The 144,179-nt window shown below is 41.2% G+C and overlaps 1 protein-coding gene across 4 annotated transcripts; it reads right to left on the bottom strand.

The window, feature by feature from the left end:
* Positions 1-29,904: 29,904 nt before the first annotated feature.
* LOC148012563 (kinesin-like protein FLA10) lies at positions 29,905-138,847 on the bottom strand. Of its 4 annotated transcripts, none has more exons than XM_087669324.1 (11): positions 138,579-138,847; positions 105,846-106,065; positions 105,510-105,757; positions 105,169-105,318; positions 104,723-105,084; positions 104,437-104,626; positions 96,799-96,912; positions 74,571-74,780; positions 74,177-74,410; positions 50,726-50,943; positions 29,905-30,661 (listed from the first exon to the last, which is right to left on the bottom strand). In XM_087669324.1, the coding sequence occupies exons 1-11, from the start codon at positions 138,840-138,842 to the stop codon at positions 30,358-30,360; spliced, it is 2,514 nt and encodes an 837-aa protein (XP_087525450.1). In that variant the 5' UTR covers positions 138,843-138,847; the 3' UTR covers positions 29,905-30,357. The 4 variants fall into 4 exon arrangements, 3 of the variants coding, with proteins under 3 accessions (XP_087525450.1, XP_087525451.1, XP_087525452.1); XR_015689074.1 differs by having other exon boundaries at positions 30,535-30,661; positions 74,322-74,410; XM_087669325.1 differs by lacking the exon at positions 50,726-50,943 and having other exon boundaries at positions 74,322-74,410.
* Positions 138,848-144,179: the final 5,332 nt, after the last annotated feature.

Below are 144,179 nucleotides of genomic sequence, written 5' to 3'. Positions count from 1 at the left end.
TGACTAGGGATCAGCTAACTTTGCCCTAGTCCACATTGTAGACAGCACACTATTTTAGGATATTTTTTACCATGCATTAATGAGAATCAAGTGTCACCTATATGGGCTAAAAGTGCACTTCATGATCTTTGTTTTGACATGTCATGCACCTCAATGGGAGCTGCCCATAGGAAGTTGTGACCAGTTTTCTCCACCAGGCCTGTTTTGGATATCATGCTGTCCACTGTTTGTTAGCCCCTAATTGTCAAGAATTGGTGGCCAAACCCATATGTTATTAGCTTGCACATGTTGTATGAATCGTATAGTACACATTTGTATGCCCCAATTCCACATGAGATTGTACTTCCACATACCTATATTCTCCTTTGTCATAATGTTGAATAGAGTAGTACTCTGTAACCTCGTGAGCCACACCAATAAGTCCTCTTTTTTGTTTTTGAGGGCAAAAACCTTCGCAATCAGGATGGAATGTAAAAGAGTGGGGATAGATGGATAGGACATGGGTTAGCACGGGAATACCCAGTTATATTGACGAGGTATTTAAGGTGTTGAGAGACCCAATTAGGGCATCAATTTTGATCAATAATCAAGTCCCTTTTACCATTCCTTCCAACTTTCATGGCTTTCATTCTCTTTCTCTCTCTTTTCTTATCTTTCTCTCTCTTTTGCTAGTCTTTCCCTCTCATCTTCTCTCATCTTCTTCCTCTTTCTCTCTCCTCTCTACAGTCTCTCCCTTCTCTCATTCTCTCTCCTAGATCTCCTTCATTACAGAATTTGTGGGGCGAAGTGAACTTGGTGGAGGTGAAATCTAGGGTGGATGTGATATTATGGTGGAAATGAACTTGTAATGGAAGTGAATTTAGTGAAAGTGAAGTTGGTGAAAGTGATCTTGTGATGGAACTGCTAGTATGGAATTGTGAATATGAAAGTCCTATTATGAACATGTGAGTGTGGAACTAAAGTCTTGGTATGGAAGTAGTGTGGAAGTCCTAGTGTGAAAGTGGCATACCAATGTGGAAGTGAAGTGCTAGTGTGGAAGCAATTATACAATGTATTGGTCCAAAAGAAGTAAGTGAAGCAGAACTAATGTAGTGGGATTAAGTATGAGGACATGGATCCAAATATATATGAGGAATTGGATGAGATGACATACTCCAATATTATGTTGACACTCTCAAAGTTCATACATTTTAATGTGAAAAACAGAAAATGTGCCTATGGAGTGCATGGAAAAGGCTTGGTGACCTACATGAAAAGGAAATTGTAGCTTTATGATAAACCTCATTGATCTCTCCATGGAGGAGAGGGCTTTGATATCTAATCCTCTCAATGAGTTTAATACTATTTTCAACCAATAGACAAAATATTGTCGTCCATGATTCATTGAAGGCTATGTTCTTGTCAGTCACCTTGCTTGAGACTTGGGATACTTTCAGGATAGCCATTAGTGATTCCACACCTATAGGTAGTTTTATGAGTTCTTATGTCAAGAGTAATTTGCTCCTTGAGGAGATGAACAAATAGAACAATGTAAGGTCAAAGAGCTCCAATGCACTTATGGTGAGAGGAAGGTTAAATACTAGTAGGAATTCTCATGAGAGAGGCAAGTTAAGAAGTAAGTGACCTAGCAAAAAGGATGTGGAATGCTTCTCTTATGACAAGAAGGGACACATAAAAAAAGATTGCTACAAGTGCAAAAATAAGTAAATGGGAAAAAATGAAAATGATGGCAAAAAGGAAGAGAAAAGTATGGCAAAGATAAAGGATATAAATGCATGCAATAGTGATATTTTGTATGTATCCTCTTTGGGTGATGCATTGTTGGTTGCATGGATAATGAAATGTCTTAAAATTGGCTTCTAGATTCTAGAGGATTGTTTCATATTATCCCACATATGGAATGGTTCTCTATTTATGATGTTGAAAAGAGAGGATATGTTTATCTTGGAAATAGCTAGCATTGGGGATGTACATTGTCAATACCAATAGTTTTTCTTTTGTCTTGTAGAATGTATGGCATGTTCTAAAGTTGACAAGAAGTTTGATCAATACATAACATCTTGATGATTGTGGTTTTAGAGTATTCTTTGGTGATCATATGTGGAAGATTTTCAAGGGATCTCTTATTATAGTCAAAGAGCCAAAATATGATACTTTTTATCCTTTGCATATTTTCAGTGTTAAAGATCAAATTATAACTATCACTAAACAACCATATGTTTCTTTATGCTATTGCCATTTGGGACATATGTCACTGGGATGAAAGCTTTATGCCATTTAAACTAGCTTCATTGTCAAGATTTTCGTGATCTTGGTTTTTGTGAGCATTGTCTCTTTCGAAAGTAAATTAACATTTGCATAAGAGAGGTAGTGGAAGTAGAAGGAGTTAGAATGCCTTGCTTTTATCCATAATGATTTGTGTAGGCATTGCAATACCCATGCTTTCACTGGGTCGAGCTTCATATTTGTCACTTTCATAGATATGACCACTAGAAAGGTTTGGGCTTACCCTCTTCACAAGAAGAGTGATGTATTGAATACATTTCAAAAGTTCTTGGAATTTGTAGAGAATAAGTCAGGTAAGATGCTTAAGTACTTGAGGACTCATAATGGTGAAGAGTACACCTTGCATGCCTTACAAAATTTTGTGTAAGGTGTGGTATCAAGAGAACATTGATAACTTCCTTGGGGAGGTCACTATGTATAAAAATGTGCATCATATGAGGAGCATATGAGTTCAAAAATGGGAATATAAAAGAATATAAGCCTACATATGTGCATTCATACAATGAAATATTTTAAAATATTTAAATTTATTTATAGAAGGGGTTTTTATATTACACATGTAAATTTTTTATAGAAGGCTATTATTAGATCCTAAAATTGGCATGGATATTTTCATAAGGACATGATGAACCCCAATGAGTAAACATAGTACCCCTATTCTTTAGGGTATTACATCCACTTGCCCAAACATTCAAACTCTAAGATATCATCATTTAAGGTATCCTAACTAGAATCTAGGCCAAATTAATGCTTAATACTAGCTTAGATTTATATGTCCATTCCTTAGGTATATACTTGAACTTATTACATATCCAATGTCTATTACATAGTTGGTGTCACACACACACACACACACACGCACGCACGCACGCACGCACGCACGCACGCACGCACACACACACACACACACACACACACACACACACACACACACACACACACACAATGTTAAAAATAGAGTGCATAATTTACTATTGGGTCTAGACTCCAATCCAAACCACACGTGTCAAAACTTTTCAACAATGAATCTCCTCTCTCAAGCTACTATTGCAAGCCTAAATTAAAGAAGTGCAACATAAGTATTGTCCTCTCTCGCTCTCACATGGTGTAGGACAGAGTTTGGGGGGATATTCCCTTGGGGGGTGTAGAGGTGTGTGGTGGGGTAGGGGAAGGATGGAGGGAAAGGAGGGGGAGGGTAGTCAATAGTCAACTCAACCCTCTCTCTCTCTCTCTCTCTCTCTCTCTCTCTCTCTCTCTCTCTCTCTCTCTCTCTCTCCATAAAAATGGAATACAAATTTGAAGTTCCAAAATCTTTTATTCATGAAAGGGAATACATACATGAATTTGATCTACAATGGGGTGTGTGCGTGCCCGCGCGCATATCGATTCAAGCCACATATTCTTTTCTTCATGGCAAGAAATGGCATGCATGGGATAGATCTATGATAGAATTTCTTTCATGATAAATAATTTAGAGAGGATGATTTCTGAGGTTTGCTAGAGCTCTAAGTTTCATTATATAGACTTGTGGATATGGTTGTAATTAGGTTTCACATTGCAGAGCAAGGCTTAGGTACTCCAAATCCCCTTAGCTATGGGGCTTTAATATTTTAATAGAAGCTTCTATACTTTGATGTCACATCCCCTTTGCCTTCCTGGGAAATTATGCAACCTTCTTAAAGAAAGTAGCAGTTTTTAAATATCAAAATATTTTGTTTTCTATGTAGGAAAAAAAGAAGTTAATAAAGAGAGGAGGAGGGTGGTCCTACCAGCTACCATAATGGACCACTTTTTATTAGAAAATGGACCAATAGAATTTTTACTTTGAAATTTTTATACTGAGAAGAAGAGGCATAGGGCTGCTTCTAAAGACACGATAACTATGCTATCGTAACCTCTCCTTAACCTACACCTAAGATACTCCCAAAAGAAAAGAGCCTCCATGTGAGTAGAAAGATGTTTGTGGTAGCCCTTGCATGCTCCATGCCTTTAAGCACACTAGAAGTAAAGAGAATTACAAAAGTAAAAAGTGTTGTACTAGATGTAGCTAGTAATGACAAAGAGACACCAAGTATACCCATCTATATGCCAAATATGATAATTGTTGGAATTAAATAGCCATTGCTTGGTGGAAAAGGGATACTGCCACCCTTAAACTCTCATTTGGAGATCTCCTCCATGTTAAACACACACACACACACACACACACACACACACACACACACACACACACACACACACACACACACACACACACACACACACACACACACACACACACACACACACACACACACACACACACACACACACACACACACACACACACACACACACACACACACACACACACACACACACACACACACACACACACACACACACACACACACACACACACACACACACACACACACACACACACACACACACACACACACACACACACACACACACACACACACACACACACACACACACACACACACACACACACACACACACACACACACACACACACACACACACACACACACACACACACACACACACACACACACACACACACACACACACACACACACACACACACACACACACACACACACACACACACACACACACACACACACACACACACACACACACACACACACACACACACACACACACACACACACACACACACACACACACACACACACACACACACACACACACACACACACACACACACACACACACACACACACACACACACACACACACACACACACACACACACACACACACACACACACACACACACACACACACACACACACACACACACACACACACACACATGTATGTGTAAACATGTGTGTCCACACAGAGAGAGAGAGAGAGAGAGAGAGAGAGAGAGAGAGAGAGAGAGAGAGAGAGAGAGAGAGAGAGAGAGAGAGAGAGAGAGGGTTCTTCTGAGGAGAATTAAGTTCACCCTTTTCAAATATTTGTTAAACTTAACCCTCTTTTTGAGTGATCCCTACCCCACACCTTGAGCCTTGGATCATCAATCTTTCTTGAGCCACACAAACATTTTGTGCTCTCACATTTGGGTAAATTGCATCAAAGTTTGTACTCATTATTTGAATATCATTTGCCTAGAATACAATTGAGATTTCTCAATTCATGTAGATATTTTGTAACTCACAATTAGAGGGGGGAGGGGTTTCACCTGTTGTGCCCATAATATGTAGTGCTTTTAATCAACTAGATTATGTTTGGGACATTCAAGTAGAAATTATTTTTTGATTCTTCTTCATGTGCAATATTTGGATTTTTGTCATCAGAGATAATAGCTTGGATTTCTTGAGCTATCTTTTGATTGACCATCATTTGTCCTCTTGTGTGTTTATTGGATAGCACATGTGCTCATGAGCACATACACACGCACCTCTCTTGCCTTGAGTGCACGGACCATATTTACAAGCTCCCTTTGTTTTTCACATGGATCCTTATTATAATTTGATCTATCGATTTTGATGTGTCTACATTTCACATTGCCACATTTTATGTTGGTAGGTGATCCTGACATGATTGTGTGAGTATGTAGTACAATGGTTGCCCACATCAATAACTAAATTATAAAAGAAGCACATGAATGGCTGAATCACAAAACAAGTCTTTCGTGCATTTGGAAGTTATATGGCCTCACAAAAACTATGGCTATATCATAAAACAATTGTGGCCAACAACTACAGTGGGTGGAATTGTGGGAGCTGTTGGTGGCACAACTCAGCAGATTCTGTATCCTATCAATGATAGCAGCGAGTAATAGTAGTAGACTTAAGCTTCATCAATCATGCAAACATTAGAAAGTACATGGTCGATTATTGGACTCTTGTGAGTTATCCTTCACCGTGTAGAGCAAGGTACTACACAGTGAAAGATAATCATCTTTGAATACATTATACATGGTGTAGTACCTTGCTTCTTGTTACTCTCTTCAAACCTTGCAAACATTAGAAAGTACATGTCATAGAGAAGCAAGGTACTCTAGCATCTATAATGGACTCTTGTGAGCTATCATTCACCATAGTATTGTTTTCATTACTATGTTCAATGCTTTTAGGGCCTATCAATAACAGTAGCAGCTAACTTTGCGATCAGGTTGGATGGTGATAGGAGAAAGGATGGCATTATATTTTTTGTTGGCTGTGACAACAATTTGGTTTGGTGTGCCGAAACTCATATAGCCATTTCTTCTAAACTAGATTAGTTGTTAACATATTTTACATATCATTCATGATATTAGCAATGAGTTATGCATTTGGATTTGATTACTTTTGTTTAGCTTCATCTGCAAAGGTCACAATGAAAATCTTGATTGAATGAATTTGGGATAATTTAGGGATACAAATCTTGCCATGTCAAATGTTGCTTTTTTTTAAAAAATGCACTAATTCCATTGTGTCACATTCATGCTTGTCTCGAGCACATGCTTTCACATGGCATTGTAACAATCATACCCCTTGGAATGAGCTTCAAGATAGAGAGTCCCCACTTACATGGATAACATCTAAGCATTTGTTTGGGCCAATACATATATTTCAAGAAGCATGAAGATAACTAAGCACTCCCATTGTCACTCAACCCATAACAAGATTCGGATCACCTCAATCTAAAAATCTCGAAAAACCCAAGGCCCGATCTGGATTGCTCTTTCTCTAGCACTTTGGATAGCATGGATAAAATTCTAGGAATCAATTTGATAATAAAAGGGCCAAACCAAGAATATCTAGTCCAAAAATTAGGGCAAAAGGGTTATGAAGAGCACAAGCTCAAGATAGCACGATTGACACACTTGAATAGCCCCAACCGATCTCTCCCATTGTGCTAGATCAACCCATAGTCATGACACCTCTAATGGATCTAGTTGAGTTATTAGATCTTGACATAGGAGAGTCAGAGAACCAACCAATAATTGAAGAGGAAGATCCAAAGTAGAAGGAGGCCTACATGGCCATGATCCAAAATCTATGAACTCATTAATAAGGGTGACAAAGCATCCCATCCCCCATGAGATCTTGCACAAGAAGAGGAAGAAAATATTGAGGAGATGGTATAGAATTGAAAAAAGCTAGCCTTGGTGTGAAGTTTAACTTCAAGGCGAATGAGGAGAGCATATTCAAGAAGCCACTTCCCGTATTATACAACTACTCATATAAATAGTTGAAAACTTTGTTACAAAGTGGCATGATCTCCTAGATGTGGAAGCTTATTAAAAATCTTGTGAGATTCAGGGAAGTAGGGGGAGGTATCTAAAGTTGAAGCCTAGGAAAGTATGGCTAGGACTACTGAAATAGCAAGACTATCTTTTAGAAGGCAAGAAGATAATTTGGAAAGCCTTCATAAAGGAGGAGTGGGCAGATCCACTTTTTTGCCCCTATCCAAGAAAGGATGGACAAGATTATCAGGAAAAGAAGCATGATAGGTACAATCTCCCAAAGATCCCCAACATCATAGCAAACCATGGCAATAGAACTCAATTCTTCCATCCTACTGAGACTTAATACTCTCCTTTATGCAATTTGCAAGCGAGTTCGCTAATTGCCTAGACCCCTCCTTCATCACCATCTACAACTACCTCTACCTCCTGTTCAAGCTCCTTCATTAACCAGTAACCCCTGATGAAGGTGGGCTACCTCCACTCTTCTTTGACAACAACACTGGAATTGATCGACAACTAATGGTTTAGCTTCACATGTGTGCCCTATTATTGCCAACATGTTGTATTTAGTTATTGGAGGATATGCGTTTACATCCAAATTTTCAAACAGACATCATTGTAGCTATGAGAGCATGTCAAGGAGTATCTTCTCAGCAGAGTTGGCTCGAGCACACACTTAGACCCATATTTGAGTGATCTATTCCTCTTTGGTACCTGATCAATTGTTGTATATTTATTTAATGAGAAAAAAGAAAACAATAAAAGAAAAACACCTACATACTCACTACACTTAGGGCAACCCCCTAGCCCCTTCCCCACATCACAACCTCAAGGCACATCAAGGGCAGGACATTCCAAGCTTACTTGGATGACTTGTCACCTTGAAGAAAGCACTACACTGCACTCTTTCACCAATTGGGTCTTCAAGTGTGGGACAACATTTTCAGTCTACTTGGAGCTCGAGCCAACTCCTTGTTGTAGATGCATGAGTATGCACCCACTACACGAATAGTTAGACACAAATCAAATAAATAATGTAAAATAGATAAACAGGCATATAGATCACAATAAGATTTCTAAATTCTCATCAAACCTAAATGTTAGGCGAGTAAGGCATTCTCACATGAAGGATAGATATTGTGGAATCTCTTTCCTAATCAATCATTTGCTTTCATAAGTTGAAACAAACATTGTTCTTGAGGTGTAGATAAAGGATCACAAAACTAACTCAAAATTAAAGATCTCTATGTTCTCATCAAAACCAAAATACAAGTTGGATAAGACATCACCTTATAAAGGGAGACCACTATTGTTTCCGTTACATATGCATTCTTAATTGCTCTTCTTTGCTAGTTGCAACTAGTGTTCTTGAGGAAAGTATTCATAAAGGATGAAACATTATACTTGCAAATTTGTAATCACAATCCAATAACATATCTCGTAGGCTCACATTCATAATGGCATGCACATTCTTGTTGAATATATAGTGTAGAAACCTAAATAATACACTACCTTTCCAACAAAACACAATATTGACACATTCCTCCTTGGAGAGCTGGCAAGTATGGAAATTTCCATGATCTTCTATTGGTCAATCAATGTGTACACCACCTTGCGTTGATGTTCCTTGTTGTTGGTCTGATAATAGTTCGTAATTAGTTCCATCCATGTTGTCACCTTTTGGCTATCCCCCCAATATAAACACTTTATCCTTAATGAAAGTAGATTTTGGTTGAGCACATTAAGGTCATTTAAAATTTCCTCACACATTTCTATCTAGAATGGATTCCATTCACTCTAATTAATTATCTCCTCTCCATTATGTTTGCACATGAGATTAAGAAAGACCCTTTCTTTGGTAAGTATCCCTCATACTATAATGGACTTTCCAAAGACAAGGTACCACTATAGAGCCCCTCATCAACTAGATGAAAATAATGTTACACGAGTGCATCTACAAACATATATATTTAGAGCAAAGTTGATGCATTGACCTAATGGCATCCCTACAGCTTTGCCATCTCATCATCATGTCACATGGCTACATATTAATTTCTTCTTCCCCTCCATGCACTAACATAGATGGAAACTCAATTGCTTGCTCCAAAATGGAAGGGTCATCATCTTGGGAACCCCAACCCTTTATGTCCACCAAAGTTTTTTAACTAGAAATGTTTTGTAAGTCATGTGAACTATGAATGTTAAAATAGGGGCCTTATAAAGCAAACTTGAGCTATCATATTGACCTCTCATTGTGATTCCTTGTAAGGAAGTAGATTGAGAGGGGAGAGAGAGTAGAAGAAAGAGAGTGTAGAGGAGAGAGGAGACTATAGAGAGGAAAGAGAATGATCAAAAGAGGTGAGAGAAAGAAAGGACAACCATGAATGATGTGCAAGGTGAAGAAGATGAAAGAGGCTTTGCATTGAGTTTGTATTATTGATCAATGCTGATGAAAAACTAACCTCCTTACATCTTATATATCTTGCCATGTGGCCAGTATTATTTCCCTCTTATTTTTCATTTTCCCCTTATTTTAAAGATGTAGAGGAGATATCCAAATTCCTAGTTGGAGGAGTCTTGTGGTCTCTTCCTTGATCTTGGATGCATACTTCAAAACTAAAAGCACATCAAAATGACAAGGTATGTCCAAATTCCTAGCTAGCTGATTCTTGCACCTTTTCTTTCTTGAACTTGGACTCATATTTTAAAGCTACAACTATAGCATTAATGATAAGGTGCATCTAGGATCTTGGCTAGGGGAGTCTGATCTCTCTTACTTGATCTTTCACTCATGCTTCATATAAAAACCGTAACAAAATGAGCATAGAAATTAAAAGATAGAAAAAAATTGCACCATACCAAATTAAAGAGCATTGTTATTTAATCTATTAACCTTGTTGAATGCATTTAGAATGCATATAAATGTTTGCTATTAATCCAATTTAGAATATTCCCTTTATATGTTGGCAAGGGAAGTTTCAACATGTTAAACAAGCCATCATTCATTCAAAAAATGCCAACATAATTATATGCATCATTCTTGAGAACCAAAAAAACAAAAATCTAATAAACAAAATGTGAGAAGCCTTTCAAGCAAGCATTTGAATATTGTATAGAATCTAGAATAGTACCCTAGATGAGGCTTATCACAAGGCTCTATTTGATTGAACATGTTCTTCGTAAAGTTTACCACAAATTAGCCCAAACCACCACGTTTAAAACATACTAGTGTGTGAGTGGTGAAGGAACACCATGTTTATGGGTGAGATTCATTATAATGGAGGAGATAGGGTGATAAGTAATGGATTGAAATTATATGATATATCTATAGAAAATTTTGGTTAGTTATTAAGGTCGGAGGGTCGGGAATGTGGCGATAAGTACTCGTATCGGACGGACAGGGATGGAAGCATTACACGGTTGGAAGAGTACATTTTCGGAGGATAAATGCAAATAGATGGAATGGAGGGCATCTTGACCATTCAATTAGGACTGCCCAAGTAGGATTGATGATGGAAGTATGAGGTTGGTGATGATGACAAGATTAATTAGAAAAAGATTAAGAATAGCACTAGAACGCAAGATTAATTAGAAAAAGATTTAAGAAAAGCACTAGAACGCAAGATGTTATAGATGAGGGTTGGTGGGGTGGGCGTGGCAATCCGTAGGCAGCGGGTAGCGGCAGTAGGTCTCGTCTTTCAGACAGGCGAAGAGACGCTCGTATGCGTCCGCCATCTTGGTGGCGGTGAACATATGGGAGGCGTATGCACGGCAAGCCTGGCCTTTCCGGAGGAGGGCAGGCTTGCCGTCAGAGATGACGGCGCGGAGGGCGCGGGTGAGGGAGGCGACGTTAGGGGAGAAGGTGTAGCCGAGGTCGGGGCTGACGATGACGGACCAGGTGATGCTGGAGAAGCGGGTGGCGAGGAGGGGCTTGGCGCAGTGCATGGCCTCGAGGAGGGTGTGGTCGAGGCCCTGGGCGCGGAGGGTGGGGTTGACGAACACGTCCAGGGCGTTGTAGAAGTCGGACAGCTGGGCGGGCGGGAGGGCGCCCAGGGGGACCACATTGGGGCCCAGCTCCTTGTAGCGCTCGCCCCAGGGGCCCTGGCCCGCCACCAGGAGGTACACGCCCCGGTGGTGGCCCAGGAGCTCCGAGAAGGCTTCGAAGAGGAGCGGGTGGCCCTTGTCGCGGACCAGCCGGCCGGCGGCGCCCAGCACCAGGGTGGCGTTCTCCGGCACGCCGCAGCGCCGCCGGAAGGCCAGGCCCCGGGCGGCGTCCGGGAAGAAGCGACCGCCGTCCACGCCGTTGAGGATGGTGTGGACGTTTTCCGGCGGGAGCTCGTAGATGGTGCGCAGGACGTCTGCCACGTAGTCGCTGGTGGCCACGTGGTGGCGGTAGCTCGGGAAGAAGCGCACCTCCTCCGCCACCCGCGCCAGTCTCTCCCGCAACGCCCTCTGCAGCTCGCCGCTCCGCTCCTCCCCGGGCTTCCTCACCAGCTCCTGCACGATGTCGGAATGCACCGTCTCGTACCCGATCCCGTGCCAAGACGCCGCCAGCGCCTCGATCTCTCTCGCCTTCCAGTGCGGCAGCGCCACGCTCTCCGTGTGCACCATGTCGAAGGCCGCCGTTCCGTTGTGCCGCCTGAAGGCCTCCCACGCCGCCCCGTAGTCGAACCCCCCGTGCGGCGTCGTCTTGAAAAAATGCACCCGCAGCACCCCGCCGGTCCCGTTCGCCCTTATCTCCTGGTCCGCTGGCCTGCTGCCGTCGCCCGACACCGTGTACACGTCCACGCTGTGGCCCCTCTCCGCCAGCTCCGCGTGCAACGTCAGGGCGTGCCTCTCCAGCCCCCCCGGCACCCCTCCCACCGGCCACTTCTTCACAAACAGTGCGATCCTCAGCCTCACGTCCCGCGGCCTGCCGAAGCACAGCTTGTTCCACGCCCCCTCCATCGCCCGCAAGTCTCCCTCCCAGTCAGAGTTTACTGTCTCCATCACCGGCTTTGGGCCTCGATGATGATGATGATGATCAGACGTAGCTCGTGTACTGGATAGCAATAGCTGCTGTGATGCAATATTCTCATCGGACCAACGCAGCACCCTAGCAACCGCGCCGCCTGCACTTGCTGCAGGCTGCAGCAAGCAACCGCTAGAGAAAAGCATCAGAGACACGGCATAGACGAGCATGCTCAGGGCTACCAGAAGACCCCACAGCAGATTCCAAGAGCAGGAGGCAGCTGCCGCGGGTCGCTGAGAAGTGGATATGGACGTAGCAGAACTAATTGCAGAATTTGTCCTAAGCCGATCGACCTTGCTGGGAAACGTGGTCAGCCTCACGGGCAATGCCATGGAAGATCTGCAGCAGCTCGTTCAATATTCATCCAATCAGTTAAACCTAGCAGCGTTTATACATTGGAGATCCCGTGTTTTTGCATCAATTGATCAGAATTTGCACGATTGCCCAGCGACTTACTACCTACAAGAATGGAGATCGTGGCGGGGAAAGAAGGGAACGACTCGGTGGCGTTGATGCCAAGAATGCTCACGCTAAAGCCTTGCAGTTTGCATGGCGTTTCATGCCCTCCAAATCTCCTCTCATAGTGCGCAGCCACGATTCTAGGCCTCCGTTTCTAACCCTTTGAATTGGCAACACACGCCACCTTTTATTTAAATCCAAAAATAATCCTTCGATACAAAATAAAGCACACTCTAAGCTCTCTAAGGAAAAACTTTTGCAAGCAAGGCTACCTTGCAACACCTTCGCTTTTCAATTTCACATTCTATTACGGGGATGTCTAACCACTTTATATATCCCATACATCTAGGTATTAGGCTCATGAAGGCTCACATCTCCATCCCAGATCGAGAAATTCCATGCCAATGGCCTACTTGCTTTCTACATATCGTAGGAGAGGATACAATGATCATAGGGACCTTATTTACCACCCAAACATAATCCAATGTGGAGGTAGTTTCTCCTATTTTGCCTTTCACATAGCGGGGGGCCTTAAGATGGGTTTACCACTTTCACTTGATTGATTTGCTCACCTAGTTGTAGATGCATAACATAGATGTGAGAATCTAATTCTTCTCAAAGGTGATTCAATTGCTAACCATGGCATATGTACCCCAATCCAAAAGAGATCCAAGGAAGCAATCCTTTCCAAGTAGTATGCAATCATAGTTTCCTCCAAATAGTTTTAGACAATGGCTTACAATATTCAAGGATTTGAGTACAATTAGTGAGTGGTCTCAACATTCATTGAATAACAGACTATTGCTACTATGAGTAATGGTTTACATTCTACCTTCCTCCTAATTGACTTTTCTAAGGGTGATAACTACTCTCCATGCATCCATGGTACATCTCTCTTGATCTATCCTTGAATCTATCTAAGGTCTTCTAAATTAAAATCATTCCATCTTTTATGCCTATTTTCTTCAATTGGTTCTTGATAAACTAGATTATAAACCATGTTCTAACTCTCATGGTAGCCCGTTTCCTTCATTGCCTCACTAAGCTATTCCTAAATTCATGGCCATGCTTATTTAATCCAACTATCCTTTTATTTATATGACAATGTGTTTCACTCCTACATCCTAGTCACAAGTACACTTTATGTCTAGTCATGATTAAGGTTACTTAACACACACAATCCAATTATATGAGCTTTCAGATCCAAGATGTTTGCTTAATTCTATAATGAACCCTAAGCTTCACCTAATCTTTCCACTGTTCTTTTCATAAGCATAACCAAGATGTTGTTAAGTTAACCCTAAGACTTATATAATCTCACTATGCAATATAATCATTCCCCTAGCCTATCCATAATACAATTGCCATCATGCTAAGTTACCCTTCCTTATTCTTAATGGTTTATTTAATTGTTGACTTCTGTACTCAATTGGAAGAATCTATTCCTAAATGTTCCTTCGGTACTCTTTCTATGTGCATAGATGTTATATAAGTGCAATTACCTTATGTTCTAACCATTCAATATGTGCAACATATTATTTTTGTTAACCCTACCCTACTAAGTCTAAGGTTCTATCCCATTGTCTTTGACATTCCTCAATTTGCATAGTCGTGTCCAATCATGTAAGAATGTCTTGCACTTGTCTTACACCTTGCTTTGGATTGCCCAAGGCACACTATACCTTGGTCTTTGATGTTGAGATGTTGAGCTTCGCATGAGCTAGTATTCATTACATGCCTTGGTGATGTGGTAAGACTTTATTCACTAGCACATTAGGTGATTGACATGAAAGATATGCTAGTGATTTTACAGTTAGACTATGCCCACATAGTCCACTCTTGGTTATGGCCCATTCATTATGCCATCTCATCTATATTTAGCAAGTTTACACTTAGTGACTGTATGTATACATGCTCTATTACTTTCATATTAGTCTTTTATCATGTTGTAGACTAAGTTCTTTTATGTGGAAGAAGAATAAAGAATAAGAAGAAGAGTTCAACCCTACTTCTCTGTGTGATCAAGTCCCCATTGTGCATGTTAGCTCTTGGTTACTTCCACTTCTCTCTTCTCTTTTCTATTTACATGGTATCAAAGTAGTCCCACAATTGTGAGAGCGCAATCAAAGGCTAAGATGAAGGGGATGGAGTGTCAAAGCAAACAAGCAAGCAATAAGTAAGAAGCTCTTTCATCTTGTTCAATTTGCCTTAGAATATAGCCATAGGAGGCTCCTAAGGCTAGTAAGATTGCAACAATCTTCAATTGCAATGAAATTGGTGAGCTCCAAGAGTACTATATATATTGCATATAGATACATTTGGGCTTACATGTAATGATTTTTGCCATATAAGGTTGCTTTGGCCTTTATTCTGGCCCTCAAAGTTCATGAAAATCAAATTTTTGATATATTTCATATTTAGCTATGTTTGCCATTTATAAGTGCAAACATTATAGATTTTGGATTTGTAAGGTTTGAGGTATTTGTTAACCTCGTTACAAGACAGAGAACACGAAAACAAAAAGAAATTTAAAAATACGAAGCAAAGTGGAAAAAGGCCGCCCAACATAAGGATAAGAGAAGAAAAGGCCAAAAGCACAAAGGCAGCCTTACAAGTTGAGGCAAAGGTAAAAGCACATTTCAAAATGTAAAGGTGTTCCCAAATTTTTGAAAAAGAGTGGCAAGCTCCCTCCTGTGCAAGTTGTAAAGAGTAGACGAGCATAGGTGAAGGCATAATGTAAATAGAAGGAAATAGGAAAAGAGGACTTTGGCAAGATGGCCAGCTATACAAAATAGGGGATGGGTTCCCAAAGGGATAAGGGCATGTATAAAAGCCAAAAAGTGAATAGAGGAGCTCATTCTTGGTGTGTGGTAAAAGTGGCTCTCCTCTCCTTTTTGTTCTCTTCTCTTCTTTTTCTTCTTGCTTGCTTGTGCTTGTGCTTGTGCTTGATAGAGGAAGTGTGGCAGTGTGAGGGAGTGAGTGTGTGATGGTGAGGGACCATGGTGGAGAAGCTCTCCATATTCACCCCTCTTCTTCTCTTCTCGTCTTGCGCACACGACTATGGAGTATGGAGCTCGAAGGGGGAGGATTGAGGTTTCTTGAGCTCGCACCTCGAATCGTGGAGCTACCAGTGTGCTTGAGAGAGAAGGGTACTTGATCGGGCATTGAGGTAAGCTCACTACACTTGTAGGCTTGAGAGCGTGTACAACTATGTGAGAGGTAGCCATTGGCATTCGGCTTGAAACGCTTGAGCAATAAGCGCTCCGTGGGTCTTGGCAATCGAGCGAAAGCTTCCATATATCGTTTCATTGCTGAGACCAACAGATTCGAGTCTTGAGCGCTTGCATGCTCCAAATTGAGCATTGGAGGATTTTTCCCAAACCGGTTTTTGCTTAAGGTAGATAGGTAGGAAGAAATGGCATTTGATCTTCGTTGCAAGTAAGTATTTTGAATTTTTGAAGTTTGGATGAGTTGGTTTGATTAGTATTAGCATTTGCTTGTGATTTTAGGCATTTGTAGACATTTAGGTAGGAAAATAAGGGAAGAGAAAGAAAACCACAATAGAGTTTTGTGTGATAGCAAGCCTAGATTGAAGGAAAATGAGGCTGAAATCCGGAAAAGAAAAGGAAAAGGCATCCAAGGAGTGTTGGAGAGGGGGTCTAAAATCGTGAGAAAGGGAAAAGGGAGCTCATTTTTAGTTTTAGGGTTTTGAGAGAGAGAGAGAGAGCTAGAGCTCCAGGGGAAAGACAAGATTGAGCACATCGATTTTGAGGTTTTTGACTACCCCAAGTACACACGAACATTCTTTAGCACCACTTAATCATCGATTTTGGAAGTCCTTAGGGCTTAGGATTAGCTACAGGGAACAAGTGAATTGAAATTTTGCCTTGCAGGTTGTTTTCAACACCAAAATCGGATGCATGTCACGGAGTTAGATTCCCATGATTGGACCACTTGGACTCAAACAATTTGATTTGGCCCACTCGAACACCTACAATTCCTCATCTGATCGGACATCACTTGCTAGTTCGAGTCAGATAGACTCAAAATTGGGCAGCCAGACTCAGACGATTAGACTTGGACCGTCTGATTCGGACAATCAACTCGGATGCAAGGCTCGGACTCAAATAGCCTGATTTTCTCACCCTGACAGAATCGGATAGTTTGATTTTGGAAATCGAATATTTGATAATCGGACACACTAACTAGAAATTGGATAGGCATCTAGACACGTCAGACGGCTCATAGAGCCTCCAGACTTCAAAGATCGCTACTCGATGGAAGTGACCTAGAACAAAGCCTCTCAAACTACCCATATGAAACATCTTGAAAGACCCAAACGAATCTATTAGAGTGACCGCCATCTGCTAAGGGAACACACTAGAAACGTGTGTTGCATTACATTATCTTCACCACAATCACACATTGCATGAATAATCACATGAAGTGCACTGAGAAAGTAGAAAGCTTAATTTTGCATTGTGCATGAAACGAAGCACCCCACGAACACTTGAGCGCACTTAAATTTGAGGATCGATTGAACTAACAAGAAACTCACATGCAAGATAAGCGACCTAAATGAACCCACTAATAGGAGAAGACCCTCAAACCTCAAACATGCGATCGAGGATACTAAGTATGAAAAGCAAGCCTCTTAGAGAGCAAGAAGACCAACATGATTAGGGACTTAAGCTTACCAAAGTTGATCAGTTTGATCAACTACCTAGTGGACCAAGAGACAAGATGTCGGGACCAAGCTCTAATTGTGAAAATGACTAGCTCGACTTGGGAGATTTTCCAAACCGATGTTCAGTATATGATCAATCGATACGATTTACAAACCAAGATGGAGACCAAGCTCTAATTGTGAAAATGACCAGCTCGACTTGGGAGATTTTCCAGTCGATATTCAATACATGATCAATCGATATGATTTACAAACCAAGATGGAGCATCATGGTAGGCCGGTTGAGGATATCATAGCTAACTTGAAGAATAGCGGAGATTGGCAGCACCATAGCTACTTACAACCAGAAACAACGAGCTCAAAGGCTGAGGCAAGAAATAGAAATGTGAGAGCTCTAGCGAGTTTTAGCACTTGCCAATCATAATAGGACAGGAATAAATGTTGCAAAGAGGAAAGAGCACTAGAAGCCGATTCCTGCTAGCGAGACTAAGAATCACTCCAAATTTGAAGAGCCAACCAAAGATACTCATAGTTTCCGAGCAACTTGACAAGTACCAACCGACAACGACCCATATAGTTTCATAGAGCAGTTCAAGCAAGTGTGCGAGGTGAATGGCTTAACAGACCTTGCTCAATATGTACAAGCTTTCAGTCTTTGTCTCGAAGATAAAGGAGAGACATGGTACACTAGTCTAGATAACGTCGAATGCAACAACTTCAATACTCTCAAGAGTCTCTTCATTAAGAGATTCTCTGAGGCGGGGTACTCAGATAACCTTATTGTTCGCCTGATGAATGTCACTCAAAAGGACAAGGAGGACATTAGAGATTACATCACCCACGTGCAGAGTCTCTTTAAGAGAATCCCAACCACAGAGCGACCTAGTAAGTAAGCAGTCTCTACCATATTCATAAGCGAAATTAAGAGTGAAGAGCTCTATAAGGCCTTGGTAGGCAACTCAAACTTGCAAAGGGACGTGCTAGCTAGGGCCTTTGAAGAAGCCATATGTGTATATGACCTGCTCAAGGAGGAGGCAATGTTGCAATAGACTTAGGAGATAGAGTCTCTACAATAACTTGTGCTACTGAAGACTGAGAACTATCACTCCACCTACGTGTTACATACTCATCATTACACACAGATGAGAGGGAGGGAAGGTAAAGAGCTCCATTAAGCATAACATGCAATTCATTTTAGAAAAAACAAAGCCTAATATATTTTGAGACACCATACCTTAATTTGCCTTAGCTTGAATGATATGATCCAAACCTTGCATGGTGTAAGTTGATGGATGTGGGATCCTACCATAGATAAGAATCAAGAAAAGTGAATGTGACATACTTCTAAGTCCATGTTCAACGTTACTTTTCAAAAAATTTAAAAGAACAAACTTGCCTCATAGCCATGCGGGGATTTGTCGAGGTGCATGTCTCTTAATAGTGAGTTCACTCTCATGGGGTCTTCACACACACACACACACACACACACACACACACACACACACACACACACACACACACACACACACACACACACACACACACACACACACACACACACACACACACACACACAAAAGCTTGCAAATATAAAATAGAATTTTGAGAACATGCAGAAAGAAGGCAAAAAATTGGCCATTTGTAGTCAAAAATTTATTTTTAGAATGTAGTAACATTAAATCCAAATTTGGCATTTATATTGTAATTAATGAGTTGTAACGTTATATCAATATTGGGCTTTATTTATTTATTTGAACCTATTGATTTGAAAATAATCATTAATAGAATTATTTATCAAAATTTTATGTACACTAAAAACTTAAGTTTTTACAAAAACTAGCTTAAATTTTTTAAACTACCTTAAACTCCAAGGTATGCAAAACTTATACAATTAAAAAATATAGGTGAAATCTCAAAATTGAAGTGGGATTACACTAAACATTGGTTTTTTTTGAAGCAGTAGTGCTTATCTATTTGGGCGGTTGTGGCCCACATCAATCAACTTGCCCATCATGGCTACTTGGATGACTACCCATTGTTTGCTAAAATTAGCCCTTGGTGGCTAGCTATTCTCAACCTTGGTCCTCTACCATTAACTTGGGTACCAACCAAGAGGGTGGCAATATGGTCATGTAGGACCATTTAGTGGCCCTCGGCCCTCAAACATGTCATCCTTGGATGGGCTTCACAAACACATCCCACCTTGGCAGCTTCACAGCTTAAATCCAAGCTTTAGAAAATGCACATGTGGACCACCATGCCACCTTAGCAACTATTATTAGCATGGCCACTATTATTGGCCTGATCTTTGACACGACCACATGCATACTTTAACCACTCCACCCACTGAATCAACCACATCATCTCAGGCCTTGGAATGGCAAAATTGGCCTTTAAAGCTTGCCTTGATGTGATCCACTTTAAACCTCACCTCAACTATGGTGCCATGATTGGATGGATGCAATTGTCTCGAATGAGGTTGCACGATCCATTATCATCTCAAGTGGACCAAGATCATGGCCTACCTTGACTCAAGTCCTTAGGACTTATATCTCAATTGCAATGGAAATGTATATCACAAGTTGAATGTGTAGCATAGACTGAAATGAATAGCTCAATGACCTTAGCATTAACCAATTCATGTCGATTTGATATCAACCAGATACTACCACCATTGGGAGTGCCCTTATGAAGAGGATTCTGAGGGTTGGTTTTGACCAATCTACTATGCTAGTTGTGGGTATCTTTGGTTGAGAAAAAGTATTCTATTATTGAACAAGAGTGCTTGGGCACACCATACTCTATGAAGAAATTTTGACACTATCTTCTAGGTCACCCTTTTGTATTTCATATTGATCATTTGCCCTTGATGTACTTGGTCAAGCAACAAAATGTGGTAGGTTGTTTAGCTCAATGGATCTTGCTATTGCATTAGTTTGAGTTTTGGGTGGTACAAAGGCCAAAAGTCTAGCATGTGATGGTTGATTATCTCTCTTGGTTGGATATGGATGAAGTTCTTAGTGGGGTGGATGATGAATTTCCAAATGCACAATTGTTTGTAGTAGTTTTCTCCTCGACTACTAACACCTATCTTCCTATTATGATGAAGAATGTTCATTTTTCCTACTATTGAAGAGGCTCCTCATCATTTACCCATGGAGTATTAGAAGTAGTTAGCCCTTTGGACTTACCTTTTTGAAGTTATTCTGGGGCATGTCTCAAGTTCTATAGTGAATGGCACTTTCTATGGACTAGAAAGCTATGATAATAGCTAAAGCTCATCAAGGACTCTCAAGAGGGCATTTTTCTATGGTAGTTATTACTATGTGCAAAATCCAAGAAGCACATTTTGGTGGTCAACTATGTATGGTGATGTTCGGAAATGGGTTCAAAAATGTGATGTGTGTCAAAGACTCAGTTAGCCACATTTGTGGGATCACTTACCACTTCATCCTATTCTACCTTTGGAGACATTTCATAAGTGGGGCTTGCATTTTTTGGGTTTCATTAAACTTGTTGCAACTTTCACCTAAAATCCATATATCCTTTGTACCAGGTGGGTGGGGGAGCACTTCAATGTATTATTTTTGGGCACTTATATTATTTGTGTACTCATGGACATCATCAAATTATCATGGATGCATTAAATTGTGAGAGGCGGGCTCCACCCCATGCAGATTGTATTTATCACTTGCAGTTGTATTTGTCGCATCCGCAGGTGTAATGTGGGTTGTGCACATGTATTTGTATTAGATTATCATAGACTTGGTCTAATTAGGCTAAGGTATAAGTATGCAATGAGGATTGACGAGCCTAGATTCCACAAAGTGGGCAAGACACCTAGAAGAGGGCACGAACCCTAAAATGCAAAGTGGGCCGCAAACCCTAACCCTAAAACTTTGTGTTATCCTAGATAGGTGACCTAACCCTAACCCTAATTTGTGTTTATATAAGGGTGAAAGGTCTCAATTGTATTGACCTTTTTGATGCATCCATGCTGTGAAAGCTCTATTAGTGCAACTATTGAAGCTTTCTATTCTCTTCTTCTATTCTATCATCTTGCCTTCATTCTTGAGATTGAATGAGAAAGAGTGAGTGAGGGGTGTGTTGGAGTGAGGGACTAAGGAAAGGTGAAGCTCTTCATCATATTCTTGCTTTTCTCTTCTCTTCTACTAGCTTCTCAACTCATTGGTATGCTTGGTAGTGGATGTGAAGGAGCAACTGCATAGGATTATGTTGATCGTGGTCGTGGAACCATCTTCAAGACTTCAAGCTTTTGGACTACAATGTGGAAAGGTAAGTTGGTGAGTTCACTACACCTCGAATCTAGTCTTGTATTCTTGCTTTCTTAGATAGAGAGGAGGATGCTTAGTTAGCTAGAGTGGAGTGTTGAGAGATAAGGTAAGAGATTGTCACCAAAGTGGGTTGTAACTTCTGAAAGAATAGAAGTATGTCCAAAGTTCCAATTGCTGGTGTGTTTGGCTCAACATTTTGTTCTATTGTTGGAATGAAGGATGATGCAACCACCAAGGTTCTTACACTCCTACCATGTGGTGGAGTAAGAGGTTTGTGTATGGGTGTGGACAGTATCAATGGGGTTCCGATCGTCTGCATTTGTAGCTAGCATTCTATTTGGCTAGGTTGGGAAGGCCGAATTGGAAGAAACCAATTCATTGATTAAAATTGAAGCAATAGGAATTATTAGGATAAGAGATAATACAAAACACAAACTCAAAAAATAACAAAACTCAAAAAAATACAAAAACACAAAAATGCAAATTTTAAAATGCAAAACTCCTCTCTTGTCCAAGGTTCAATCCTTGAGGTCACATCCCTCAAGGATCCCATTGCTCAAGAAATTGACCTTGTCAACCCAAAGACTCTAATCCCCCAAGCTAACACCATGGAAATGAGGCAACATGTCTTGCTTCTCTTCCTAGCAATGTCCAAGAGTCCTCAAATAGCTACCAACAAGTTACACACCTTAATCATACTTGAATCTAAAAGGTGGACCTCGAAGAAAAGCTCATGGCCCTTAAAGATAAAGGGACTAGTACCTTTAGCAAAATCCTTAAACACACAATGGACACAAATAATAAAATTTTAACCATGAAATCTAAATTGGATGGGATTACGAACATACTTTTGAATGCAGAAACATTAGGATCATCCATAGATACCCTAACTGACCTCATTCAATGTAGGCTCTTTGATAATCAACTTGCTCACTGTGGGAGCCCACATGGCCCAAACACTACTTTCTGGGATGGATAATATCCCTGCCCAACAAGACCAAGCCAAACTACCTCTAGTGACCAAGCAAATCGACAAGTATCGTGCTGGAGGTGACCTATATAACTTCATAGAGCAATTCGAGCAAGTTTGTGAGGCTATTAACCTTATAGGAGATGCCAAGCAAGCTCAAGCCTTTGAGCTCTACATGGTTGAGAAGGGCCATACTTGGTTTACTGGTCTTCTCAATACAACAAAGAAGGCTTCCTTCATAGCTCTTAAGACTCTCTTCATTAATTTAATTGTCTAACTCATGAACATGGAGCAACAAGACAAAGAGAGCATGCAAGTCTATGTATCTAGATCAAGAGGATTCTATAAGAGAATCCCATTCGTGGATAAACCAACTACCAAAGCAGTTATGAAGGCTTTCATCAAAGGTTTCCATGATGAAAAGATCTATGAGGTGCTAGCTAGTAATTCCATGCTAGATCAAACCAATCTCAATGGGGTCTTAGATGAAGCAATTCGAATAGAAGACCTCTACAAGCAGGAAAAGGCCTAGAATCTAAATCCCAATCTAGTAGAGGCAAACTTGAGATAGGAACCACCCACACTTCAAATCTCATGGCTAATGTGATGAAACAACAGCAAGAGATCTTGAAAATGATTGACTCATTCCAGAAAACTTGATTGTACCAACAAAACATATAGTGATGCATTGCGGTAGTGATCACTTGCAGTTTGAATGCTCTCGACAGAGAAAAAGCTACACAAACTATGGGCAGTTTGGTCACAAGGCATCTACATGTAGAGCCCATAGGCGGCTTCCCTATGCTATATCAATGCAAATCATGGGCTTCCATATCCAAGACCACAGTAGATGGCTCTTCTTGCTCCCCCAAATCAAAGACATGTAGATCCTCGAGCTAACATTAACCCATCTAGTATCCCACACCCTCTGGTGGGCCCAATCATAACTCATCCACCTAGTGATGTCCCAGTTCACTATGTTGAGGAGCCTATCGAGGATGAAGATTATACCAATCCGTATGTCTCCTATGATGAGGAAGGAAATGTGGCGCTCATGGACTATAGACCACTCCCGATCATGATGTTAGGATGAGGTCGAGGGCACAACCTGATGCAACCCCATGAGACTCTTGCATGCTAGACTTGTAGCTTGGACTTGTGGCAACCTAGTCACATCTCCATATGGTGCCCTCAAAAGCAAGAACAACCATGCCAAGAATCACGTGGTGGGGGGACTTGCTTGAGTTGCTACGCCAAACACACACCATACACACATAAGAGGAAGCTCACTTAAAAACAAAAGAAGAGAGATGGAGGCCAAAACGTCTTCTTGCTGGTATCTTCTTTTTCTTCCACAAAAAAAATAAAATGTACACAAACTATAGATAAGATATAACATAAAGAAAGATGGCCCATTAAGTCAAAGAGTGTATAACTGACTATACTAGTTGGCAAGCGCTATAACTATGCCAACTGTAGATAGGTGTAACAAACTAAATATAATAAGTGATAAGTTAGTGACCATATGAGGATTATAATGACCATCGATGCACTAAGTGTAGACATGCGGATCCATCTAGCTAAGCAGTCCATCATCAATGTCCACACATGTTGAGCTTGCTATCTCGACACTCCCCCTCAAGCTCAACTATATCTCTGCAACTCCAAGTAAGCTTCAAAACTTTCGAAGCTTCCGTGCACCCAATGCCTTTGTGAAAATGTTAGCTATATGATCTTGTGTGCTGATATATACCAAGTTAATCTCTCTTGTAAGGACCTTCTCTGTTAGAAAGTGGTAGTGCACCTCAATGTGTTTTGTCCTAGCATGAAACACTAGATTCCTAGCTAGTTGTATGCTATTCATGTTGTCATAGTGAATGACAATAGGACCATCTCCTTGCACATCCAAATCACCCAATAACTTTTGTACCCAAACCACCTCATATGCTGCCATAGTAGCACCTCTATACTCAACCTCTGTACTCGATAAAGCAACTATAGGTTACTTTTTGCTGCTCCATGTAACTGCTACACGAGTGAGGAAAAACATGAATTTGCTAGTAGATCTTTTGTTTGACATGCTACTAGCCCAATTTGTGTCTATGTATCCAAACACATGTACATCCTTACCTGCCTCATAAAAAAGTTTATAATGTAAAGTGGATTTCACATACCTCAATATGCATCTAACTACATCCAAGTGAGGCTTTCTAGGCATTTGCATAAACTAATTGACAAGGCCAACAAGTCTGGCCTTGTGATACTCATGTAAATCCAACTTCCTACTATTATCTTGAACATAGTAGGGTCTTCTATCTCATCCCCAACATCAAAACTCAACTTCACATTTTCCTCCAATGGTGCTAAAAGAGGCTTACACGCTCTCATATCTTACTTATATAACAAACCCAAGCCATACTGCCTTTGGGACAGCCATATACCATCATCACATCTGATCACCTCAATACTAAGAAAGTACCTCAACTCACCCAAATCCTTCTTCTCAAACTTCTTCTTAAAGAAGTCCTTAACTTTAGCAATCCCAATATCATTGTCACCTGTAATAATCAAGTCATCCACATAGATGACTATGAGGACCAAACCTACATCTCCCTTTTTCATGTAAAGTGAGTGATTAGCATCAGAAATATAAAAGCCAATATTGACAAGATACTCTTTGATCTTGTTAGACCATGCTCTAGGTGCTTGCTTCAGCCCATAGAATGCCTTCTTTAACTTGCACACATATGTGAGATGCTCTAAATCCTCATAACATGTTGATTGCTCCATATACACATTTTCTTGCAATTCACCATGCAAGAAGGCATTCTTGACATCCATTTGTTGTAAACTCCCTTTGACTACTACCAAAGCAAACACGGATCTAACAGTTGCCATCCTAGTAATGTCCCTTCATAATCTATGCCATATGTTTGAGCATAGCCTTTTGCAACCATCCTAGACTTAAACTTGCTAACCAAACCATCTACATTATGCTTGATTTTGTAAATCCACTTATAGCTAATAGCTTTCTTGCCCTTAGGCAAGGGTACCAAAATCCCAAGTCTTATCAGTTTCTAATGCAACCCATCTCCTCATCCATTGCTACATCCTAATGAGAATGACCAATAACATCCTCAAAACAAGTGGGCTCAACATCCTCAAGTACCTTCATTATATAAGCATAATGGTGAGCTACATAGCCTTCAAAATTAAATCTTTTAACAAGGTATTTGACCCTACTAGACATGCATACCATAGGATCACTCAGTGGAGCCTTTACATTACTATGTGCTCTCTATAAACCTGGTGTCTTGGTTGAAGGAATACTAAGCTCATCATCCAAACCACTAGAATCTCCATCACATCCCAAATGACTAGTAGATGCATCATTACCATCCAACACTTTATTTTTTCCTTTGTCTTTACCTACAACATTTGTAGATCCACCTGAAGATGTAGAGCTACTCAGTCTCCCATACCAAGGGCTGACTACAGCTATAGTACTAGATGATGTTTTTGGTCCACTATGAGGGTAGTAGTGCTTTCCTGACATCCTACCTTGTGTCTTCACTATCCTGAAAACTATATTAAAGACTACATTATCATGAAGGGATGATGACATAAGGACATTAATGCCAATGCCTCTTATTTAAGAGCTTGCAACCATTACCAAAGATAGATTGACAACACATGTGGTATGTCTATAAGTTTACTACACAATGCTAGGAAAAATTTCAACCTAGGAAGTAATAGATTGTATTCAATATTTTACATACATTTAACGAAATTCTTTTAGGGTTAGAAAATATTAATATCAAATCCCAATCTCCCATTTTTAATTATGTTATGATCTCACAAAATATATGCCAATGAGATGGTGTTTTTTGAATTTTTTAGGTAAGACCATTTACATTAGCACACAAAGTGAAGGCTTTAATTGTCTAAAAGCATTCTTTTATTGAAATGGCTCGACAATACCACAAGAATACAATGCTAACAAGGTTTCATTGTGTAATGTCACATTTTCATCTGAACATAAAAAAGTTTATGACTCCTCATACATATTACAACATCAACGCTATGAATTTGAACATCTATTGTTTATATAAAACACACACAAGGATTGATCATCCCTACAATTTTCAATTGGTTGAAAAACATTCGATAAATTATCGCCATGGACTTAACACATCATAAATACACCAATTTTATGCACACCCATAAACCTTAAAGAGTTACATTTTGTATGTTTCTTTCTCTGGATCAAGGTTATAGCTTACAACAACAGTTTCATTCTTAATTATTTCTTTGGTCTCTAACTATAGCTTTCCAAAAAACCATTCATTACACTAAATACAAAGCTTTTGAATATGAAAGTATTTGACATTTGAAAGGATAATCCTATATTTTTGTTTTTTCAGATTCCCACTACATTAACTTGAATTGCAAGTATAGAGCCATGTGTTGAAGTCGTAGAATTTAATAGTTAAGCAAGTAGCTTTCCAAGATATCGTCATCATTACAAATACAAATTTTATGTCAGCATATCAAGGACCATGGAAAGTAAATAGCCTTCACATATTTTCTCAAAATCCAAAACCCTCTATATCTCAAGGTCTATTTAAGAACCCCATGATGTACACATTTGACATGAACACAATATACCCTCTTTCTATTCAACTATGAATGAGTCCTTAAAATAATATGTTTTTGTATTAAAATGGGATTTGAAATATCCACGCTATTGAATCTACATAATTTACTTCATATTTATCAAAGATTTATTAAAAAACATGTCTATTGATACAAATGGAGATTTTATTAAAAAACAATCTTCATGAAAATTTTGAGGGGATTTAATACATATAAATATTCAACATCACTTGCATTTAGAGACCAATGAGAACACACATTTTTTTAAATCTACATAAATGCAATGATTCCATTTAAAAGGATATACTTTTGTATGAAAAAAATGTGTAAAAATGGGATTTAGATGGTCAATTTTGTTGAATCCATGTGATATACTATTGGTTACAAAATGTCTTCATTGATATATATGCATATTTTATGATCATATGTCAAGAAATAATATACAAAGTAGCACCATTCTTAAATTTTCATGGAAAATTTCAATATATATGAGTGCTTAACATCACCTGCATTTAGAGCATATTAACAAAACCTAGTTTCTATAAATTTCGTATAAAACACATCCTTTTTCTATTCATGTCTGGACACCCCCTTCAACTAGAATGGTAAATGGGATTTTAAAGATCCCTTTGATTGAACTCATATGATATGTTTATAGATTTTTGAATGCTTTACTAAACCTGAAGGAAGCCCTTTATAAACAAAAGCCCTTTATAAACAAAAGCTCCCCTTCCCAAGTGAATCTTTTGGTAAATTTCATGCCATGTAAAAATACAATCATCAAGGCACTAAACCTTAGTTTAGTTAACAATGTTTGGAGATAAACATTCCTCAAAGGTGCCTTAGTCAATGACCTCATTACCTTTTTCTCAACCTTTCCTTCACATTTTCTATACTTAGGGATTTGTGCAAAAAAAATGTAAAAAGAGGACTTTAAAAGTCCATTTTGCAAATCCATGTGACATACTTTTGGTTACAAATTGTCTTCATTATTACATACACATATTTTAGTTGGCATGTAAAGAAATAATATGCAAAGTAATAACATTCATGAAATTTCTTAGGGAACTTCAATGCACATATAAATGCTCAAGATCACTTGCATTTAGGGCCTATTAAAAAAACCATTTTTCTATACATTTTCATATAACATACACCCTTTTTCTATTAAATTATGAACACTTCATTTAGATGGCATCCTTTTATATATAAAAACTATGCATTTATAGATTTTTGAGCGATACCCCTCCCAAGTGAAATATTTGGTAAATTTCATGCCACATAAAGATACAATCATCAAGGCACCAAACCTTAGGTTACTTCACCATGTTTGGAGAAAAACATTCCTCACATGTGCCTTAATGGATGACCCAATTACCTTTTTCTCAATCTCTCCTTAACATTTTGTACGTTTTATTTGGGAATGCAACAATGGTTGTCATTGTGCATTAGGAGATAGAGAAAGAGAGAGAGCCAAGTGATAATTTCTACCTTAGTGGCTATGAATGTTCAATTATCTAGCTTTCTTTCTATCATTAGATCCACACACTACCTACAATTTGCTAGGAGGCTAAACTAATCTTTTGTATGTTTGAAGGGAATAATGTCTTTGATGTTAGTGGCAAATGATTATTACGAAAGCTTTACTCTACCCAAATGTATTTTAGGATAGAAACTAATTAGAGGTCTTGGATTCTTTGATTTTGCATGAGAAAGGCCATGAGTAACAATACGCTCTAAGTATTAGTTGACCTATTTCTTGAAAATGGAACTATAACTACCTACAAAGTAGCATAGTGTTATTGCTTTGAAGCTTTCATCTTGAAACTATACATCATGGATGGAACTTTGAAAGAAAATGATTAAAGAGAAAGACATGAAGGAATGGAGGAATAGGAAACAATCAGTTTTACTAATGTTAGACTACACATTGAAAGTATGAAAGTTACAAAATATATGATCACAACCAAACTTAATTTAGATTTTTTCTATTCATGTATATCTTATATCAACTAAGGTCCCAGGATCAAATGGAAAATTTCTTTATTACATATTGAGAAAGCACTTCACTCTAGGGTATCATGTTTTGTTGATTCAAGAAGAGTGACATGCTAAACTAGACTGCTCTAAGAGTGATCTAAAGTTGAAGCATCTACCCATGTTCATTGAATCCATCCCTTGTGCCTTGGAGGCATCCCCAAACTTAATGACATTAGAAACATATGTTTAGGAAGAATGTACTCAAGTTTATTTCTATAGTGTGTGTAGCTTTCAATGTTGATGAAAAACATTTGTCAAGTCAACACAAAAACTTATACAGAAGCTATCAACCTTAACGATTTGCAAATGTCATCTCACAAAGACTAATACAGAAGTTGTCAACCTTAAGAATTTACAAATGTCATCTTGCATTGTGCAAGTTTTTGAGGCCAATTAGGGGTAAAGTGAGATTAGAAACAAAACTTCAAAGTATGAAAGCTTTCAACCTTACCAATTTGCAAATGTCACCCTGGAAGTTTTTAAGCCCAATTGTATTTAAACACATTTGACAGGATTTTACACGAACCAGAGAGAGCCTTGGTGTCACAGAGAGAGAGAAAATTGGTTGCTGTTTTTACGGTAACGCTCGGTTACTGAAGGCTCAAGAAGATGCGATCGATGCCTTCGGAGACAGCAGGAGACCAGCTTCGACGTTCAATAACGTGTGCAAGCAAGCAGCTGCTTTGGGTCCAGAGAAGGAAGAAGCAGAGTTCCTTCTTCGGTGCCGAATACGATCACTCATCAAAATCTGGGTCTTGCGTGTTGATGATGATGAGGGAAGCCATGGGCTGATTTGGGCCTTGCGGGGGCTGACCTGCTGGTGATGGTTGCCGCTGCTGACAAATGGAAATGTTGAGGAGAGTCGTAGGATAAGTAGGGACTATTATTAGTTGTTGTTGCTGCTGCTGTTGTTGTTTTGTCATCATTGATGTCTTTCAAGGTTTGCTGTATGTGGGACTCCGCTCGAATCCTGTCCACCGGGTCGTAGTAGTCATACGTCGCCCGCTCAGGTAGGTCCAGCTCTAACTTGAGCACGTTATCATCCCTGGCAGTGTCAATTTGCATCACAGATCAGAGTCAATGTTCTTTGACCGCACAAAAAGTTTTAGACAAATTCCCACTGTCAATTATCAAAACATCACGTCCTTCTGCACCCAACGGACCTCATACCTCGCTGGTTGCAGTTGGGGACAGGGGGCTGCTAGCTAGCTAGGTATGGCAGTTCCTGCCCACAGCAGAAGCTCATGATGTTGAACACTAAAGGGCAAAACCAAGGAAAAGAAGAGCCCCCTTTTCCCACGTGGACAAATGTCAAGAAGTTCTTATGTTATCTTAAGTAGGCAATGGTTTCAAATGTCAAATGAAGTTCAAAGATTTCTACTGCATGGGGTTAAACTTTATTATCAAAGGTAATAATGAAGTCCAGCCGGCAATGGATGCAACAATGATTGGAACGAGCAAAAAAGCCAACAAGCCAATAAAAGGATACACTCCAATAGAGATGCAGTTGACACGCTCCAATAGGGATGCCTAAGCACCAATTTCTAGAATACCATTTTGGGGACCTGCTAGGATCCTTTGGTAGCACTAAACTCTGTGGATGATTTGCCCTTACACAATATTTCAAGACTGATAAGTCGACTTCAGCATTTGAGTAGTTTCTTGATACATTTGCCCTTAGACAATATTTTAAGACTCATAATTTGAAGATTTCTCGTCCTTAAAATAACAAGGGCATCAAAAATGGATAAACAGGATTTGAAGGGCAAAGTCACCAGAAATAGAAAGTGAAGGGTGCACACAACAAACTTCAAATAAGTGGGGACTTAAAAGACTGTAGACAGAATACTCCTGCCTTACATGTAAAGGTCGTGCCATCTAAATTCTAGAGATTGTTCTATTTCGCAAGTTAAAAAGAGGACAAAAATCTTGAAAGTGGATGTTGTTTCTTCTGCCTATTAATGAGACCCCATTGAAACACCAATTATCTAGAACATTGTAACATATGCTACATACTGAAGGAGTCCTTTATTGCCCCAATATATAAATGTAGTTGAGTCCTTTACTTCCCAACCATATAGATGTCTTCCAAAGCTGTCATGAAGAAAAGCCATTAAGGCTAGGTTCAAACTTGGCGGATGAAGCCCAAGGGGCAAATCCGCATGGCAGATGATGGTTGATTTGTTTGCCATTAAAAAAGTTTGGTTGAGGGTAATTGCTTGCCCAACATTTCCATTGACAGATACCTTCCTAAAACTCATAAGTCCATTGAACTTGGGTCACACTATACAAAGAAGAACCTTTATGGATGGTGTACACTTGGGGTGTTGTCGCACCAAGCTACTTAACTTTAAACTATAGATAATAATCATATATATAGTAAGGGACTGAGGACTATATCATGTGAGGTGTTTTGACTTCTAGAAAGTTATAGTAAGTTGTGGCGTGTCCCTACTCTTATAATTGGTGATGAAAGAGAAAACTAGGAGGATGAATGGACAATTAGATGGGTTTGAATAGCCACCCAAGAAGATGACATGACAAGCCGTCTAGCAACTAGTAGAAAAAAGATGTGCTCATGCTCCATCTCACAAAGAATCTCTGTCTCTCAAGAAGGATGGAGGATCATGAGCTGATTTTGATCAGAAAGTGTCACAACTCTATAGAAACAGAATTTGTATCCTTTTTCATTAATTTGTCTATATAATGATTTATTAAATTTATTTCCTTTGCACTAATTAGATATAAAGAAAAGTGCATTGGAGCTGGCCACTGATGAGTGGTCACAGGTTATGGTGGACCCACGCGGTGGGTTAGAGAAAAGATAGTTCACACTTCCACCTATATGACCCGATTGGGCGCCTGTGACTAGAACTCACGCATATCAGGGTTAGACTCGCACACAGAAAGGATTGATGCCTTGAAGTGTGGGCTAGATCCACCAGAACAGACAGTTACAATCAACAAGATGGCATGATCATGAAATACTTGTATAATGTGCATGTGTGGGCTGAAAGCTTGAAATGCACATTTCTTTGCATAGGAAAGTCACATGAAGATTCGGATACCATTTTTGCGATGTACACGGAAAAAGCTTTCATATGATACCCATATTGGGGGGGTCCCTAAATTTTAGGAGATCCCTAAATTTTAGGAGCCTCGAATTAGCCTAAAAATGCTAGTCCTAAAAAATAGGGATGTCATTCTAAAAATAGTAAGTTCTGTACTCTGACTGTGCTTACTAAATTTGGTTGTTTCTATTCTTGACAGTATTCAACCCAAAAAGGAAGGCCATAGAGAAGAGACAAGTGTCAAGACACTTGTCACACAAGTTTTCAAGTGTCCCACCACTTGTCACATCTCATGACATGTGGCTGGACACTTGTCTTGTGCTACTCCACTTTCCCCTTTTGTACTAGCTCTCCCCTCTCCTATAAATAAGAGCTCGTTTTTCTTCATTGATCATCATTTTTCTTTGCTGTAAACTCATGTACAGCACCCACAGATAGCCAGAAACTGGTCCCATCCATCCCCATCATCATCCCCCACTTCTCCATTATCAAATTCCTCCATATTCCCTATTCTATTATTGTTGTTTTACAAGACAGCAAGCCTGTAAATTCATTACAGCACCTCCTTCTCGAGCTCTTTCTTCCATTTTAGCTACAAGAAGCAAGCCCTATCCATGTACTGCTGATCAACGATGGAGAAAAGCTGATTTCCCCTTTTTCTTCTCTCATATTGTAAAGAAATCAGTTCTTATCATTGCATAATAGATAATGCATGTGTGTTTGTACATCTTTGCATGATCTTGTGAGAGTGAGAATTACCTTTTTCTCACTCTCAGGTTGAGAGTAACTGAGCTCTTCCCTAAGGGACTTGGGTTGAGCAGAAATACATTCCTTCGGGGGGGGGTTGCCCATCTTCAACCCTCAATTTTGTCTCCATTACTTTTACATTTTCATGGCTGTAATTTTGTGAGCAATTTTCATTTTCAGCTTTAAGTGTTCATTCTCTTTTATATTAAATCTCGAAAACAAGCGAATATCATAATTGTTAAGCATACTACGTTGTTCGGGGCGATTACAGTGGTATCAGAGCTTTGGCTCGGTCCTCACTCCCAACACTGGTAGTACTTACAACTATAAGTTTGTTTGTTTTCAGCCCTTGCATTGAGTGCTTGTGCATATTTTTTTTCTTTAGTCTCAATGGATCAATCGAGTGCTATCCTTCAAGCCATTCAAAGTCTTAGAGAGGAGAATCAGCAAATTCGTGAGCAACTTCTCAAACTAGAAAAAGTTGAGAATCCCAAAGAATTCAAGGAAAGAAGCCCATCTACTTTAAGGAAACAAAGCCATACCAATGAAAGAAGCCGATCAAGAAGTCCAACTACTTCTAAGAGGCAGTCCCATTCTACTTCAAGAAAGAGATCGTGTCGAAGCTCATCCTCTTCTTCAAAGTCATCTGGCGCCTATTCTGATGGATCCTCTTCTAGTAATGAAGAGTCACACCCTTCTCGTGGAAGACCTCATCATCGTCAAAGGCGTCGACATTCTTCACCCTCGTCTCCATCTTCATCCCCATCAAGCACTTTATCATCTTCAACCTCAAGATCCGAGCATGGACGAAGGCATAAGAAGAAGAAGAAGACTAAGTCACTATCTCAACTTGAAAAGAAGATCAAGTTCAGTATGTATGATGGTTCCCGAAATCCTAATCTTCTTCTGAAGTTTATTCGTCAATTTCAAATTTTGTATGGTCGTGACAAGTATAAAGAAAAAGAAAAGATTAAGTTTGCAGCTTTACATTTAACCGACTTAGCCCATACTTGGTGGACGGGGTTGGAATATGACCATGCTGCCCCAAAATCATGGCGGTCCTTTGTTTGCCTGATACAAAGCTAATTTCTTCCTGTTCATTTCAAAAGAGATGTAAAAATGGAATGGGATCGGCTTTGGCAAAGGAAAAATGAGTCACTTGGTGACTATACCAAGAGATTTTGGGAGCTACTTTTGAAGGTCCAATATTTCAAGAAGATCAGCAGTTCGGAAAAGCTTAGGAAGTTTCAAGGAGGTTTGCATTTTAAACTTCGTATTGCTCTTAATCATTATCATTGTTCTAGTCTCAGGGAACTCATTGACCATGCTGAGACATGGGAAATGGAGCACAATGGCAACAAATCATTCCAAAAGAATGATAAGAAGAGAGTAGCTGATGATGAGGAGTATTCAGCCCCAAATGAAGGACAAAAACAGTGGCAAAAGTAGCCATCAAATCAAAAGAAGATGAAGTCCTATGCACCTCCTAATGCTCCTCAATTTCGCTCCAATCTATACCCACAAGCAAAGCAACTTTCCGAAGAAGAAAAGCAACGCTTCATGAAAGAAGGGAAGTGCTTTAAATGTGGACAAACAGGCCACATAGCGAAGCCATGTCCAAACAAGGGACAAAGCAAGGTTTCTGACAACAAGCCTAAGTCGCCAGTGAAAATCAATGCTATCAGTGATGTAGTTGCAAACACAACTCACACTCCAGAGACGCGCAAATTATTAAAAGCTTGGGGACAGTTACAAGGTAAGCAAGCACTATTCTTGATAGATCTTGGGGCGAATGAAAATATCATTTCCTTGCAATTAGCTAAAGAGCTTGGATTAAAGAATGAAGAGATGGACACTCCGGCAGAAGTTCGCCAAGCTTTAAATGCTGATGAAGGTGACACAGTGAAGACTGTGATACTCTACATTGGCAAGCTCAAGTTTCAAATTCAAGGCTACAATGACGAAGATACCTTCTGTATCGGAGACCTTGATGGTTGCGATGTGATTCTTGGCATGCCCTGGAATCATAGAGTAGATTCAACCATCTTCTCTCAGAAAAAGAAGATAGAACTCACCAATAAAGGCAAGAAGTACGAGATCCAAGCTGGAGTTTCTGGAAACACCATACCTATGGTAAGCCATATGCAAGGCTCTAGAGCAATTAAGGATTGTGTTCAATGTTGTCTGCTTTATGTCACTGATGTAAAAGATAATATGAATGCTGAAAACCAAGAGCAACTTCAGCTCTTGGAAAAGTATAAAGATTGCTTTTCGGAAGATCTTCCTTATCAGCTTCCCCCAGAAAGGCCAGAAGACCATCATATTGATATTATCCCGGGCAGTTCTCCTCCTAATATAGCACCATACCGTGTGAGCCGTCCTCAACAAGAAGAAATCAGAAAGCAAGTCGAAGACCTACTCAACCGTGGGCTAATTAGGCCAAGTAGCTCACCATTTTGTTCACCAGTTCTTCTTGTTCAAAAGAAAGATGGCACATTCAGAATGTGCATTGATTATCGAGCCCTCAACAAAATCACTGTGAAGAATCGGTTTCCTATTCCCAGAATTGATGACATTTTGGATCGTCTAGGAGGCTCAAAGATTTTCAGCCGCATTGATCTAAAGAGTGGTTATCATCAAATTAGGGTAATACCACAAGATGTACACAAAACTGCTTTCCGCACTTCATACGGTCTTTATGAATTCTTGGTGGTTCCTTTCGGATTAACCAATGCACCAGCCACCTTTAATCGAATGATGGAGCGCATCTTCAGAGAGCATCGACAATATGTCGGTACTTTCTTTGATGATATTCTTGTCTTTAGCAAGAATGAAGAGGAGCATCATCAACACTTGGAAATTGTTCTACAATTACTACAACAAAATCAACTCTTGGTAAATGGTAAAAAGAGTGAATTTTTCATGCATAAAATAAATTACCTTGGGCATGTCATCTCTTCTGAAGGGATTCAGATGGATCCTGAAAAGATCAGGATAATCCAAGAATGGCCTCATCTTCGTGATGTACATGAGGTGCGATCGTTTCTTGGCTTATGTTCTTATTACCGCCGCTTCATCAAGCATTTTGCACATATGGCTTCTCCACTTCATGACCTTACAAAGAAGAAGATCTCTTTCCAATGGAAGGAAAAAGAGAAGGCAGCCTTCACAAGGCTGAAAGCAGCTCTTACTTTTGGACCTGTTCTTATCATTCCAGATCTGGTAAAACCATTTGTGGTGGAAGCAGATGCTTGCGGTGATTGTATTGGTGCAGTGCTAAATCAAGAAGGCCATGCCGTAGCCTTTGAAAGCCGCCGTCTAAATGATGTGGAGAAAAGGTATGACATTTATGAAAAGGAGCTCTTAGCAGTGGTTCATGCTTTAAAGATATGGAAACATTATCTTTTAGGCAATGAATTCCTTATTAAAACCGATCATCAAAGCTTGAAGTATTTCAAGACTCAAAAGCATTTGCAGGAGAAACATGCAAGATGGGAAAATTTCTTGTCTATGTTTCATTTTCAAATTATGTACACTCCAGGGAAACAAAATGTAGTTGCTGATGCACTTTCTAGAGTGCCTCGCATTGCAACTATTACAGTGGCTCATCATGAAGATTTTCAAACGATGAAGAATACTTATGATGAAGATACTGATTTTGCAGCAATTTGGTCAAATTTACAGCAAGGAGATTCTCATCCAGATTATTCCATCAAAGACGGTTACCTTCTCATGAACAATCGCCTTTGTGTCACTCTTCATGTTCGACAAAAGGTGCTTAAAGAAAGTCATGAACCCCCTTATGCAGGGCATAGAGGGAGGGCAGCCACTCTAAGTGCAATTGAGCGCTACTTTTATTGGCCAACATTACGAAAAGATACACATAACTTCATTGAGGCTTGTCTGGTATGCCAAAAATCCAAATATGATAGGCAGAAGATTCCAGGATTGTTGCAACCTCTTCCAGTGCCCAAAGATCTATGGGAATCTATCACAATGGATTTCATCTCAGGTATTCCAAGAACACCTCAAGGTCATGATATGATTTGGGTTATAATTGATAGATTCAGCAAACAATCACATTTTATTCCATGTCATAAAACATTGAAATCCGCACAAGCTGCAAGACTTTTCATTCAACATATCTTCAGATTACATGGTATGCCTTCTGAGATCATTTCAGATAGAGACTCCAAATTCACAAGTAACTTTTGGCGTGCTTTATTTGAGAATTTGGGAACCACTTTAAAGTTCTCCTCAGCTTTTCATCCTCAAACTGACAGCCAAACAGAGGTGATGAATCTCACTCTTTTGGATATGTTGAAAGCTTATGTTAGTGAACATAAGTCACAATGGGAGAAATATCTTTCATTATTGGAGTTTGCTTACAACAATACAGTGCACTCATCCACAGGGAAAGCTCCAAATGAAATAGTACAGGGTAAAGTGATTCCTCCTCCAATTATTCGCACTAAAGATAAGATTTTTGCTGCTGATGAGTTTGCTTTAGATTTAAAAACCACAATGGATCAAGTTCGAGCCACTATCAAAGTTTCCCAAGAGCGACAAAAGAAGCAAGCAGATAAACGAAGAAGACATTTGGCTTTTGAAAAAGGTCAATATGTCTTGCTAAAGTTTGATAAAAGCAGGCTCAAACAAGGTTCTAGTCAAAATTCATCTTTTCCAAAGCTCTCCAGTAGATACTTTGGACCCTTCAAAGTGATTGAGAAAATAAATGAAGTTTCTTATCGACTTGAGCTTCCTACTCATTGGAAAATACACAATGCTTTTCATGTAAGTTTGCTAAAACCTTACATAGGACCAGAACCAAAGGAACCCATTACTGAAGATCCCCCAGAAGTTGAAGAAACAGAGCAACTCTTGGAACCTGAAAAGATTTTGTTTCTCAAGGATTGAACCACGAGAAGTGACCTTGTAACACGAAAATTCTTACTAAAATTCAAGAATCTACCCACAACAGATGCACAGTGGGTAGATGAAAAATTCATGAAGGATTACCCAAATATTCTACAGCAATATCAAGAAGCTTTTCAGCTGAGAACAGCTGAATAAAAGCCAGAGGGCTGTCACAACTCTATAGAAACAGAATTTGTATCCTTTTTCATTAATTTGTCTATGTAATGATTTATTAAATTTATTTCCTTTGCACTAATTAGATATAAAGAAAAGTGCATTGGAGTTGGCCACTGATGAGTGGTCACAGGTTATGGTGGACCCACGCGGTGGTGGATTAGAGAAAAGATAGTTCACACTTCCACCTATATGACCCGATTCGGCGCCTGTGACTAGAACTCACGCATATCAGGGTTAGACTCGCACACAGAAAGGATTGATGCCTTGAAGTGTGGGCTAGATCCACCAGAACAGACAGTTACAATCAACAAGATGGCATGATCATGAAATGCTTGTATAATGTGCATGTGTGGGCTGAAAGCTTGAAATGCACATTTCTTTGCATAGGAAAGTCACATGAAGATTCGGATACCATTTTTGCGATGTACACGGAAAAAGCTTTCATATGATACCCATATTGGGGGGGTCCCTAAATTTTAGGAGATCCCTAAATTTTAGGAGGTCCCTAAATTTTAGGAGCCTCGAATTAGCCTAAAAATGCTAGTCCTAAAAAATAGGGATGTCATTCTAAAAATAGTAAGTTCTGTACTCTGATTGTGCTTACTAAATTTGGTTGTTTCTATTCTTGACAGTATTCAACCCAAAAAGAAGGCCATAGAGAAGAGACAAGTGTCAAGACACTTGTCACACAAGTTTCCAAGTGTCCCACCACTTGTCACATCTCATGACATGTGGCTGGACACTTGTCTTGTGCTACTCCACTTTCCCCTTTTGTACTAGCTCTCCCCTCTCCTATAAATAAGAGCTCGTTTTTCTTCATTGATCATCATTTTTCTTTGCTGTAAACTCATGTACAGCACCCACAGATAGCCAGAAACTGGTCCCATCCATCCCCATCATCATCCCCCACTTCTCCATTATCAAATTCCTCCATATTCCCTCTTCTATCACTGTTGTTTTACAAGACAGCAAGCCTGTAAATTCATTACAGCACCTCCTTCTCGAGCTCTTTCTTCCATTTTAGCTACAAGAAGCAAGCCCTATCCATGTACTGCTGATCAACGATGGAGAAAGGCTGATTTCCCATTTTTCTTCTCTCATATTGTAAAGAAATCAGTTCTTATCATTGCATAATAGATAATGCATGTGTGTTTGTACATCTTTGCATGATCTTGTGAGAGTGAGAATTACCTTTTTCTCACTCTCAGGTTGATTGTAACTGAGCTCTTCCCTAAGGGACTTGGGTTGAGCAGAAATACATTCCTTCGGGGGGGGTTGCCCATCTTCAACCCTCAATTTTGTCTCCATTACTTTTACATTTTCATGGCTGTAATTTTGTGAGCAATTTTCATTTTCAGCTTTAAGTGTTCATTCTCTTTTATATTAAATCTCGAAAACAAGCGAATATCATAATTGTTAAGCATACTACGTTGTTCGGGGCGATTACAGAAAGACACACTAGAGTCCCAAGAGAGGATTGCCTAGAGTATAAGGATATGTATGGGAGTTCACATACAAGAGCTCCATGAGACATTAGGGATTACCCAATATGCAGGTCTCACAAATTATTTTTATAAGTATCTCAAGAGTAGGCAATGATGACCCCGTCAAATTTCTCTAGGTGTAGCAAAATCACAAAATTTAGATGATCAAAATAAGCATGCCAATGCTTTACATGTGAAACAACCTATGAATTTGTTAGGTTAGGATTCAACAGCATGTGCACACTCACACACACTCACTGTGAACAAGTGAACAACAAGAGAGAAGAGAGTGTTGGAAAGTTATATCCATTATGTGAGAATAAATGAAAGTACAATTTCTAAGGTACTAAGTACCACTCCCACTGCCAAAGGCGTTCACACGGGGAAAAAAACCCTTCTACAACTAGAATTTAAAAAGTGCCCATGGGATAAAGGAATGTTCACACTAGGATGTAGGAGGAACATGATTAGTGTAACAAACCTCCCTCGAGTGAATAATGTGAACATATACAAGGAATAGACAGATTAATCCCCAAATGGTATCAAGCCTAGAGCCTTGCGAAAGGCTTCAAACTTCTCTCTAGAGAGGGCTTTCATAAACACATTTACCAAGTTGTCTTGTGTAGGAACATAAACCAAGTCAATCTCCCTTGCATTGAGCCTTTCTCTTACATAATGATAATGCACCCCAATGTGCTTAGTGTGAGCATGAAAAACTAGATTTCTCACAATTGCCATGGCACTTCTATTAGTATAGATAGGAGTGGATGACTGCTGTCCCACACTAAGATTAACCAAAAGGCATTTGAGCTATACACATTCCAATGTAGCTGTAAATGCTGCCCTGTATTTAGCTTCATAGCTAGATGTGGCCACTGTAGCCTACTTCTTGCTCAGCCAAGAACGCCAAGCATGAAACAATTGCCACTAGTCGACACTTATGTCATAACAACCAATCCAATCACTGTTTGTAAATGCATGCAAGCAAAGAGTAGTGCCTTTAGGATAAAAAAGGCCCAATGTTTGAGTGTTTTTACGATAGCAAAAGACATGTTTAACTGCTTGCCAATGTGTAATACTAGGGCTGTGCATAAACCGTGCCAACTGAGAGACCCCAAACTGAATATCCGGCTATTTATTACACAAGTACAATAAAGAGCTAATAATCTGCTGATAAAGAGAAGCATAAAAATTTTTGTCTCAACAGGAGTAGAGATAGGCTTGCAATCTTGCATCTGAAAATGCTTTAGAAGTTGCCCAATGTACTTAGATTGTTGCAAAATAATGCCCCCTCAATTGCAGTAAACTATATGCCAAGATAGTAGTGCAAGTGACCAAGATTTGTCGTATCAAAAGCATGCTGCAATTCAGCTTCTAAGGCTGAAATATGTGTCTCATGAGGTCCAGTTACCAGCACATCCACATAAAGAATGAGAATCAAGAGGCTATCCCCATCTTTGCGGACATAAAGTGTGCTTTTAGTATGCGAATTACTGAAGCCAAGAGCAATCAAGTATGCATACATCTTCTCATACCATGACCTAGGTGCTTGCTTTTAATCATAGAGGGCCTCATGCAAATTGCACACTTTGCTTTCTGATCCTTTCTAAACAAAGCTAGGAGGTTGAGTGACATAAGCCTCCTCATGAAGATCATCATTTAGAAAAGCAGTTTTCACATCCAATTGATGCATATGGCAATTACAATGAGCAGCCAAAGCAATGGCACTGCGAATGGTGGTCATACATGAAGTGGGTGCAAATGTCTCATCGTAGTCAATCCCATGCTATTGAGCATATGCTTTGGCAATAAGATGTGTCGTGAAGTGATCAATGCTACAATCATATCTGCATTTCAATTTGTAAACCCACTTAGGGCCTATAGCATGCTTGCTAGCAAGCAAGTCACATAACTCCCATGTGCCATTTTTATCAATAGAGTTTAACTCTAATTGCATAGTTGCCATCCAATGTTCGTTTTGTAAAGCATCATTGATAGAAACAGGTTCTTCATTGCATGCAGTAGCTACAAGTGCTTGCACAACCAAGTTATCCTGTGCATGGTGAGTGGCTACTCTAGTTTTACTAGGAAGAGCAACGGGCTGTTTGCTGTCAGGTGATGTATCTAACAGCCATCTAGGGACTTTTTTAGCTTCCCGAATGGTAGTCTTCTCATTAGCCACTTCATAATCAGTAATGCCTTGATCAATGGGCTATAAATCAGGATGTTGTTCAACATGTGCTTGCTGCTGTAAACCGTCAATAGGTTGTTGAAATTGACCACAATCAAGTTTACTTTGCTGAAATAAAGATAACAAATTGTCAAACATTTCTATAGGCCCCACATTGGGCTGATTTTTGCAATCCATGAAGGGCTGACCAACATGTTCGGTGAATACCACATCTTTACTAACAAAAATCTTTTTTGTGGAGGGTTAGTATAAGCAACATTCTTTACTTTCTGCACTATAACTAATAAAAATGCATTTGATGTCCTAAGAGCTGCGTTACTAGTTAGGGGCTGAATCTTGGTAGAAATCAAACATTCGGGCCTTTTCTCCATATGAGAAAAAGGTGGATAAGTGTAAGAGACTCTTGATAATAAATAAAAGCTATTTTTCAGAGGACTGTAGGTGCTTTCAATAGAGGAAGATTGAGCACCATATTTTTGCTTTTTAGGCGAAGTAAACTAACATATTAAGATAACCAAACCGAGCATTCCATAACTAAGTGTCATCCATGATGGTGGCATCAACATGTAATATATCCTTTAATGCCCCTCTCATATAAATCAAGCTGATACAGTCCATTGTACAAAGTACCAGTGACAATGAGGGTATTCCTATTACTATAGTCATAGACAATGCATTGATCCATGTAAAATTTAACCACAAAACTAGCACATGCAATGGTGAAAACTGAAAGTGATTTTTTTAAAAATGCCTGGCACATACAAGATCTTTTCAAGCATGATAGTTTTCCCATCCATTGCAATAATGGAAATATGGCTAATGCCTTGAATGACATACAAAGCATTGTTTGCACATACAATGGAATCCCTCTTTTGTACATTTGCATATGATATAGCAAGTCATGAAAGGACATTATGTGCTTAGAAGCACCATTGTCAAAATACCATGTGTAAGAATTGAAAGACTATGCTCATGTGTAGAAGTATCATACAACAATGCATAACAAAGGCATAAGATTGACTAATGTCCAAGCTTGCTAAATATGCAGTGCATCCTTCGCATTTACTGAATTTTCAAGAACACTTATGCCCAATTGTTTCTTCTTTTCACTTATCCCTCTTTTCAATAATATGTCCTTTTTCTTGCAATGATTGCATCTCTTTTTCTTAGCACCATCATCCTTGGTGCTTGAGGAGTCCATAAAAGAAGTTGCTTTGCCTTTTCCCTTTGAGTTTGAGGGCTACCATGACTTCTTGCAAATGCTTGATTGTCCATATTTATATTAGAGTGATTTAATCTTGATTGCTCTTCTTGCAACAATAGTGATACCAATGCATCAAATATGTAAGCATTAGCATCTCCTTTTGCAAGTAAATGGAGTGTAGTGATAAAACTTTGATAAATATTAGGTAGACCAGCCAAGATCATAGATACAAGAGATGCATTGGAAATTATTTCGTTAATATTAGCAAGCTGCTCTGTAATGTCCTTGACACATATAATGTATGCATCCATAGAATCACATTCTATCATGTGCTTCATCTCAAGCTGCTTACGCAAATAGGCTACAAAAGCCTCTTTGCGCACCTCATACAACAAAGCAAGTTTATCCCAAGCATCCTTGGTTATTGTGCGTGATCGAATATGCAGAATAACTTGTTTCTTGCATGAGAGTGCAAAGCAAGTTTATCCCAAGTATCCTTGGCCATTGTGCACGACCGAATACGTGGAATAACTTATCTCTTGCACGAGAGTGTAATCAAAGCATGAACTTGGGCATCACACCTATCCCATTTCAATTGCTTTACTGTGGGACATGCAAGAGAAGCTAGAGTAGAAGATCCACTCATGATTGTGGATGAGCTAGAAAAACCAATGACATTTTGTGTAGCCAGGCATGCAGGTCTAACTTTTGAACCACATACATAATCCCAAAGTTGCTTAGCAACAAGTACATGCTTTATCATGTATGCCCACATGGGATAATTTATGTCATCTAATTTGTCTAAGTCCCTAGACATATTGAGCATATCATTTTGCCCTACCATTGCTTACCAAAATTTCTAGTTTTTTTGTAACTAGCTTTGCTGTCGAAACTACAAATGGAGACATAGCTCAAAACGATAGCAAAGAAAATACCCAAAACTCATAATTTATTCAAAAAATCGATGGTGTTGATGAAGAATTTGTAGTTGAAAGGGCTTCAATGTGTGCGAATGTCGTGGTAGAATGTGTAATTGGCCTCAATGTCGATGAATTTGGGAAAATTTCATAAAAGCCCCAAATTTAATCGATGAAATTGAAGCTCAAATGTGAAAAGTCCCAAATTTTGGTACGAGACAGCAATTTCTAAGCACCATGTGCAAAATCCCCAAAAATTTGGTGAGATTTTGGGTATTTAGGCAAAAGCCCCAAATTTTTTTGAAAAAATCGAGCTAAAATTGATGTCTGCTAAAAAATCCTCAAATTTTCATGCTTGTTAAGATGTTGCACATGGATAGGGATTTAATGTTACTTAAGATGAGCAAATATGATGATATGTTAAATTATTAAATGGTGAGACTGAGAGGGAAAGGCTATCTCGTCAGCAAAGTGTGTCGGGCCATGGGGGGTAGCGTGACGTGGTGAAGGCTGACGGGGACATGTGTGACGTTGAGGGACTGACGGCACTTGTCAGTAGGTCAGATGGTGTTGTCTTGGTCGAGACGAGAACGTTGGTCAGGGAAGTGCAACAAGTGTTGGTCGGGGCAGAGTGGCAGGTATTAGTCAGGGAAAGGGTGTACGTGATAGGCCAGGCGAGAGGATATACGGTCGGGGCAGATGGTCATCGAAGCAAACAGCCAAACTTTGAGGCTAACGGCACAAGTTAGAGAATGCAACAAGCAATTCAGCGATGATGATGAGCAGGGCAAATGCTACAATGACCAGTTGGGCAGACGACACTGATGACAAGCAGGCTGGTGCAGCTTTTAAGCTGCTGGAATACCATAATTTTTTGGGGCACCCTTCAACATCTATAAATAGATAGGCTGTCCACCATTTGCTTAATCCTTTTGTGCAGGCTGCTCAATCTTCCGTGCAGATTTCAACCATCAACCACATACCATTTGTCGTCTAGCCATCACCAATTGCAGCCCATCACTATCCAGCCCTAGGCACCCTATTTTCAGCTATTGCCTTGCTGTTTGGAGGTCTCCATCGGTTACATCATCATAGCACCCGATCCGCTTGCGTGTTCAGCATCTGGTGCTAGCTGACAGGCCATTGCCATCTCTCCCACCGGGCGATTGCTACAGTACTTGCGTTTTTGTTGTCCTGTAGGTTGCCTACATCTACACACACCTCTCTTGTTGTCGCCTAACAATACTCTACCATAGGTGACCAGTTTTCAGCCTTCTCTAGTAGTACACTATTGTGTTCACCAGATTTCAACCTCCGACTACTGTGTTTTGCTGACCAGCCAGCTGCCCTTCATTATTCAATACTCTCTCATCTCCAACTGGTGGTCACAATGCTTGGGATCCATGTCCGGTGGACGTCACTCTCATCATAATATCATATACAATGTACATGTGACATGAGACTCATGATAAGCAAACTAAATCAAAGATCATCATCATGATCTGAGGCTGCTCTAGTTGCTCTTGTTTGAAGTGCCAACCTCATCATCATGCGTATCATGAATTGCTGCATCTTCCTCAACATTAGCATGTGTCTCCTCTTCTTGCTGCATCCCCCACTCTGTGAATGGGTTGGGCTTTGTTGTTATACTGTTACATAACATCCTCAAATTAGTACTAACAAATACCATATCGTTTGCTCTCCACACCAAGACGACTTCTCTTCTTTGAAGCAACATGAGCATATATACTCCACAATTGCTCCAAACAAGAGGAGCTAATTGACTGACTCAAAATAAGATGGCCAGTTGTTGTAACTTAGGACCATCCGAACCATAGTCCTTCCGCTACAAAGCTGTCCTAATCTTACAACGATTCTTTTGTGCATCCCCACAATCAAAAGAACCCTGAAAGATCCTATAACATGAAAGCTTGTCTCTGATATTTCATCTAGTGCCATAATCAAACACTATATGAGGTAATATAAGTCTCCATGCATCCATAACCTTAGTGTCATTCTCTCGACCCTTGCCCTGGAACTCAAGATCCACAACAAATGTAGCTGTATGCATGAGTGAGCTATAGGAGTTTCACATCGCCACAACTAAATGGCGTATCTCCTCATATGCCTTATCATTTGGTGTCAACTCTTGCAATTTTTCATTTAGCCTATTCATAGCCTTATACACCTTGCCAATGCAAGGTTGCATAGCATCCACAACCCTCAATAAATGTATAATAGGTAATACCATAGCATCTATCCGCTTTACATCATCCCAAAAAGTGGAGTTATTTTCTTTCTCCAAGCATAAGATACTTGTAGAAATATCTGTCAATGCTGATGAGATGAACTTACCACCAAGAAATAACTGCCTCAAGGCACCACTGCATTCTTTTAATCTATCTAGCATCAAGAAGTTAACGGTAAATTTGGTATCAGAGGATTTTAAAAGTGTATTTTTGGACCGCAAAGAGAACTAATGGCAAATAAACCGATGATTCAAAACAAAGCTAACCATTTGAGCTTCTTGCTCTATGATAGGTGCAATCCATGATATGTTAGCAATATCCTTTAATAGGTTATTCAAGCAATGAGCCATACAATATGAAACTATGATATGCGGATAATATATGTGGATAATAGCACCTGCTGCTCTATTTCCGGCCTTCCCATCTGTAACAAATCCCACAACATACTTTGGGCTAATAAGCTCAATACCTGTAACCCACTTTGTTGCAAGTACATTTGTCGACTTTCCTATCCTCGAGGCATCATGTGAAGATATGAAATACATTTTCCCACGAGAATAAGCAACCATACTGTGAATGGATTGCTTGCATGTGTCACTCCAACCATCAACAATCAACAAAACTCCATCTTTAGTCCACAGGCTCTTTCTAGTCACTGTTGCTTACTCAACAAGGCGCTTTTCCTTGTCGAGCAAAGTGGTGCGTAAGGTCTCTAATGATGGAGATACAAACGAAGGGCCACACTTACCAATCTTCTTGCACATCAATTTAAAATACTCTGATCTGGCTACACGAAACTGAATGTGGTCATGATAGAAAAAATGTGCCATTGATGTATCCATCTCTTCCTTCTTGGGATCCCAACTAGCATCAAGTGTGCTTTGTCTATGTGCAACATGTGGTGTTGTTGATGCCATGGCTGATGCAATACCTGCAGTAGGTATGGAAGTAGCACTTTCTGATACTACTCATGCTCTAGACACATCTAATGAGGATGATGTCACAAAAGTTGCAAGGTTAGTGGTCTAGATGCAAGATAAACTTATTGACTTGCTACACAGTCTCACGAAGCTCCCTTTGCTTCTCCAAGGTCACATTAGGACAAAACTATATCTTTGAATTTGGCTCATGTAGGAGGTGAGCTCGTACCTAATTATGTATAAGATGAAACAAGTGGCAATTGGTATTCCATATTCTAATATTTTAGAAACTTTGAAAATCTAAAATCAATAAAAATTCGAAATAGAAATGCTCAATCCGATGGATTACCTTGTTTGCTCATCTAGTTTGCTTGTATGGGCAAAGCTTGCAAACCCATGGTCACGATCCTCCACCACTCAATGGGTGGTCAGCATTTACTTCTTCCCGCCATGACTAATCATCGGACCTTCTTCATCGATCATTGGCACGACGAAAGGGGCGGGAAGATGAAGCCATTTCACGCTGAAAGCTGAAATAAAAATGGCTGGAAAAAAGCCTAAAGGATTGGTTGCTACGAAGAGACTCAAGAGAAGGGAGAAGGCTCAAGACTCAAGTGAGGGAGAAATTGGGAACTTAGAACTTAGAAGAGAGAATGGAGAAGAATGGAGAAGAGAGAGAAGAGGGAAGTACAGGAAGAAGGAAGAAGAAAGTGAGAAATTGGAGAAGTAGGAAGAGAGATGAGAAGCCTGGAGTAATGGTGCTGGCAGCTACATGCGGTGGGAGCAAACCAGGGGATTGAAGGTTGGAGCAAACCAAATAGTAGTAGACCAAACAGAATGCTGCAAGTTGTGGAGGTTGGAGTGAAATGTGCAAGCGGGAGACGCAAGGGCAAGAGGCGATCGGGTAAGTGGCATGCCACGTGGTATTCCCTATCCAAAACGAGACAGGGAACGTTTCACAGTTTGGGGATGTAGTTTGGGGCGGATTCGTTCTGGGGATAGTGTTTCGGCGTGCTGGGAGGCCATTCCGGCTATTTCATGTTTCTATGGCTAGTTCAAATGCAATAGGATGGAGTTTGCAAGCATTGTCCACTGTAGTGTTAGGAAACTCCAAAGCATTGTCTTTGGTCTTGTGAGGCAGTGCTGTTGGTGTGGAGAGGGGCATGCCACATTCTCGATTGAGTGGCGTCTAGCCTAGGTTTTATCTCTCGGGGGGCCATTGGCTGACAGGTTGTTAGCAAGGGCCACCACTTACTATGTGAGGTTAAGATGAATGATACTATTATTCTTATCAAGGCAGGTTCCTGTGTTGTGGTTGGCTTGGAGATAGTACCCATTTGGTAGGTATTAGAGTCAAGAGCAAAGTGTTTGAAGGTATGAGGAGATCATTGGGAGCCTCACAGTTTGGCACATTTGCAAGGCATGCTATCAATTGGTTATGGGCAGCAAGTGCCTATCCACATATGCGACTTTGGCAGAGCTCTAGACCTCGATCATCCACTCCCTCCATGACCACTAGGATCAGGTGCAAGGTAACTCTCAAGCTTGTTTGGAGCTCCAATACCACTTCTTATGTACTTAGGGTGGTCATGATTTGTTCTTCACAATGCAAGGAGGCAACCCTAGGTAGCAATACTCTCCTCCTCTGTGGCTTCTATCCCCCATTCCCCTGTACTGCATTGAGAGGCTTGTATATATGATTCTAGAATGACTTTGAATGAGCTCCAGCTAGTTTGTTGAGGACATGTGCTTCATTGTAATTTCTTCCAAGTAATATAACCAGCTGCCTTTTTCATGTGAAAAAAAAAAGTAACTTCTTCCAAAGCACTTTGCCTAGAAGAAGACCCTTGACAACAAGCTTAACCAATAAAGCTTCACTCCAACTATTTGGATTGATGATCCCCTTGTATATATGATTCTAGAATGACTTTGTATGAGCTCCAGCTAGTTTGTTGAGCACATGTACTTCATTGTAATCTCTTCCAAGTAATATAACCAGCCGCCTTTTTCATGTGAAAAAAAAAAGTAACTTCTTCCAAAGCACCTTGCCTAGAAGAAGACCCTTGACAATAGGCTTAACCAATAAAGCTTCACTCCAACTATTTGGGTTGATCATCCCCCAAACAACCCTTGAATCAGAATGGTAACATCACAAGCCACATTTGCCCGAGCTAGGTTCCCATGAGACACTTTTTCTAGCTGATGCACAACCCAAAGAATGCCCAACAGAAAGTGATGTACCACATGGTCACAAGAAGAACCTAATTAGCAGCCACTATTTGGTCAAAGAAAGTTTCACAATGCCTCAATAAAGGAAACTTTGCCTAACGCCAGCTACTCCTCTGAGGTAATATCAATCCCCACATGACATCCAACATTGCTTACCTACACTGCAAACTCTATCTTGAAAATAGCTTCCACAATCATGGGATATGTTCTTGTAGAGAGGTGATCCTCTTGGATCATGAGAAAATGCCTTGAATTTGCCACTAGTGCTCTATGTCATAGGTCCTGTCTCATGTTGCTTTGGCCCTGCTGAAACTCTTTCCAAAGCTTCATACATTCATTGAGAGGATCCTCATAGGAAGCATCTAAGTCTCTCAGAACGGTATGGCTTCTCCGTTTGCCCTTTTTTCTGCTGTATCCTGCTATAGAACACATCTGGCCTCCTGTCTACAATCTCTGCTACGTTATGACGAGGAGCATATCCTCAGGATCAATGGAGTATGTGAATCCATCACCTCCGAATCCTGAATGTTTGGTTGTGCATCTTCCCTCACCTGCAAGGAAAAATCAATCCAGCCTGCTGACTGGCAGGGCCTTTGAAGCCAGAATCTAGGTAGTAGTATCTGTTGGGATAGCTACAAGAACTGGAGACATGGTTGCCATAACAAGCAACTGCAGAGTAAACACCCAGGAATCTGGATCAACCAAAGGAACTGAGATGCAGGTATCTCGATGGGAGATTGGGTGCAACTACCTTAGGTGCAGGTGACTAGGAAGTAGCTGCCCAGTTGTTAGATATATCTAAGGATTAAATTAGTGAAGCGGTATTAAGTAGTAGTTGTATACCCAAAAAGTACTAATAATTTGCACACAATCCATACCAAGTTACAAAAATGATAAAAGTAGATAAAAATGGGCATTGTAGAAAACTACATATTGAAAAATCTACTTCTTTATCACTACATATTGATCTTTTACAATGAACCCTTATAGTTTGAATTCTTACAAATATCTTGGATTTGATGTCCCTTGAGCCAAGAGTTGTAAAGCTTTCTGACACATGGGTCTACTTCGTCCGACAGCAGATGCAGGTCGTTGTAATGGGCCATTCTCAAATCCATTTACTGAATAATGATGATTAATTCTAAACACCCAAACCTCATTTTCATCATCCCAATGTACACGCTGCATAATTTTTGCCATTTCTTCAGGTGGAATGAATCTCTGGTTGCAGACATATTACATTTGTCTTATTCTCAGTGATGACTAGTTTTCAAGGAGAGTAAATTTTATTTAACACCTCAACAATATACACAAAGTTAAAAATGAACGGGATGATTTTCTGATTGAAGTGCACACACCACCTTTGTCTCATCCTCAATCATGGAAAAGAGGACTTGAATGCGTTGCATGGGATGGATTTCTAATTAAAGCAGACATTACACTTGTCTCATCCTCAATCATGAAAAAAAGAAAACAATTTCCTTTTTCGAGAAAGGAACTCTATTAGAATACCTCAGCAACAAACTATTTTTGTGGAGATGATTGTAATTAGCTAAATGTAATGAGGGTTACACGCAGTGTGAACATAGCCCATGTCAAAACCATTGGAAACAGAGAGAATTCCCATCCTAATCAATATCTAGGAGTCTAAGGCAGTCATAAAGTGATTGCCCCAGAGATCTCCTAAATAAAGTCAATGAATCAACAACCAAGTCCCCAAAGACCATAGGACTGCGAGATCTCCAATGGTTCAAAGCCTCCAGAACCTCACCCAAGTAAAAAAGTGGAGACATTCTCAAACTGGGAGGCAGGATGCCAAACTAAAAAACTTTCTGCTGAAACTATAAGAAAGGAATCAAGCTCTCAAATATGCCATCAATCTATCAAGAAGGCCATCAATCTATAGGAAAGTAATTGAGCTCTCAAATATGCCATCAATCTATCGAGAAGGCTACAGGCTGAACGGCAAAAGCAGAAAATGCGAGGAATAGTCTTCACGGGGGCATATTGCAGCTTTGACAAAACCAGAACTCACATGCCTCTCCTTGCACAAAGTGCCCCAGAGGGACCAAACATCTCCCAAAAAGTCTTTGCTGATGCTACAATAGTATTAACATGGTCCTTCATCCATGAAAAAAGAATAAATGCATGCAAGAGTGCTACTTCTGAACACCGTTCTATTGTTGCCTTGGCCTGAGCAGGTCTTCAGTAGCACGCTCAGTTTTTTGTAGCTTGATTCCATGCCATTTACTCATCCCGATGGCCTTCCATAGTTCCCACACAGAAACAGTGCCTAGAATAAGTGAGGAGGGAATAGTTGGGTGGGAGGAGATTTAATGCTTGAGATAGCATGAAAAGTTTGGGAAGAACATTGAGGAGAGGGCAGCAAACAAATGCCATATTTGGAAGATGCCAGATTGAGAAGGATGGGGAATAGATCAGGTCAAACAGTGCCCAAGCTCCAGCAACCACCCCCTTGAGTATGACTATGGCCATCCCTCTTATGAGCTAAGTTTACTAGGCTTTTTTTCCAAAGGTTAAATTTTAATTTTACAAATCGAAGGATCATGAAATTTCATCCACATGTTGTCTAGATGAGTAGATTTGACACACACATCAATTGGATTAGGGAATCAAGTATACTTAATAGGGAAAGCAAGAATTGATCATGCCTAATGCATGGTGTTGAGGAGGTGGAATCATGCATATTTCAATGGGAGGCTTTATGAGGTTAAGTTACATTCATGAAAGAAAAATGGAAGACATGGGCATTGAAAGAAATTGATGCATGCCTAGTGGCTTAATGGAAAATGGATGCACACTTAGCTCAATTACATACATGACCTTATGCTGCATAAGCTTAGATGATGGGTAGAGCAAGGTTAGATTCTTGAAAGATGACTCCATGTTGTTGTCTTTAACGCATAATAGGCTAGCTAATCATAGAATTATGATAGGTCTTGATATCTACATCAAGCATTATATATTGTTTAATGGAACCTAGGCTGATGGAGTCAAGTAGATCATATGAACACGAATTAGATAGGGTGGATAGAAGCATTTAACAAATAATGAAATCAAAAGGTTATGCATTTCGTTAGATAGGGTGAACGAAAGTACACTTACATGATAGGTAATGCATTTGCAAAATGATGCAATGATAGTATAAGATTTATTTCTCATATTAAGTTTAAATCTTAAAGGCTGAATTGGGGCCATCTTTAACATAATATTTATGTTCTTCAATTATTTCAAGTAATGTAAAAAGTTGCTAAGACCTTGGGAAAATATATACGGAGATTTTTTTGGGAAAGGATTGTATTCCATATCTTGGTTTGGTTTTCCCTTGATTTTATACTTGTAACAATTAAGAAGATTCCTCATTCTGATAAAAATATACAACAGTTGAATGAGGGAAGTGCTCACTCAGTCCGAAGATAATGGGCGAGCCAAACAAGTAGAGGTTATATAGCAGTGGGTCCACCCCAAACTACTAGCTACAGCACTGATAAAGCTAATGGAAGATCACTTTCCATAGCAACAATTTTGCCAACCAATCAATGATTGCTCAACTACATTTAACAGGTGAAGCCAAATTATGGTGAAAACATTATGCTATGAGAATGAGTAAATGAAAGCCCATATGGCAGCTTGAACATGTTTTTATCTTTTTAGGCATGGGAAGAAGAGGATTGTCCCTTCCCCCCCAACCCCTCCCCCCAAAAAAAAAAAGAAAAAAAGCTTGCTTTCTCTCTTTAACTTTGTTGTGGTGACTTTCTTCTCTCTTGTGGCTGCTTCTTACACAAGATCCAACGAACAGAAAAATGGCTCCAGCAAGAAATGAAAAAATATCAAACCGAAATTCAAGAGCTAACCAACAAAATGCACATGTTTATGCATGAGGATCCTTTGATGTTTAAGGAAAAAATGCAAGGATTTGCTATTGGATTATCCCTTAAGGAAAATGCTGTGCTCACAAAGGCAATTCATAAAGGTATGAAAGAAGACAATTTAGTTTTCTGTAAAGCTGAAATTGTAGAACTTCTCCAGAAGCAATTAATTGAGCCCACTACATCTGAGTGGGCATGCCAAGCATTTAATTTAAATAAGCACTTTGAACAAAAAAGGGGTAAGAAGCGTTTGGTGATAAATTATAAATCCCTAAACAAATATGTGCTAGGCCATGGTCACCCTATTCCTCTTAAGGATATTTTTATTAAACGGATTAAAAAAGCAAAAATTTTCAATAAGACTGAGGATCGATACAAGACATCATTTTGTATCCCTTATGGACACTATCAATGGATGATTCTTCCTTTTGGGATAGAAATGACTCTTACTTATTTTCAGGGCTGAACTGATTCTGTCTTTTCTAAGTTTTCTTTTTGCCTTGTATATATTGATGATATTTTAGTTTTTTTTGAAACCATTAAGGAACACTTAGATTATCTCACACAGTTTATGCTTGCCGTAGAAGAGGCTGGCATGGTCCTATCCCCTACCAAATCTATAATGTTTGTCAGTTAGGTTGATTTCTTAGGCCTTAATATTCGTCATGATATGGTGGAACTCTAGGAACGTGCATTAAAAAATATATTAAACTTTCATGATGAGCTTCTAAATAAAGGTGGAAGCTTTTGAATAATGACTTTAATTTGCTATATAGCGATAGCGTGAATGGCCTTCCATTGGAAACCATTTTTCCGCAGTAGAGGGTATAGATCTTATATATATAAGGCCAAATTGGATGTTGAAGTATTGATCAAGTTAAGGCACCCTAAAAGTTGCTCTAACATTTTTACATTGGGAAGCTCATTAGAAAAGTTTAATATATTTTTAAATACATGTTCTTGGAGTTCCACCATACCATGATGAATATTAAGGCCTAGGAAATCAACTTGTGATAAACATTATAGATTCGATAAGGGATAGGACTATGTCAACCTTTGCTACGTTAAGCATAAATTGTATGAGATATAAGTGTTTCTTAATGGTTTCGGAAAAAACTAAAATATCATCAATATATACAAGGCAAAAAGAAAATTTAGAAAAGACGGAATCAGTTCAGCCCTGAAAATAAGTAGGAGCCGTTTCTATCCCAAAAGGAAGAACCGTCCATTGATACTGTCTATAGGGGACACAATATGCTGTCTTGTATAGATCCTTGGTCTTGATAGGCAGTTGCCAGAACCCTGATTTAATATCAAACTTACTGAAAATTTTTACTATTTTATTCCGTTTGATCAAAATATCCTTGAGAGGAATGGGGTGACCATGGCCTAGCAGATATTTGTTTAGGGTTTTATAATTGATCACTAGACACTTCTTGTCCCTTTTTTGTTTAGAATACTTATTCACATAAAATGCTTGGTATGCCCACTTAGATGTAGTGGGTTCAATTAACTGCTTGTGGAGAAGTTTTGCAATTTTAGCTTTACATAAAACTAAATCGTTTTCTTTCATACCTTTATGAACTACCTTTGTGGGCACAACATTTTCCTTAAGGGATAATCCAATCGCAAATCCTTGCCTTTTTTCCTTAAACATCAAAGGATCCTCATGCATAAACCTATAGATTTTGCTGGTCAGCTCTTGAATTTTGATTTGATATTTTTTCATTTCTTGCCGGAGCTAATCTTTTGTTTGTTGGATCTTGCCTTTTTTCCTTAAACATCAAAGGATCCTCATGCATAAACCTGTGCATTTTGTTGGTCAACACTTGAATTTCAATTTGATATTTTTTCATTTCTTGTTGGAGCCAGTCTTCTATTTGTTGGATTTCGTGTGAAGGAGAAGGAGGAGTTATAGAGTACACACTTCTACCAAATTTTTTCAATAGTGGTACTCGGGGGTATTTTGTCCTTGATAGGAGAAAATAATATGGTTCTGCCAAAAAGTATAGGGGGTAAGATGCTTCAAGATGTCAGTGTCTATGAATAGGGCATACCGCATTTGGCGCATTAGCTTAATCTCGATAGGCAACTTAATTTCACCCAATTAGAGAAAGACTTTGATTATTTTGGTTAAAGTTAGCCTCTTGTTGTTAGAAAACTCCACTATGATAGGACTGCTTTCTTGTATGAAATCTGGAGCAAAAAGCTCATAAGGAGCTATGGTGAGGCTCAAAAGTGTGTCAATTAAGGCATCAAGAAAAACCTGGAATTCACCAACGGAACTAAGTTTCTCATAGATTGTAGGGATCGGTCCGCCACCTTCAAGGAGATTGAGAGTATGGGCATGAATAATATGTTTGGAGCTGGTGGTTCGGATGGGATTAATAGGATTAATTAGCTTGGAAGAGGAATCTAAAGTCGGAGAAGAAGGAAGGGAATTAGCCAATTCTTTAAGCACATCAATAGTTGCTTGAGCAATATGTTTTTGTGCTTTGACTGTGCGCCTAAGACTTTTGCACCAAGAATGCATTAAAAGCACTAAGCATTTCTGCCATTTCATCGGTAGTAGAAGTAGTTGTTTTGGTCAAGTCATCCACAAATTCTTGAATAGTCTTGGGATTGTGGATCTTCTCATGTTTGTGAGGGATAAAAATATCAGCCTTCTTGAGAGTCTCTGTACTCAAAGTCCCATGATGAGGGAGATCATGTGGATTAGAGAAACGCTTGGCTTTGAGTTTATCTTTTTTTTTCTTTTTATTCTTTGAAGAAGAGGTTTCAGCTTCAGAGAAAGAAGATTGGCTTTGCGTTTTATCTTCTTCAGAGGAAGAAGATTTATGATGCTGCTTACCTTTTCCTTGTGAGATATATGTTTGGATGTTGAGAGTTCATGAAAATATTTTTCTTTACCCTTGGGCAAAACGGAAGAGGAATTATTATGAGCATCCATTGTCTGCACATGCGAGACAAAGTCATCAGAGTGAGTAGATTCTACAGGGGTTTTCTGTTTAGAATGAAAATCTGTAGAATAATCAAATGAGGATACTGACTGACTCCAATCGCTTAGAGAAGAGTCAAATGATGAAGAATCAGAGTTAGTAGAGATCAAGGATTCAGTATCACTGTCTAAAGTATAGACTTCTGTTGATGTGTCAGAGTCATAAGAAAAATCAGTAGAGGTGTCAAATAAATAATGATACAAATTGGCAACTTTGAGTTTGTCATCCTTCTTGAGTTGATTTTTCTCCTTCTCTTTCTGCAGACATTTGTTAGGCAAATGATTTGTACTACCACAGGTAAATCATTTAAGTATCTTTTTATGAGCAGAAGCTTTGTGAGCAGATCTTCTGGAACTTCGAGATTTGTAATGGTTGTAGTTATGTCAGGATTCATATTGGTGAGAATATTCATTAGATCTTTTGGAGTGTCTTCTGGAGTGTCTTCTAGAGCGTCGATGAGAGTGATAGTATCTATAGTTAGAAGCAGAGATCCTCCACCAAGTAGGCGTTGAACTTTTCCAAGGAGAATAACTACATTTTTCACAGCCAAAATCTTCATAGTATTTCTTATTGTGTTTATATACCTTAGAAGGGAGTTTCTGTTGTAGAGAGATGAGCTTTTGTTGATGACAGACTTCTTTTACAGTTTGTTCGATAGTTTGGATAATTTGTCGACACTATCATTGAAATCATGCTTTTCTTGTTGCATTTTTTGCTTGTAAAAACAAGAAATAGGTCCAAGGAAGGGACACACTAGATATTCTTTCATTGATGCATCATGTGCACCCATACATTCATATAACAAATCCCGCATATAAATCAAATAGTCTTTAAACTACTTGTGATCACAGTTTGAAGAAAGCTTCCCTAGCTTCAAGAACTTCATCTGACTTATTGCCCACAAGTTCACTAAGTAACAATTCAAAAAACGAAGTAACAGGATTGGGTTGTTGAGCAATAGCCAATTTAATCTATGGATGGATAGACATCCACCATTGTGTAAGTCCTACAAAACCATGTGTCATAGCATTCAACACATCAACACGGTTAGTTGTTGGTTTGGTCCAATAACTTTTGCCTAACATATGCATACATCATGTAGCCTAAAAGCTTTATTTCTTCAGGTGTTTTGCCATCAATAGACGAGATAGAGAAATTTCCTACCTTTTCAGGTACAACAAGTTTCTCAGGTTTTTTATCATTATCTCTAGAGGATGGATGAGAACTGAGGAATTCATGATTAGGATGCTCATGGTGTGGGTTTATAGGTCTAAAGGCATCATCAACAACATCATCATCAATAACACTGTCACCATCTTCGTCAGAAGAAGAGAGTGTATATTCTATGATTATAGGCATTGGTATCAATGTAATACCACGTAGGTAGACTTTTCATTGGCAGTGAACTCCAAAGATTCACTCAGTCTTAGAATCAAGTTTGTTGTTAACATACCTGCTTACATAATCTCTATCTAGATGATCGGGTACAATCTTAAGAGGCATTGCTTGTAGGAGAGCATCTTCTTTTTGCTGGTGAGCTTTTGCAATGAGTCTTTTAATTTTAGCAAAAGCAACTTTATAATCACACAGTGTCCATTCTGGAAAAACCATTTCTAGATATTCATTCAGTTCTTGATCTGTGGGTTTCTCATAAGGATCTGAGAAAGGAACTCTAGTAGCATAACTTGTATAGTCGAGTAGCATTGGTCTGGTGGTTGATGGACTAGTACCATTAAGACTCGGTGAGGAAACTTGTTTTCAAGAAAAAGTGGAATATAAATCTTTTGTATTTGATACAATAGAGCTTCCATCTCATCAGCATCTTCATGCATAGGGGCTTTGCCCTTATCAAAGCAATCCACCAAAGTGAGGACATTCAAAGATCCTGATGTGGGACATTGGAATAGAGGAGATATCCTTTTTGTAGATGCTTACTAGAGAAGACATCCCATGTAATCTCAGGAGACATATAAAAAGTAGCACTAATTGCGATCAGAGTAGTAGTTGTAGTAGAAATAGAAGGAGAGGCAACCTATACAAAAGTGTCTACTTTTCTTTGGAGTTTCTGCGGTAGATCTTGACATGTTTCACATAAGGGTAGTAATTTGTCCATTCTTTCAATAGGGCCGGTAAGAGCAAGATGTGTGTAGTTTGTTATTTGCAATGTAGCAGACTAGGTCATCTACGACAGTCTCTCTTTTTTTATGAGCTAGATATCTTTGAACACGTGCCCATAAAAGACAATGTCCTTGTAGACTTACTATCTAGATCTCATCAACCACCTTGATACTTTGTACTGTAGCCACTCAACACTGTAATACACTGTAGCCACATCACTATAATACATTGTAGCTACATACTTTGTCCTATATATCTTTATTCGATACACATGCACCTAACACAAACTACACTTGCGGTATCCTTTGTAACACTATAAATATGCTTCCTCATTTGAGAAGAGGCAGAGAAGATTGGAGCGGCATTCCAACAATATAGCTTACTCTGTATTCTCCACTCTCTAGCTCTCTGACTCCCTTGCTTTCCCTTGTTTTCCACCTTTGCTTGTTCAGTTCCTTGTGTGTCGTATCCGTGTTATATATATATATATATATATATATATATATATATATATATATATATATATATATAGAGAGAGAGAGAGAGAGAGAGAGAGACACCTTTCAAATGCAAGGTCTTTCTTTGGAGGGTGATGATTGGTGGTCTTCCTCTTGCTTCAGCCCTTTCCAAGCGTCGAATCTTCAACGGCAAAAATTTTCATTTGCACCACCAATGTGGAATCGGCCCGTCATCGATTTATTTCTTGCCCTCTCGCTAAGAAAATCTGGTCGCTCTTGTCAGCGGTTTGGCGACCAGTGGTTGGTTTCTCGCTAAGCCCTTTTGATTGAGTTTTTGTGCGGCCCAAATACCCCACACCGGCACAGTCGCATATGAAGATCTTGTTTCACTTTCTCAAATACTGGGGCTGTTGGCACAATTGGACCATTCGGAATGCTTTTCTTTTTGATTCAGCCTCTAATGTTCAGGGACATATTGCTAGGCTTAAAGGTCTCTTGCATTGGCAGATAGATCTCATTCGGCACTCTGACTTACTCCCTCGGGAGGACTTACTTCCCTGGCATATGGCAATTTCCTCTGCATCTTTGCCATGACTTTTGCAACTCTTTTGTCGTTTAGTACTTTATAAATATAACATCCATTACGGAAAAAAAATAGAGAGAGAGAGAGATTCCATGGTGGCCTTTGTATACTCTGCGACTTGATGGCCTCAATGCGCAACTGAGGGTGCATGATATTGTCATTGTTCAAGGGCTTCAACAAGTTTTCTCTTTCATGGTTTCCCACTATTGATTATCTTTGGAGTTTTGTTTTTCCCAATGGTGAACATTGATTTGGCATGCTAACCAAAGCGCCTATTGTACATCTAATTCTTCTTTAATTCTAGCAACCTCAGTCACTTACACACACACGAGTTCCCAGAGGCTATCATCACTTACGAAACCACTTCATCTTCCTTGCATGTTTTGCAGCCCTTCCCTCCTTTATTTGGGATAGCCCGTGGCAAGATTGGATAATTAACGGTTCATTGCGGTTAGACTGGGCTTAAGACTTAAGTTAGATATATAATTTGCTCATTATAGATCACAATTGGCTAGTATTGAAGGGTAATCACACTTGGGTGCTTCACAAGGGAAAGCTTGGTGGAAAGCTGGGGTGATAGTAGTTTGGCTTAACAAAACTCCTTTCAAATACAAAGTATTTTGGAGAATATTGGTGCATGGTCTTTCCCTTGCTTCTACACTATCAAGTCATAATATTTCCAATGGTTGTTGCTTTTTTCGCACAACAAATGAAGAAACCTTTCATCATTGGTTTCTTTCTTGCCCAATTGGTGATGGTTCAATTGGAATCCTTGCTAAAATGATCAGTCTCAACCTATCTCTTTTGATACAAGACCTCATCCACCCTACCCAGATAGGTATTGTTCAAGAAGCTCTTGCACATTCCAAGAGATGGAACCTCATTGTGTTAGTTCCGAGAGGGGAGGGCACCATGTTGAGAATGGTTTTCCCAGAGCAGTGGTTAGAGGTGTATTGACTCTTTATTTCACAACTCATAGGTAGGTTCTTATTTCAACAGTACAGATAACAGATTCAACATTCAAAGGTTGGTGAGACAAGGATGTCCTCTTGCATCCCATCTCGTCCTGATTGTTGCAAAAGGCCATGAGCTCTTTTCTCAGTGATAGAGCTATAGGCATCCAAGGCATTAGACTACCCACCCCAAAGTTTGAGGAGTTGTTGGATGTACAGCTTGTAGATGACACGCTATCTACCTGGATAGAGATGAGAACTTCAAGGCCTTTGTAGCTGTGATGGAGGTTTTCTATGAGCTTCAAAATTTCTTATCAATTAGTGCAAATCCTATGAATTTTGGGTTTGTGACATGGAAACTAATTGGAGAGCACATGAGAATTTCAAGCAGGTTTCTTGTAATACATTAGTTAGATACCTTGGCTATTATGTGGGCATTGATATCACCTCAAAGCAGTGGTTGACACCCTCACTCTTAAGCATAAGGCAGAAGCTACTATATTGGAGCATAGTGAGATTATCACAAGGAAGGTGATTGTGGCTTACTCTTAAGCATAAGGTAGAAGCTATCATATCATACCACACTTTGCTAAAGAAAAAATGGACAACAAATTCCTCTTTATGCATGGCACGTATAATGCATCTTGTAAACAGAGAGTAGAGCCATCAATGGCTGTCAAAACAATCTCCCCAATGCCTCTAACAAGGTAATATGCATTGTTGGCACATTGCACAAACTTGTCAACATGAGCTGCAATAACAAAGGAAAACAAATCCTTGTGGGATGTAATGTGCCTAGAAGCACCACTGTAAAAAAACCAAGTACTAGCATCCTCAGTAGAGCTAAATGCCCTATTAGCCCAAGAAGAGTCATAACTGCAAATGTAGAAACAAAAGTCACGGTCTACAACAAAAGACGTGGACTCTAGTAGTAGAAGGTGCATTAGAAATAGACATCCCTTACTCCTCCTTGGCTATGCGCTTCTTACATTCTGTGATGTAATGACCTACCTTCTTGCAATAGTGGCACTTGCCTTTCTTGGCTTGCATGTTCCCCCAGTTTCTTGCTGCTTTGTAAAGTACATGAACTTCCTGAACTCTATGGAGCATTTTTAGACTGGCTGCCCTTGCCGTTCTGCCTTGCCATAAAAGCCTGTTCAAAGGCTATTATATCCACCCCACTGTTCTTTCTTGTTTACTCTTCTTCTAAAAGCAAACTAACCAACTGAAGGGCCGTATGAAAGGCCAAATAAGAGAGCGGCAATGAATTCAAAGTAATAGAGATCAACTATGCATCTGAATAATACTCATCTACATTCACTAGTTGCTCAAGCAAGTCCTGAATTTTGTTAAGATCATCTTTCATGGAATTGCCTTCATCCATCTTCACATTCCCAAGCTTTTTCTTCAAGAAAGAGATGCGTGTTTCATTTTTTCTAGCAAACATCTATTCAAATGTCAGCCATGCTTCTTGTGAAGAAGCTACAGATTGTATATGCGGGATTATAGACCGCTGAATATTGCCAATGCTATCAGTGACAATGCTTGAGCATCTCGTGTGTCCCAAGCCTTTTGTGCTGCTAATCTTTGGGGAAATGGCTGAGCTAGAGTGTGCCTTTGACCACGTCCTGCTGAAGGAGGTGTTGCAGGAGCCATAACTCCAGGACGAACTTCTTCACCACTAACATAATCCCAAAGATTTTTCACAATCAGCACATTTTTCATCATGAAAGACCATAGAAAATAGTAGTTGCTATCCAATCTATCCTCCTTGGATACATATGTAAATACATCACTCTGTCCTTGATTTCCCATGGTAAATGTCACCGTTTCAAAGAGCACAAGAGCAATAGCTAAAACTAGAATAACCTGGAAATCTGAAAATTTCCAGAAATTACAACAAGCACCGTGCTGTAATTAACAAATCTGATCACACTTTCTCAAAATTGTCCAATGTACACATTAATCAATGCACACAGTGCTCAACAACACAAAAAATGCAAAAGCCCCAAAATTTTGTTGTCCAAAATGCACAATTTCAGTCTGTTTCAGACTGAGCCTGAAGTACATGTACCAATATTTGCATTGAACCCAAAAGTCCCAAATTTCTAGCTCGAATTTCAAGAAATTTCTGCAATAGATGTGTCCCAGACATGTCAAGAGCAGAAATAGCCTACCCGGGCAAAAGCTGCCATCTGAAATTCAAATTTCGAATTTTAAAAAATGGATAATGTCTTCTTTTCTGCAGTAGGTGGAGAGGAGCTTGAGCAGAAACAGGCAACGCTAGTGGGCGGTTGGCCAGGTTAGTGGCCGCGGCTCTAGACAAGGCACAAAGAGCACTCATGACCAAGAGGTGCAAGCGGAAGCTGGGGGTTGTGGCGGCACTGCTGGCTGGTGGCATTGCAGGTGCAGATGGCTAGACAAGCTGGAGGAGACGCTATCAAACAAGCTACAAGCTAAGCATTGCAAGCGACTGCACAGGCAGTTGGGCAGGGGCTGACTTGCAGGCGGTGCAGATGGCTACACTAATGGCGGAGGCAGCAACAGACCAAGCTAGAGTTGAGCAAGAGCTCAACAAGTCTGGATGCTAGTGGTAAAGCTAGACGTGAGCTGTATTTGAGCTTTGATACCAAATGTGAGAGATGGGACCGATCAAAGCTCAGCTGAGAGTACACAGTTGACAATGAAGAGAGTGTAAGAGTAAAGACACGGCTCCCAATGCAATAATCAAAGAGTAATGTGCAAGTACAAAGTATAACCCTTAAACCTTAGGGTTGTTAATGTGCATTTACACCCGAAAGGTGTAAAATACGATAAGTGCTTGAACTATGTAACATAAGTACATAAAATAAAGAAAAATATAACTGGGAAAAAAAACCTCTCATAAGGTGAGTAAAAAGTGTCCCAATGTCCTAGTGAGGATCACCGGTACTCCTCTATGAGCATAGGCATGAGTCAAATCCAACATATTGTTGATACATTTGCATTTATTGTACTCATCATGTGTTGTATAACAAACAACTTCTCATTATCAACTTGATTACTGGTAGATGCATAATTGACACTTGTTTCCAAAAAACTAGGCATTTCAAAAAAATTTATTTCTCTAATCGTTCTTCATGAGACTTCATATGGTTAGAGACACCTGAATCCACATACCATACATCATCAATCATTACTGTTGATCAATTTACTGTATTCATCATGTGTTGTATAACAAACAACTTCTCATTATCAACCTGATTACCAGTAGATGCATAATTGTTACGTTTTCTTCTCCCATTTTTGTTATTTCCAACTCTTCTCTTTTCTGGATAGTCATATGCAATAAGACATTTTTTATCACAATTGTAGCATTCTCTGTTATCATAAAGTGCGTGTCAGATGGGAGAGGATCGAGGTGCAGCTGAAGTGCAGTAGACAGTGTGAGAGTGAGAGACAGAGTTGAGCACGACACCCAATGCTATAGTACTGAATAGAGTGTCTAATGAAAGTACAAATGATAACCCTTATACCTTAGAGTTATAAGGGGCTGTTCACACCCGAACACAGTAAGTGCCCGTAAGTGTGCACCACAAGCACATACAAAATAGTACACATAATCTGGGGGAAAAAACCTCTCCTACCGAGAGTAAAAAGTGCCCCAGTGTCCTAGTGATCACCCGCACACTCCCATATGAGCGTAGGCGTAAGTAAGGCGTGTGAGATACCCAACAAACCCCCCTGGAGTGAAGAGTGATCAAGTGTACAAGGATCATCCGCCACCAAAGGGCGTCAAATTCAAAGCATCGCGAAATGCTTCAAATTTGTCTCGTGGAAGAGCTTTGGTGAAGATGTCTGCCACATTGCTGGTGGTAGGACAGTAGACAAGGCTGATATCACCTGCATGTAGCCTCTCTCTGACAAAGTGGTAGTGAATCTCTATGTGTTTCGTGCGAGCATGAAACACAGGGTTCCGTGCCACTGCAATGGCACTCTGACTGTCAGTATATAAAGGAGTAGGCTCCGTAACAGATACATCCAAATCAGCAAGTAAGCGTCTAAGCCATACGCACTCAACTGCAGTAGTGAAGGCTGCCTTGTACTCAGCTTCACATGACGACGTGGCAACAGTGGATTGTTTCTTGCTAAGCCAAGAAATGCATGACGAGCCAAGAAAGAAACAATTGCCACTAGTGGAGTGACGAGTATCAAAATCACCAGCCCAATCAGAGTCACTGTAAGCATGTAACTGCAGTTGTCCCCCCTTGGCATAAAGCAATCCAAGAGCTCTAGTACCCTGCAAGTAACGAAACACACGCTTCACAGCTTGCCAATGCGACATACGAGGCTGATGCATGTACCTGCTCAAAACTGAAACGGCAAACTGTATGTCTGGCCGAGTGTGGCATAGATAGATGAGACATCCCACTGCTGGAGCATAAGTATGGATATCAAACAAATCACTGTCATCATGTAATGACAGTTTGAGCCCAGGTTCCATGGGTGTACAAACTGGCTTGCAATCCTGTAAGCCAAACTTCTCAAGAAGTTGCCCAATGTACCTTGACTGACATAATCCAATGCCTCTAGCATCATGTACAAACTGGATGCCCAAGTAATAGTGCAAAATACCCAAGTCAGACATGTCAAAAGTTTGCTGTAAATTATTTTTGAATGCTGAAATCTGATCAGCACGTGTTCCAGTGAGCAAAAGGTCGTCTACATATAGACACAAAATCAGCATGGATCCCCCCTCTTTATGTACATAAAGGGTAGACTCAGATGGGCTGTTTACAAACCCCTGACTAAGCAAGAAGGCATCTATCTTTGCGTACCAAGCTCGTGGAGCTTGTTTCAAACCATATAGAGCTTTTTTCAGCTTGCATACTAAATTTTCTGAGCCTTCAACTGCAAAACCAATGGGCTGCTGTACATACACTTCTTCCTGAAGTTCCCCATGTAAGAATGCAGTCTTTATATCCAGCTGATGCACTTTCCAACCAAAATGTGCAGCCAAGGCAATCATAGACCGAATGGTCGTCATACGGGAGGTAGGAGCAAAGGTCTCCTCATAGTCAATGCCCTTTTTCTGTGCGTAGCCTTTAGCTACCAGCCGTGCCTTGTACTTATCTATGGATCCATCTGCATTCCTTTTCAATTTGTAGACCCATTTCGTACCAATGGCACGCTTGCCAACTGGCAAAGACACCAAATCCCAAGTATGATTCTTATGAATAGAATCCAATTCAGCTTGCATGGCTGCCATCCAATGCACACTATGTCGTGCATCCTCAAAACATTCAGGCTCCTCATTATCATGAGTACATGCTGCCATAACAAACTCCATGGAATGTGCTGAATCATGCAGTCGAGTTTGCCTTCGAGTACGACCAGCCAAGGGTGTTTCCAAATGACTATCTCTCATAGTCTGCGTGTACCATCTAGGCACCTGTCTTGCTTCCTGACTGTGTACAAGTTCCTGCTGAATTTCAGTTTCAGCAATGTGCTGATTTACTGCATGTTCCATAGGAGCAGCTGGCTGAACATTAGGTTCATTTGCTGAAGTACCAGCTGAATCACCAAATGTGATGGGCAGCAGCCCTTCAAAGACATCACGGGCAGCCTGATATGTATCAAAACCAGCCAAGGATAATTCTGATTTTTCATCAAATACAACATCCCTGCTGACAAAAACCTTCTTGGTCACGGGATCATAGAGTCTGTAGCCTTTGCTTTCGCTGCTATATCCCATAAAGATGCATTTTACAGCCTTGTTGTCCAACTTCTTTCGAAGTACCTTTGGAATATGGGCATATGCAAGACACCCAAAAGTACGGAAGTGGCCAACAGAAGGTTTGCGGCTGTGCCAAGCCTCAAAAGGTGTGACGGTTTTCAAGGCCTTGGTAGGGCATCTGTTCAAAATGTGGCAAGCGCACATGACGGCTTCCATCCAAAAACTATGAGGCAAACTCTTTGCCTTCAGCATACATCTGGCCATCTCCATGAGTGACCGATTTTTCCTCTCTGCTACCCCATTCTGCTGTGGAGTATATGCAGTAGTGTACTGATGGATAATGCCCTTCTGCTGCAAATAAGAATTCAGCATAGAGGACATGTATTCCCCCCCTCGGTCCGAACGGAGAGTCTTAATCTTGCAACCAGACTGAGTTTCCACAAGTGCACTGAAAGCCAAAAATGCATCATACACTTCTGACTTCTTTTTCAAGCAGTAGACCCAGCACAAACGTGTAAAGTCATCAATAAATGTTACAAAATAGTAACAACCACCCAATGACTGTGTCTGCATGGGCCCACAAACATCCGAATGCACAACCTGCAATCTGGCTGTTGCTCTAAAAGCAACATCACGGGGAAAAGAGAAACGATGCATTTTCCCCAAAATGCAACCCTCGCATAAATGCTCAGGAGGTCTCTCCAAGAGAGGTAATCCATCCAACATCTGAGTACGCTGTAATAGCATCAAGCTGCCATAGTTTACATGCCCCAAACGAGCATGCCATAACTCTGCCTCTAACATAGCAGGAGTAAGAGTGGATGTCAAATATGCAGACTGATCTACCGAAAGAGCATCCAACTCATATAACCCATGACACAGAGAACCTGTCAAGACCAATGTCATGTGTTCCTTGTCACGGACCATGCAACGGTCATCATCAAAGGTGACCTGCAAACCACAACGTGCCATAGAAGAAATGGAAAGCAGATTCTTCTTAATGCCAGGCACATACAAAGCATCCTGTAGGCGGAGAATAGAGCCATCAATGGCTGTAAGCTGAATCTCCCCAATACCACGAACAGGGTATGATGCATTATTAGCACACTGAACAGACTTCCCAACGGGAGGTGCACCAAGAGAAGCAAACAAATCTCTACGAGATGTGATATGCCGTGAAGCACCACTGTCAAAGAACCAAGTGTCAGTATCTTCTGTAGAGCTAAATGCTCTATCAGCCCAAGAGACATCATAACTGCAAGTGTAAAAACAATAGTCCCTGTCTGCAACAAAGGACGCGGACTCACTAGCAGTGGAAGGAGCTGCAGAAACAGACATCCCTGACTCCTTCTTCTTCTCTTTGGCGATGCGCTTCCTGCACTCAGTGATGTAGTGGCCAGGCTTCTTGCAGTAATGGCATTTTCCTTTCTTGGCCTGCGTGCCCCCCTGTTTCTGACTTGTCTGTGAAGTGTTACTACTACCAGAACTCTGCGAAGCATTTTTCCCTTGGCTGTTTTTACCCTTCTGCCTTGACATAAAAGCCTGCTCAGAGGCTATACCATCCACACCACTGTTCCGTCTAGTTTGCTCCTCCTCTAGAAGCAAACTGACAAGCTGAATGAAAGTGATGGGCTCTTTCGAAATCCTCATAGTGAGGTTCAAGGCAGTATGAAAAGCCAAGTAAGAGGGAGGCAGTGAATTCAATGTCGTAGAAATCAGCTGCGCATCTGAGTAGTACTCATCCACATTCATGAGTTGCTCCTGCAAGTCCTGAATTTTGTTGAGATGATCCTGCATAGAATCACCCTCATTCATCTTTAGAGTCTCTAGCTCTTTCTTCAAGAAAGAGATGCGAGTCTCATTCTTTCCTGCAAACATCTGCTCCAATATCAACCAAGCTTCTTGTGAAGAAGCTGCTGAACGAATATGAGGAATGATAGAACGCTGAACTGCCAATGCAATCAGCGACATAGCCTGTGCATCCCGTGTATCCCAAGTTTTCTGAGCTGCAGTTCTTGGGGGAAGTGGCTGAGCGGGCTGAGGTGGAGGGGGCTGAGGTTGCCCTCTTGCACGTCCTCCTGGAGGAGGAGTAGCGGGAGCCACAACTCCCGGTCGTGCTTCCTCTCCACTGACATAATCCCACAAATTTTTTGCCACTAATACATTCTTCATCATGAAAGACCAAAGGGAATAATTGTTCCCATCCAATCGGTCTTCCTTGGACACATAGGTGAATACATCTCCTCCCTGATTCGCCATTATTTCCCAAAAGGCAATAGAGCAATGTCAATGCAGTACGGGCTGGAAATCTGCAAATTTCCAGAAATTGCAGCAAACACAAGTCTGCAATTAATGTGCAAAGGGTACTCTGTCAAAAAAAACTGTCACTGATGCACGCTTTCCAAGGTGCAATTAGTGCTCAGCAGCACTAAAACATCAAAAGCCCCAAAATTTTCTGCCCAAAATTTCTGTCACAAATGTCTGTTACAAAAGCCCCAAAATGTGCATTCAATGTGTCACAGACAGACACAGCACGTTTCCCAATGCTGAAAACTGAACCTGCTGTTCAGCACGTTTCCCAATGCTGAACCTGAACCTGTTGCACGAACTCCTGTGTAAAAGAAAAGTGCAGAATGTTACCTCTGCGTGTTGACGACGGGCACGATTCCCGAGATAATGACTGCTGGGTACAGTCGGACTGACGCACAGGTACAGGCGCGCAGGTCCAGTGACACGCGCAGGCAGGACTGGGCGCACGCTGGGCAGAGGAGGCGGTACCCAGGACTGGGTGGTGGAAACAGGTGGCGCGCTGGCAGCTGGAGCTGACGGCACAGTCTAGCTCAGCGCAGGGAGGCTGCGCAGGCAGACTGACAGGCGAAGGGGCACGCTGGGCAGACACAGGGCAGAGGACACGCTGGGCAGAGGTGGCAGCACGCAGGTACAGGTGGCGCGCTGGGCAGGGCGCGCTGTGCAGGACAGATAGCACGCTGTGCAGGACACGCACAGGTACAGGCGGCTGGGGCAGAACTGGCGGGGACTGGCTGAACTGGAGTGGGCTGCAGACTGCAGACTGAAGACTGCTCTGAGCTGAGCTCTGATACCAAATGTCAGATGGGAGAGGATCGAGGTGCAGCTGAAGTGCAGTAGACAGTGTGAGAGTGAGAGACAGAGTTGAGCACGACACCCAATGCTATAGTACTGAATAGAGTGTCTAATGAAAGTACAAATGATAACCCTTATACCTTAGAGTTATAAGGGGCTGTTCACACCCGAACACAGTAAGTGCCCGTAAGTGTGCACCACAAGCACATACAAAATAGTACACATAATCTGGGGGAAAAAACCTCTCCTACCGAGAGTAAAAAGTGCCCCAGTGTCCTAGTGATCACCCGCACACTCCCATATGAGCGTAGGCGTAAGTAAGGCGTGTGAGATACCCAACAGTGCGTTCTATCTACCGCATCCTCTATGGCTCCCCCTCTACTCTTGTGATTCATGAGATTGCCCTTGACTTTGCCCGTAATAGCTACCACTACGGCCTTTATCACAACCTCTACCTCTACTTGTGTTAGAGTAGAATATGTGTTCTGAAGTGTTCTTGCCTTATAATGAGGATGCAAAGTCAAGGATGGTGTCTCTTGTGTTAATGGAGATTCGAAACTTCTTATACCCCTCATTTAGACTATCTACATATATAGCCACTATATCATCAAACCCGTATTTTAATAGAGATTCAAGAGCTTCAACAATGCTCTTAAGCTTCAATGCATAGTCATTAATAGACAGATTTCCACGCCATATATAGTTACATTCTTAAACATATTTTCAAAGCAATGCAAGATCGGACTATGAGATATATGACAACCTTAAGGTTGCAAAGAGACAGAGAGGATGATGCAGGGTCATAGAAGTATGTGGCAGGCCAAGGAAGAATGGAATGTAAAAAGAGATTAGTTTGCATCAAGTCATAGATGAACCTTTCAATCACGAAAAATAACGACCTTAATTCACACACAGGTCCGCACCCTTAGTATGATCGGAGGGGAGTAAGGATAGGCATGCACCGCAATTACCTCATTTTAGTTCATGCAAAATAGATGATAATTATTTGTTGGACTTTTTGACAACAACCTCTTTGGGCCAGTATCAGTGCTCGAAAAAAAACTTGGGTATAGTGCATTGTTTAACTCTGACTTCAATTGCAAATTTCTAGCTTTGGTATTTGTACCAAATAGTTTGACCAAGTTATTCCATGCTTTTACAAGACTATCTGCATCATGTATATGCCTAATCATGCTGTCTAAAATATTGATAGAAAGCCAATACATAACTTTTTAAGTACCCTGGTTCCATTCCTTAAATGCCTTGGCCATGCTCAATCATGGCATTTTCCTCTAATAACTCTCGAACCCCAACATTTTCTTCTTCAATGTAGTACCAATAACATTTACCCATAAGGAAATTGGTCAATTAAATTTGTCACTAACAATTTGATTAAATCCCTCTAACATAGTGCACTGAAACCCAAAAAAACTGCTTTTATCAATAACCTACTACTTCACGTAAACTATCACCCATATTGAACTTAGTACATAGGCATACCCTAAGCAATACCTATAATGTTTGACAGTCTACAAATATTGTCTACCATAACCGACACCTACAACCTATATGTGAAACGATAAGGTTTACATTGTTGTAAACCTTATTGGATTCACACACGAATAATATCTAACTCCTGAATGAAGGCCGAAACGCACCTCGAATGCGAGATTGACCACATAGGCTCAGACCAAAGGTCTATCTTAGCACTCCAAGCTCACGAAGATGGCTTGCCAATCGAAGATTATATAAGAGAGATCTCTACATGTGTTTTTCACAGCAAGACTTCCTTGTAGACTTTTGTGCTTGTGGCTCAAAGCTCCCCACTTGAACGCCACTTTGATACCACGAAGAGAGAGAGAGAGAGAGAGAGCTTAAGCTCTTGCAAGATATACACAACATAGAGAATTTACATAAGATAGGAAACTGAAAACCCTAGCCTTGCTTCTTCTTCTTCTCCACTATAACAGTCTACCAAAAATAAGGAGAGAGTATGACATACATAATATACAAGCATTTTATTGTATGAATACACTAACTAGAAAGATGACTTGATAGATATCCCATAACTCAAGTAGGTAGACTAACCGATGTCCAGCTGTAAACTATCACTGGAATGATATGTCAATGCAAGTACCAACCATGTCAATGATATGAATGAGGAAACGGTCATTTAGGTATGTGATGTTGAGCTAAGAAATGCATTCCACACTGATTAGCCTTTTAAACTACCCCAAAACATGCTTATTTAATAAAAAATACAAAATTGTTGCTTGGTTCGAGAGAGTTTCTATGAAATCTTAATTTGGGAGGATCCATCCATAACTATAAATAGATAGGCTGCCCCTATTATGGGAGCACTAGATTGTGCTCCAGAGACTAGACTAAATGCAAGATTTGTTACAAGAATTCTGATTACAAGATAATCCCACGTAGGGGCACAAGGTACAATAATGATAACAAGATACGAGAAATCCCACAATCTAGGACCGTAGGTATAGACAATAGGATTCAATAGGATATGAAGGATCCCATAACTCGGGACTGTAGGTATGGATACAATATATCAGGATCGCAAGATCTCCCTCAACGAAGACGAACAAAATACAAGACAATACTAGACAAGATCTCGTACTACAACATTACAAGGTGACAAAACAATAGAACTATAATGGAAGACAATACAAGACTAAATACCATGTCTAGATAAAAATTAGAATTGGAACTCGAAGTTACTTGGAGGTCTGGACTCCTTGAGCTCCCAAGATTGGTATTGGTAAGATTGAGGAGCTCCATGGCAAGCCCCTCCTTTTGTAGGTGTTGGAGGGTGGTTAGAGATCTTCTAGAATGTTCCATGATGACATCATCGATGATGCAAACAATGACATGGCATATCTTCTAAAAGGTTCTATGATGACATGGCAAGGGTGGGTTCATATGGTTGGCTCGAGGATATCTTGTTAAGGGTGCATTCGCATGGGGTGTGGCTTCATATGGCATGAGCAAGAATTGATCCGTATACTTGATCATGTTATGTCCATGACAGCCCCCATTTAGTCTTCATCCCTTCTATGCAAGTTTTCCATGTTCACATGAAGATCTTCACCATCAACCTTCCTCCATGTGACTATCCAACCTTTGTGACTATTACCACCACTCCATCTGTTGCTCCAGCCTGTAACGATTGTCCTTTCAACTACCACCTGATACCTAGTGCTTCTTCCATTGCTGCGTTTGGCCCTAGATAGCCATTGCCATCCCTTGTCGACATCTCTTTTGCTGCGTTTGACAGATTCAATCATCGCCAACATCCTTGTGCATCTCCATTGTTGTCGCCAAACATCCTACTGCTTCCGATGATCTATGGTTTGGTCTTTTGCACCCTTTAACGCACTTTGACTGGTGGTTAGAGCACTCAAGTTCCATCTTTGGTGGATGTCACACTATGACACTCACCGCTCTACCCTTGAGCATTTTGTAAACTCTTACATTCATTTATTGCATTGATTCATTCACTTCAGAGTTCTCCTTTTCTCTCTCTCTTTGTGTTTGCATTTTTGAGTTTTGTGTTTTGTGTTTAGGGTTTGAGTTTTGCATGTCACTGTTTGTCTTTGCATTTTTGTCATGGTTGTACACTTTGTGTTTCCTCAGTGCAAACCCTACTAGTTTCTTCACACGAGTGTAAGCTCATGTTGAGCTTAACATCTCAACAGATTAGGCTCTTCACAAAGATGATATTCTTCTTGCAATGGTAGCTAGCAAGAAATGTGTGTACTTTCTCAATACAAGAGGATGGTAGACTCAAGAGGGAGGATCTAGATAACTTGGAGTTCACAAGACGATCTCAATAGAGGATTAGGGTTGTGGCCCATTGTGACGTGACTTAGTACCTAGATGCAAATCTTAAGACGTGCATGATGGATAGTTGGAGGCATTAGGCATGCAAGAGGAGGCCTCTTTAAAGACTATAGTGGGACCTTGGGGAGTGGATATGGAGGGATCCATCTATAGAGAAACCTACGAATGTTCCATTTTTTAGAATTTGGACACACCACTAGATTCGGAGGAGGATATGAAGAAGCAAGATCAGAGTGGTGATAGCAGTGACTCAACACTGGAATGGATAAGGCATATAGTCATCTTTCCTCGCTAGCTTCTGAAGAGATTGGAGGACAATTTTAGACCAAGAAAGATCTCTCTTTCTTTGGTTACTAGCGCACATGAATTTAGCAATTGGTACATGGCTTGGCGATGGTAGAGACCATGTCCTTTGCGTCACATGCCAAGAGCTAGAGGAGACACAAAGACATTGCATTTGCAATTGCCCTAGGGCTTGGGAGGTTTGGAGGAGAGCTCTTAGGATGGTGTTTCATGGCACTGCATACTCTATTATGATTGTTACATGAAGGATGCACTACAGACCTCCTGATTGGTTATTCATTTAGGCCTTATAATAGATTTCCCTTTGTTGTATTTATTTTTTGGTACAGAAGTCCCTTACAGGGCTGCTTTGTACTTTGTATTTTGCTTTGTAATACTTTGTCCTGAGGGGATTTATTAATAGAACTTTCTCTTCTTTGGGGGAAAAAAAAGAGAGCAAAAAACAGAATTTTCTTTTCTTTCAAAAAAAGCTACCTCAATAATTAAATTTTTTAACTGGTGTTGCTGATCAAGAGACCGGATTGACCACAACAAATCTGCTCTTTCTTGATGAAACTCATGTATAGTATCTTGGATCTCTGTTCTTAGAGCAGCAATATCAACCTTACTTTGCTGATACCTTGCCATCAAACGCTTCAGTTTCCGTGTTTTGGATTCCAAATCTTCTTCCATAGTACTGCACTTTTCCTCTGCCATAAGTTGTGCTTCCTGTTATTGGCAGCAGTTAATCAAATCTTTCTTAATAGAAAATAAAAGATGTATGCCTTAGCTATGTACAAACTGCTGCAAAAGACCAGCTTAGGTGCAACCTTCCCAAAATGCACGAGGAAAGCTTGCATGATTATGCAGGGGATTTTATAGACAATACCTCCAATTCTGCAATTTTCCGTTGGCGCTCCTCGTCTATGCTTTCTTTTTCTTGCAATCGCTGTTCAACAATAGCAAGCTCCCTTTCTTTTTGCCTGGCTTTCTCAATTAACAATACACTGTCAGTATTTGTGCCATGCAAAAGTTTCTCCTCCAGAGCTTTCAATTTACTTTCTAGTATTGCACGGTCTTCCTTCCCCTTTGACAGTTCCTGTTAAGGCTGAAGTCAAATGTCAGATTGTTAAGATACCAGGTCCAGAAAACTATAGGTACCAAACCATACAAGTTATTCAGCCATTATATACCAACTCTACAATAGAACATTCAACAGATTGAAATGAAAAGCTGCTCTCTTCTTGTTTTCTTATGACTGATAAAAGTATCGGAATCTATGAGTGTTACACTGCATTGTAAACTGTGCAGTTGCCATGGGACTTTGTGTCATTAGGTAGTCTTCCACACCTCTTCCCCCTCCCTTCTTTCCCACCCCTTTTTTACACTCACCCCTCTCCTCTCCCTCCACCCCCTGAGTTCCTTCCCAAGCCTCTAAGTCTGTGTTTCCTCGAGCTCCCTTCCCACCCTCTTTTTACACTCACCCCTCCTATCTGCCTCCACCCCTCCATTCCTTAGCCAGCCTCTCTAAGTTTGGGTTTTCTTGACCTCCTCCCATCAAAACTGTGAAGCCTAATTCTTGAGAATCCCTGCACGTGTACAATTTAATAACCCTACCTTAAGGCCCTCATGAGCAGGTTTTTGAATAATAAAGCTTCATGGCAGCTACTATGACAACATCTACTGCTACCTGTTTAAGTCTCACACTGAAGAAGAAAGTGCAGCAGCTCTTGCAAATGGCAATCTCTACACTCAAAGCCACATCATATTACCACCACACCACATGGATATGTTAAGCTAAAATATGCATTACTTGCTGATTAGCCTCTTAGACAGCCCCAAAACGCACTAAAAATGCTATTTTAGAGTAAAACCCTAAAACGGGGAGCGGTTTGAGAGAGTTCAATGGAAACCCTAAAACGGGGAGCAGTTCGAGAAAGTTTAGTGGAAACCCTAATTTTTGGGGCGCCCTTCCACATCTATAAATAGGCAGGCTGCCCCCATGCAGCAATCATCCTTCTTTGCAGGTTACACTACCCCACACACCCTCTGTTGCTGTTGGCGCCCAGTTTCCAGCCTGCAGCCCGCCTCCATCTGCTGTCCAGCCATCATCAACTGCAGCCATATCATCTTCAGCCTGTCCATTGCTGTAGGCGACAGCTCTCAGCTGCTGGCGACTGCACCAAACTGTCCCAAACTGCTGTTCAGCCTGCTGTCCATCATCTCCAGGGTCAGCCAGCCTGCGTTTTCAGCATTGCAGACTCTGACACTCTCAAACACTGTTTCAGCCTGCTGTTTATAGCAGACTGTGCACAGTTTCCAGCCCCCAATCGATGGTACACTGCTGCGTTTACCAGTTCCTAGCCTCTAGACTGCTACGTTTTGGTGACCAGCCTGCTGTCATTCACTATTCAGCACTCCTACACTCCGACTGGTGGTCACAGACTTGGGCTCCGTCTTCAGTGGACATCACACTCCGACATTGCTCTGCCCTTGAGCACACTGTACACTCTTACATTCATTTACAGCATTCATTCACTTCAGAGTTGTGTTCTCTCTCTCCCTTCTTCTGTTTGTGTTTGAGTTTTGAGTTTTGAGTTTTGCGTTTAGGGTTTGAGTTTTGCCCTCTATGTCTGTGTCTGTGTCTTTGTGTTTCTGTCATGGTCATACACTCTGTGTGTCCTCGGTGCAAACCCTAGCAGTCTTCTTAACAGGATATGCATAGGTCCTGTGCTATGAGAGTTGCCATTGACCAATTTAGACTATCACTGCTTGCCCTTGAGATTGAGGTAGGCAAAGCAACATGTGTGGCTAGCAAGGAGAAGATATGCAGGCTTTGCCATCTACAGGGTAGAGTCACAAGAGCATTACATTTGTACATGCCCAGTATGCTATGCATTGGAGGGGATACCCATTGCTTGTTTATGGAGGGTTTTTCCACTAAAGTGATAAACTAACCTTGATCAAAAATGTCCCGGCCTTTTTCTCAGAAGTGACAAAGCTAGAGAGACATCAAGAGACATCAAGAGGAGCTCTTCTTAAGGTACAAAAGGTTAACTAATTTTAATCCCCTTTTTCGGCTCATTAAAACATCCCCAAAACTCAAATATTAAGTGTCCCAATAGTGTCCAGGCACCAAATTTGATTCACCCAAAGTGCCCAAGCACAACCCTAGACAATTGGTTGGGCTAATGTGTCTATAAATAGGGATCTTTCCAGCCACTTTGCACATCCTGCAACCATCATTCTACAGTTGCAACACCCTCACCATTGCTGTCCCCCAGTGGCCAGCTGCTCCACCTACTGCTGCCAGCAGCCTGCCACCATCCCCACAACTGTTCACTGTCCAGCAAGCCATCCTACTGCCACAACCTACTCTAGCTGCTGCCAACCTGTTCTCGGCTGACTGTGTGATGTTTCCAGCATCAGACAACTGCATTTTGCTGCTGGCTCCTTGGATCACCCTAACAACTGTGTTTTCTCCTCCAGCGGCTTTGTTTGCTGTTGTCCACTTCTCCCAAAATGCTAGAGCTGAGTTTTCTTCTTCTCCAGCTGCAGTAGCATCCTCTGACATCCAAGCTTTGCTGTTGTGCTGCTTGGGGATCATCTGGAGGTTGTCACCATTGACTCCCTCCACTTGGCCTTCCTAGAGAGACTGACTGACACCGACAGTGGCTTGAGTTTTTCTTTGCTCTTTGGACATATATTACTTTATTCAGTTCATTGAGCTATTCCTTTACTCCACCCTTATGTGTTTTGTGTTTTCATGAGTTTCTGTTTGAGTTCCGTTGTTCTAGTTGAGTTCATGCATGCTTTGTGTTTTCTTTGCAAACCCTAAGGTATTCTCCTCACATGGTATCAGAGCTAATCTGAGACTAAGAGTTACACCAAGTGAACTTCACTCACTTTTGATATCTATTCTAATACTCCAAAACCCTCCTCGGAGCTTTGTCTTCTATCAGTTCAAGCTCTCAGGAATTCATATTCATCTTCAGCAATGAACTCATGGCCTTTTGAGTTTTGACTTTGACAAGCCATCTGGAAGTACCACACAGTCGAGAAAGGCAGTTAACAAAAATCCAGAGTCTTTTTCCATGAGAGAATGGGACCACCATGGACCAAGAGGGACATCCTATGGCCACTCCAATCTAGTCAAGTTCTCACATTTCTTTTAACGATAAAGTCTTTCATCTTGATTTAGCTTATGTGTAGCCAAACATAAGTTACCACAAAAATTTTGAGGCACAAAACTATGTGAACTACAACATTGAGGTGCCTATCTTAGAACTTGATTTACAAGTGATTACTTCCAATGGTTCTTTGTTAAATGATGCATCTCATGTCACACCCACAAATGCTTCCACACACACACACTAATCTTTCCTATCTCTCCCTCCCATTTTGTTATCTTGGAATACCCTACCGAGACTATTGGTACCACACACACAAAGGCTTTGATTTCATTAGACTTTGCTCCCGGCCATGTTCTTGTTAGTAGGGTTGTCAACTCATGTGAGTCTGTGCATGCCAGATGGACTGGGCATTTTAGTTTGTATTTTAGGCATTATTTTAGTGATTTTTTGTATGGCACTTGTGGCATTTTATGCCAATCGACCAACATTAAATGCTGGCCGACCGGCTGCCATATTCGGCATATTTTGGGCCTATGTATTCTGTGGCTCCTCCTCCTTCCATTCAGTCATCATCATTCTTCACGTGATCTTCTTGTTGGAAAGAGGAGCCATTGCTAGTGCCTTGGAGCTAGAGAGACAATGTTGTATTCCTCATTCTTGTGTTTGGTATATGGATTCTATTTCCCAAGCATATCTCCAAGTTCTTTTCTTTTGTAGTGTTCTTCTATTTTCTCTCTCTTTTGTCTTGTGCTCAGCAATTTATTTCAGCACTTATCTATGCTTCCATTGTTGCACCACTTCTGACATGGTATCAGATTGCAAGATCTAGGTTCTTGCTATGATTTTTATGTTGTTTACAAGTCTTTCTTCCCCCTGCTGATCAAGCTTGCGTTTTTCAGACCAGCAACCTACATGTTCAGCCTATACCTAGATTCCAGCCGGCAATCATCAGTTTGCTCCATTAAATGCTCCATCGGCCTGTGTTTTTTCATTTTCTACCCCTATTCGTGGCTGGGCGAGTGTTTGTACATGCTGTTTTTGCTATTTCTGGCAGTTTTGACTAGTTTTATTTCATTTTCCAGCAGTTGGCCTTCGTTTTTGATCAGGTTTTTGGTTACACTGTATGTGAACTCTCATTTTGTGAAGTCTTTGGTGAGGGAGCTAGCACCTCCACTCCTCAGTGATGGACAACTCTAGATGTAGTGGATCTCGGATGTATTCAACATACATTCAGGGTACTATAGTTGACAGTATGTTTGCCAGGAGATCACTATTCAGTGTACTAGTCACTATGTTTGGTATGCAAATGGGTATTGTGACATTAATGTGATATTAAAGTGATATTTAATGTCACATTCAATGTTTGTGACCTTAATGTCACATTAAATATCACTTTAATATCACATTAATGTCACAGGGTCTGGCCAGCAATAAACTAGGCAAGGCTGGGAGGTGAAGGGATCACTCGTGCTCATTCATCCCGACTGTTTTTTCTCTGGCTTTTATGGTCTTCTTCAGAGTCATCTGTCATTGGTATCAGAGCCATTCGTGAAGTTCCTTTCAAGCGAGGCCAGGCGAATTGACGGATTAGCAAGGCCAGGCGAATTGACGGATACGTCTGAGGCTAGGCGAAATGACAGATACTGTGACATTAATGTCACATTAAATATCACTTTAATATCACATTAATGTCACATTAATGTGATATTAAAGTGATATTTAATGTGACATTAAGGTCACAGATACGTTACCCGTCATATGTCATTACTGGCTGAAAAGTGAGACATCGTAGGAAGGAGACGCCGAAAAGCATGACAAGCCGTAAGGAAAAGTGAAAGGAGTGAGACGCCATAGCGGGACGTCTCTTTACGTGAGACGTCGCAGGGAGATTAATGCGTGAAAACAGAGTTCACGTGCCTCACGCGTGCCTCACGTCATACAAATCGTTTTGGAAGAGAGCAGTTTTATGTAACTCACGTTACACCAATTGTTTGGGAAGAGCAATCATTCAACAGTTCGTCACCAGCTGACTGAAACTAGTCACACTCGTCCTACAAATAAAGAAATATTGGTGGTTCACGTGATAGTCCCGTTTTCTGCAGAAGAACTTCATTTCCAGCGTGACTGGTCTAGTCCGGGAAGGCAAATTTTGTTCCTTACTCTTCGGGTTTATTTACAAAACCAGCAACAATTGCCTGCCATTAAAACCAGGGAAGTACTTTACTTTGTATGCAAATTTCTTATTTTTGCTTTCCAATTCCAGTGTATTAATGGAAGAAAAAGGGAAAGAGAGAGTAATGGAAGGTTCTAGTTCTGGGGACCACCCTATGGTAGATCCCCATGAACCAGAGATGCAAGAAGAACAGTGGGAAGAATTTTTTGCTACACGAGAACAATTTGATGATCTTACTGCTCGTGTACAGGCTCAGGGGGTTCAAATGGAATTTATAACCCAAACACTCACTGAAATAAAATCTCAATTAACTTTATTGTTAGAAAGAGATAAAAATAAGATAGAAACCTCGGATGTCCCATCTTCATCGAAAGATTTAGATGTGACTATGCGAGATCCTAAGTAACCCCACCACAAATAAATATCACTTTAATAACACATTAATGTCAAATTTCCTTCCCCTTAAGAATCGGTTTCGTCCTCAAAAACGATACTTGAAAGGTCTAACTGTAAATTGGGAAACCTTTTCTTTAAAGTACTTGCTCGCTCCCATGTTGAGCTTTCTTCTGAACAATCTTTCCACTTAACCAAACATTCTTGATAAATAGTATTCCTTGTTCATCTATTACGAACATTTAATATTCTTTCTGGTTCATGTGGATTAGATTGGTCATTTAATAGCTCCTCAATATCATCATTTAAGATTAGATTATCCAAGTCACCCAGCTTCTTCCTTAATTTACTTACATGAAAAACTGGATGTATTTTACTACCAGCAGGTAGTTGGAGCTTGTAAGCCAATTCTCCCACCTTTTTAAGTATTATGAAAGGACCACAATACCTTGGTGAAAGCTTTGGACATTGTCCCTTTTTCATAGTTTTAGTTTGTTCAGGCACCTTAAGATAGACCAATTCTCCTTCTTCAAAGGAGATATCTCTTCGGTGAGGATCTGCATATGCTCTAGCTCAATTTTGAGCCTTTTTAATATTTTCTTGAGCAAATTTTAACATATTATTCATATCCTCCAAAAAGTCTTTGGCTGCCTGAACCTTTTCCTTATACAGTCCTACTGCAAAAGGAGCTCTGGGTTGAAACCCATACATTAATATAAATGGACTATATCCAGTGGAAGAGTGCTTGGCACTATTATATGCAAACTCTGCTATCGGTAGATACTCTTCCCAATTAGTTTGCCTTTTACTTACATATGCCCTAAGCATATCCTCAAGGATTTGGTTAACCCTTTCAGTTTGCCCATCTGTTTGCGGGTGATCCGCCGTACTCATGCTAAGTTTAGTATCCAATTTCCTAAATACCGCACGCCAAAATTGGCTATCAAATTTTCTATCCCGATCAGAAACTATATTTGCCGAAAGGCCATACAATCGGTATATGTTCTCTACGAACAATCTAGCCAATTCTGGTGTTTTAACATCAGTTGAAGTTGGAATGAACCTAGCCATTTTGGTTAACCTATCCACAATCACCCACACAAAGTCGTGCCCCCTCTGTGTTCTGGGTAAAGCAACAATAAAGTCCATGGAGATACTCTCCCATTTTCCCGAAGGAATCTCTAGTGGATGGAGAAGTCCTCCCATTTTTAATCTTTCAACTCTATTAACCTGGCATTTATTACATTTGACCACATAGTCAAGGACGTCCTTATTCATTCCAGGCCAATAGAATTGCCTTTTAATAAGACTATAAGTCTTATTAACTCCTGGATGTCCCGCGCTAGGGGTATCATGACACTCAAAGAGTATCTGGCGCCTTATATCTATATCTTTCGGGACACATACCCTACCCTTGTAGAGTAAATGACCATTATCAATGGTAAAATTCTTCCACTTGAATCCGGTTTGAGCAACCCCTAATGCTCCATTTCCTTGTTGAACATCCTCAGATATTCCTTCCTCAGTAGAAGCACTTTCATTTGGATCCCCATTTATTATTGCTTCCCATATGTTGAAATATGCCGAATCAACCTGGTATTTCCCTTTTAAAGATTCAAGCAAGTTGGAAGTGAACTGAGTAAAACTCAATTCATTAATGATAGGCATTCTGCTGAGTGCATCAGCTACTATATTATACTTTCCTTTTCTATATCTTATCTCATAGTCGAACTCTTGGAGGAGTTCGGCCCATCTGGCTTTACGCCTGTGTGAATCTGGTTGATCATTAAGCCACTTAATGCTTTCATGATCCGATAAAATCAAAAGTTTGGCACCGTACAGATAGTGCCTCCATTTCTTCATTGCATGTACTATTGCATACAGCTCCCTCTCATAAACAGAATAATTCTGTTTTGCACGGTCTAATTTCTTGCTTTCAAAAGCAACTAGTCGACCTTCTTGTAATAAGACCGCGCCTATTGCCTTATCATTGGCATCAGCTTCAACCACAAATGGTTTATTGGGATCCACAATTAATAATACTGAAGCTGTAGCAATAGCTACCTTAAGTTTTTGAAAACTTTCATTTTGGTCTGTTCCCCAATTAAAGCTCTTTCCTTTCCCTTTAAGTTGGTCAGTCATTGGAACAGCTATTTTGGCATAATCTCGAATGAATCTACGATAAAATCCAGATAAACCTAGGAAGATCTGCAGCTCTTCCCGGTTCCTTGGAGATGGCCATTCAATAATTGCCCTTACTTTTTCTGGATCCATGTTGATTCCCTCTTTCGAGATAATATGCCCCAAATATTTGACCTCTTGTGCAAAGAATTCACATTTAGTTTTCTTCGCATAAAGGGAATGTGTTCTTAACAGTCGAATACTAATCGTAAGTGTTCCAAATGTTCTTCTCTTGATTTACTAAAGATCAAGATATCATCCAAGAAGACTACTACAAAATGTCCTAGATAGAGCCGTAAAACACTATTCATCAGCTTCATAAAGGTAGCTGGTGCGTTAGTGAGGCCAAAAGGCATCACCAAAAAATCATAATGCCCGTATCTAGTACGAAATGCTGTCTTGGGAACATCTTGTGCCTTAATTCTTACTTGGTGATAGCCTGATCTTAAATCTATCTTTGTGAAGAATTTTGCCCCTTGCAATTGATCAAAAAGATCTTCCATTCTGGGCATAGGAAATTTATTATTCACCGTTATTTTATTAAGTGCTCTATAGTCAATACAAAGTCGCATAGAACCATCTTTTTTCTTTACTAATTAAATTGGTGAAGTCCAAGGTGGATTACTGGTTGTATAAACCCTTTATCAAGGTAATCCTTAATTTGTCTTTCAACTTCTTGATGTTGTGTTTCACTTAACCTATACGGTGGTTTAGAAATAGGGTGTGTATCCTTATTTGTGTCAATTGGGTGATTTATATCAGCCCTATCTGGTGGAAGGCCACTTGGTAAATCAGAAGGAAACACATATTTAAAATCATCTAACAAACTACTTAATTCATTATTAACATTCAACTCACAAACATAAGAAAATTGTTGCTTTATATTACAGAAAGTAAAAGTGTTCTGTACAGGAAGAGACCATAACATATATACCTCACAAACTTCCTTCTTTATCAGCCTCTGAACTTCAGTAGAAGACAGCAAAGGATTATCAGATACTTCATGTTCACCTTGAATGACAAAAGTCTTACCATCCCTTTCAAATTCCAGTGTATTATGATGGTAACTACGTTTTAAGGATGGTTCCAATCCCCATAGCCACTCCCTCCCTAGAGCAATATCAGCTCTTTCCATGTTCATAATTTGGAAATCAAGTTTATCTTTATATCCTTGAATCTCAATTTCCAAATTGGATACCATTGTATCCCATATTTTATTGTCTTGGCCTTGCATCATACGAACAACATATTGATGCCCACTCTTTTGTTGGGGAAGTTTCAATTTTTTGACAAGTGCATAATTTATAAAATTATGTGTAGCAGAGTCATCAATCATGACTCTAACCCTTTTTCCAGCTATCAATCCATGTACTCTAACTAAATCATGTGGCCCAAAAGTAGGCTGCCACATAGAAGTTGACATACAACACTTGTGTTGTACATCCATGTGCAGGACCTCTAAAGATTTATACCTTTCATGCCCCTTTAATTCTAAGGTTTGCACTTCATGGATTTGTTTTTCTTTTCCCTTGCCCTTGTCCTTATCCTTTCCTTTGTCTTCCCCCTTTTTCTTTTGAGGGCAATTCCAAGCAGCATGGTTAGGGGATAGGCAATTGAAACACAACTTTTCTTTTTTGGCCTTATCAAAGTCATCAGGACTTAACTTTGGCCTCACATATTGTTTCTTTTCAAAAGGTTGTTTTTTATCCTTAAAAAATGGCATTTTTATTTTAAATTTATCCACAAATTTTGAGGTTTCCAATTCCTTAGACTTGGGCTCCGTATCAGTGAGACTAGTGAGTGTACCTGGACGCACACTATCTTCATTGATTAATGCAAATTTAATTGCCTCTTCCAGCGTCTTAGGTGAACTCCTTTTTACCTCCTTTTTATAGGCTTTATCTAGTCCCCTAATGAATCCTCGTCTTTTGAAATTCATCTATTCCTTCCAATTTGAGGATTATCTCACCATATTCCTCCAGATATGTCAGCAGGGGTCTTCCCTTTTGTCTGACATAATCCCAATCTTCCCAATTTCTTTCCATTTCATTTTCAGGAAGGAATTCTTTCAAAAAGACGGATTCAAATTGAGCCCAAGTTTCAGGTATTTTATTTGCCTCCTTTAAAGTTCGCCACCACTTATATGCTTTGGGCCACTGGACAGCAGATGGAGATGGGCTGCAGGCTGGAAACTGGGCGCCAACAGTAGCAGAGGGTATGTGAACTGGTGTAACTTGGAAACAAGGATGATTTCTGAATGGGGACTGCCTGTCTATTTATAGATGTGGAAGGGTGTCCCAAAAATTAGGGTTTTCACTAAACTTTCTCGAACCGCTCCTCGTTTTAGGGTTTTCATTGAACTCTCTCGAACCGCTCCCCGTTTTAGGGTTTTACTCTAAAAGAGTATTTTTAGTATGTCTTGGGGCTGTTTAAGAGGCTAATTAGCAAGTAATGCATATTTTAGCTCAACACCCCCTCTCAAGCCCAAAACTAAGCCGAAAGGTTGGGCCAGCCATTGTGATGTTGATGTACCCCAAGGCGTCCCATCCCAAAGCAGCAAAGGCATCGGACAAAGGGTGCACGTCAGCTGCCCAGTGGCCTACCAAGACTACAGAGGCGATGATTATCTTACCAAGGGAATCCAAATAGTCACTCTAGAGAGGACAAGGCATCGGACAAAGGATGCACGTCGGCTACCTAGTGGCCTACCAAGCCCTTCAAAGGCGGATGGAACTACATTGAACTTTTTTTTTGTTTTTTTAAAAATAAGTGTGGTAAATTTTATGGGATGTGGCCGATTGAGGAATAGTGACCCAAAAGACGGGAGTAGAGAGGGTACACCCAACACATCACAAAACAGTACAAGCTAACCCATACACTCAGGGTATCAATGACGAGGAAAAGTAGGTGATGAGGTATCCATGTGATGAAGAAGGATGGTGGTGTGGTAACAACAGCCGCCGGTGGAAACAACTTAGGATCCGCTCAAGTGGTGCTCTGCACAATGAGATGCAAAGTATGCTACATGCTGAAGAATGCTCATGTAGCAGGTGCCACTTGGACAGTGTTCCTCATGGGGAAATTGTTCACTTGCCCAAGCGCCCTAGTACAAAGATGATGAAATCATGCAATGCAAAGGGTAAGGTACAACAGGGGGAGAAGCCGATGTCGAAGACAAAGTGCTAAAGCCTATAGAATACCAAGAAGGGTAGGAACACCCTCTCAACCTGGATGTAGATGCCGAAGAAGGAAGAGGAGCTTGATGTCGGTCTTCGTGTGGTGTCAAGAACCATGAGGAATGAAGAGGAGGAAGCATCCCAGCTGGAAGAGCTAGGTAGAAGTCACCGCCATGATAGCATCAAGAGAGATGCTGCACGATCCGCCTTGGGAGGGGAAGCCTCCATGCTGGTAGAAGAGCAAAACTCCAAGGATGATGAAACCATGAAGGAACGGCGCGCATCCCAAGTCTCCAGCCCAGGTAGGACTAGGCAAACCTGCATGTTAGCCCTACACTGAAAACAAAACTTACAAAGGAGATCAAAGTCTGCAATCACAGAGGTCAGGAGTGAGATGCTCCAAAAATAAAACAAAACTAAAATGAAAAGCTAACTGAAGGAACAAGTACAAAGATGCAAATGTGTATGTGTGTGTGAGTAAATGTAGCGGAAGATTTAAAAGGTAGAGACAAAAATCCTATGGGCCCGACTCTAAGAGTGCGAAAAATGAATGCTAGACTGACCTAGGGTATCCGAAATGACCTAGAGACATGCTAGTCTAAGAAGATGGCCACCATCGCGTACGTCCAGTAGCAAGGCTCTGCCAAGGGAACGCCTGATGAGATGGGGAGGAAGGTGAGATAGATGCATGAAGTGCAACGGGATCGGAACCTGCAAACCAGTCAGCCAATCCTTCAAGAGTAGAGAAGGATGGCTGCTGAGGCTGTTCGGGTGCCACATATCTAGTAGTCACTGTGGGGGCTGGAGGAGCAGATGGGGCAGCAGCGAAAGACGTAGCCCCACTGGACTGTGAAGTCACAGCGGTCTGCTGAGGCTTTTTAGGTGGAAGACCTTGGGCCTTGGAGCAACACTCCTCGTCTACATGGCCAGCTCTTTGGCAGTGTGTGCAAAATTGGTTTTTCTTAGGGAGTTGCTGCCAAATAGGTCTTAATTCTTTGGTTCCATTGGAGGAAGAGGAGTCACCCTTTGATTGGCTTGCCTTCGCATCTAGCGAGTTCTTGCCACCACTGGTGGTTTTCCCTCCAGATGAAGAGACAATCAACCCCCTCTGCTCTGAATAAGGCTGGGATGAGGATTTCTTGTGGACTTGATCATGCAGCTACGCGTAACGCAAGAACTGGCACTCAAACTTGTAGAAGGTTGGCAATCGAGGTTGGGAGATGATGTGTTGAATGAAATTGAAGTATTTTGCGGGCAACTTATTCAAGAAAAATGTAACCTGATCGTCGTCTAACTTTGGAGAGCCAGTAGTGGTGAACTCGCGGCAAGTAACCGCCTAGAGTCAGTCAGCTTGACTTTCAAATCATCCCCGTCCTTAAGAGAGAACTCTTGAAACTCAAAGTCGAGATCGATGCATCGAGTACAATTACGAGCCGCATAGTGGTCCAGAAGGTGACTCCAACGCTCTGACGCGAGCGAGAAGTGCTACAACTGAGAGTGAAACTCAGGAAGCAATCTCTGCATCAGCTCAACATTGGCTGTAGCATTGCGGACTCTCCATTGACGGATGTAGTCAGGGTGAGCTACTCGAGGGTCCGGCATAGGCTCTAGACCAATGACGATGTCCCAAAGACCCTGAGACTCAAGCACTTGTTGCATGAAATTCGACCAATTAGTGAAATTTGACCCATTAAAATGTGTCTTATCCATGAAGGCATTCTTGGCCGTTGCAACAGGAGTGGTAGTGCTCGGAGATGGATAGTGTGAAAAAGTGTAGTGGGAGTAGGATGGGGGAGTGGAGTACACTTGGGAATGGGCCCCAGAGTGCCCACCAGGCATGCGGGTAGTGTGCAAGGTGGATCCATAGGTAGCGATGGGCTGACTAGGCATGGGCATGGTAGCCACACGAGGAACCCAAGGAGGTGGAATGGGAATACGGGGAGTAGAATATGGGAATCCCTGCGTAGGTATAACCCAAGGAGAGTGTGAAGACGCACCATAAGCTGAGGATGGAAACCCCTGCGTATGAGTGGTCATGGGAGATGTGAAGCTGGGGATAGTGAGGGGGATGCCCATCACAGTGAACCCAGGAGTGATGGTGTGCTCATTTGCTGAAAGGTGAGAGGCACTGTGTTAAAGGGTGGCATTCCCCCTAACGAAGTACCATGGTGCAAAGAGGTAGAGAATGGGGTGGAGAAGGAAAATGTGCTAGGAGCGGAGATGGTAGATCCAACCCCTAGGGTGTGTGATGCAGATGTGGAGTATAATCCAAGATTTTGGAAAGATGATGAGAGATGATCAAGGTGTGATATAGAAGAGGGTGGGATGGGAGGGAAGTGAGAAGTGTGTGTAATATGCTCAAATGAAACAGAAGCTGTAGATGTACCTGAATTTCGTCTGCTTCATGAGCCCCCTCTATTGAAGTTCACATACACAAAGCCATCCGGATCTTGTACCTCAAAAGAAGAAACAGGTGAGAGTTTTGATTCATGGAATACAAAAGATTTGTACAAACCTGACATTGGACCTGGCAAAGATGATGAAGATGGATCGCCAGACGTTCCGAATGCCATATGTCCTCCATGATCGAAGAGGTGGCCAGCCTCACCAACCGGTCCGAATGTGGTAGCAAAACTAGTAGGAGGGGTGTAAACATCATCATACTCATTGCGATAGTACTCCTCAAAGTCCTCCTCTGTCATGTTAGTGAAATCCGGTGAAGGTGGAGTGTCGTCCTCCTCACCGAGTCCATAATGCCGTCTCAGGGTCTCCAATGATGGAGAAGCCTGATAAGACATCATAGAAACTGGAGAAGAAGGTGTCTGGGACATTGTGATTCGGTTACGAGTCGTATTGTGTAAGGGTGAAGGGTTTCTCAACATCCCCTCTCAGGGCCAAAAAGGGGAACAAGAGAAGAGTGAGGTGGAGATGCAATGCTACATGCGGAAGAATGCTCATGCAGCAGGTGCCACTTGGACAGTGTCCCTCGTGGGAAAATTGTTCACTTGCCCAAGCACCCTAGTACAAAGATGATGAAAACATGCAATGCATAGGAGGAATGTCGAACTTTGTGTGGTGCCAAGAACCATAACGATATGCCTATACTCGATCTCATGAGTTGACTCCATACTGACCAAGTGAGCAAGGCAAGAAGAAGAGGAAAAATAAGATGTAGAGGATCCCTAAGATCCAAGATTTCCACTTGAAAGATAACCTGCAGGAAAGAACAGTAGACAGAGTGAACTGGAGAACTCAAAACTCAACCTCGGGAGAGAAGCCACTAGCTCTGTGCATCCATGCTGGAAGGAATACAAAGGCCTCGTCACCAAGTCGCGGTTGAACCTCCGAGGTCCGAATTTAGGTGGTACTTGAAGATCCTGGGTATTAGTAGAAGAGATGACTGGTCAAAGACAGCCACTCCAAGAAAGTAGAGCATGGGTGAAGAACCGTATATGGAGTAGGTTCCCCCTTTGATGTGGGAGGTAAAGGGGCCCCTGCTGAAGTCCAAGAAGAAGTAGATGCCCCCTCTGAGGGCAAAGAAATAACATTCCCCTCTGAAGTAGATAGGGAATCCAAATACTCATGGATCACGGACTCCGAAATGTCTCATGACGAAGGAAGTGCCACCGGTCGTGCCAAAGAAGGTGTCTGGGTTGCCGAAGAGCTCCAAGAGGTAGCCTCTCGAACCTGAGTAGTCGAGGGTAGGAAAGGGTGGGGCTCAGAATGAGCAAGAGGTGGGCAATAGTCGTTGTCTCTCAGTGGAGCGGACTGGGTAGCCGAAGAAGAGGAAGGAGTCGAGCAGTCATTGTCTCTCGAAGGAGCAAACTGATGAGGAGATGGTATCAAACAATCACTATCTCTCGGTGGAGCGGACTGCAAATCCCTAGGTCATGGAAGCCACTGTACCCGAAAATAGGTGGGAGAAGACTGCCGCTGGCATTGCGACAATCTCCAGGAGGTCATAGCACCAATCGATCTTCCATGTGCTGGAAAGGACTTAGTGCGCATCGAATGCATCTTATTGCCTTGAGCATAGTACTCTAATAGCCAATGCAGAACGATCTTTGTGGCCCAGAAAGGAGAGCTGGCACAAGGAGTGCCTAGTGGAAGATGCATATACTCCGGGAGGGGTGGGGAGCAAAGGTTGAAGTCGACAGCCTTCGGTGGGATGACTGGTCGTGCCGCAGTAGGAACACCCAATAGAAGGGCAATCTATCGGGAGAGACGCCATGGTACCGGTGTGGCTTGCTAAAGAAGGAAGAGGTCAACCTCCATGAACCACGAACCGCAATGTCCACCTCAAGGGGTGTGAGGGCAATGTGAAGCACGAACCGCAATGTTCGCCTCAAGGGGTGGGAGGGCAATGGAAGGGCTGGAAGTGAGTTGCTGGTGGAAGGAGGATGTGACCAGCAGTAAGAGGTTACAACCAGTAGAAAAACGCAAGTGAGGAGAGAGAGACTAAAAACGCAGGTAGCAGGTGAGAGAAAGACTAAAAACGCAAGCAAGACAGCCTGCAGGAGAGAGAAAAACTAAAAACGCAAGCAAAAACAGCACCAACAGTCAATATGCTGAAATCAGCTCCGAACAGTGTGTGATAGATTGGAAACAGGTGCCAAACTGTTGTAGACAGCAATGGCCAGCTTGGACCGCGATGTCCTCCGCGTTTGGGGTGTGAAATCTGCAAAAACAAGATTGTTTTGTGAATGGAGAGTGATCAGCAAGCTGAAATACCTGAAATCTGCAAAAACGAGATTGTTTTCTGAATGGAGAGTGATCAGCAACAGTCGTTCTACTGTAAACAGCTGCAAACTGCGGGTGGAAGGCTGGAAACAGGCGCCAGACTGTAGATAACAGCAAGGGACAGCTGAGACTGCAATGTCCTTCGCGGAAGGGGTGTGGGCAGCAAGCTGAAAACACCTGAAACCTGCAAAAACGAGATTTTGATGCAGCGAAAGAAGAAGAGAAGTGGATGTCGAACCCGCCACTGGTCTTTGCCTTCTGGAATGGAGGATCTTTGCCACTGTTTGAGCAAATCCGGCTCTGATACCATGTCAAAAGATGACGTACCAGCGAGACAATAGGGTTTGCGGGGAGGAACACGGATGGACTCGGCAAACATGGAGAAGAGAAGAGAAGAAAGAAGAAACTCTAATGAATGGAATGATGAAGACCTGAATCATGGAGTGAATGTGATACAAGAGAACAAGGGTGCCGTAGCACAAGGAAGATGATAAAGACAGCCACGAACCACGAACCGCAATGTCCTCCTAAAGGGGTGTGAGGGCAGTGGAGAGGTTGGAGAGAAGAGGTGACGGACTGAATGAATCAGCTGTAGTGAATGAATGAGAGAGTGGCCTATAAATAGGCATAGTCAGTCTAGGATAGCGCCCCTTTTTGGGGCTGCAAACCCTAAACACAAACCCTAAACATAAAACGCAAACTGCGGGTGAAGGGTGAAGGGTTTCTCAACAGCTTCCTCCGATGAGTCATCCTTTTCCTCAAACTCCAACTCCGATCCTCCGGCCAAGGGATGTCCAAGGTGTGAAAGGGATCCAATTCTTCAAACCAAGGGAAGGGCTTGATTGCCCCTTCCTCTACTGTTTTCTAGTCCAGGTGATGCAGTCCTCCCTCACAACTCCCCAATGCCAAAGAGAGAGTGTGAGAGGGTGGCGAGATGGGGTAGTCATGCCTCATCTATATAGCTATATAGGTGGAGGTTCCAGAGAGAGACATTCCAAACACATCAACCAAAGTTTGGCAGATGCAAATCATGGATGTGAGATTGACATCAAGGTTCGTAATGGGCTATTACTTGACATAGAGGGACGTACAAGTACAAATCCTGGAGCTGAGATTGACATCTAGGTTCATAATGGGCTATCATTTGACAGAGAGAGGGATTGGCTGCTAGTCCAAGCTTACATGAGGGGACACTTTGGCGGTCTTGGCCAAAGGCGGAGAATCCATGGTCACATATGTTCAGAGGCATTTTTGACAAGCTGGTCTTGTCTGCTACTATGAGACATTGTTGACAAACATAGAGATCTATTACAACTCATCTCTATCTTCAAGAGCCGATACGATCGACATCGACATCAAGTTCTTTGCGAGGCACCTTGGTGGTGGCTTGATCACCCACTGGTTGGGTATCCATGGTTCTACTCTAGTGGTTCTATGTTGTATGGACTGTGATGAGTCATTATCATTGTTTCATTGTATTGTATCACATCACCCGTGATCTAAGAGAGGGTCTTAGCAGGATTGTTAGCTCACGTGTGAGTCTATGCATGCCAAATAGACTGGGCATTTTAGTCTATATTTTAGGCATTATTTTAGTGAATTTTTGTATGGCATTTGTGGCATTTTATGCTAGTCGGCCAACATTAAATCCTGGCTGACCAGCTGTCATATTTGACATATTTTGGGCCTATTGTGTGGCTCCTCCTCCCATTCAATCATCATCATTCTTCACGTGTTCTTCCTATTGAAGAGAGGAGCCAGTGCTAGTGCCTTGGAGCCAAAGGCTCACTGTTGTACACATCATTCTCGTGTTTGATATATGGACTCCATTTCCCAAGCACATCTCTGAGTTCTCTTCTTTTGCAGTGTTATTTTGTTTTCTTTCTCTTCTTCTTGTGTTCAACAATTTATTTCAGCGCTTATCTATGCTTTCATTACTGCACCACTTCTGACAATTCTTGGTTGTCTTTATTGGCCACCCTAGCTACTGTGTCAAGTAGATCCAATAGTTTTGTGAAGGGGGCTCCTTCAAATCAAAGTCTATACATACCTATTGGTACACAAAGTCACTGACTCTCGATTTTTACACATAGCACACTACCAGTCTCACAAATGATTAGTTAAAGATTTCCAATCCGCCCTTTGGAACAACACCCATGCCTAGAATACCCCACCCTTAACTATTTGTGCCAACAAACATCATGCACCCTGTGCATAATGTCCTAGTTGCTTTGGGGTGAGGCACCTAGGGGAAAAGGAAAAGATTCGGGCTTGGGCTAGTACATTTTCTTTCTAGTTTCAATTTTGGGCCTAAGAGAGGGGTATTGAGATAAAATTGCATTAACATTGATTAGCCACTTAAAACAGTGATATGCTTAATTAATAGAATTACCGAAACTTTCATCAAATGAAATGTGTTCCTAGAGAGTACCTATGTCCCATAAGCCAAACCGTAATTTGGGAGGGCCCAATCATCTATAAATAGATAGGCTGCCTCTAACCAGCCTTCCTCCTCGGATAGGGTGGACATTGGACACCTTGTTGGCCCCAAAACTAGCGCACCTTTCGGTATTCATTTAACTTAATTGAAGAAGAAGTTGATGTACAATGGGATTCTCCCAATTCCTTTCGGTATTCCACTCCCCTTGCTGTCCAAAATGACTAGCAAGTCTGCAATCTGATTTGTCCCTTGATTTGCGCAATCAATTGGCCTTCACCTACTTTGATGGAGATGTAATATGCCTCAAATTCAATGATTTACTAGTCCCTCCACTTGAATAGGCTAAAAACAGCTTCAGTCCTATTGAATCCAAGTCTTGGAGCTTCCAATTTCCGGCACACTTCCCAAGGTTGTTGATAAACCCTAATTTTTGCTCAAATTAGAGTTTACAACAGAGAAATCTGAAATTTTTGCGCCTTTGGTGACCTCAATGCTGTAATCTTCGAAGCAAGGCTACAGAAAGGTTGGGAGATGAGAGAGAATACTGAGGAGAGAGAAAATTCATACTTTCTTCTCGAAGAAGTGAAGAAAATTTATCATTTACTACTATTGCCCTGTCTCCACTACTTGTAGATGCAAAGAACTGAAGAAAATCAATCATTTACTATTGTTGCCATGTCTCAACAGCAAGTAGATGTTGTCACCTACTATTGATTGGTCTTCTCTTGTCCTTGGCTGCCTCAAAAGGTCCTCCAATGGCTGCAAATCAAACCAACAGTATCTCCTCTCTCTCTCTTGCGAGCTGAATACATTAAAAATGCCTCTCTCCAGTGTCTAAAGACGTTTTTTAGTCTTGCATAGGCATTTTTGATAAGTGGCAACCTTCCCAAATGGTTTTTCCAACATTATCCATAATTAAATATTAATATTTAGTCTTTAAATATTGAAAATTAATCTAATAATTATTTCGATGCCTTGAAAAATAATTTGATAAGCCAATAATTAAATTGGCTAGGCAACTTCCATTCTTGAGTGTCTCTATGTCATCTTTGACCATCAAATTGGCGTTAGGTATCATTAAACGCCACTTCCCTAGTGTCACTAACACACACTTGTGGCCAAATGAATGACCTAGGCCAACAACTGGCACTAAATACCACCAAGTACCTGTGCGGCATAACTTATAACAACTTTTGCCTTTGGCATCCCGTGATTTTCTCGGGTCTCGGGCTTGTAAATTTACTCTTAACCCCAATTACACCTCACATGTGCAACATTTACTTAACCATGTGATTAAAAATTAATCCACATGTTAGGTAAGGTTTCAAAAATACATGTCCTCATGACAATGCCCACCACTCCGTCTCAATTTCAACTTTGTAGTTTGCAGGTGTCAAGTTGTCAATTATGATGGCTGACCGGTGGCAATGTGGATCTAGCCTTGCCACTGTCCAAGTCACCCAGGTTTAAGAGATGACTAGGAGTTTCCTAGGGTCTTACTAGATTTATTTTGATTCTAAGTTTGTTTTTGAGTTTGAGTGGAATTTGATTTTGTTTACCCTTCCCTTAATACCCCTTCTGAGAAGCAACAAGAGCCCCCTCTGTAGAGATCAAACTATGAAACTAACAAAGAGCTGAGCATAATGCAGTAGCTAACACTCAAATTCATAGAACGTGGGCATAGTGGGGTGTGAAATCACCTACTACACAAAATGGAAGTATTTCCTCAACAACTTGTTTAGAAACAAAGTGACCTAATTGTTTAAGGACCTAGGAGCTCCCATGGTAGAGAACTTGCCAATAAGGTTTTGGAGCTCATGATCCAAATTGATGCAACGGGTTCTATTCCGAGCTGCATAGCAGTCAGTTAAGTGTGCCCAACGCTTAGTTGCTAAGTCAAAATACTAAGGCTGTGAATGAAATTTAGGTAATAGACCTTGCATTACCTCGACAACAGTAGAGGCATTCCTAGCCTTCCATGAGCGAACCGCATCGTATGAAACAAGTGCAAGATTAGGTTGGGTTTCCAATGCCTGCATAAGATCCCATAGGTTCTATGAGGTCCCGTCCAGCACGCAGCAGGGGGCGACGCGTCGGGTAGTGACGGGTAGGCAGAAGCGGGGCGCAACGCGACGTGGGCAGAATAGACCCAGCAGGAAGCGATGGGACGAGGTCAGGCAGGGCGCCGTGCAGGAAAACGCGTCAGAAGGCAGCAGACCCACCATCTCTCTCTCTCTCTCTCTCAATTATATTATATCAAATGACTAAAAGAGTACAAAAGTCACAGTAAAGAAGCAACAAAAATTGCCATATGCCAAGGAACCAAGTTCTTCTGCCGATCAATGTGCTAAATCAGATCCAACTGCTAATGTAGGAGTCCCTTTAGCCTTAGCGAGATGTCTTTGAACACCAAAAGCGGAATCAAAAACAAAAGCATTCCAAGTGACCCAACTGTACCAACAATCCCAAAATCAAAGAAAAGAAAACAAAATCTTCATATATGGTTGTGCTGGAGTGGGGTGTTTGGGCCTAACAAAGACCCAATCGAAAGGGCATAGCAATGTGCCGACCCCAACCCTCCAAATATCAGACAAGAAATTCCAAATTTTCTTGGCCAAAAGGACATGAAAGAAATTTGTGGTGATAGGATTCTGCACTCCCGAGACAAAAAAAACAATTGCCATTCGAGATTTGGCATTTTGAAAGGGCCGAGGCAAGGGGAAGCTTACCAACCATCACATGCCAAAGGAAGACCTTACATTTGTACAGAGTCTTATTGAGCCAACCCTCCATGACAATCATTTTCCACCAGACTTGAGATTTATGCAAGCCCCAAACAGCATTGGCCTTAGTGACTAGCCAATGGTGGTCACAAGGTGACAGACTTGTTTAGCCGAAGCCTTTTCAAGTTCAAGCTGTCCCGGAAGATCCCAGTCCTGCCATGGACGATCAGAATCAAGGGCAGGGACGGGTCCATAGGTTGCAGTACCATCAAAAGCTGGTCCCACGAATCCTAATATCCTCAAGGGATCTAAAAAGCCTCCTAGCAGTGCGGAAAGACATCAATCCACAACAACTCACCACAATGGCGTCAAGAACAAAAGATAAACCCATGTGTGCCCTATGATTAAATTTAGGACAGTCCTCTTGTTTCCCATCTCACAAGAGTAGCTTTGTCACAGCCAACAGTTCCATCCAAAAAGAATTAGTCACTAAGCAATCCTCCACAAGATGACACTGCACCTTTTGAAGAACCAACTTCCATGAGCATACCAACTGAGTCACCAAGTTCCATCCACCATAGCCTGCTGGTCACACACGCGAGCTCCACCCATCAAATGTCAGTAATGGGATCTGCCAAAGAGGGAGAGGTGAAGAAGGGAGGCAGTCATAAGCAAGAGGTGGAAAGGTGGAGTTTAGGAGGGGAAAAGAACCGATGATGGCTTGATGCTACTCATTTTGTGTAGGACAGGGCAGACCTGGTGAAGGCAGATAGGACAAGGAGGGGGCATTGAGGGACTAGCAGGGTGTGTATGCTCAGGCTGTGAGTTGGATTTTGCCTTTGAAGTTGGACTTGACTCTTTCTCCAAGATTAAAAGGAGGGGAAAGATAACTTAAAAAACTCTGTCACCTGTTGATGAGCAACAAAGTTATTACATTCTCCTAAAACGGAAAGTAGTTTCACATATCAGATATGATATTATACCTCAAGTGGAATCAACTTGTAATGACCACTAAATGTCATCAAAGGGCAGTAAAAGCACGGGTTTGAGTAAAGAAAACATGACAAGAAAACAGCTATTGAGGTATACAGGTTCATTATGCAATCAGGGAACAATTCTTTGAAATCTTGGACTGACTTTCTCTCTAACCAAGCTGACCTGATTCTGAAGCTCCATTTCCCTGATCTGAGTTAAGAGTTGGGTCACGATTCTTTCCTTTTCCTCTTCACTCCTCTCCTTCTCTGCCTTCAACCATTCCAACCTCACTTGGGCCTGTGTAATCCAAAACAAGCATTTCATTCAGACAAATAGTGAATGTCCAAACCCAAGTCCCAAAAAGTGCAAGAACAAACTTGAGTTTTAGATGAATTTTCACAAAAATTTCAGTTGAACTTGCCTTTCTATTGCCAGTTCAATTAGACAAGCATAAGACACACAAAGACAAGGCTACCATGCATGATAGATGAGCAGAAATTTTCAATGAGCATAGCGTTAACCTATTAATGATTTCCATTAAAACCGTGTATGCACTGAAACTAGATATTCTGATGATTAGAAGTAACGAACTGCATAAATCAGCAGCAAGAACTCTCGCCTTTTTGTTTAAATAGTAAAGTAATTCCTATGGACTGATGTGAGCACTCTTCTCAGAAATACTGATCTTATCATAAAGATGGACCTTTGAATTCATTTCATTTTAGCTGTGTAGTCAAATCAAAAAAGGCACTTCAATTAGAGAAAGCATATGACGCACAAAGAAAAGGCTATGAATGCATGCCAAAAGACGCATTTAGTATCAATTCACAGAGATGGCAAGGCAAAGAAGTGAATTGATTTTTTAGGGAGAATCTTTTTTAATCAATAACACCTTGGTGAAAATCCTCCCGAGGTAAAATTTAGAGTACAAGGAACTCTGTAATGAATAGCTAAGTACACCACAATTACAACGGCTATGTGAACAACCAATCTGAGGGACCATAATGCTAGAACTTTTGAGGGGCCATATGGAAAAAGGTGCTAGAGTCCTAGGTACGTAGGAAGACCTCTGTTCTCCTCATCCTTTCAGAGCCACCTTGCACCTCTCCCATCTCTTGCAGAGAGTGTGGATGATCTCTATTGAAATCCTCGAAAGAGTCTCTACTATGGATACATCCTGAAGGTCTGTAGCATGGCAACACTTTACAGTCAAGTGATGGCAACACTAACTAGAACCGGACAGAGGTGTGGGCAGCCTTTAAATGGTCATGGCAATAGCTAGTAGACTGGAGAGACTGGGGATGCAAGGATGCAAGTGACCTAGCGCACTCTCTATTTATAGAGATGCAGCCAACTAAAGTACATGTGTTCACTTATGGGATACTGGAGCATACTAAGTGCCTCTTGAGTTTTGGGGTTGTCTAATGAGATAATGAAGGGTTAATGTGTAACGCATCTTTTTTAGCTTAAGACAGTCCCATATGCAGCGTCTCTGTGTCCCCTCTACTTCACCACATCTTGTGCATGCTACTGGGTTCCTACTATATCGAAGCCAAGTACCAACTACTAAGCTCCTAGGAGCTAATAGGCATAGGAGGAGGGATGTCCAAAAATTGGATAAGAAATGCTCTAAGATGCCCTATCCATGCAAATGGGAGGTGGCTGATAGCTCTACTTTGATATTGCTCATTTGAATCCTCCTCCAATCCTAGTAGTGTAGCCAAAGAAGGCCATGTTGCATGGCCTATTTAGGAATGGATCCCTCCACACCCACTCTCCTAGATCCTACTATAAATCTCTAGAGAGGTCTCCTCTCATAAGCCCAATGTTGTCATCTATCTAGCAGACAAGTGACTATGCCTGAGTCAATTTATCACTTCATCTCACAATGTGCCACTACTTTGATCCTCTATTTGGAGCATCCAATGAACTCTGTTTGGTGCAAGTCCTATCGCTAGAGGTGGCCATCCTCCTCAACCGTAAAACTAAATGTCCTATCTCTACTATTGGAATGATTGAGGGAAGGATGTCCCCTCAGGAGAAGAGATCAACCAAGGTTAGTGTTTGGATCCATCCTCCAATCAAGAGGTCTCCCCTTTGTCATGGCCTCTTTCAAAACTCTAACTCCCTTAAGTCCCTATAGTCACTACCTTTGAATCTCCTGTAGTAGCTCAAATGCGAACTAATCTCCCATTGAGACAGCAATTTGTATAGAGAAACTCCCCCAGGATAGGTAAGTCCTCTGTTCAAGAGTGTTGTCCAACTCTGATCTCAAACAATGATTGAAGAGAAGAGGCTGCCTCATTCTTCTCTTCAACTATGGTCAAAAGTAGTTGATCAAGGTTGGGCGAAATTATCTCCATGCTCTAATAATAGCAACTGCAAATTTGACCTTTAAGCTGCTCCACAAGTCTCTAGTCTTGATCTCCTAAAAAATCTAGTGAATGTTGGGCTACCTTGTTCCTCCATGCATATCTTGACAATGTGTTTAGGCTCCTATAGGCTAAGCCTTTCACAACCCTTTTTCTTACACTGCTTTCTTGTCTTTGGTTAAATACCAAGAACATCTCAATATGAAACATCCAGTATGCAAGTTCTGGTTTCTCTTCTAGCACTTACATGCTAGGTTTTTTGTTTCAATTAAGGACTAGCAGTGCAAGAATCTACCAATCTTGATTGCCTGAAAGTATGGTTTTTGGTACTTGTCTTGGTGAGTATGCCTTCGCATCCTTGATCAACATGGACATGAGGTAGTGTCTTCTCTTTTGAGACTGATTTTCAAGAATCCCGAGACCAAGTTTCGTGCATCAGTTCACTTCCCATGGTAGTTGACTTTCCTCATTGCTCTTCAAACTAAGGTGCTTTATCATTTGACATCAATTACCACTTCACCAAGTTATTCATTTTCATGTCATCATGAACTGCTACCTTGGTAGTTGTGCCTTCAAATTCTTGATTTGCATTTGGAGTCCTCTCCCTAGGTTGAGTTTCAGGCATGCCTTTAACATTTTGTTAGAATAGAAGCTTTAAAAAAAGTGAACATAGAAAATGTGAAGTGTACGACAACAAACAAAACACAATCTATCCATTGGTGAACAATAATGTATGAATAAGAATTAAGATGATACAATCAAGGGCCCTCCAACATCTATCCCTCTAGGACCAGGGCAAAAGTGTTTGAAGAAAGTGTTGGAGAGTGTCAATGGTCATACTCAATACAGATCCGGAAACGCAGCATCAACAATCCAATGATGTCTAATGATGTTTGATAAAAATGGCAGAAGCGTAGGCAACTCTTAATCATCAAATTGTGGATCTGGCTGTGGAGAAAAGATGACCAGCAGTCCATGTGTCTCCAGGGGTTAGACGATAAGCAGGGCAGACTGCTAAAAGGCAGAATGTGGCAGTAGTAGATTGGAACAGGCCAGCAGCTGCAAACATAGAAGGTGCTGATTTAGATAATTGTTGTAGGAGCAACATAGCATGTTGGGTGGCCTGTGGACAGCAAAAATGCAGGGTTTTCTGGTGGACACAAGATGCTAAATGGCCTTGAACATCTCGGCAGCAACTTGGGGGGGCGTGCGCGTGGCAGAATGACGATAAAAAACAAGACACCTATATGGAAAAAGGTTGTGTGCAGCAAGGTGAAATGATGATGATGACGTTCCGGCTGTGGCAGAACTCAGAAACAGGTCACCTGCGTGTAGAGACCTTGAAGAAGGCTATGGTATCACTTGGGTAGACTCCACAAAATGAGTATGTCCTCCGTATAGAAGTGTGGGCAGCACTGGAAGGCAAGAGTGCTGAGGGTAGCTAGCCAGAATCCAAGATTAAGGAGGCACTAGCACAAGATTCCTGTTAATAGAGGATTGGGTGTGCATTTGTCCTACTGTCAAAGATAGCCCATTCATTTTTGGTAATTTATCATTGATTGCTTATTGGGGATGCTTTAAGGAGACTAAATCAGAGGTTAATGCATAAGTAATTATGATTGAGTCCAAACCCTAATATTAGTGGTTCAACAACCCCTCTCAGGCCAAAACTATGCCCAAGATGGTGCATAAGCCACTTCTCCACCCTTTTTTCATAGTTGAAAGGTGCCACCCCAAATCAGCTACAGTATTCCACCAATGTGTGCACGTAAGCTGCCCAAGAACATACCAAAACTATGAGGGTGATGGTTATCTTCTTTCAATCAGCCCAATTTAATGGGTCTCACATTGCTTTTAAAATGGCTATTAGTAACAATAAGAGGAGATTTAGCACCCTCTAGAATCAATGTAAGGCAAGGCTAGGATCAAGAGGTATAGCTGAGCTAATAGCTGCCATAGATGTTACCCACAGTAGACTATAAAAATGATTATGTGCTGTGAACGTGGTGAATCCAAGTTGACCACTCTTTTGATGAAATAAAGAAGGCATGCTTACATAGTGTAAGGAGTTTTCATCCTTGGATGGGTGCCTACCCGCATAGGTTCCCCGCCCCCCCCCCCCCCCCCCCGCCCCCCATCTAAAGTGCTCTATTTTACATTCACACTGCTAATGCATGGGTGATGAAAGGGGTAATGCAAAGCATTACGCTCAAATAGAATGCAATATACAATGCAATGGTATGACTTGAGCAGTGCCCCTACAGGCTGATTGTTCACCTGCCCAAGCATCCTTTTACAAGCATGATCATTAAGATGCAAATGGATGACAATGCAAATACATGAATAAATCAAATACAATAACTGAGGTCTTGTAAGCATCAAGAGAAGAATCAGCACTGGAAAGTCATATTGATGATGTCCGCTGACCTATGGAAGCATGCAAAAACATGTCACTCACATGCAGAGAAAAAGGTTGTGGCACCACTCATGTAGACTCCACAAACTGAGATGTCACAAGTAGGGATGTGGGCAATAGTGGCAGACAATAGTACTAAAAGTAGCTGGTCGGAATCAAGGATTAAGGATGCACTAACACAAGACTCCAAATTATAGAGGATTGAGGGTGTTTGTCCTACTTTCAAAAGTAAGCCATTTCTTTTTGGTAATTTTGCATTAGTTGCTTTTCAGGGCTGTTTTAAGGAGACTAAATTAAATTTTAATGCGCAATTATTATGATTGCGTGAAAACCCTAATATTAATGGCTCAACAACAAGCCTTCACTTGAGACCAAGTACGTACACATTTCGATTACCCAAGTCGGTCGATCCTCCTAGCTCTACCACCTGAGAAGTGTGAAGTCTTCCTTCTTCATCAGGCTACTCTAGGACTGATTTTCATCAGGTTCCCGATACCATGAGCCAACATCAGCTTCTCCTTTGCCTTCAGCATCAGTACCCATGTTCTTAGGGGGGTTGCTTTCCACATGGTACATTCAAGTTTCAACTTGTCTTCTTTGTCTTAAACATCAACATACCTTGGTCCTTCACTATTGCATCTACCTTTGCATTGCAATTAGGCACCTTTTTTGGACCTAAGAGGGGCTGCATTAACACTAATCCTACCTTAGCTCAGCAAAACAAGCCCCAAACTATTTATTCCTTAAAAAGGCATTTTATTTTGAAAAAAGGACAAATCTCCAAAACTCCCCAAGGGCATGTTGGTGGCATCCATCCTTATCCCTATTCATTCATTCTCACATCAACACTATGTCAACGCTCTCCATCATCATTCCTCGTCCTTTGGAGGCCCTACCCCTATTGTTAGTGCTGCTGCCAGCCTGCTGGAGGTTCCACCCATCCATCTAGTGGCCCCAGCTGCCAGTGGTGCCACACTTGCTGCCCATCCTGCCGTCTTGTCCTTAACCCTATTCATTCATTCTCACATCAACACTATGTCAATGCTCTCCATCATCATTCCTCATCATTTGGAGGCCCTACCCCTATTGCTAGTGCTGCTGCCAGCCTGCTGGAGGTTCCACCCATCCATCTAGTGGCTGCCACCCCAGCTGCCAGTGGTGCCACACTTGCTGCCCATCCTGCCATCTTGCCCTCAAGAGGACCATACACTGCTGTGTTTTGGATTTCAGCCACCTCCTTCATCCCCAACAATTGTGGCTAGTCATTTAACATCATCTAGAGGCTCCGTTTTTGGTTTCAGGGTGCTGTCCAGTACCATCTTATCATCTGCAGCAGTTGCCTGCATACAAATCCTCTCTAGGTGGCTGCATTTTGGTCATCAACTTCTTCACACTCCGCAAGGACAATTGCCATGCTGTACGCTGCTGCATTTAGTTGTTCCAGCCCTAATGACTGTTGTGTTTGGACATCCAGCTTGCTGTCCTGCTATCTTCAATTCTCCACATCAGTTTTCACTCCATCATTTGTGGTTTGCTGCAGTCAAGTTCCATTCTTAGAGGACAAGACTTCCTCAACCTGTCTCCATGAGAGACAATGACTGTTGAGCAGTCTCCACTCCTTAAAGTCCCTTCCTTTCTTTTGCATTCTTGTTTGAGTTCATTGTGTGTTAGCCATGTTCAAACACTGTGTTTTCTCTACAAACCCTAGTGTATATCCACACCCTTTACTTGACATAGTGTTGTTAAGCTGGAATACTTTGGTGGCAGTGTGCAATGTGTGTTTGGAAGCATCACAAACTTGTGCTCATAGAAGTTGGAGGGTTCTCACTTCACTTATGTTTTTCTCTATTAAGTAAATATGTACATAGTAGGAGTACTGTAGAAACAAATGAGTACTATGATAAGCAAGGAGCAATGCCCTTAGGCCTTCACTTTTGCGAGGTTTGTTGTCTCTTGAACTTTTGTCCTTTATATATTTGATCCTTTTGCAAATTTTGAGCTTTGGATGAACCTTATTTTATTCTACCTTGTGATCCTCAAGGAAAGTGTGGCCGTGGGTGCTCCACCTCATTTTGTTCTCCCTTTATCACAAGGGAGGAACTTATGGTCTGACCAAGGAATGTCAATCTCTTCACCCGCCTCCTAGGGACATGCTTCTGCCTTATGCTCAAGCCAATCTACATGAGCTTGTTAATATTAAGTTGTTTTATTTAACCACTACCCATACTCCAAAACTTTGATTAAAATTGGTTAGAAATGACCCTACAAATATACTACATGCCAGAATAAACCTCTTTCTGCAAAGTTCATGGATGTTTTGACCATGTTATCTAAAATAGAGAGTCGATTTTTGAGGATTGCAGAGCAATCAAGATGATGAAAGCTTTTAAAGAATATCCTGCATCGATCCAAGGTAATTATGTCAGACTATTGAACACGTACAACCTAATTTGTAAGGATTGAGAGTATTGCAAGCATACAAGCATAGCATTATGAAACTTGGGAGTGGGTCTACATTATCTGCCCTCTAAGAGCATTTTAAGCTACATTTGGGATGCTACTGGTAGGGAAGTTTTTCTTCATGTCATTTCAATGATGCTGCTTAGCTTTATTGTGGCTTGGCCTTAGATTTGATCAAATGGAATGGTCCTATCAAGGATGAGGCTAGTGAAAACCGCCATTTGGAGTGGCAGTGGTGTGAAAAACCTGCATCTATGAACTGGATATGGTTGATGGCAACAGCCATGTGTGATATGGGACACCATATTTATGTGCTGGATCACAAGACACATCAATTTTCAGAGAGGATGCATAAGCACAATGCTACATTCCTGCAATAACTCATTTTAAATGGCCTACAAACAATTCACCTGGGACCTCCATGGCTAACATGCACTTTCTAGGACAGGAAATGTTTAGCTCATCAAAAAAGATTATATTTAAGTAAGCTCATATATTGTCAAGCTGTGAGTGCATAGATACCTACGCTAACCTTTAAACCTAGAGGTTGTATAATAGAAATTGGAAGTTTGCCTTGCATTCTAGATCAGCCTTTAAGCAGGCAACAGCTTGCTCACTTAGGTGCTGACTGGATGTCACTTGAAGGACTTTTTCTTTGTACTGTTGTAGTTGCTCGCTGACCATTTGTTTCTCCTGCTCTAATGAATGGATCCTTTTCATTGCGTCCAGCTCTGGGTGACTTGCTTCAATCTGGGACTTAAGCCTGCATTCCCAAAAGTATACTTTTCTCAGAACTTCCCAGTTTATACTTTGCTCAGATCTTCCTAGTATCACAACTTGTAGAGATTTTGACTATTACCTCTGAATTTCTGACTGAAATTCCAGTATTATAGCATCTTTTGGGTCCTCATTAATATGAGGCTTATTCCTTATATTTTTTGCACGATTAGCATATCGTAATGTGCTGATGGACTCCTCATAATTATAATCTGCTGGTCCTATGTTAGCCACCATCACCGTTCTAGTATTTCCACCGAGGGAGTCCTGAAGCAGACGTGTTAGCTTTGAGTCTCGATATGGAATGTGGGAGCTCTTTCCATCAACCAGTGCAGATATAACATTACCAAGGGCTGATAGTGACCAGTTTATTTTGGTCATCTCCTTGAATCTCTCACCAGTTGCTCCTGTCTTGCTCAATCTTTCACTTCCAGCCAGGTCCACCTGTTGTTATTGACTCTTATGTTAAAACTCTTATGGAATCTAAAACCTAGGAAAGTGACCTATCTAGCTGGAATAGCCATTCACCAGATTCAATTTTCCAACACGTATATGGGTTTTTCCATTGTCATTTGGCTCACATGAGCTGGTTTCAACTATTATAGTAAATATGGAATGGGAACGTGAAGAGTCCTGATTCATGACGGTGGCTCCAACTGCCCTGTTACTTTTACCTATCTGAAAAAAAGACAACAATTATCCATATAGCTGGTGACTTTGAATTATGCTAATTATTGGCAAAAATGTAGCCTAAAAACTATATAAATTGTTATTTCAACCATAGATATACTTGTTTTCAAAAAAAAGATGAATCGGATTTTTCTTAATGAAAAGGTATCTTCAAACAGAGTGAAAGGAATAATTAGAACCATCAGAAGATGACTGATGTCAGCAAAGCTGTTCACAGTCAAGGAAGTGAGATTCTTCACATACACTCCAGACTCCGTACTCTCTTTGAGCTCCAGCTTTTTGTTTGTGGATGGTGAAAGCAAGTCACGTATTTCTTCATTGTAGATTTCAAGGTAAGATGTCCGCACCAAAAAATGGTCTGAGCTTTGACTCTGCTGTATATGATGAAAAATGTGTTCAAATGCATTCGGGATAATGCCCCACAAATCTGTAAAAAGAAATCCAAAGTGTGAATACAAACAGAGGACTCGAGTGCTGCATGCAAGGCTTAGCCCACATATTCAGTATAAGTATACCCGGAGACTGGTCAAGTCCCTCCATTGTGTAGGTCTTTCCTGATGCAGTTTGCCCATATGCAAGCACGGTACCATTGTAACCACACATGACACTATGGACAACCGGGTATGCCACATCTTTGTATATCTGCATTTGGGTTGATTTTTCGTCATATACTCTGTCAAATGTGAATGACTTCCAAGTATAATCCAAGGCAAATCGCCCCCCAGCATTATGCACCTGCTGACATGGATCTTTAATTTTGCTTATTGTCTTAAAATTCTACTCTGTGCAAGGGGTGCAGCTTCAAGCAAACATATAAAGAAGGGTTGTTATAACTCTTTTTGACACTCTAGCATATAATCATGAAGGACTTATTTTTGTTATTTGACACTGTTAAAAACCAGTTAAATGCTATCCCATATCCATGTGCAAATCACATTGGAAAGTCAGAATTCAGAATAGAAAAGTACAGTTTTGAGTGGTGAACAGAAACAACTACACATAATAGGAAGCATCATCATAAGCTATCAGCATGCTTTGAGAAAATTGTCAATGTTTCTTTGACAGCATTATTTGAAGGGTATAGATCAGGAAAAGCCACAAGGAGACTGCATGTACAATTATAAACTATGTAGCTGAAGAGCCAGCACTCTTAATTTATTTCACCCTTGTCGCCTGAAGTAGCCAATACTACTCAATCAACAGTACGACATCCAAGCAAGATAGCATTGTCTCCAATCATGTAAGCACACCCATACATTAAAGAAGACCCAAACAGGAAGAGAGCGGATGATTTTGTATGCTACCACTCTGGGCATCAGATCTTCCACTTCCAGGTTTTGCCCCACTCCAAATTGCTACAAATGATCAGCTGCCTTCAACTTGAGGCAGTATATTGCTGTGTTTACCAGTTCCAACCCTCCAAACTGCTGCATTTTTTGTTTCCAGCCTGCTGCCCTTCCATTTCCAGCATTGTTTCAACTCCGACAAGTGGTTACATCCAGTGGATGTCACTCTCTGACTACTCCCTCAGCCCACTCCCACAACAGTCATTGCATTGGACAGCTCTGCCTTTTGAGCAACTTGTAAACTCTTTCCTTCATTTACAGCATTCCTATTCGTTCATTTCAGAGTTACCTTTACAAATGCAACTCCTAAGGCTCATCTCCTTGGTGTGAGAACCCTTTAGGCCTTTCCTTTGCTAAGTGTACTTCCTAGCCCTATCAACATCTTGTAGTAGCTCTGAGCATGCAAGGTTAGCACAAAGCAGTATGCTCTCTCCTTTCCTAATCAAGGTAGTCATGTATGATCTGTACAATAAGTTCAGTTCATGATTATGTACGATATGGAACATATAAAAAAAGTTTAGGAATAAAATATGTTTGTCATACCTTCTTTAAAAGTTACATAGAGAATTGACTTTACTAATAATATACATTACACATGCATAAAAACATGCAAATTAAAGATAGAAAGTCTGAATACCCTGAACTAAAAAGCAATTACAAGGCTATAAGTGTAAGATTCTAATCCCAAGACCATATTCTATTTCGAAAAGTGTCATGCAAAAAGACTCTTAACAAAAGACAAGTTTCAACTTCTATGTCAAGGGTGACAAGTTGACAACCTCTGAATAATACTCGAGCTTAGACAAAACTCATATTGCATAGAAGATAAAAGATGTTACAACGTTGTTGCTATAGCAAAACATTCGCAAGACCTTAGATACTCGAGCCATACAATGCTGTTTTACCACTCACTTCACACCCACTAGATATGATAGGGATTGCACTAAGAAAACATACAATGTATGAACACAACTGAAACACAATAACTCAAACAAAAACACACAATGTATGAACACAACTAAAACACAATAACTCAGACAAAAACATACAATGCAAAAAACACAAAAATAGGAAAAAAAAAGTCAAATATGATGAGAATGTAAATGAGTGAATGTATACAATGTCAAAGGCAGAGCAATCCAACAGCCAATGGCTTTCAACAAGGACCGAGCTGAGGGAGAAGTCAAAGTGTATCCTCCACCAAAGATGGGTCCAAGTGCAATAACTATCAATTAGAGTACAGGATGATCTAGAAAAATGTTGAAAACTCAAAAATGACTTGCTTTTGATGCAAATGAAAAGTTTTAAAAAACTCAAAAACGACCTGCTATGGATGCAAAAACAGATCAGGCAGATGCTGAAAAGTGTTGTAAAAGTCAACATGCAGCCTGTATGACTAATCACAATAGGCAGCAATGAAGGAAGCCAGATGGGCACCTTACAACAGCTCTGTAGAAGACCTCCAAGCAACAAACAGTAGTAGGATGGCCTATTCTAATGTAAATGCAGCAGTCCACCAGGTCTTATGAGCAGGGCAGCAGCTGATCTTGAGCTAAACTATCATTAGCTTTCATTAAACAGCCCAAAACTCAATTTCATTATGAATTTAAACCATTTCTTTTAAACTGGAGTGGTTCAAGAGAGTTTCAATGTCCCATATGTAAACCCTAATTTGGGAGGCCCCAAACTTTCTATAAATAGATAGTCTTCCCTCCAACTTAGACCAATCTCGTTTTTGCAGGTTTCAAGTCCTAGAGCTTCGTCCCCCACACCCCGTTTGCACAGGACATCTCAGCCGAAGATGCCCGACGTTGTCTTCACCCTCCTAGCATCTGTTTCAAACCTCCACCGCACAATTTCCACTCCTTGTTGCTGCTGCCAGCTGACATCCACTCTCCAAAATGTTGTGTTTTAGCCTCCTAGCCTATTCTGAGGCTACATTTGTTGTCTCTATTAGCCTACCTATTTTAGTCATGCCAATCTATCATCTCGTAGTTGTGAGCTTCTATCAGAGTCTAATAGAGACATAGGAGCTCTGGTAGTTTTAGGTACATTTTCTTGGTTTCTGCAAATATTAGTATGCATTTCCTAGGGTTGTCTTGGTTCTAGACTACAAGTGTCTATGTCTGCCAGTTTTACCACGTGTGGGGTGTCATGTCAATAGACAGCTGCATTTATTTCAGTCGGACTGCATGTTATGCCCTCTGCTAGCAATTATGGCCCCTTAAAAGAGCAATCAGCCAGTTTTGGCATTTTGTGGCTATATATAACTTGGAGATCTTTTGCAGAGGAGCTTCCTAGTCCCAAAACACAGGCCCTACACCTTGTGTTTGCTGCAACACAGTGACATCTAGAAGATTTTTGCAAAGGCGACATCATCTATAGCCAGTCGTCAACTTTTTGGCCAAGACAACAACATTTATTATCCAATTGTCAGCATCCACTACTAGGCTGCAGCATTTATTGACTAGGTGATAGCTTTTGAAATTCATTGTCCACTTTCTATAGGTGGCAACACCCTAGTGGTAGCTGACAGCATATTGTGTGCAAGCTACAAATCTACATCCACTGTAGCTGATTGCTTCCTGTCTGTAGCTGATTGCTTCCTGTCTTCTATGTTGTTTCCATCAAAACACAGTTTTCTAGGTAATTGCAAGAACAAAGATATTTATAGGCTCTAATGACTTAGAGGAGGAGGTTCTTTCCAGACACTCTTTTGAGCGGATAGCATACTGTGTGTAGGTGGCACATCTACATTCACTATAGCCAATTGCTTCTTGTCTTCCATGCTATTTCCATCAAAACACAGTTTTTCGAGTGATTTCAAGATCGAAGATATCTTACCACTTTATAGGCTTTGATGACTCAGAGGAGGAGGTTCTTTCTATACACTCTTCTGAGCAGAGACGCGGTTATCGCAACTATTGTCGGCGGGAGGAGTTTCCTATTTGCACATGTTCCCCTTCTATTCATCTATCATAGAAGGCTCCATCCAAGGTGACGATGCCGTCCTTGATACCCTTAGTGCAGATGAGACTAACCTTCCTTCTTGAAAAGGGTGGTAATTCCCTGATTAAGCATTTAATTACAAAAATCAACAAATAAACATAAATTGAAATGCACAAATTACCTTAATAATCTTGGACAATAGACATCCGGTTGGCCCCACCCTAATTTTTACAGAAATTTAGAGTTTACAACAGAGATCTCTTTGTTGTCCACCAAATTTGGCTGAGATCTGCTCAAAATGGCTAAGAAATGCTGAGATCTCTTGAGAATGGGTTGAAAAAGGTGAGAGAAAGCCAAGATGAGAGAGAAATCTGACATTCTTCACGAGAAAACCCTAAATTCTACCTACAGTCTGCTCCAGTCTGCATTTAATGTAGTCACCTATTGCTAGGCACCTCCATCCACCCTAATTTCTGCAGAAATTTAGGGTTTACAACAGAGATCTCTTGAGAATGGGTTGGCGAAGGTGAAAGAAAGCCAAGATGAGAGAAAAATCTGATTTTCTTCACGAGAAAATCCTAAATTTTACTTCTACTTACTCCAACCTACATTTAATGCAATCACCTATTGCCAGGCACCTCCAAATTGCTATCAACTGATCAACAATGTTGTTGCCAACCCTTGGAAGGTGACTCCCTGTTGTCCCTTGGAAGGTGTCTTCTTGCTATTCCTTGCCTGCTGAGGCCCCCAAATGGCCATCTTCACCATCAAATTGCTATTCTTTGATCAAAAAATGGACCGGTAGCTCTCTCTCTTCCTCTCCCAAGTTGTAAACTCACTAAATGACTGAGAACTAGTCCCCCCAAAAACGTTGTCTCAGTTTGCATGGGCATTTTTGCCACGTGGCAGCCTTCTAAATCCATTTTTCAGAATTAATCAGCCATTTAATTAATTTTAAGAAATAAATAATCCTAAAATTTAATTTCAGCCCTTCTCACCCTGTCCAAAATTAAACGTACCCATCCATAATTAAATTGGCTAGGCCATTTGCAATCTAGAGTGGTCCCCAACCTATGTTGACCCTTAGACTGGCATTAATTAATTAATTAATGCTAGTCCCTAGTGTCACCACTGACACTTGTTGGCCAAATAACTTTCCCAAGGTTAAAATTGACACCAACTGACCCCCAAAGCCCAGCTGGCATAACTTATCACAACTTTTGCCTTTGACACCCACTACATCCTCCGATCCTTGGCCTATTACCACGAAATAACTACCATGTACATCACATGTGCTAAACAACCTTGCAAAATTGATTAATAGCTTAATTAAATGTTATTAGCAAGATTAAAGCATCTCGAAATCTCACATCCTCATGATAGCAAATGCCTATTCTAAGTTCCTTACCCAAAGAAGACAAACTAGATGGTTCAAACTATTCATTATGGTTGTGTAAGGTGGAGTGCATACTCAACACCTTCGATCTTTGGGAGCTAGTTTCTGACCCTATCCCCCGTCCTAACAAGGATCCAGTTGATGGGACTTCTATGGAACGTGCAACCTTGTGGGATTGGGTCAACTCTAGAGCCAGATCCTTTCTCTTTATGAGTTTACAAGATTCTATCATTGTGCATGTTCGTAGGTTGAAGACTGTGGTAGAAGTATGGAGGAAGCTTGCATCTCTGTATCAGCACAAAACGTTTTCCCACAAGATTTCCCTTGAGAAGAAGTTATGGATATGCTCAATATTGATGACTCCTCTTCCATGAAGGAACACATCACTAAGATGGAGGACATGAGAGGTGAGCTTGCCTCTCTTGTTCGGATGATATTCTCTAAAGACATGGCTATAATCTTTTTGACTTAGCTGCCACCTCCTCAATTCGATGTCTTCTACACCAACCTTATAACATCAAGGATCTACGAGACACTCTTATGGGAGGAGCTTTCATTGCTTGTCTTGGAGCATGATGAACGACTCAGATGAAGTGAGTAATACGCAGTGGAGATGCAATGGCCAACGATGACAATGGAAAATAGAGAGAAAAAAGTGAGCAGCAGTAGAGACTAGTAGAGTGAGAGAGATGTATGATGTGTGTGTACAATAGAGTTTACCTCTTTTAGGTTTTTGAGATAGATATATAAAAGTACAAGTGCTAAGGGTGTATTCACACCCATGCACATATAAAAGGCATGATGGCCCTTTATTCCCAACAGCCTCCCACCTAAAGGCAACGTGTCTGAAGGTAGAAGAAAACTTGAAATACATATACTATCAAACTCCCATCATATGTTAGCAATCGACAAACCTCTCTACTCGATCAAACTCCCATCATATGTTAGCAATCAACAAATCTCTCTACTCAAAGACCCTTCGTTGATCTCCTCATGAAAGACATACGGTCATTGGAATGGGTGAGGAAGATTGTTGGGGGCGCTTGTCTCATAGTAGATTTCATCACCAAGAAGACAAAGGTCTTGGCTACCTAGTGTGCCTACAGTGATGTAGAGTTAAAGAAGTCCTCCAAGACCCATTTTGCCACCATGTGGTTGCTTTTCAAGCAACTATATGATGTGCAAAACAAAATTCAGCTAGCCATGGTCTCGGAGGAGTTCAAGGTATAGCTATAGGAGGAGCTACTCTCAAGCATAGACGAGGGGAAAGCCATTCACAGGCTTTGCTTGAGAGAGGCATTTTGGAATGATGTACGAGTGCTAGTCATTGCTATTACCCCCTTATATAGGGTTCTACACATGACTGACATGGAGGGCATTACCTTGAGGCTTCTCCTACACTTCATGACGGAGGCCTTTGAGGAGATTAAGGCAAAGTACTAGATGCAGAGAACCCAAGGAAACTACGCTTGTTTTTTCATAAGTTAATTAAGTTTAAAGTAAAGAGTTTCAATTTTTAAATTCAAATGACTAAATTAAATGTCTTTTTTAATGTAGTATTGACATATTGGATACCACACCAAGGCATGATGACATCCTTTACTTAGTGAAGAAAAGATGGAAGTGGATGAGAAGACCCATCCACAAATTGATTGCCCTTTTGCATCATGCTTATAAAGCTCCACCCCTTTTCATGGATTAAGAGTTGGCAGCCAATAGAGATGCGTACCTCCCAAAGACATTGGATGAAGACCAGCATGCAGCATTCTTACAAGAAATCATCAATTATAGTGACCAAACAGGAATCTCTTTTGCCAACACTCTATGCTAGAAGAGGGCCGCTTTGGTCAAGACTGAAATCTTTTGGATATCAAGTATCCACTGTCCAAAAGATTGTCCAGTGCTTGCATAGGTAAGTTGTAAGTACCCATGTGTAAGTTGTCACCTAAAGTTAGTCGCGACGTCTTCCCACGACCTTGGACTGCTTTGTTATGCTCATTATGGTCATTTGAACATTGCTCCTATTCAACACGCTTCTCGGAAGAAGATGGCGGAGGGACTTCCAAATTTCCCTCTTATGCACACTTTGTGCCCTAGCTGCCCTAGTTGTTTGAGGGGCAAGCAGCATAGGCAATCACATCCACACATTACCACTAGGAGGGCTACCATACCGCTAGAGTTGGTACACACTGACCTTTGCGGACCTATGGACACAGCCTCCCTTGGGAAATCTATGTATTTGATATTGTGATATAGTGGACGACTTCAATCGTTATGTATAGCCTTATTTTTTGGAGCACAAGTGCAAGATATACTCCTAATTTTGCAAGTGGAAGGTTTTTGCGGAGACACAAACTACTTCCAAAGTCCGTGGCATACGAGCAGATCATGGTGGCAAGTTTACTTCTAACCTCTTTTCTCTATTTTGTAGGGCTCACAATATTCGGGTGGAGTATTCCCATCTAAACACACAATCGAAGAATGGTGTGGTGGATTGTGTGAATCGGAACATGCTAGAGATGGCCCGATCGATGTCACAAAATAGGGGTCTTCCTCATTACCTTTGGGGTGAGGCGGTGGCCACTACGGTCCACCTCCACAACCAATCCCCAACTTCTATATTACCGGACATGACTCCATACAAGGCTCTCTTTGGTAAGAAGCCTTCCGTATCTCACTTGCATAGTGTGTTTGCTACATGAGCATTGCATTATTCAGATTCATTCATTCTAGATTATTCACAGTGTTTATTGTGTCTAAGTTACCCTAACCTTACCTGTGTTCTATATCAATTTGTGCTTTGTCATACGATTGTATTTGTATTTTTGGTATTAGGGCATTTCTTTACATAGTATCAGAGCTAGGACCTCTTTGGAAAAACCTAGACCTTTGATCTAAAAGCCCTTCGCAAGAAACAGAAACAACAAGAGGGCAAGACATCTTCGAACACCACATCACCACTTCATTCTTCTTAGCCAAATCCATTGAGAAACGAGGAGTGGGTCTCATAGTTTGCTCCGCAAAGTTCTTGTTAGAGCTGGACATTCCCTGGACAGGCAGAAGGTACAACAAGTACACCAAACAATGATTGGTGCAGGAGTGCCATGTGGTAACTGCCACATGTCAAGCAAGGGCAGATTGCAGGTCAGCGGACTGCTGGTCAGCCAGTTTTGATGACCAGTCCGCCGACCTGCTATTTCTGGGTATTTTTGGCTGGCCTATTTATTGGCCTCAGTTTTTGCAGTCCTGATCAGTTTCTGGGTAGTTGTGCTCCCAGTTGTCAGGCTGCAAACTGTGGAGACTGCCCTCGGGCTGACAAAGATTGAGATCTTCAGGGCAAAGACATACGCAAACATTCTCTCTACACCCGTGTATATTTGCAACCTTATACAGCATTCTTCACTACTGAATTCCTGTTTCACTATCTCTCTCTCTCTCTCTCTCTCTCTCTTCACTATTTGTCTTGGTCATTCGCTTCCACATTGCTTCACTCTAACATGGTATCAAAGCATTGAAGGACTAACCTAGGGTGGACCTACCTGAAGAGGATTTCAGCGCAACACAAGGCTGCATTTTCAGCGTTCTAGAGCAAGCAGGAGGGTTCCGCATCAGAAGAAGGTTGAGGCGAGCGTGGGCACGCGAGAAAGGAGAAGATTTGCTGAAGTTGCTGGTTTTTGCTGTTAGATAAGGAAGAAGGTTGCATTTTGGGCCTTTAAATGCAGATTTTACCTTTTCAGCACCTCCGACAGATGGAGGAGGAGCGGGACAAGCGGTGAAGAGCCCTAGCAAGCTGCATTCTCACAATCGGAGGGGGTTTCTTTGTGTGTTTTGTGCAGGCATTGTAGGTAAAGATATCTTCTAAGGCCGAGACATAGTTTCAGGCGATCGTAGACAGGAAGGTGCCCATATTACTGGCTCTTCCATCAAATCAAAAGCTTGATGGTGAGAATTACCACAGTTGGCGGGTCATGATGCTTGCCATTTTGGAGTCCTATGATTTAGTGGAGCTTGTTACGAAGGTATTCATCATCTTTCTTCGCGAGACGATTCCAAACTCTCTTCCAGTGATAAGGTGGAGTTAGCAAAGGCTCATGCACATTGGGATAAGCTCAATGCTCACATCCGCTCATTTTTGTTTATCTCATGTACTATAATTGTTCTCTCATATTAAGCACTTGACGCTGGCCCAAGAGATATGGCTGGAGCTTGATTAAATATACAATCATATGACCGTCATGAAACAAGTTTCTTTGGAAGTGCAGGTGAGGACCAATGCTTCTAAATCTGAGGCTTTGCTTGGTCAGTCCTCTCAGAAGAAGGGGAAGGACCAAAAGAAGGAGGACAAATCCAAGAAGGACAAAGAAAAGAAGTCCACTTGTCACATCTGTGGCAAGACAAATCACTAGAAGAAGGATTGCTCTGACAAGGAGAAGAAAGAGAAATCTTCAAAGGATTCCGGAGCGGTGGCTGCTCCCTCATCAGCTGCTTTCCTCCACTTGTGTTGGGATGTAAAGGTCCTTTATTCACCTCCGTGTATTTTACACGTGTATTGTTATGTTGTACATGTGAATGCACCCTTACGGGCCCTAAGTATAAATACATTTTATTCTTTGTGTACCAACACATTGTTGGTACACCCAAATCTGTTCGTCACTCTTACTCTCACTCTCACTCACCTGTTCACTTCCTCTGCTGCAAATCTTCACGCTTCCGCTACCCGCGTGCTCCAACAACTGGTATCAGAGCTGAGGTCAAGGTGCTCACGCTCCTCGAAGTTCGCGTGAGACATCACCAGCTCTTCGCTCGCGAGAAATCAGTAAGTCGTCACTCTTACAGGTCAGGTCGTCACTGTTTCAGGCACGTGTATGTGCTGGACAGTCAGGCAACAGTGTTGCAGGTCACGTTTTGTGCAAGCGACAGCCTGATAGACAGGCGACAGGTCGTTTTTGACCTGGCAGGCAAGGACAGGTCGTTTTTTGATCAGGCGGCAGTCAAACAGGTCACGAGCAGCCAAGATAGGTCGTTTTTGACCACGCAGGCAGTCACACGAACAGGTCACGAGCAGCCAGGCGCAGGCTGCACAGGTCAACGCTGGTCACAAAAACTGCAGCGACAGGCTGCGTGGCACCAGGTGCAGGCTGGACAGTCACGCGATGCAGTGTCGGCACATTTTCTGAGCAGGCGACAGCTCACCCAAGGCTGCGTGGCATCTGACGGGCAGCGCGACAGTCAACGGCTGCAGTTCGACACATTTTTCTTCCAGAAATTTTTACATTTTTCTAAGGTTTACTGCAAGCAACCCTTTGGCCACTGACGGGAGTTCGCGCGCGCAAGCACAGTTCTCAGATTTAATCAAATTTGAACCTGGAAATTTGGGGCTTTTCCCAGATTTGATGCTGTTTATGCTTGACAGTGACATCTGTGTCAGAAATTGCAGACATTGTACGCATTGACCTCAATTAATTTGGGGATTTTTCAAAATTTGTTGGAATTTTGCTCATCCGAGTAAAATTTCTTGGCATTAAAATTGGGGCTTTTCATGTATTGATGCAATTTTGCTCAGCTGAGTCAGTTTGGCTGACATTTGCGCACATTTGGACCTGGAAATTTGGGATTTTGTGCAGAATTTGATAAATTTCTACATTATTTGCCTGTGCAGTGGCTGGTTTATGTCAAAACAGCAGAGGATTATTGCTGGTTATGCAAGAACAGCAGTGTATTTGCTGATTTAGCTTGTGCTCTTGCAGTTCAGTGCTTTTACACTTGTACTTGTGAAAAATGGCTGCAACTTCTTCCAGTTCTGACATTAAAAGTTTGATGGAAATCAAGCGATTTGATGGTCAGGGCTTTGATCTTTGGAAAGATCGTATGCAGGGCATATTGTTCTTAAAGGATTGTGAGGATGCTTTGCAAATGGATAAACCCACATAAATGTCTGAGGCAGATTGGGCCAAAGTCAATAAAAGGGCTGTGGCTTATATAAAGATGGGTGTCACTGATGACATTTTGACAGACATTAAGGGTTTAGACACTGGTCATGCAATATGGGAGAAGTTGAAGACTACCTATGAGATCACCACACCTGTCAATCAGGTGCATTTAATGCGTTAAGTTGGTGAATATGTGGCTGGATGAGTCCAAGCCTGCAGCTGAGCACTTGAGTGCATTTACTGGCATTTTAAATCAGCTCAAGGATGCAAGTTTGGATTTTGATGATAAGTTGAGGGCGATCTTTTTTATCATGACATTGCCTGACTCTTGGGAGACTTTGGTTGTTTCTCTCAGCAATAACCCCAATCTCACATATGATGGTGTGAGGGGTTCGATCTTGAATGAAGAAATTAGACGTAAGTCTAGTGGAGAAGGCAGGGACTCAGCTTATAATGTTAGAGGCAGGGCTGAAAAGAAAAATGCAAATGCTGGACAGAGAAGCAGGAGCAAGAGCAAAGGAAAAGAAAAGAGTGATGTTACATGCTATCAGTGTGGTCGGAAGGGCCACAAGAAGCCTGATTGCAGGTATTACAAGAAGGAACAAGAGAGAAAGAAGAATGCAGGAGACAAAAAGAAGAAAGAGGAAAAGACAGATGCATCTGAGGCAGGTAAAGGCAAGGAAAAGGCCAATGTGGCCTCTAGTGTTGTCATAGAGAAGCTCTCAGATGCAGAGGCTGATGTATTATGTGCAGTGGATTATAATGCCCTTGTATGTCACATGCAGGATATGCAGATCACCAAGGCTGATGTGATTAATGCACTTTTGTCAATTGATGATTGTGTCACTCAGACTTGGATTGTAGACTTTGGTGCCTCTTTCCATGTGACTCCATGCTTGGAGTGTTTTGCTACTTTTGATGCAGGCTGTTATGGCAAGGTTTACCTTGGAAATAATCATGCTTGCAGCATTGATGGGATTGGCACCATACACTTGTCTTTGGATAATGGGCAAGAACTTGTGTTGAAAGATGTCAGATATGTGCCTGGCATCAAGAAGAGTTTACTATCTGTTGGACAGCTTGACTTGCATGGTTACACCACACTGTTTGGTGGTGGCTTGTGGAAATTAAAAAGGGGTTCCATGCTGATTGCTAAAGGAACCAAGAAGGGCACTTTGTATTGTCTGCACTGTAAAGCTTTGAATGGCAAGTTTCTTGCAGTTGCTGAAATTGGCTGTCATTTGGAGTTATGGCATAAGAGATTAGGCCATATGAGCCAGAAAGGTCTTGATGTTCTTACCTCTTTGAAGAGGGTTGATGGAAAAGGCTCTAAACTTGATTTTTGTAATGACTGTCAGTTTGGAAAGCAAATGAAAAATTCCTTTTACTCTGGTGTCTCCCGTAAGTCAAATGTATTGGACTTGGTGCATTCCGATGTATGTAGCATGCCTTTGAAATCGTTGGGTGGTGCTGCATACTTTGCCTCTTTCATTGATGATTGTTCCAGGAAGATTTGGGTTTATTTGTTGAAAAAGAAAAGTGAAGTGTTTGCTGTTTTTAAAACTTTTCATGCATTCGTGACCACTCAGACAGGTAGAAAGTTGAAATGCTTGAGAACTGATAATGGGGGTGAGTTCACGTCTAATGAATTTAAGTCCTTTTGTGACTTGCATGGGATCAAGAGGGAGCTTACAGCCCCTTACAGCCCTTCTTCAAATGGTGTGGCTGAAAGATACAATAGGACTCTATGTGAGAGAGTGCGGTGCATGCTGTCCACTGCTAATCTCCCTCATGAATTTTGGGGAGAGGCACTTAAAACCGCGGTTCACATTTGCAACCGCTCTCCAAACAGGTCCCTAAATAATGGCATTCTTGAGGAGGTTTGGTCTGGCAAACCGGCCTCATATGACCATTTACGAATATTTGGCTGTGATGCTTTTGTGCATGTTAGAAATGAGCTGAGGAATAAGCTTGTCCCGAAATCCACCAAAGGCATTTTCATGGGCTATGGTGATGAGGGTGAATTTGGCTATAGAGTGTGGCTACCTCAGTCCAAGAAAATTGTTCGCAGCCGTAATGTTGTGTTTAATGAGGCAAAGTTTCTGAAAGGTACTTTAGCCTCTAATGAAGACATGAAAAAGGTCAAATTTCAGAATTTGCAGCCACCTATTACTTCAAATGATGAGCCTCATGATGCTGTACCACAGGCTGAAACTGATGATCAGCCGGTTATCTTTGAGCCAGATGATGATGGACAGCAAATAGAAGCACAGGGAGGTTATGGACAGCAAGATAGACTTGCTGATTATGAAAATGCAGGTGCTGGAAATGAAAATGAAGGTGCTGTACAGCATGAACAGCATGCTGAAAATGGCTTACAGCAGCCAATAAATGCTGAAAATAACATGCCTCCAGATGTAGATCCAATTCCTGAGAATGTGGATCATTGGGTACGCAGGTCTACACGCCCAAGAAGGCAGCCACATAGGTATGACCCCTCTTTGCATTATGTGATGCTTACTGATGAGGGTGAGCCTCTGACATATAAAGAGGCTAAGTCATGCAAATTCAGCAATAAGTGGGAGCTAGCTATGCAGGAAGAGATTAAATCTCTGTATGCTAATGATACTTGGGATCTTGTGTCGTTGCCCAAAGGAAGAAAGCCTCTTCCAAACAAATGGTTTACAAAGTAAAGACAGTTGATGGGAAACCCAAGTACAAGCCAAAGATTATGCACAGAAGGAAGGGATTGACTTCCAGGAGGTCTTCTCACCTGTTGTGAAGATGACCACACTACGTGTGCTTTTTGCTCTCACTGCTGTATTGGATTTAGAGCTGTACCAAATGGATGTGAAAACAACTTTTCTGCATGGTGACATTGATGAGGAGATCTACATGAAACAACCCGAGGGTTTTGTAGTTCCTGGAAAAGAGCAGTTGGTGTGTAAACTAAAACGCAGCTTATATGGGCTGAAACAAGCACCACGGCAGTGGTACAAAAAGTTTGACACTTTTATGCACTCACATGGGTTTACACGCAGCCATGCAGATCATTGTTTGTATATGAAAAAGGATACAGATGGCAGCCCTATCATACTTGTTTTGTATGTGGATGATATGTTGTTAGCTGGGAAGAGAAAGACTAGCTTGGATGCTCTCAAAGATCAGCTGAAATCAGCTTTTTTCATGAAAGATTTGGGGAATGCAGAGCATATATTGGGCATGAGGATTCATAGGGATAGAACGCAGAAATTGTTGTTCTTATCTCAAGAAAAGTACATTGAAAAGGTACTGGACAGATTTAACATGGCTGAAGCTAAGCCTCTCGGAGTACCCTTACCTCCATACCTTAAGCTTAGTAAAGCCAACAGCCCAAAAGATGACATGGAAGCCAATGCTATGAAGGGAGTCCCTTATGCATCAGCTTGTGGCTCTCTTATGTATGCTATGGTGGCTACTCGTCCAGACATTGCTCATGCAGTGGGAGTTGTTAGCAGGTTTATATCAAATCCTGGCAAACCACATTGGGAGGCTGTCAAGAGTATTCTTAGATATCTGAAGGGTACACAAAGAAAGTGTATTTGCTATGGGCAGGGTGCACTTAATTTGCAGGGTTATTGTGATGCAAACATGGCAGGTGACTTAGACACTCGCAGGTCCACTAGCGGGTATGTCTTTACAGTTCCTGGAGGGGCCGTCTCTTGGTGCTCCAGGTTGCAAAACATTGTCGCACTGAGTACTACTGAAGCTGAATACATATCAGCTACTGAAGCTTCTAAGGAAGCTATATGGTTGAGCAGACTCGCAGAGGATCTCGGCATGTCTGTGAGTACTCCAGTGTTGGGATGTGATAGCCAGAGTGTTGTGTATCTGGCTAAAAATGCCATGTATCATTCACGCACAAAGCATATTGATGTGCGATATCACTTTATCAGACAGATTCTGGAGGATGGTCTAATCACATTGACCAAGATCAAAACACAGGACAACCCTGCAGATGTTCTCACTAAAAGTCTAGGCAAGGCTCAGCATGAGCATTGCATACGACTAGTGGGAGTTGGTTAAAGGTTCACTCCGGACCTTTAAGTGGGAGGTTGTTGAGATGTAAAGGTCCTTTATTCACCTCCGTGTATTTTACACGTGTATTGTTATGTTGTACATGTGAATGCACCCTTACGGGCCCTAAGTATAAATACATTTTATTCTTTGTGTACCAACACATTGTTGGTATACCCAAATCTGTTCGTCACTCTTACTCTCACTCTCACTCACCTGTTCACTTCCTCTGCTGCAAATCTTCATGCTTCCGCTACCCGCGCGCTCCAACAACTTGGAGGTGGTTGAGGATTCAACCCTGACAGCTTCTAATGTTGTATTGACAGCCCCATACACTCGGAAGTGGATTGTTGATAGTGGTGCCTCACAACACACTTCTTCTTCTTCAGCAAGGTGTTGCTCATTTGCAGCCTTCGCATGGCTAGATTCTCATTGGTGATAGTTTATCTATTCCTATACAGGGACAGGGAGACATGCATCTTATTCTAGATGGGCGAGGTGGTGGTGCCCATACCTTCGAGGTGCTCTATGTGCCAACTTTGGGCTACCATCCACTTTCGGTGCTTAAGATTTGTGCCCTCGGCCTGTTGGTCGGATTAGATATGGATTCTTTTCGAATTCTTGATCGTGGATCAAGACAAGTTCTTTCTTCCAGATATGAGGCAAATGGAATCTATAAGTTGCAGTCTTCTTCTGTCTTAACGTCTCTTCTTCTTACCTCACAAATTCAGTCCGAGCTTTGCCATGCTCAATTTGGCCACCTCAACTAGGATTATCTTCAAAAGGTGTCCAAGAGACAACTTGTTTGAGGTTTGCCAGATATTGTGGTGAGCCAACAGCCTTGTGTATCTTGCATCCGTGGAAAGCAAACTCGTGATGTTGTTCCCAGCAAGGCTTTGAGGCGATCTTCAGTACCCTTGGAGCTTGTTTCTACCGATCTTTGTGGACCGATGAGGACAATCTCCCTTATTAGAGGGAGCTTTTATTTCATGCTAATTGTGGATTATTACAACAGGATGACATGGGCTTATTTCTTGAAGCTGAAGTCGAAGACTTTCTCCAACTTTAAGGAGTGGTTGCTCTTTGAGAAGAATCGATTGGACCAGAAGCTAAAGACCTTATAATCAAATAAGGGCGAATAATTTGTTTCAACTGAGCTTGCTCATTTTTGTGCAGATCGTGGTATTCACCAAGAGTTTGCCAATACAAACACCCCTTAGGATTATGGCATATTAAAGCAGAAGAATCACGGTGTGATCGAGATGGCCCATACTATAATGGAGCATCATCAGACATCTCAGTGTCTATGGGCTGAGTTTGTGGCTACTGCAAATCACTTCCTTAATCATTCCCCTACTTCCGCTGTTGTTGGTATGACTCCATATGAGGCGTACTTTGGAGCTAGCCTAGATGTTACTTATTCCAAGGTTTTTGGGTGTGATGCCTATGTTCACATCCCAAAGACACAACATGACCAATTTGAAGCAGCTTTCAATAAACAGATGTTTGTGGATTATAGCTCGCAATCTCAAGGCTACTGATTGTATAATCCCGTTAATCGGGATGTCTACATGATAGCTAGGCGCCAACAACTATTCCTCTAGAGTCTGTGCTTCGAACAAGGAGCTCAATTCTCAACCATCGGATTCACTGATTGCGTCCCCGTCGTTGGTGGACCTTCCAAAAACTTCAACCGATGGCAAGCGACAAGGTGAGATCCGGCCTCCTCGTCAAGCTCTGACACTCTTCGTGATGCAAGGATTAAGGGGATCCCTGAGGAGTAGTAGCCATAGGATGGCCCATGACATTCTCGAAGGAACCAAGCACACCACACCGAGCTTGTTTACACTAATTACTATTTGATGACTCGTGTCGTGCAGGATCGGAAGCCCACCTTCGTGAAGGGGACTTTACAACATGATCATTGGTGGAAAGCAATGGAGTAGGAGCTAGAGTCAATTGAGAGAAATGGCACTTGGTCTCTTGTGCCGAAGCCTTCTCATAAGAAGATCATTGGAGTCAAATGGGTCTTCAAGTCCAAGTACCGCAGTGATGGCACATTGGACAAGCACAAGGACCACCTTGTTGCTAAAGGTTTTGCACAACACCCAAGCATTGATTTCCATGATACTTTTGCCCCTACAGCTCGGATGGCTACTATTCGCGCAGTTCTTCCCTTGGCTAGCCATAGGAGATGGCTGTTCTATCAGCTACATGTGAAGTCTGCCTTCTTAAATGGGGAGTTGAAGGAGGAGATCTATGTTGAGGAACCTCCAGGCTTCGGTTCTTCTGAAGGTAAGGTGTACAAGTTGCAGAAGGCTCTCTATGGCCTTGAGCATACTCCCCATGCTTGGAATAAGAAGATTGACTCCTTCCTCCAAGCGAAATTGGGATATTGGCATTCTAAAGCTGACCCCCAACTTTATGTTCACACCTCAAGCGGAGGTCATGTGTTGTTTGTTCTTTGTGGACGACTTGATTGTAACAGGTGACTGGTCACTCAAATGGTCAAGCAGACGAAGGCAGCACTTCACGAGAAGTTTGAGATGACAGATATGGGACTTCTTCACTTCTTTCTAGGTCATGAGATCTATGAAACTCCGAGGGAAATCTTTATTTCCCAACAACGGTATGTATGTACAAGAGCTCTTGACTACATGTGAGATGGAGGGATGCAAGTCTCTTACGACTCCTATGGACCCAAATTGGAAGGCTACGGCTCATTCTGATTCTCCTTTGGCAGATGCTACCCATTATATGCAATTGGTTGGCTCCTTGATCTAGCTTCTTAATACTCGTGTTGACTTATGTTATGCTGTAGGTGTGCTGGCCAGGTTCATGAGTGAACCCAAGATGGTGCATTGGCAAGTTGCTCAAAGGATTTTGCGATTTGTACGGGGGACTCCTGATCTTGGGATCTATTATCCCACTGATACAAGTACTACAGACTTGGTACTTGTAGGATGGAGTGATTCAGATTGGACTGGTGATGTGGATCATCGAAGGTCCACAACAGGTTATTGCTTTACCTTGGGTACTGGTGCTATTTCATGGAGCAGCCAAAAGCAACCCACGGTTACTCTATCTTCGATTGAGACAGAGTATCGGGTGGCGTCTTCTATTACATGTGAGACAGTGTGGCTTTGTAGGCTCTTGGAGAAGCTTGGCTACCTGCAAAGCAGTCTTACTGTTCTCTAGTGCGACAATGAGAGTTGCATTGCCTTGGCCAGGAACCCTGATTTTCATGCTCAGACGAAGCATATTGAGATCCAATACCATTTCATTCAAGAGAAGATTTTGGATAAGACTATTTCCCTAGTCTATTGCAAGACAGAGGACCATTTTGTGGATTTGTTTACCAAGATGCTTTCTCAAGCTTTACTTCGACGGCACTCTAGATCTCTTAGCCTTCTGTCGTGTCCAAGATCTGAGAGGGTGTTAGGGCTGGACATTCCCCAAACAAGTACCAAGTACACCAGGTAGCAGCAATTGGTGCAAGAGTGCCATGTGGCAGAGCTGCCACGTGTCAAGCTTGCATGTTGGCGGACTGCTGGTCAACCAGTTTTGTTGACCAGTCTCAGCAGCCGACCTACTATTTCTAGGTATTTTTGGCTGGCCTATTTATTGGCCTCAATTTTTATAGTCATGATCAATTGTGCTCCGAGTTTTCAGGCTATAGACCGTGGAGACTGCCCTCGGGGCTAACGGAGATTGAGATCTTTGAGGTGGAGACATACGTAGACATTCTCTCTGCACTATGTATATTTCTGCATCCTTATACATCATTCTTCACTACAAATTTCCTGTGTTTCATTGCCTCTTTCTCTCTATCTCTTCTCTCTTTGTTCACTCTTTGTCTTGGTCATTTGCTTCCATATTGCGTCACTCTGACAGTTCTAACATGGCCAGAGAGACTTTGAACTACCATGGAATCCAAAGATCCAACAAGATTTCAAGAGTCAAGTACGGCCTCATTCTTATGTATCAAGCTCAACAACTAGAGGTAAATTTGAGTTTTCCCTTTTAGATCCAATGCACTTATCTAATGATTTTGCACGAAGACCGGAAGCTCCACAAGGGAATGGCCATCTTGTCATGGAGGGGGGCATGGAGTACAAACCTTTCATCTCTCTACCTCTCCCATCTACATCTATACCATTCACTTCTTTACCTCTTTCATGCTATGCTATTCACATATCCACCTTCATTCACTCCTATGCCAAGTATGCAGTTTCATACTTTCCAATCATTTGATTCCACTTCTTTTCTGCAAGATTTTGTGATTCTCATGAAGAAGGGGCCATGCAATCAAGATATTGGTTCATTAGTCCTCAAGAAGGCAAGCCTTTGTTTATGAACTTAAACAAAGGTGAAGAGTGCAAAAGATTAATTTAACCACCTGTAAGTTTTCCCCCTTCTTTTCCTTCGGTTTCTTCGCCTCAAGGTCATTTTGAAGTTGGTTAATCATCTCTTTATTCATTTCAATTTAATACATTTCACGGACAAAAGAAACCAAAAACATTTCCAACAATTGGATCTACCAATCCATTTAATCTCCCACCCATCCCCCCATCTTCTTCAATTGCACCTTCCCTAACATATCCACCAAGTGCATCTCACATGTCCTCACATACCATACTAGGGGGTCCTTTACTTGTAGGCACAGCCTTCAAGACCTCATCTTTTCCTCAGTTGGGTGGTGTATCCATGATGGAGGCTCATCCTCCAGCCTCCACACTTTCAGGTTTATCACAACTTGGAAATTCCACCCAACCATTACTGAGTGTGAATCAATTGTTATGACAGTTTGCCTCCATGGCATTTCCTAGTGGGCCTTCTAGTCATTTTGTTGTGCCCCCACCCCCGACATTTGGACAAGGCTCACATGTCTTGATGCAAAGGCACTGAAACATTCATGTTCCAATGCCTATGCATCAATTGGTACCCGTTGGATATTTTCAGCCTAATTTTGCCTACCCACCTTCTCCTCCTACTCCTAATTTTCCTAATTTAGTTTTACCACCTCCTCCTTATCCCCATTATCCTTCTTACCCTACTATCTAACACCTCATGGTTATTCCTCCTCAACAGTCAAGCATGTCTTCACTGACAAGACTCAATTTAGAGGATCTAACTACACTACTTAATCTAATCTAATGAGATATGGCCTTGATTCACACAACCTATGGGATATTGTGCAAGGATTGAAACCCCAACCTAATCCTACACTTGTTCCATACAAAGTTTTCCACTCATGGAAGGCTAGAAAGGCATGTGCTATTGTCGAGCTGGTGCATGGCTTATTGCCTAAGTCTCATTCTCAGCTTCAGTATTTTGACTTAGGGTTAGAGCATTGGGCGCACTTGACTAACCGCTATGTGGCTTGGGATAGGACTCATCACATTACTAATTTAGATGAGTTGAAAGTCAATTTGGCTAAGCATCGGTGATTTCTTGCCGAGTTCTCTATCATAGAGACTCTTAAGTCCTTTGATGATCAAGTCACATTGTTCCTTAACAAGCTACCACAAAAATACTTTCATTTTGTACAGTAGGTGATCTCACAACCTACCATGTCCACATTCTATGAATTTGAGTAACAACCACTACATTATGCTCGATTGTTCGATCAAACTACCATGTCCACATTCTATGAATTTGAGTGTCTGCTCGGTTGTTCGATCAAATTCATAGTATGATCTCCAAAGAGGGGGTTGTTGTTGCTTGTTCTTAGAAGGGGCAGTAAGGAAAGGGCAAGCAGAACCAAAATTGAAATCAAAATCAAACCCAAACCCAAGCTAGTGAGATCCAAGGGAACTCCTAGTCCTCTCTCAAACCCAGGTCATAGAATGTATCAAAAAAAATAGGTATTGTCAACATTGTCAGGATGCTAGCCACTTTGACAAGGAGTGTCTATCAAAAGCAAGAGACTCAACACCAAAAGCTAAGACTCACATCTTCCACCCCTCAATCAACAACCTCCAGTAGGCGAGGCAAGGTGGTGGCCACCCTTAGCAGGGGGGTAGTGGCAAGGTCAAACCCATGCAGCCACCGGTCAACCATCACAATCAATGTCATTTTCAATGCCAAAGGACATGTTTGATTGGTCTACAAAGACCCACATCATCTCCTTAGAGACATTTGAGGATGCAAGTCTTGTCCATATCTGCGAGTTACCTTCCCACAAGGTGACTATAGAGGCCCACTTGTCACACCCGAGTACTTTGGTTACTCCTTGGATTATAGAGAATGGAGCTACTCATCATATGACTCCCATCTCGGACATTTTCATCTCCAGAGCTCCTATAGTCAAAATAGTCCATGTTGGGAACAACTCGTCCATCAAGATTCGGGGCTCAAGATCGCGTTAGTTTTGCCACTGACTAAGGCTCGGATCTCTCTACGTTGGATGATGTATACTATGTCCCTCAACTTGGAGTGAGCTTGTTATCCATTCACCAGCTTTTCTGTTTGGGACAAGCAATTTTCTTTACAACGACCACAAGTGAGATCCTTGACTCTCGAAATGGTTTAGTGATTGCTCACAGTGAGGCATAGCCTAGTGGCCTATATCACATGACCCAGTTTCTTTCTAAGCCAGTAGCTGAGGGCTTTGAGTTCCACTACTTCCAAGCTTTAGCCGCTACACAGAAGCCTACGAATACTGAGCATCTCTGGCATTTTCGTCTAGGGCATCTTAGATGTAACTCTCTTTATGAGTTGTCACGTTGACAAATGGTTGAGAGCCTTCCATGCCTAAAGCTATCTCAAGATATCTATGAAGCATGACAACTCAAGAAGTAGTACCGCACCCTATTCCCTCCACAGTCCATTTATAGAGCTGAGACGTCATTTAGATTGATACATATTGATCTTTGTGGGCCAACTAAATGGCGCATAAGTACTTCCTTTTTATGGTGGTTGATCATTCTCAATACATGTGGATATACTTTATCAAGAATAAGTCTGATGCATTTACATATTTTTCTACTTGGGTGTTATTAGTTCATAACCAAACCAAACTAAACGTCATATAGGATGCATAAGGAGTAATAGTGGTGGCGAGCTTACCTCCCACAAGTTTTTCGAGTTTCAACAAGAGCATGGTATCTCTCGCTAGCTTACCTCTACCAACTCTCCCTCTCAGAATGGAGTCATAGATTATAGGAACTGGACCATCATGAACATGGCACACTCCATGTTGTTCGTAGAGCAGAGCTCCCTAAGCACCTTTGAATCGAGACTGTTAACACTTCGGTGTACATCCTCAACTTATATCCTCGATTGTTGCTATCCCTTAGAGAACTCTGTATGAGGCTTTTTTTGGCTCTCGGCCTATAGTTAACCACTTTAGAGTTTTTGGAGTCATGCATATATGCACACTCCTAATGATAAAATAGGAAAGCTTACTCCTCGAGCTAATCTCGTTATTTTTGTAGGATACTCCTTCAAAGCAAAGGCCTATCCTTTGTTCAATCCTTCCACATATTCCATCAGAGATTGTTAGGAGAGATGTTTTTTATGACAAGGATATTGTGCAGTCTTCTGCACTGGACTCTGAGCCGATTCTTCCACATATTCCATCAGAGATTGTGCTCTCCAAGCTAGGTCTACTATCCGCTCCTAACATTTCTGCAAATTCTTCAACGTCTAAGCCTCCTCCACAAGACCCGTTACCTCGTTGGTACCAGCAAACCATGCAGGATTCGGGGATCCTTCCACCAGATTCCACTCCAGAGAGCCCTAGAATATCTACCTGGCTTGGACCTCAAGCTTCATTTGCGTTGTTGTTTACAACTAATTATATAGCGCATTTTGAACTGGATAGTTGACAGGACGCACTTCAGCACCCTAAATGGCGAGACGGCATTGAGAAGGAGCTAGAGAGTATTGATCAAAATGAGACTAAGACCTTGGTGGATCATTCGAGTCACAAGAAAGTCATCAAGACGAAGTGGATATTTAGGACCAAAGCAAATGTTGATGGGACTTAAGACAAGTACAAGACTCACCTTGTCATACAAGGGTTTCAACAGAAGCAAGGCATTAACTATGAAAAAATCTTTCCTCCTTGTGTACAATTGACATCTTTTTGTTTGTTGGTTGTGCTAGCTAGCCGCACCACGGTTGGCCAACCTATCAGATAGATGATAAAAGTGGTCTGAACGGTTACTTGAAGGAGAAAGTCTATGTAGAGCAGCTACTCAGAGTTTCTTCTGGTAATCGAAAGGATAAGGCCTTTCGCTTTCAGAAAGCTCTTCATGGGTTGAAAAAGCACTGTGGTCTTGGTTCTAAAGGATGGACAAGTTCCTTCGAAATCAGGAATACCATTCTAACCCTTATGACCTGAACTTATATGTTTGTATCACTTCAAAGAGGATCAGCTATATCTTGTTGTACGTAGATGGCCTACTTATCACCTATTCTAATTTTGCTGCCATATCAGAAATTAAGGCTTTGTGCTACATTTGAGATAACAGACCTCAGTTTGTTGTCTTACGTTTTGGAGATGGAGGTAGTTCGCTCTAGGGAACGTATTTTTGTGTCACAGCAAATGTACCCTCTTCAATTTTAGTAGATTTGTATTGCCAAGATCAGATACGGCTTGTAGCCACACCTCTCAATCCAACTATCCACTTATCTAAGGGTATCCTAGGCCATCCCTTCAACAAGTATACCTATAGATCTATAGTAAGGAAACTCCCTTGGTTGATTCATACTAGGTCAGATTTAGCTTGCTTAGTTAGTTTGCTCAATCAATATTTCACAGCACCTAGGATGTCACATTGGATTGCATGTCTTTGTGGTTTGAGATATTTGAGGTATACCTAGTCTTATGGACTAACTTATGATTCCAATTTATGTTTGCAGGGGTATACTCATTTTGATTGGGCAAGAGACCCTAGACCCTGACACCCAGCATTCCCATGGTAGCCATATCGTTACCTTGGGCACGGCTCCCATTTCTTGGGCCAACCATAAGCAAGAGATGATGGTGGCTTCCTTTGAGTATAGGGCTCCCTTTGATGGCACCATCGAGGCCATCTACCTGAGGAGCTTACTGGAAGTGCTTCAATTCCCATGTGTTGCACTGGCTGTCATCTACTACAACAACCAAAGTACAATTACACTAGCTAGTATCCTGATCATCACATCTCAGATGCAGCATGCTGACATACACTTTTACTTCACCAGAGAGCGAGTTGAGCTAAACACCATTCGCCTAGAGTTTGTGTCTTTATCAAATAACTTTGCAGATATATTAATCGTGGTCAATCGGCCAGTGCTTCAATATTTACTACCCAGGATTGGCTTGGGTACATCCTTCTCTACTTCTTTAGATTGACATGGAGAGGGTGCTTCCCTCCAGCTTTCCCTTCAAATTTGAGAGGGGACAGCTTTCTTCTCTTGATGGTGACAAGGTGTTGTTTACAATTTTGTTTCAAACATTATGTATATTGTACTTTGTATCTTAATTCGCATCATCAAGATGACCATGATTGTAAAAGGATGCTAGGGCAAGTGAACAACTCCCCTACAAGGGCACTATCCAAGTGGCACCATTGAATCGCATTTTGCATGAACATGATCACACCTGCATTGTCTCTTGCATAGCCCAAGTCCATTGGCATTTTGTTCTTGTAAACATGTATCTATGTGCATTTATCCCTTTTCGGTCTTTGGAGTAGTCAACTCTAGATCCACTATATTCATGGCATTACACATGGCAATCTCCCTTACTTGCTTAGCTTGTCTAGCTTGCTTTCCACACTTTTTGTTTACCCCTCCACATATCCCCATATTTGCTGTATCCATAATTATTTCATTCATCATTGGCACCCAGTAGTCGTTGAGATAGGTTTATTTATTTTATGAAGGACTTGGGGCTGACCATTCCTATCCTCTTGGGACATTGTTACTCAATCAACCGCAAACTTTTTGAAAATGCTCACTTGATACCAAATCCTCTGAAAAGCCAACCAAAATCCCTAAAAAATAGAGAAAAAAAACCCCAAAAAAATTCCATTGTGTTTCCATCCACCTTTGCAGAACTTAGTAGGCCATCGAGCAGCCAACTAGCACCCTTTGTCCGATACTCTATCGGGTCCCTTGATTAGATAACCATCACCTCTGTAGTCTTGATAGGTCATTGAGCAGCTAATATGCACCCTTTGCCCGATGCTATGGCTGCTTTGGGGTGGGACGCCTTGGGGAAAAGAAAAGAAAAAGGGCTTAAGCTTATCTGTAGTCCCTTTTTGGTTCCAGTTTTGGGCTTGAGAGGAGGTGTCAAGCTAAATTATCATTAGCTTTCATTAAACAGCCCCAAAACTCAAGTTTATTAATGAATTTTAACCATTTCTTTTAAAAAATAGCTTTTCAAGAGAGTTTCAATGCCCCACATATAAACCCTAATTTGGGAGGTCCCAAACTTTCTATAAATAGACAACCTACCCTCCCACTCAAATCAATCTCGTTTTTGTATGTTTCAAGTGCTAGAGCTTCACTACCCACACCCCATTTGCAAAGGACATCTCAGTTGAAGCTGCCTGACATTATCTTTACCCATCTAGCGTCTGTTTGCAGCCACACCCACATAGTTTCCACTCCCTTCTACTGCCACCACTTAACATCCACTCTCCAAAAGGCTCTATTTCAGCCTGGCGACTTTTTCTAAGGCTATGTTTGCTATCTTTGCCCCTCGTAATCATTCCCTAGTTGTGTTTGAGCTTCTTTGCTACCATTTAACACTTCTTGATCATTTATTGGCTGTTTTTTAGGTGCTGTCCATGCTGTTACCCGCCTCCAAACCATTGCATTTGCAGATTTTCTCTCTCCTCTGTTTGTCTAACATTGATCCAACATCAGCACTCTTTCATTTGCTGCTGCTAGATGTCTTCGGAGGCCGCCTTGCTGCGTTTCACGATTCATCAGAGTACAACACACTCTCCAGTTCATTACCTTTGCTTGGTCCTCAAGACGAGCTGGAGGTACACTATTCATTCGTGCATAGCGTGTTGTAGGAACCCCCTCTCAACCATGGATGTCAATGCCAAATGAGGAGCCTAATGTTGGTCTTTGTGTGGTGCTAAGAACCACGCAATGAAAGAAAAGAGAAAAAGAAGACCAAAAGCACCCTAGCTGGAAGAGCTAAGGAGAAGCAACCACCATGGTAGCAACAAGAGATGACCAAAGATCTACCTCGAGAGATAAAGCCTTTTATGTCATTGGAAAAAGAGGCTCTAAGGGAGATAAGACCCCAAAAGAATGGCTAGCAACCCATCTCTTCAGCCCAAGAACAACCAATGCAAACCTACCTTGTTAGTTCTGAACTAAAATACAAGACCCAACATGTAAGTACAAGAAGATACCGAAACTTGCATATTAGTGCTTCATATTGAGATACTTTGGTGCTAAGCAAATAAAAATAAAGTAAAGATAATGTAAGAGTAAGAGGCAATAAAAGGTTAAAGATGAATGAATAATTGAGTAACAAATGTGTGCAACTGAAGATAAATGAAAACTCTAAAGCTGAATAGCCTAAAGGACAAGCTAGCCTATGGACCTAACATGATAGACCAATGGGCTAAGAGTAGAAAACTGAAGTAATGTTAGACTAGACTAATATACCCTAATGGAACTAGAAGGTGCTAGCTTAAGGGTATGTTGACCATTGTGCACATCCATCGGCAAAACTTTGCCGACCGAAAAGCTATTAGCCTGTCTATGTTAGTTTTGTCAGATTGTCATCTCCTGGTTTTGAGTTCTTGTCAGAGTCTAATGGAGACATAAGAGCTCTAGCAGTTTAGGTGCATTTTCTTTATTTATCGGCTTCCTATGTTCATTCCTAGGCCAATTTCTACTTCCCATAGTCTACCTACACCTACTAGATATTATCATTGTCATCTAGGATTTTTCTGAGGTCACCCTATTTTTTTGGCATTTTTCCTTTAGTGACCAGCATTTATTGCTTGTCAGTCAGCATTTATGGCCTCTCCTGGCCCCCCCCACTTGGCAAACACATGCACTCTTCAGTCTTCTGTCTTCCCTTTGCAAGTGCACACTCCAACAATAACTCTCTATGCTTGGTATTGCCATTGTCATCAGCTTGATCTCGTGCCCTCATTGATGCTTTGGGCTGTGTGTAGGGACTGATCAGTCCATCTCCATTGTATCAGCATTCCTCTCCAATCAATGTACTATTCTTCCTTCATTCTCTACTTCCTCTCTTTCTCTCTCTCTACTTCTCTTTGTGTTCATGTTTCTCTTCCGTTGCACTCTCACATGGTATCATCACCTAAGTAAGGGCACAGTCTAGAGATTTCTTGCAAAAGAGCACGTTTTCATCACGAAGGAGAAACCCAGATTTTTCAAACATAGATTTTCAGCCTACGTTTACAGCTTGTGCAAGTGGTCCATTGCCAGTCCGACCTTCCTGATAGCCAAGTGACACCCTCCAGGACCCAGGCAGCAGCATCCAAACATAAGGCCACATCTATTTCTACATTTTGCAGCAAACGCAACTTTGCATTTTGTGGGTGACCTCTTCCTGGTGCAAGCAATAGCATCTTGCTGCAGGTGACAACTTCCTGGGGATAGGCGATAGCTCTCTGCTGCAAGCGACACTTCTTGGTGGCAAGCGACAGCTCGAGAGGTTGATTGTACTCGGGAGATTTTAAGACAAGTTTAACATGACCGATCTTGGGATCCTCCACTTCTTCCTTGGATTGGAGATCTATTAGATGGCATAGGGCATTTTTATTTCGTAGCACATGTACATTTCCGAGCTTCTCTCAGAGTTTGGTATGGCCGATTGTCGATCCATGGACCAAAAGTCCAAGCTTTTGGCAACCGAAGCTCCCCATACAAATACGACCCGTTATAGGTGTCTTGTTAGCTCCCTTATCTGGCTTATTGACTCAACCAAATATTTCTTTTATTGTAGCCTTGCCTTGTTATATTCGTTTATGAAGACTCCCACTTAGGAGCATTGGAGAGCGGCCTTGCGTGTTCTTCGTTCTCTACAAGGGACTCGATCCTACAGGATCATGTATGGAGAGGGGTTTACTCTCTCTAGTTGGAGTGATTCTGACTGGGCAGGTAATGTGGATTCGAGACGGTCCACTACAGATTATGCCTTCTTCCTTGGATCGAGAGTTATCTCATAGAGTACCAAGAAACAACCTACTATGGCCTTTTCTTCTATAGAGGCAGAGTATCATGCTTTATGTTCTACAACTATGGAGGCGGTTTGGCTTTGTCACATGTTGGCTGAGATTGGCTTTCCTCAGCTTGGAGCTACGGAGTTGCTTGTGGGCAACCAAAGTGCTCTAGGTTTGGCAAAGAACCCTGTGTTTCATGCTCACATGAAACACATCAAGATGATTCAGTATCACTATATTTAAGAGTGGATCATGGATTCCGAGTTAGTGGTGGCTTACTATCCCACAAAGGGCAATGCAGGAGATCTCTTCACAGAGCCTTTGCCCTAGGCTTCTATGCTTCATCACATGAGATTTTTGGGTCTTCAAACACTCCCAAGATCTAACAGTTTTGTCAATCTATCATCTCCTGGTTGTGAGCTCCTATCAAAGTCTGACTGAGACATAGGAGCTCTAGCAGTTTAGGTGCATCTTCTTTATTTGTCAGCTTCTAGTGTGCATCCTTAGGCTAGTTTTTGCTTTCCACAATCTACCTACACCTGCCAGACATTGTCATTGTCATCTGGGATTTTTCGAAGATCACCCCTTTTTTTTTTTCAGTGATCAACATTTTATTGTTGGTCAACTAGCATTTATGGCCTCTCCTAGTGCAAGTTGGCCAGATTTGGGCATTTATGACAATATGGAAAGGTCTTTTTGTGGACTTAGTCATGCACTGGCAATGAGTGCAAAACCTATTCTTTTTAGAAGTTGCCACCAAATACATCTAAATTCTTTGTTTATGTTTGAAGAAGGGGTGTCACCCCTATCTTGAGAATTCTTGCCACCTCTAGATTTCCCTTTCAAAGATGAGGATACCAAAGCCTCCCTTGGAAGTGGACATGAGGGAGGTCCTTTTGTGAACTTGGTTGTGCAACCTTGCATAACGCAAGAGTTGGCATTCAAACTTATAAAAGGTTGGCAGTCAAGGTAATGAAATGAGTTTTTGCATAAATTGAAAGTAATTTGGAGACAACTTATTTAGGAGTATTGTACATCTAACTTCATTGAGCTAGTGATAGTGAGCTCAGCAAGTAACTACCTATACTCAATCATCTTGACTTTCATATCATCCCTTTCCTTAGTGGAGAATAACTCACAATTAAGATTCATACGTCAAGTTCGATCTCTTGCCACGTAGCGGTCAACTAGATGACTCCAACAACAAATGTCAGGGAAATTTGTTGTAACTATGAGGGAAACTTGTATAGCAACCCCTACATGACCTTTGCAATTGTTATAGTGTTAGAGCCTTTCATTGATGGATATGATCAGGCTAGGCTAGTAGTCTAGGGTCCAACACAGCCTCTAGACCAACTAGTAGATCTCAAGGACCATGAGACTCCAACACTAGTCCAAAAAAGGAGAATTGAACTCCCACAACGACACTAAGTTTGTCTTGTCCACATCTCCCTGCTTTAAAGAAGAAAAAGGCTCCTTCTCAAGCTCCCACACATACAGCACCATAGCATGGCTACCCTTGTGAACTATCCCCTTTTTTTGGAGATGAGAAATAACTGCCACTTGCTAAGCTTGAGCCACTAAGGGTGCAAGAGTGTTGTGCAAGGTCTTCACCACAGGCCTAAGTCCCATCCCAGATGAGGACAAAGTGTGAGTGACGATCCACCAAGCCCATGTAGTCATAGAGCCATGCCTAATCTAAAATCATGTCGACGTGGAGGAGAGAAGTCACCTTGAGGGTATCTCAAACCTTGAAATTTTCCTACTTTAAGTGGAACTTCTCAACATTGGTCTTCCTCTTAGACCGAAAATCCTACTCCACAAGTTGTGTCATACTATTGAGCACAATGTGGAGATAATATTTCTCGACAAACCTGTCTTGGATCAAATTCTTAGATGCTCCACAATCCACTAAGTAAAGTGCCAAATGGCCTGTGAGCATCACTTGCACAAGTACAATGTCACACCCCAAGAAAGAGTCCTCATCTCCCAAGGGTGTGCTATCCTCAAGATAGAAGTTGTGCCAAACAAGGTTGCATCTACCTCCTCAGTTCAAGTCTCGCATTGGAAGATTTCTCCTTTAGGCTTTAAATCAGGCTTCTTGGGGCAATTTTAGCAATATGCCCTATCTGCTTACAAGTGAAACACTTATTCACTTGCTTCAGCTCCTCAACAACCACCTTCTTGGGATATCTTCCCACCACTCATGGACTTTTCCTTTTCTAGATTTAGTAGTACTAGGGTGGTTTGATTGCTCTTACTGCACTTCTCTCGCTCCTCATATATAGTTGCCAACTCCATGGCCCGCTCCAAGAAATCTAGACATTGTGTCTTCACATCAACAGAAATAGTTGTGTACAACCTATCCACAAACTTGGAAGCAATCTCATCCTCAATAAGAGGAAAGGGATACATCAATAAGAATTTGGTAAAGCGATTGAAGAAAGTGTCAATATCCTCCCCTCTTGTTTCTGCCTGAGGGACCCCCACTCCTTCCATTGCTACGATTTGTAGTCCATTAGAGCAAGTAAGAATTTTTCTAGGGCGACAAGATCTTTGAGCTTAACTTTCTCACAATGTCAAGAACCGAAGAGGAAAATTTCAGTGAACAACTGGAAGGGTCCCAACACTTTGTATCTATAGGCTTCTCTAATTATGAGAAGATACAGATATACAAGGGGCTAGAAGCAGATACAAATATTTAAGCTTTGATGGAGAGAAGGGCTAAAGCACGGGCTGAAGCAAAGGTCTTTGAAGATTTCCTTACCGAGAAGGTTTTTGAGACAAATGGTATTACAGCTGCAAAGGCCTACCTTAGCATGAAAGGTATCCATGTTACTGATGCAACTAAATCTATGAAAGATAACACATCATCTATCATTCAAGAATCCACCCAAGTAGTGACTTCAAAGTCTCATCATATACAAGGTGCCTCCTCTTGTTCCAAGAATCCCTCCAAGGAGAAGGGCAAGGAGAAAGTCAAAAACCGGCTATGTCCATGGTAGTTGAATCTCCAAAGATGGTTTTAGCAAAGGGAAAGAAAAATGCTAAAAGAAACTTCAAGCCTGGAGAGAAGAGTCTCAAGTTTGACGTCTTCTATGATAAGAGAGATTCTCAAAAAGCTGTGTCTTTTACTAGACAATTTTATGCTGCCTTTGGTGGCGAAGATTATATAGAAAACTCAAAGACGAGTATGGTTAAAATGCATTTGAAGGATACCGTTTTAAATTGGTGAGTCAAAGTTATTTAAGAGGGAAAGGAACCCAAGCTTTGGAAAGAGTTTAAGATGTTTACAACAAGAGGTTTCTGCCTTCATCCTTTGAAGTCAATGTGCAACAAGAACGGGATGAGCTAAAGCAAAGCTAAGGAGACAATGCTAAAACATATATCAACAAATTTGCAATTGTTTCTCTTAAATTTACATCTCTCAATGAAGTTCCATCCAATATGGAGATGAGAAAGTTTATCCATGAATTACATCCAACGATACAGCGAGCTATCAAGATGACAAAGCGTGATACTTTAGAAGTAATCCAAGATGCAATCCTAGAAGCTTAAGGACTACATATTCCACGGATGCTTGGTAAAGCCTCAAAAGAAGAACCACAAAGAAAGAAGACCAAGATGTTTAACAAAAAGAAGATTGATAAACAAAAACCAAAGCATAAGGATAGAGATATGTCACCTTTGCCATCCAAAAAGAAACTAACATATCAACAATTAGAAAAATATACAAGAAAGGACACATGGTTGGTCAACAAGGCAAAGAAGGAAAACCAACCCCAAAAGACACCTCAAGCAAATGCTATATCTAAGGAATCCTTGCAGCAAGATGAAACTCTATCAAAGAAAATGAAGCTTTTTATGACTTGAGGTAAAATTTCTAATCAACCTCTTCTCATTCATTTTGACAAGGGGCTATATATTATTATATCCATCCTTGACTTGTTGAAGCTCTACATCTACCAAAGGAGAGGTTTGGAACACTAGAAATATCAAGTGTTGCTTTTCAAGGAATTGAGTCTCAGAGACTAGGCCAAGTCTGGCCATCCTATTCAACTAGGGTGAGCTTCTTGTTTTTCATCCCTCCGAACAATTTTTTGGAGGACACCAGGAGGACTTCTGAAGGACTGCTTGCCAAGGGCGGACAAGGTGAGTCAATAGGGGGGAGGATTCAGTCGTATGGGCTGTTCAACATCAAGAGCGTTAAGCACATGCCACCACAAGGCTTGAATTCAGGTGTTACCATGTACCATGCAAAATATCCATGTCTTCCAATCTCTCTCTCTCTCTCTCTCTCTCTCTCTCTCTCTCTCTCGCGCGCGCGCGCGCACGTAGAGAGTTACTCAAAATAAAGAAACCAAACCTGTATAGCATTATTAGCTGAGACAGCTGTTTAGAAGTGATATACCTCGACAATATTTCGGTTGGTGTCGATGGATACAACATTCTTATAGCCAGCACTGATTTCCCTCTCAGAAAGAGGCCGGCACCGTACTACAACCTGGACTCTTTCATTGCAACCCACAGCGGCAGAGGGAGAGCCGACTGTACGCCCCGACTTAGGGAGGGACGATGCGCCTGCACTCCCCATGTTCTTGTGCAGTGTCGTATGCGCCGAGACCGCCTCGGCTCTCGGCCCTTTCGTATCAACCGTACTAACGGCCACCTTCATCCCGTTCTTTTGCAATCTTTAAAGTAATTGTCTTTGTGGAGTGAACGAAGTATTCCCTACAAAACGTTTTTGGTCGAAGATACAAAACCCGTTAAGTCAAAATTGAGAGATTTTTGCATAGAATTGCATGCATTTTTCATTTTTATAATTGGTATTTAATAAAATATAAGGTTTTAGATTTTTTGTTCGCTTTTTAAGGGGGTTTTTATACTTTCAATTTTTTTACACTAAATTTTAGTTTTTTATGAGTTTAGCACAGAGATTTAACAAATGAAAGAAAGTATAATTTTAATATCTTAAATTTTATGTGGTACTTTTTTATCTTCTCACTCACACTCTCTCTCCTTCATCGTTATATTGCTTTTCATTTCTCACCATACATCTTTTTGTTTTTTGTTTTATAATTATCCAAGCAAGAGGAGTTAATATATGCAAATATGTATGCCCACGCTTACTTGTTCAATCTTTGATTTCGCAAGAATTCTTCTTTTGAAATTGAAAAACTATGATTTCTTAATATCTCCATATGCATGTTCCTTGAAGTGACATTTCATTTCACTCTTTTCCTTCATACCTTAAGCATGATTGTAGTCACCATGCAAGGAAGGGATGCTCAAGGAACTCCACAAAAGATTCATACTATGCTATGGCCACATTGCATATAACAAAGACAAGGTTACCATATCATATCCAATAAGTTGGTTTTCTGTGAAATCTTAGCACGTAAGAAGGATGGGATTAGATATTGGTGTCACTATGCAAATGTTGCATGTGCAATCATGGAAGTAGACTAGAACTTCTAGATAGGGTATCATGAGTGTGCAAAGTCTTGCCTTTATTCATAATCATGGTTTATGCTAGTTGTACCACAAGCACAGATAACAAACTTTTATATATCGTTATTATATGTAATATATTAATTTAAATATTGCTTTGATGATTCATAAACCTCCAAAAATTATCCCAAACCTCTGTAATCCCCAAACCAAATTTAAATTTCAAATCTCTATTACAAAAAGCTATCTCTACCCTCCCAAGATTTGGGGTGCCACATGGCATGTGCTCACACTTACAAAACCTCTGTGTGTGTGTGTGTGTGTGTGTTGGGGGGGGGGGGGGGGGGGGGGGGGGGGGGATGTTGGGGGGCGCTACGGGAGCCCTCTCTTAAAGGGTCCTACAAATGCTCCCCTCTCTCTTTATTCCATTTCCCTCTCTCCATCCACGTTGGAGTAAGAGCTAAGCCATGCTTATCGTAAGTGTGGCTTAGTTGCTTCACTTGTACTCTTGAGTTTGTGGGACTCTAGCAAGTGCAGGAAGAGTGATACTAAGAAGACTCCACAAGTTTGAGCATGTAACAACACATATATATAGAAGTGAATTAATGTCTGCAACCTTTTTTAATTTATATGCAAAAGTAAATGTGTGTGTTGTACCGCAAGGTCCACACTATATAAACTTGTGTGTAGCTGTAAGCTTTTCCTGACAAAGCCCCTCCACACCAAGTCAATGAACTTAGGCATGTTACTAAACACAAGCCTGGGTGGACAATTCATGTTGCAAAACGAAGAAGTGTGCAATGAACATGTAAATGTGTGATTGGGCCTGCAAAATTTAGGTGACTAAAAGATGTGGGCAAGCGATCTTCCCCGGCCATAGGTCAAGTGTGCACCCAAGTGGAAAGGACAAAAAACTTTATTCAAAAAGTATCCAATGCAAGTGACAAGCTTTAAATCCATGACCAATGACTTGCAAGCAATTAGCTCTAACCGATGGCCTGACTACACCACTTTGACAAATGTGACCGTGCCTAGTGTGTCAAAAAATTCCCTGGCTGTTTTAAGGGTGATGGGGACTTTTCCCTTGGTGTGTAACCTACCTTAGATGTGTGGGGGCTCTAAGGCCCGTTACACACTAGGTTAAGGACACCTAGTGTGTGTGAAAAAGGCCAATCACAAGCTTGGTTTTCCAAAAAGGGTTGTTGGCTCTTTACACACTGGCTGTGGCCAAACGGGCCTATTTTGGAGAGCATTCAATGCCCCCCCCCCCCCCCCCCCAAGGCTCTATTTCAAGTTTGAGCAGGATGGGGGAGCTCCCCTGCCCTGTTGTGTCCGTCATCATCAAACTTCAATCATATTTTATTAGTGGGTCCTGAGAGGCTTTCTCCCATTGTACTAACCATTTTCCCTTCTCTTCATATGCAAGTCCCTGCTCCCAATCAATCTCCCACTCGTGGATGAATTGTTGCTACTTCTTGTTCGTGTGATACCAGGCTCATTAGGATTGCTCAATGCGAAAGCTCCATCAGTCAAGGCAAAGGTATCTGCTAGGCATTCTACACAGAATTTGAAGGTGCTCTCTCTATCTCTTTCCATGTTGCTACATTTGGATTGGAAGCTTCTCTCTCTCTCTCTCTCTCTCTCTCTCTCTCTCTCTCTCTCTCTCTCTCTCTCTCGCCTGTGCATGATCTTATTTTGATAAGAGGCAATTTGTGAGATTCGATGATGAAACGAGTGGTGCATGATGTGGATTCAATGATTAGACGAGTGGTGCATGAAGGCCATTTGTGAGTTGATAAGCTCTCGCCCCTGCATGAACATTAGAAAATTTCTTTGGGAAAGTTTAATGTAGCTTCCCCAATCTTCCCTTGCTTTAGGGCTCCTTCCCCTTCCCTTGAGCAATTCACTCCCCCGTGCATGAACTCATTTTGGTAATACATTCCTGGTGCATAATGTGGATTCGATGATCATGCCAATGGTGCATGAAGGCCATTTGATTTGATGAGCTCTCCCCCTTGCATGAACATTAGAAATTTTCTTTGGGAAAGTTTAATGCACCTTTCCCAATCTTCCCTTGGTTCAAAGCTCCTTCTCCTTCCCTGAAGCAATTCTCCTATCTAGAACATGAAAAGGGTTACCTCGTGGTTGCCTACAAAGTGTTGAATCGATGGTCCTAGACTGCCTGCCTCCCTATCCGTCTTGTTGAATCTTTGCCTTTCAATGAATCTCACATATCAAGGCAATATTATGAGGGTAGTGATTAAGGATTGTAAATTGATCAATCTTGCCATGGCAATGTTCAATGATGGGATATTTGTCTCCAATATTTGATTTCAATGATCATTCTAATTGTAGTACCGTGTAGCTATGAATGGAAATCTCCATTGAAACTGGTTGGCTATAACAGCAATCCGAACGAATATCACGTCAAATCACGTCATATGATCAAGTGGCCTTCATGCAATGTTGACATACGATTATGCATGCATCATTTCTCTTTCTCTTGGTCTCTTTGAATCGCAGTTTCATATCATAATTTTAATCACAGTGTTGATGATAGGATTTCTGATCGTATCACGATGAATATAGGGCCATTGCACGCATCACGCTGAAAGGACGATCACGTGAAAAGAAGAAAGATCAAATAGTAGGTGCTTTGTCTCTCTCTCTCTCTCTCTCTCTCTCTCTCTCTCTCTCTCTCTCTCTCTCTCTCTCTCTCTCTCTCTCTCTCTCTCTCTCTCTCTGTGCATGTCTATGAGTCTTGTTTTATGTTTTATATTACTACATGTTTTATGGTTCATGCTTTGAGTAAGCTTTATGTCAAATTTAAGAAATGATTCAATAAGAATTTATTTGGGCCTCATGCGTGTGATTATAAATCATTGTGTCTGCATTGCATCGTCATGATAACTATCATGTATGGATGCAAAAATCTTTTATATTCTCGGTCCTTTTACATGAAAGTTCATATGTTATAAGAATCATGTATTTGCAGTTATGTTCTACCTATGAAAGTTTATGATCTTGTATGGTTTGGGTTTCTGTATCATTTATGCATTTCCATTGTCACTATAAGAATCATCTACCCATGCAAACTCATAATCATAAGTTCGTAATTCGTTCATGGTCTTGTACGAAATAGGATTGAAATCATTTATGCATTGCATGAACATCCCAAGTATCATGTATTAATGCAAGATCATCATCATAAGTTCATAAATAAATTACGGTATTCTACGATATATGGTTGTGAATCATTTATGCATGGCATCATCATCTCAAGTATCATGTATTCATGCAAAATCATCATCGTAATTTCATAAATCATTAATGGTCTTGCAAGGTTCATGGTTGTGCATCATGTATGCATTGTCTTATCTTCATAAGCATCATATATTTATGGCTCCAAATGGCAAGGCTAATTGTTCAACCTTTTAAAGTTTGTAAGTTAAGAAAGACTCGTTATTCCTTAAGGAACCTAACCTTTTTTCAATTGATAATTTATGGTCTTGTATGATATAGGGTTGAAATCATCGCAACTATCACGTATTCATGCAAAATCATCGTTGTACGTTCATAAAACATTAATGCTCTTGAAAGGTTTATAGTTGTGTGTCGTGTATGCATTGCATTATCTTCATAAGCATCGTGTATTTATGGCTCCAAATGGCGAGGCTAATTGTTCAACCTATGAAATTTTTTAAGTCAAGAAAGATTTGTTACTCCTTGAGGACCCTAAACCTTTTTCAATTAATCATGTTTGTTGAGAGACAAGTTTGTGAAACAATCTGTAATGCTTTTTCATACGTACAACTATTGTAGAATGGAATCCCAAAGTACTAATTCTATGAAAGAGTATCAACAATTTATGTCCCAAATGAGTAGTGACCCCATGAAAAGTAATGATCTAATGTATTTCCATGTGACACCATGTGCTTCAACTATTCCAAGCCAAAATGTAGGTGTAGGCATTCTAGTGAGCACCTTTCCAAGTCACCTTCCTTTGATTACCACTCATCCTCAATTCACACCATTTCAACATCCAAAACAACTAGACATAGAGGCTGTCATAATTGTGCAAAATAAAACACTTGTACAACCAATACCACATAGCCCTCAACCTAGTCCTTCACAGTCGCAACATGTATCTTATCCATAAGGATAAAAAACAATAAGCTCCTTTGATGAAACCCAAGACACATGTGATGAGGTTGACGTGATTGATACAGAGGTGTCCACAATTCTATAACAAAAAATGCTCATAAGCAATGCATACAATGAGCCTTGTCTGATTTTAATGCACTAAAACCTCCTAAACCAAAGAGAGCTCAAAAAGGAAAGAATCAAGAAACTTCACGACAAACACAAGATCAAACAATGGTAAAAAAACAATTTTCTCAATGGAAGGATGCTTGGATAGTTCAGCTCATTCACATTTAAGGGTCGATGAGTGCAGAGTTTTCCAAGCCACCAAAGCAAGGAGTGGATATTTAGTCCAAGGTGGCTACATAGCTAGCATCACTATTTCCAAAGTTTCCTAAGATGGCAAGGCATGTAGGAA

The sequence above is a fragment of the Lygodium microphyllum genome, chromosome 27 (assembly GCF_053477565.2).
Source record: "Lygodium microphyllum isolate KBCC chromosome 27, Lygodium_microphyllum_v1.1.10, whole genome shotgun sequence".
In the NCBI taxonomy this organism is placed as follows: Eukaryota; Viridiplantae; Streptophyta; class Polypodiopsida; order Schizaeales; family Lygodiaceae; genus Lygodium; species Lygodium microphyllum.
The sequence above is the reverse complement of the archived record's forward strand: the minus strand, read 5'-3'. Positions and strand labels throughout refer to the sequence as shown.

Bases quoted from the DNA above. Each gene is read 5' to 3' on its own strand.
- LOC148012563 (XM_087669324.1), bottom strand. From the start codon at position 138,842: ATGAAGGTGGCCGTTAGTACGGTTGATACGAAAGGGCCGAGAGCCGAG. The intron at 105,758-105,845 runs GTATACTTATAC...TTCTTTTTACAG, and splicing joins GGGACTTGACCAGTCTCCGG to ATTTGTGGGGCATTATCCCG. The intron at 50,944-74,176 runs GTAGCTTTTTTT...GTCTGCAACCAG, and splicing joins TAAAAAATTTAATTATTGAG to AGATTCATTCCACCTGAAGA.